Source organism: Nomascus leucogenys, chromosome 5 (assembly GCF_006542625.1).
Source record: "Nomascus leucogenys isolate Asia chromosome 5, Asia_NLE_v1, whole genome shotgun sequence".
NCBI lineage: Eukaryota > Metazoa > Chordata > Mammalia > Primates > Hylobatidae > Nomascus > Nomascus leucogenys.
In genome coordinates, this window is record NC_044385.1 from 100,956,727 (window position 1) to 101,100,905 (window position 144,179).

General features: G+C 37.9%; 1 protein-coding gene across 3 annotated transcripts; it reads right to left on the minus strand.

Annotated features, from left to right (window-relative positions):
• Nucleotides 1–26,659: 26,659 nt before the first annotated feature.
• On the minus strand, nt 26,660–104,848 carry TBC1D4 (TBC1 domain family member 4). 3 transcript variants are annotated; one of them, XM_030813491.1, is made up of 19 exons: nt 104,269–104,848; nt 102,014–102,103; nt 98,308–98,412; nt 91,803–91,935; nt 84,052–84,143; nt 83,681–83,791; nt 79,477–79,596; nt 70,325–70,399; nt 68,752–68,978; nt 62,602–62,625; nt 55,448–55,608; nt 52,605–52,814; nt 48,982–49,140; nt 44,920–45,078; nt 42,034–42,278; nt 37,240–37,399; nt 34,121–34,290; nt 30,956–31,132; nt 26,660–29,011 (listed from the first exon to the last, which is right to left on the minus strand). In XM_030813491.1, the coding sequence occupies exons 1-19, from the start codon at nt 104,803–104,805 to the stop codon at nt 28,778–28,780; spliced, it is 3,189 nt and encodes a 1,062-aa protein (XP_030669351.1). In that variant the 5' UTR covers nt 104,806–104,848; the 3' UTR covers nt 26,660–28,777. The 3 variants fall into 3 exon arrangements, with proteins under 3 accessions (XP_030669351.1, XP_030669352.1, XP_030669353.1); XM_030813492.1 differs by lacking the exon at nt 62,602–62,625 and having other exon boundaries at nt 104,269–104,844; XM_030813493.1 differs by lacking the exons at nt 52,605–52,814; nt 55,448–55,608; nt 62,602–62,625; ... (7 more) ...; nt 102,014–102,103; nt 104,269–104,848 and adding an exon at nt 50,244–50,339.
• Between the last annotated feature and the right edge of the window lie 39,331 nt (nt 104,849–144,179).

Consider the following 144,179-nt stretch of genomic DNA (forward strand, 5'->3'; position numbering starts at 1 on the left):
TTTGATACTCAATTTAGTTATTGGAATATTTTAAGTATGTTTGGAAAATCTTGGGTGTGTGGCTCTACTTTTCAACCAAAATGTTATGAAATCTGGATATAGATCAAGTACTGACAATAAATATTCTGCATTTAGCATTCACATTGAGATGAGTATAAATACATGCCAGATTTCAGACTTAGTAAGAAATAGAGAATGTAAAATAACTCATTAATACTTTTTATGTTGATTCCATGTTGAAATGATGTTATTTTGGCTATACTGGGTTAACTAAGATACATATATATATATATATAGAAACGGAGTCTCGCTCTGTTGCCCAGGCTAGAATGTAGTGGCTCCATCTCGGCACACTGCAACCTTTGCCTCTAGGTTCAAGCGATTCTCCTGCCTCAGCCTCCCTAGTAGCTGGGATTACAGGCATACACCACCACACCTGGCCAATTTTTTTGTATTTTTAGTAGAAATGGGGTTTCACCATGTTGGCCAGGCTGGTCTTGAACTCCTGACCTCAGGTGATCCACCCACCTCAGCCCCCTAAAGTGCTGGGATTACAGGCGTGAGCCACCCCACCTGGCCCAAAATATATTATTAAAATTGACTTTACATGTTCCTTTTTACTCTTGTTAATACGACTACTAGAACATTTAAAATCACATTAGTTGGCCCGAGATATGGGTGGGCAGTGAGTGAGCTTGTGCATTGGAAGCTAGGAGCAGCCAGAAGATTGCTCTGTATCCAGCCGGATGTGAAATGTTTAAATAAGAACACATCCAAGCATGAGTATGTATCTGAAGTGTCTTTTTTTTTTTTTAATCCAATAGACATTCACTTTCAGTTGAGACCTTAAGCGGGAAGGGGTGCTTGCCACCCAGAAAGATCAAACTCATCTGCTGGCGTCAAACTTAACAGATTTGGCAGAGAGGATGCAGGTGAAAAAGAACACAGATACTCGGCATTCAGATTAAAGAGAGACAAAAAGCATATCCCCAATATTTTATAATAAAGCAGATGGCCTGCCTTTTACAAGGCATTCTATAAAGAAGTTAATGCACTTAAACAAGACTTAGTATCCAGATACTTGTATACCCTGAACAAGTACATGAGGAAAGTCCAACTTTCCACATGTTGTACACACAAACCCTGAAGCAGCCAGTCTGGTATAGATTGTGATGAATCTATAAAACAGGATCTACAAAGTCAGAAAGAAAAGGAGAGTGGCCCAGGCTGGAAGCCTGGCAATTCTGCTAGGTATACTGGCTAAGTATTGCCAGCACTCGTTGAGTAAGAAGGAATTGGAAGTTAATATTAAAACTCACTCATATTTTATGTAGTTATTATCTGTAAAGTAAAAAAAAAAAATAGAGAGGTCTCATTCAATAATATGAGTTAATGGATTCATGACTTAACATTTTAACTTTTTTTACAAAAGTCTAATTTAAACAACCTATCTAGGGACATTTTCAGAAAGATACAGGGACTGAGTTGAGTCTCGCCACCAAGAATAGATGCTAGTGCCACAATAGGAGAAAAACAAAGGAACAGTCCCTCTTCAATAATTCTGTTTGATGCCTGTTTCTGTCTGGATGTATTACAATTTGTCCACATACCTTCACAAATCATAAAAGAACTAAATAGGATTATATCAACATTTGCACTCTAGGTACCTATTCTGAAGAATAACACAGGAAAGAGATTACTTGGAAGGTATATTTAAATACTTAATTTCCTCAATAGAGTTATAAGAGAAATGGACTGAGAATTAGGTCTCTGGGCTTGAGTCTATCAGTGATGGGGATTACTTCACTTTTCTGGAATTTCTTTTCTCATTTTCTTAAACATATGACTATGAAATGTATGGCTGTCAGCCAGAGAATCCTATCAGAACCCCTGAGATGTTTCCATATATATATATATATATATATATATATATATAGTCTCACCTCTGGGAGATTCTTACCTGCCATAACTGGGAGAAGATGGGGTTGATCAAGAAGAGGAGATCTGTCATGTGGCTTTTGACACCGCGCCCTTCGTCCACCCCATCCTTCGCCACAGTTCCCAGCCAGTTTAGAACCGTTGGACTAGATAAATCACCAGGGTTCTTTCCAACTAAAACAATCTCTGATTCTATGACTATTGAATCATGAAATAATCTAATAGATATGACCTAATATAAGGGATCTCTTGCCCCTGAATTCCATGACATTTGACCGCAAATAGCCTATAGAGGATAATGAAGTTTCTGTGACTGAGCACTCCCACCTCCCTGCAAAGAAACCTTTGCACCCTCCCTTTAACTTACTCAAAGCAGTTTCAAATAGGAACCAGAATCAAATTAGAAAAGTAACCTAGCAGACAGAAATGTGCCACACATTTGCAGAATAAGAATATAAAAAGTACAAAAAGCTGTTTTTACTATGAAATTTGTAAAAGCAACTCACTTCCATTCTGGAATCTTCTTCCTAATGAAATCATTTTTCTTATCCGCCCAGCTGTGCAGGAAGTGTGAGTTATCACAGTTCCCACTGTTGTAACTCCAGTCCCACGAAGTCAGAGGAGTAAATGAGCTGCTCCCTCACCATTTTGAACTGATATAGGGGATTTCATATTTTAGTCAATCAAGAGCACAATCCGCATATATTGTCTTTCTCAAATGTTTGGATATCTCTTTTTTTCTTTATTTTTTTGAGGCAGGGTCTCACTATGTCACACAGGCTAGAGTGTAGTGGTGCGATCTCAGCTCAATGCAGCCTCAACCTCCTGGGCTCAAGTAATCCTCCCACCTCAGCCTCCTGAATAGCTGGGACTACACATACAGCCATACCCAGCTAGTTCTGTTTTTATTTTTTTGTAGAGACAAGATCTTTCTATGTTGCCCAGACTGGTCTCAAACTCCCAGACTCAAAACCTATGAATATCCAGCCCTGGAAGCTAAAAACAAGCTTTGTGCCCAAAAAAAGTTTATATTTTTGATTTTTCTACAACTAAATGGAACAGGGTTTAACTGAGAACAGTTTTCAAACACAAGTCTTACAGAAGATAAGCATTACAGGCGTGAGCCACCGCGCTCTGCTGGACATCATTTAGCATATATGACAAGGTAACTGACGAAGGACAATTATTTAAAGCGTTCCTCTAGTCTACTTTGCATTGAAAGAGTCAAGTGTTGCTCTAGGATCATTCTGTTTTGATGATATGTTTTGAGATTAAAGCAACATTAAAATTGTATTTATAAATGTTAACATATATGAAAGAGATTGCCTGAGAGATTTTGCCAGCCTTCCTGAAAAAATGCCAATGGATGAGCTATCCTTCTTAGAAAATTTTAGGTTAACATAAAATGGTATGTAAACACAAATGGAGGCAACACTTTAGTTCTATTTCTACAATAAAAGTTTTAGAATTACTTTTCTATTTTTATATGCTTTATAAAAAATAAATTACACAATGGAGGGTAAAATAGAACTTAAACTTATATGTATGCAGAGCACCATAAACAAAATGAAGTAAAAAACCCAGAGCAAATGTCTTTAGATTGTATGCATCATCTGTTACTAGCACTCTCATTTTACAAAGTAAGCAAATAGGGCAGGTAAATAGACATTTTTATAAACTCATTTATAATTGGCTTGAAGTAACAGAGGATGAAACCTATAGACAATGTCATGTTTTATTTTCAAAGATAAATTCCAGCTCTCATGTGCAGTTGATATTTTTTACTCTAAAGCTATGAACTTATTTACTTTATATTTCTTTATTTTACTAACTCTTAGCATTTTATTTTTCAAATAGCATGTATCTATTGAGAAAAATAAGAGAAAAATAAAGTTATATTTTACAATATTATTGTCCAGAAATGGTTGGTTACTATTAACACTTTCTGTTGACTTGATAAAGAGAAAGTGCATGTGGAGAAGAAATTTTAAAATGAACATTGAATCCAAGAACTCTTGAATCTACGGATGAACATAAGAAGGCACCTTGGAGCAAACTTTATTTTTTTCAGGGAAGAGTCACTTAACTGGCTCCTCTTAGTTACACAGAAGTAAGACTAGCAAGAACTATTACCTGGGGGAAAGACAGAACCTGATGGACCCTGACAAAGTCTCCCTATATTTCTTGATAAGCAGAGGTAGCATTTGTGGAGAAGGTGGACAAATTTTCATAACAGTCTAGAAGCCTCCTGGGGAAAAAAAAATGGTGAGTCTGATCTTTTCCCTTTTTGAAGTTCAACATCATTAGAATATTTGGGATGGTCTTGACAGTGGCCTGATGGTAGGAAAGGACACCAAGTACCCAAAGTAGAGTCCCTCAGTAGGGTAGAAATCTGGGGTACTTTATTCTTTCAAAGTAAAGATCTGAAGTCTGGGAAAAGGGATTGGCCCAGCACAGAGTGTGGCTGAGTCTGGAAGATCCTCAAGACTTAACCTGTTTTGTGAATCCAATTAGACAAACACAAAAGAGGTAACCTGGGGATTCTGAGCATGGAGTTTGGAGCCACTTTGTGATCTGCAGAGATCTGAAGCAGCCAAGAGTGTGCTGTCTCTCTGTAGCAGGGGACAGGGACGCGTGAGATGGTGCAACTAGAACAGTGCGTGGCCCACAGAAGGAACTCAATAAAGATTCAAGGGAAGACAGCAGGCAAGAGAACATAAGGATTCAATCAATCAAAGCAAGAACTGCTAAAAACAGGACCCACCCTTGAACTGGTCAGAGTGCATACTAGCCCTTCCACGTTGAATAGGTCCCTGGGGTTCTTGAGCAATTCAGGGTGGAATAGTACTCAAGAAAGGTACGGGACCCTCTTCTAAAACAGAACTCTGGGATCCCAAAAGATTTGAGAAATAAGAGAGATGTGAATGTATTTGTAAGCCAAGTTAGTAAAGTAACATGTTTGAATATATATGCATTTTAAAACAGAACATCATATGAAACGTAAGTTCTTAAACATTGCTGATTTTCACTTAGGTTTATTATTATATATTGGCTCAAATACTTGTTCATTCATTTAATAAACACTTATCAAACACCTATTATTTACCAGCACAATGGGTACTAAACAGAGTAATGCACTGCTTAGCCCTCAAGGGTTTCATAGTTTAATAGGGGAGAACAATAAATTACAACCCAACTTGGTAAGTGCTATCATTGAGAAATGAACAAAGCATTGTTGAAGCCAGATTAATACTACATAGAAGAGGCTTTAGTGCCTATTCCTCTGACCACTCTTCACTTCATACTTCTTTTCTGCTTTGACCATAAGCAGGGAAACAACAGAAGGAGAGAAGACCAAGTAGCATGCTCGCCAATGTCAAATGATCAAGTCATATAAACACTTACAACATCACTGAATTTGTTGCTTAGGAACTCATTGGAAAATCATTCAAGAAACACTTTTTAAAAAATACCGCAACCTCATTGAGTTAGGACTCAAAGTGAAGGTGCCTTTTGGTAGAACTTAATAAGGAAATTTTGCTAATCTTTTAAAGTATTCTACAACCAGTAGTTGTTATTCCAACTCTGGGTCTTTGTCACCTTTACTCTAAATTCAGAGCACAGAAAACAACCTACTCTTTACTTTTGAAAACACCTTTTCTCCCCAGAATAAAGGAAAAACTGTCATTGCCCCATTGAAAGGACATTTTTCCCCAGGTGTGAAGGTGGCTGGACAACGTGTTCAACCTAGGTTTCCCTCCTCCCTAGTTTAAAGATTTTTGCATAGGGAAAAAAGGGCTCTATTCATGTAGGCAAGGGGTTAGAAAAGCTCATCCTTGAAAAAGGCGAAAGGAATACGTTTTTTGTTTTTTCTGTTTTTGAGACGGGATCTTACTATGTTGCCCAGCCTGGATTCAAACTTGTGGGTTCAAGCAATCCTCCCACCTCAGCCTCCCAAGTAGCTAGAATTACAGGCACACGACACCACGACCAGCTGGGATTCTTTCTAATTCATTCTGTAAGCCTCCTCTCTGTCAAGCCAGTCCCTCTACGCTGCACCTTCTGGCTTCCCAGAATCATGGTGCTTGCATACTGAGGATGAGGAAGAGAGAAAACGATTTCTAATTCTCCCAGTTCCATTCTTACCAAGAGATATTCCTTCAGCTTCTCTCCATTATTTTCTACCTCTTCTCCAAGAAGAAATTTGAAAATGAGAAATGGGGCTTCAGGAATTGGAGCATAGGAGGATAATATTTTTTTAAAGTCACTTGATAGATACATTCACTCATCTAAATTTACCTGTTGTAATGGCAGCTGCACACTCAATTTCCTTTTAAAAATTCACAAATGTACGTGGGGCAATAATCGTAGGTCCACTGGCAGATGATCTGTTTTTACAAAGTGCGGGAGTCGCCATCTAAAACCTATAAACTGTCACAGTCTGTCATCATTGCAAAGATGTGGCCATTATTTAAATTAGACTCTGAATGATTTCTTTCCTCTGTGATGGCTTTTCAGATGGTGATATGTCAGAAGCAGGCCACAATAAACTGGCAGTAAGCATTCACAACGCATTAGTCCTGCCTATAATTTGGTGCTTTCAGGAAAGCATACCAATGATATATAAAAGATTGTGTCTCTGTTTATCCCTGCAAGAAAAAAAAAATCCAAGGAAATATATTTGACATGATTACCTAAATATGAGCTGGGCATTATGGCTTCTGAAGGTAGAAAAAAAATTAATATGCCTCACTTATTGCCAGCTAGGACAGATCCTTGTTAAGAAGTCTCTCCTGAATATGGGTGAAAATAATCCCTCATCTTGGTTTAGTATTCAATATTTCATAAAGCCTTAAAATAATATAATCTCATTTAATTTTCATAATAATGCTATGTATTAAGATTATTATGATGAGTAAGTAATCTCATTATTATTCTCATTTTACATATGAGAAAGCTGTGGCTCAGAAAATTTTTGGTGACTCACTCAAGGTTACAATGGAGTTAGTAAATGATAGAACAACCTAAACCCAGGTCCTCTACCTTCAGAACTGCCCCCCCTACTAAAACTGCTGTGGAGTCTTATGGCTTTGACCTCTCATTTGCATAATGAATTCATTTTCAAGTGTCCAAAAAATAAGCAGTCAAGTTCAAGAAACAGAATTTTAGTGCAGTGATTACCATGTTTCTCAAGCTACACACTAGAATCGCCTAGGCAACATTAAAAATTCTGATTCTCAAGCCACACCGCTGCCCAATAAATCAGATTAACTGGTGTCAGTAATTTTTTTGAACTCCTAAGGTATTACAACGTGTGGCCAAAGGCACTATTTTTCTAAATTGATGGGCATTAGAGTCCCCTGAAAAGCTCGTCCAATAACAAATAGCCCATCCTACGCCAGAAGATTTGATTCATTAGATAGGGTAGAACTCTGGCCTGAATTTTTAAAAAGCTCTTCCATTGATTCTGATGCACAAAGTTTGAGAACCTTTGCCTTAGGGGTTAAGACCAACTTTTGAGTTAGATGAATCTGGATCTGACAGTTCTGCCGTTTACTAGCTGTGTGACTCTAAACAAGTTATTTCACCTTTCTAAGCTTCAGTTTCCTCATCTATAAAGAGGAGATAATAGTAGTCCTTCCTTTTTACAGTTGTCTTAACAATTAAATGATTCAGTGCAGTGGTTCTCAAAGTGTGGTCCCTGGGCCAGCAGCATCAGCATTACCTAGGATATTGTCAGAAACACAAAAACTATCAGGCTCCAGCCACATCTACTGCATCAGAAACTCTGAGGGTAAGGTCTACCAGTACTTAACAAGAAGCCATTCAAGGTGATTGTTATGCATACTAAAATTTAATCACTAGTATAATGCATATAAAGTGTTTAGACCAGTGCCTGGTATACAGAAAGTGCTCAAAAAATGTTAGATATTAGGTTGTGATTATCCACATCATTTTCATCATCTTCATCTGTATGATTACCTTGTAATGCATGGTAAAAAGAAACTCAAAAATCACAACTGGAAATAAAATTACAAAAGGAACAGGCTCAATGTCAACATTACTGCTAAAATTCTCAATACAAGTGGTCTTTGTCTTCATGAACCATTCAACATTCCTGGTAAATTGGGACCATCTGACTCTATCATTTCCCTCTTCAAAAACCCATCAATAGTTTTAATTGCCCACAGTTCGAAGTCTAAAGTCTGGCCTTAACTTCTTCACCAGACAGGTGTGTATAGCTCTCTCCCTTCCTGTATACATCCCTGGCTTTCTTCCAGGTCTTTGAATGAGTCATGCTCCTGTCTACCTCCTGATTCATGAGAATTGCCCTACTAAGAAATTTTATCTCTCAGAAAAGAAAAGGATGCAAAAATTAGTCAAGAATTCATCCAGTAGTTAGTTAAAATAACCTACTGAGTTCGTACTATGTGCCTGCTATATTCCCAGACAAGTGCTGGGGCTTTGTAGATGAATGAAACAGATCTCATCCCTAACTGAATAGAGTCTAATGAGAGAAAAACAGACATTAAACAAATGCTCACAAATAACTAAATGGCTACATGTGTGTGACGTTCCACAAAAGACAAGTACAAGGTGCTAAGAAAGACTCTAATGGAGTCCACGACCTGGTGTGCCGGACAGCAGATGATGTGAGCTAAGGGAAGGCTCCTGAGAAAATGATGTTTAACCTGAGGTTGAAGATGTGCAGAAACTACACAAGAGGAAAGAGCACAGGGCAGAGAGATTATGAGCATCCCAGGTAAAGAGAATAATAAGTGCAGAGGTCCACAGGTGGGAAAGAGAATGGTGCTTCAAAGATGGTTTATCTGGGACAAGTCTGAGTTGATAAACACCTGTCCACTCAACCTCTATCACCAACATCAGAATGAAGGGTGGATACTTAAACCAACATTAGCTTGATTCTCTGTGTTTGCTTAAGAACCCAAGAAAGAATTAGGCCACATTGCTGAAACTTTGAGAAACTCAGTGAATTGGTCATAAGCAAAATCTAAAGTCCTTGGAGCATTTTGAAGTCCATTTAGAATTCAGATCTCATCAAAAATCATCAAAACTGAGTCCAAATGACTGGTGAAGAAATGTGATGAAAAGTTAGAAAAAATTATATTATTTTTGCCTTCAGGAAAGAAAGATGAAAAGCAATTTTATATTAGTCTTCTGTATTTGAAAGGCTTTTATATATAAGAAGATGATCTATTTTTCTTCATCTCCATGGAGAACAGAGGAAAAAGAAATGTGTTTAAACAGCAGTATTAAAAATATAGATTTGGTATAAAACAATTTCTTGACAATAAAGATAATTAAGTTTTAGGGATGTTACAAGGGGAGACTTAAGTAGTTTCCCTAAGGCATTTCTAGATAAGCTAGATCCTCCTGTACTGGGATATTTTACCTGGAAGCAGAATGGTGAGCTACTTAATTCCTTCAAGTAGTTTGCTAACCTATGAAGTTCATTCCAAAGAAGGCAAAGACCAGTGCAAATAAATTGAAACAACAGTGTCATCTAGTGGAAAGTTCAGTCATAACACACAATGTACCAATCTGATTGAATCCCTATATACTTTAAATATGAAAACTAATTAATTTTTAAAAACCTAGATGTAAATTCGTTTCAAGATTTTATTTTCCCATTTATGCCTCAACCACATACACTAAAAAGAACCCCCAAATCATCAGGCTAATTGATAACTGAACCCTCTAGAGAGAACTAAGAAATAATAAGTACTTTGGTAGTCATAGTTTGAAGGGAGACCCAACCGAATTGGAATGTTTTAATTAAATTCTTAATAGCCACACTCCTGATGTATGTCTTGGGCTTTCCAGATTTGAAGCCAAGTCTAAATGCTGAAAAGAAAAGTGATTGCTTGTTAGGAGTCATGGAAAACTAAAATGACTGACAGGCCTTTTTAGCTGCCCTCCTGCTGGTGCTCCTAGGTGACCCCTCTCAGACATAGTCTTACAGGAGACATCCCATTGTTTAGATGGATCCAAAAATCCAGTTTTGTCAGTAGAGTCAGAAATACGTATATTCACAAGCAGTACTTCATGCCAATAAAACTTACGTGGGACAGACAGAGTTCTTATGGGAATTGAATGAGATAACGTATATGACATGTATGGAAACTGCAAGTGTCAGTTACTTGAGATCCAAGTCTACTCTTTATTCTCTGCCCTGTGAAAATGTATTTTTCCTTTGCAGTTTGCATGATGATAAAATTTGAACTTTGTCAAGTGAGGGTGCTGGAGGGACCCTGCAGGAGGAAGCAGTTCTGCCTCCTGGTTTCGTGATAGCCCTCTGAGAAGGCTGCTTCAGCCTGTGCAGCTTCTGCAGCACCCAGTGCCTACAGCAAAGGCAGCTTCTCCAGCGCAAGGCTCCTGCATCGCTAGCTGGCCAAAAGTCCAAGACAGCTCCCATGTATGGCTTTGCTCCACACTCTTCCAGCGAGCCTCTCAGTGATGTGCCTCAGGCCTGGTACCTTCCCAAACATGGCTTCCCTGGAATGCTTTTTGAGGGATTCACAGCCTCGGCAAACTTCTCTGCCATTTAGGGAGCCACAGCCATGCCCTCACCAATAAAGTCTGGATCTCAGCCTTGGTACGAGGCTTGAGAGCAGGGAGAACGGCTTTTTCAGATGTGTTCCTTCCTTGGGTTCTCTCTTTTAGCTCTGAGTGGCTACACCCTGTATCTGTCATTCCTTCATTCTTTAAAGTTATTTTCGCTCCTTACTAGCCAATCCCCAGACCTCCAATTCCATATTACAGTTATAAATCTTTATATTAAATATTCCCTGTTCAAATTACTGTGTGGTTTATGTCTCCTGATTGGACCCTGATTGATACACCATACAATAAATGGTAGCTAGGGACAGATCCAAGTTTTATGGGATCTGAGTTCTACAGAATTTGGGGGAATTCCTCTTCAAAAGGAATATATAAAATTATTAATACAGAATTACATACAGAATCTTGGAAGATTCTCATGCAAATGACAGACCCTGAAACATTGGCTTTACAGTAAATCCACCACAGATGACAGCTACTGTTTTGATTAGAAGAAGATGTGAAAGACACGTCTCATATCAGTTTACCTTCTTCCTTGATACCATGGTATTTGGGAAACAGAAATCATCATCAGAGAGGTAGTGTTTTGAGGAATCACTTATCAAAGAATATCAAAACCTGGATAATAGTCGCTGTTCTTGTGCCTTTCACATGCCCTCCCTCCACCCCACCCCACCCACACATCCTTTGGCTCCCTGTTGAGTCTCTTCTGACTCTTTAAGGCTCCTTTAAAAGTTACTTTGCTTTTCCATTGCTTTCCTGCCTGCCTGCCTGGGCACAACTAATTGCTTCCTTATGTATGTGCAAATAAAGCTTCAAAGATATAGTATTTTATTATGGATTCACCAAACTGAAATATAGATATTTATCTGTGTGTCTCTCTCTCCTAGTGCAGGGCACACATCAAATATTCAGGTAATGCTGTATGAATTTAATTGAATTAAATGATGCAAATTTCGGACATGCTTGAAATTAGTCAGTGTCCTTCAAGTCACACTTTGTGGGTGATTGATTATCCCATTTATTCAAAGCTCTGACAATGAAATTATTAATACAAAATAAGGTACTGTCTCCCAAGCTGAGTTCCATAGACACTAATCCTAGATTGCACAATGCATGTTTTAATCTAATAAGATAGCTTCCCCCAAACAAAAAGAGATGATACAACTCTGAGTGAAAGAGAAAATAGATATCAGACAACCAAACACATTTATAAAATGTTTAAAAACGGCTTTCACTTAAGTGATATTAACATAGAAGTTGCACCCACAATGAACCACTTTCCATCTTCTATTCTTCCAATAAAAGGAAGCCCAGGCTGGGCGTGTGGCTCATGCCTGTAATCCCAGCACTTTGGGAGGCCGAGGCAGATGGATCACCTAAGGTCAGGAGTTCAAGACCAGCCTGACCAACATGGTGAAACCCCGTCTCTACTAAAAATACAAAAATTAACCAGGCGTGGTGGCGCATGCCTGTAATCCCAGCTACTTAGGCGGCTGAGGCAGGAGAATCGCTTGAACCCGGGAGGCGGAGGTTGCAGTGAGCCGAGATTGAGCCACTGCACTCCAGCCTAGGCAACAGAGTGAGAGCAAAACTCTGTCTAAAAAAAATAACAATAATAAATTAGCGAGGCATGGGGTGTGCGCCTATAATCCTAGCTACTCAGGAGGCTGAGGTGGGAGGATTGCTTGAACCTGGGAGGCAGAGGCTGCAGTGAGCCAAGATGGCGCCGCTGCACTCCAGCCTGGGTGACAGAGCGAGATTCCCTCTCAAATAAATAAATAAATAATAAATGGATGCCCATTTCCCAGAAAGTCTAAATCATTCTATCAAGGGCTAATAGCCCCACATTTTTTAATGATACTGCTTAATTATTGCTATGGTTTGCATGTGTCCCCCCAAATTTATATGTTGACTGGAGGTGGGGTCTCTGGGAGGTAATTAGGGTTAGAAAAGGTCTTCAGGGTGGGACCTCCATGATGGGACTCGTGGCTTTATCAGAAGAAGAAGCTAACACACATGCTCTTGCCCTCTGACCATGCAATGGCCCCCACCAGGTTAGGACACAGCAAGAAAGCCCTCACCAGTTGCCAGCACTATGCTCCTGGACTTCCTGGCCTCCAGAACTGTAAGAAATAAATTTCTTCTTCATAAATTATTCAGCCTATGGTATTCTGTTATAGCAACAGAAAAGAAAACAGACTAAGACAATTACTTTATCAAATACTAGTGTTCCAAAATGTTAAGATTTCTTCCATCCATTCATCAATTAATCCAGCCAGCCAACCAATATAATGCAATGTTAGGAATAGGCCTAATTTCAGGAATCCTTCAGTCTAATCTGTTGGCCCTTCCTTTCTTCACATTGCTCTTCAAAGTAAAGCAAAGTTTATTTTATTTTATTTTATTTTATTTTATATTTTATTTATTATTTTTTGAGATGGGGTTTTGCTCTGTTGCCCAGGCTGGAGTGCAGTGGCACCATCTCTGCTCACTGCAACTTCTGCCTTCTGGGTTCAAGCAATTCTCCTGCCTCAGCCTTCTGAGTAGCTGGAATTACAGATGCCTGCCATCATGCTCAGCTACTTTTTGTACTCTTAGTCGAGATGGGGTTCACCATGTTGGCCAGGTTGGTCTCGAACTCCTGACCTCAAGTGATCCACCATCCTCGGCCTCCCAAAGTGCTGGGATTACAGGCATAAGCCACTGCACCTGGCCAAAACATATTTTCTATCATAAACTTTGCATGTCCCTAGAAACCTCTCCCTGAATAAATTAGGATTCAGTCAAGTTACACAGATTTCTTTCAGTGACACACAAACATCTGATATCATGACAGATAAATCTGATTTCTGGTCCATCATGAATGGATGTACTCAGAATGTTTCCATGATCCCATTTCTCCTCCATCAGCCCATCAGACCAAAATGTTACAGATCTACTTCCTTTCCTACAATAAACATCGTTTCTAGTCACAGCCAGAGTATAAGGCTAGAGAAAGAGATGAGGAGCTGGAGAACACGAAGACATTTCCTTTCCTTTAGCTCCCCAGAGCCCCCAGACTGGCCCAACATATGGGCTTTGGGGTGGGGATGGCACCTGGGGGATATAGATTGGGAGTTCCTATCCAGGGATTTCCTTAGCCCTTAGTAGAAATCTCTTAGAACAGAAATAGACATTTTCCTAATTCATTATGCCCAGCCTCCAAGGAAAAAATAAATTGCTAAATGCTATAAATGGGTTTAGATATGAGAATCCAGTAAGGTATCATAGGAATCTGCATTCACTCTGTGGCTGCATTTAAGGTTCTCTTCATCATAACTTTTGAACAGTGTAAGTTAACAGAGACCGGAAGAATTCTAGCTTTTCTGTCTTCTCTCCTCCTGTCTCCTCATTCATCCCCCCAAACTTCTGATTCCCCCAATCTTTACATATTCTTCCCTTTCTGACTATTTCCTAAATTGCTTATCTCAGGAGAACCAATATGAAAAGCACTCTTAACTTGAACAAATGCAAGCAAACACACTGCAAGACTCTGTAAGATCTGGAGATGACTAAATGTAGATAAACCTGGGAATAGCTCACTGCTCCAAGGAAGGCTACAGTAGCCTGGCAAAGGCATTGAAATAACCAATTTTGCAGTCAGACCATGCAGCATTTGAGCCCCAACTTCCTCACTTACTAGCTGTGTCATTTAATTTTTCTCATTTGCAAAATATTAATGAAATTGTACTTTCTTTCATAGAATCATTGCAAAAATTAAACGAGATAACGTATGTTTAAAATGCTTTAATCTAATATGTTATCCATAAGCAATAGATCCTTTTGTTGTTATTATTATTTATTTATTTATTTATTTATTTATTTATTTATTTATTTGAGACACAGTCTCACTCTGTCACACAGGCTGGAGTGCAGTGGCACGATCTCAGCTTACCGCAACCTCCGCCTTCTAGGTTCAAGCAATTCTCCTGCTTCAGCCTCCTGAGTAGCTGGGATTACAGGTGTGTGCCACCACACCTGCCTAATTTTTTGTATTTTTAGTAGCAATGGGGTTTCACCGTGTTGGTAAGGCTGGTCTCTAACTCCTGACCTTGTGATCCAACCGCCTTGGCCTCCCAAAGTGCTGGTATTATAGGCATGAGCCACCACACACCGCTGTTAGTTATTATGTTTATTATTACTTCACTCTGTCAACTTTCATATCAATTAGAACTGATGAATTTATACCATTTTCAAGAAGTCAGATAGGCATAACAGAAAGCTTTACAGGGAGATGTTCTTGGTTAATCTCACTGGGAACATTTTCTTATCTTCACATTTTACTTCAATTACAGGGTAATTGTTCATGGATCAGATCATCCTGTGTCTTCTCATAGTTGCACAGCAACCAACTGCTACAAATAGTCACAGTAGTGGCAGAAGCGGCCCTGTCTAGATATGGGGCAAACTAGAAACATCATGTAATTTACAACTGAATTTAATGAAGCTGCATTTATGACTCATGAATCTCTTCTGTTTCTGTGGTTTAGATTTAGGGAAAGCGTATATTTGCCAATTTGTGTGTGTGTGTGGTTGTTGATGGTAATTATTTGAGACAGCACAGTGTATAGTGAGTAGGTCAAAGCTTGGTACAAGAAGGGGTCCAGGATGGAAAACACAGCTTCATAATTTGTAGCTGATGTGACCACTTAGGCACAAACAATAAACACTCTCATTATGTCATTTGAATTCTCTTTTATTTTGATGCCTTCTTTATGTGCCTGTGGTCAGCTTACAGACTTAATTCCAACCAAAACCTAGAAAAACCTTTTGTACATCTTTCTGTCTTACAACATGAACAACTAAACCAGTTTACTGTCAAGTATTCTAGTAAAGGCCACTGGTGGAATGGAAGGCAGAATTAAGAGTAGTGTCAAACTTTTTTTCTGAGAATGTCAAGCATACTGATTTGGCCCTTTTAGTGAATGAAGTGGGGATTCTCTAATTATCCAGAAGTCTATAGTAAGGTTATATAACAGACACATCCAAAAATTAATACTAGGTAACAGAACGAACCAATCCAACATAATCTTTCTCCTCCTTCACCTTGGGCTTCTGGAGGGAACAACTCTTGCTTACTGAATGTCTTCGCCCATTTGGACTGCTATAACAAAAGTTTAGAGTGGGTATTTTATAAACAAGCGAAGTTCTGGATGTCCAGGATCAAGGTTTTGGCAGATTTGATGTTTGTTTATGGCACCTCATAGATGGCACCTTCTATGCAAAAAGAAGTTAACAAGCCCCCTCAGGCATCTCTAATAAGGGCACTAATCTCATTCATGAGGGCTGTGACTTCATGACCTAATCACCTCCAAAGGCCGCATCTCCTAATACTTTCACCATGGGGGTTAGGTTTTAACATATAAATGATGGGAGGACACAAACATTCAGATCATACCAAATGGATGAGCATGTACAAAACTGAAAGGAGCAGAAAGGCTAAGGTGATCTACAAATAGGAAACTGAACAGCTCCTCACTCAGAGTGTGTTGGGGAAAGTTTGGTAGACAGCTGTGAATGAAAGACCCCAGTTGTAGCAAAATGAAAGTAGAAACTTACAAGGATTTAAGAAGGGGGGTTGTATTTCATAAATTGGATCTTCTTTTTCCTTGAAATTTCTGTAACATTGATCGTGGATTTTGAAAGCTGTCGGAAAGTGAGGACGGACTATACAGGAGTCTAGAATTTGTATTTGAGCTTGTACTTGGGTTCTACTGACCAAAGTAGAAAATCATCACAATTTCAACAGAAGTATGACTTTGTATATATCCAACAAATTATGTCATTTGACCCATGGTACATATATTCTCTACTCTTTCCTGAGAGGTATTGAACTATCTTAAAACATTAGTTTTCAAATGTCGCTATATGATCTAGGGGCCAAAACACATCTACAATGTATGGAGCATAGAAATTCTGTTTAAAAAGAAATATATTTAAGATATATTGCTTATCTAGACAATCTTTGGATATGTTTAATTTACCATATATTAGAAGATGTAGCCTATGCACTAGTTTACTGAATAATGAAAGAAATCTCAAATACAATATAATCTTTTGAGGTACCGATTTTAGGGAATAGAAAACGCTGATTATGTTATATTATGTTTCAGTAGGTAGTTGAATATTATAAGTAATTTGATTATATTTGAAGAATGTATGAAACTACATAAATATAAAAACATTAATACATTTTGGTTTACTTGAATAGTCATTGAAAATTATGCATGCAGATACTTTAGAGATCTTTAATGACATAAATACATCATGATGTTAATATCAGATACAGAATTGTATTTATGTCTAGATCTATTTTATAATGTACGGAAATGATGACAAAAGAAATATATAAACATACTATTGATAATTTGTAGATAGTAGAAATGATGTAACTTTTCTTACAATTTTCAGGACTTCATAAGTAATCCCCTATACTGACTTTTACATTTGAAAAAACATTAATGAGCATTCATTTTTTAAATGAAGAAATAATAAGCAAAGTGGTTTGGACTAAAAGATACTAGTCAACTTAAGCCTGAAATTCTTTTAGGGTCATGTAGTCAAGACAAATGACTTCTTAATTTTTTTGTTTGTTGGTTTGAGATGGAATCTTGCTCTGTCGCCCAGGATGGACTGCAGTGGCGCAATCTTGGCTCACTGCAACCTCTGCCTCCTAGATTCAAGCGAATCTCCTACCTCAGCCTCCCAAGTAGCTGGGACCACAGGCACATGCCACCACACCAGGCTAATTTTTGTATTTTTTTTTGTAGAGATGGGGTTTCATTCACCATGTTGGCCAGGCTGGTCTCAAACTCCTGACATCCAGTGATCCACCCGCCTCGGCCTCCCAAAGTGCTGGGATTACAGGCATGAGCCACCATGCCTGGCCTATTTAAATGTTACTAATTTAATTAAGAGGCTTTCCTGATCTCACAAGGTTAGGTTAGGCGGCCCTCCCTCTGCTTTACTATCATTGCCTAACTAATCTAGTATGATGCATTGTCACTATATTGTATGGCCTATTCTTGTCTATCTTCTCTATAGGACTGTATTCTCAGCACTTAGAACAATGGCTGGCACACAGTAGGTTTTTAATAAGTGTTTGTCGAATTAATAAAAAATTTATTCTGCAATTTACCTCACCAGTGAATGTGTATGCTATTTATGATTTTCTATATAAATAATTCATGCATTTCCCATTCGAGGGGAACACAGATGCTATACAGCACAATGTCAATAGAAAAAGACATTTTATTAGATATGGGCTTTTCTCTGTTTACCAACTTTTACTCATTCATAGAATGACAATCAGCATCATCCATGCGACAGAAATTTAGTATTATAGATTCATGAAGGCAACATTTTAGAGGTAAGCATTCATAGAAATTCATTTGATGATCCAAAGCCTCTCTTTATCATTTCGGATTATATGTTTTTTACCAAAAAACAGAATTTTAAAACAAAATTTATTTTGTAGTTAGATTTTTTCAAAAGGACATATCATTCTTCCATCTTCACCACTCCAACAATGAAAAGCAAGACTAAAATTAAAATGCAGCAACTATATGGCAATAGTCAGAAGGAAGAGGGGAAAATGACTGATTCACCTGTTTTTTGTTTTTAATTTCATTTTATTATTTTTTTTTTGAAGACAGGGTCTTGCTCTGTCACCCAGGCTGGAATGAAGTGGTGCCATCACAGATCATTGCAGCCTCCACCCTCCTGGGCTCAAGCAATCCTCCCACCTCATCCTCCTAAGTGCCCGGGACCACAGGCACATACCACCACAGCCAGATAATTTTTTATTTTTGGTAGTAATGGGGTCTCACCATGTTGCCCAGGCTGGTGTCAAACTCCTGGCCTCAAGCAATCCTCCAACCACAGCCTCCCAGAATGTTGGGATTACAGGTGTGAGCCACTGTGCCTGGTCTATTCATCTATTTTTCTAAAACAAGGCTAACCATATAGTTTCATGTTAACTTGTATTACTCAGAGGGAAAAAAAAAGGCTGGTAAAATATATTTATTTGGCTGATTCCAAGTACTGGAATTCTTTAAAAAACAAAAGTAAATTATGAGATGAAGATGAATTATGAATTATCATAGTTAGACTGAAAGTCAAACCATAATTTTCTTTCCTTGTGCCTTACATGATTTATCTGAAGTTTTGGAAAATTATTTATTGCAGAAATCATACAGCTGAATGAAGCCTTAGTGGTCTAATTTAAGTCTATCATTTTACAAATAAGAATACTCAGATGCGGTAGGGCACAGTGGCTCATGCCCATAGTCCCAGCACTTTGGGAGGCCAAGGCAGGTGGATCATTTGAGGTTGGGAGTTCGAGACCAGCCTGGCCAATATGGTGAAACCCTATCTCTGCTAAAAATACAAAAATTAGCCTGGTGTGGTGGCATGTGCCTGTGGTCCCAGCTACTTGGGAGGCTGAGGTAGGAGATTCGCTTGAATCTAGGAGGCAGAGGTTGCAGTGAGCCAAGATTGCGCCACTGCAGTCCATCCTGGGCGACAGAGCAAGATTCCATCTCAAACCAACAAACAAAAAAATTAAGTAGTCATTTGTCTTGACTACATGACCCTAAAAGAATTTCAGGCTTAAGTTGACTAGTATCTTTTAGTCCAAACCACTTTGCTTATTATTTCTTCATTTAAAAAACGAATGCTCATTAATGTTTTTTCAAATGTAAAAGTCAGTATAGGGGATTACTTATGAAGTAATATGAAGAAAAGAGAGAAGAATCAAATAGATGCAATAAAAAATGACAAAGGGGATATCAGCACTGATCCCACAGAAATACAAACTACCACCAGAGAATACTATGAACACCTCTACGCAAATAAACTAGAAAATCTAGAAGAAATGGATAAATTCCTCGACACATACACCCTCCCAAGACTAAACCAGGAAGAAGTTGAATCTCTGAATAGACCAATAACAGGCTCTGAAATTGTGGCAATAATCAATAGCTTATCAACCAAAAAGAGTCCAGGACAAGATGGATTCACAGCCAAAGTCTACCAGAGGTACAAGGAGGAACTGGTACCATTCCTTCTGAAACTATTCCAATTGATAGAAAAAGAGGGAATCCTCCCTAACTCATTTCATGAGGCCAGCATCATCCTGGTACCAAAGCCTGGCAGAAACACAACCAAAAAAGAGAATTTTAGACCAATATCCCTGATGAAGATCGATGCAAAAATCCTCAATAAAATACTGGCAAACCGAATCCAGCAGCACATCAAAAAGCTTATACACCATGACCAAGTGGGCTTCATCCCTGGGATGCAAGGCTGGTTCAACATATGCAAATCAATAAATGTAATCCAGCATATAAACAGAACCAAAGACAAAAACCACATGATTATCTTAATAGATGCAGAAAAGGCCTTCGACAAAATTCAACAGCCCTTCATGCTAAAAACTCTCAATAAATTAAGTATTGATGGGACGTATCTGAAAATAATAAGAGCTATTTATGACAAACCCACAGCCAATATCATACTGAATGGGCAAAAACTGGAAGCATTCCCTTTGAAAACTGGCACAAGACAGGGATGCCCTCTCTCACCACTCTTATTCAACATAGTGTTGGAAGTTCTGGCCAGGGCAATCAGGCAGGAGAAGGAAATAAAGGGTATTCAATTAGGAAAAGAGGAAGTCAAATTGCCCCTGTTTGCAGATGACATGATTGTATATTTAGAAAACCCCATCGTCTCAGCCCAAAATCTCCTTAAGCTGATAAGCAACTTCAGGAAAGTCTCAGGATACAAAATCAATGTGCAAAAATCACAAGCATTCTTATACACCAATAACAAACAAACAGAGAGCCAAATCATGAGTGAACTCCCATTCAAAATTGGTTCATAGAGAATAAAATACCTAGGAATCCAAATTACAAGGGATGTGAAGGGCCTCTTCAAGGTTTTTAGCATGCATAATGTCATCGGGGGTGTTGAGAAATCCATGAAGTTCAGCAGCGCCTTGCTCCCCCATTCCTCTGTACTCCCTCCCAGGTTGCCAGTGATGTGACACTACTCCTTAGGCTATAGTGGGGGTGTGGTTCGTTCCTCCTATTACAGAGACCCAAGGGTATCCTACAGGAGTGAACCCCAAGGAGTGTGGGAAGAAAGGATCAGCTTGTGCAAAGCAAAAGAAAGGCTGGTTCATGAAACTAGATGGATTTTAGCATTTTAGCCATTTGATTTGAGCACAGAACAAGATGGGGCCAGAGGCAGGAGATCATGCTGGACAGGTTATTAAGGACATGCTCATGAAAAACTGAATGTGTCATTTTAGGAGTTGAACTTCATCCTGGAAGAAAAAGCCTTTGAAGGCTTTTAAGCTGAGGATAAACTTAATAAGATTTATGTTTCAGGAAGTTCTCTTTGCCAAGGGGAGGAGCACTAATGGCAAGGAGCAATCCAGGTTAGAAATGATAACCCATATTTGGGCATGCTCCCTTTGGCATGACCTCCATTGCTACACTGCCTTGAAAGAGAACTTGTATCAAAGGAGATCTGGTTCCACAACATGGAGCACCAAGATATTCACATTGTACTGAATGTCATGAGTAGACTGAAGGGATAATAGCATTTTGCTTCAAAAATCTTCACTTATCTTTGCTATTGGTTTCTTCCTATGCTTCCAGTGAATTCCTTTTCAATTCTGGATCCTTCCTGGCTCTTCTATTGAGCCATTCAGCCCCACCTTCTACTTGCATTTCTCACTCCACAAAACAAAAAACAACTAGTTCAATATCTGTGGCTTAGGAATTTGCCCTTAGAAGGGGGTGATTGTCTCAGTTTAATCCACTGGAGCAAGAGCATGAATAAACCAAGGTAGCTGCTGCAGGGATTGGGGAAAAAGGGGGACAAATATTTTGCAGACAAAACTAGTAAGTTTCAGTGACTGGTATATCAGAAAGAGAAGGGCCATTTTATTTCCCAAAGTCCACTGCCCTAGATCAGGCTTGTACTGTTCTGTTTTGTTTGACCCTTATTTTTATTGCATTCACCTAATTATACACTCCTACTCTCTAGTTTCTCTCCAAATGTATAAAATGAATTGGAGCAAACCAGATGTCTCTCTCCAGGTTATCAGTCATTAATGGTGCCATTGCCTGCTAGGCAGAACCCAAAACGACCTCACATGGCCTCCAATGGTCTACAAAGACTTTCTTATAGAGTCCTTGTGTGTCAGGGACTCATCTCCCACTACACCCCCATGTAACTATACTTACTAAGTATACTTACTAAACTTCAAAATTAAGGAATGAGTTATGATTTATAAACAGTAAGTCATCACTTACCATCATAGTATGTGGGGGATCGGTCAGAGTGGTGGGAAAAACTATAGGGAAAGGATGCAAACCTTCTGAAAGGTCAGAAGGTTCTGCAGAGCCCTGGGGTAGAATAGCTGAAGACAGCTGTTCTATAACCCTGAGGCAGAGGGTAAGGAGTAGGTACAAGGGAGTGTGAGGGAATTTATCTTGAACAGGCTTGTTTACTTATGTTGACCAGGAACTGACCTTTGATCATCTGTGTGTGATGTTCCCTGAAAGGGGAGCAATAAATGTTAATTACCTGCAGGTTTTGTTGGCTCCAGGTTTTCGGCATTATTCCTGCACTAAAAAAAGCAAGCAGCTCCAGCTGCTTGGAGCTGCACTCTGGCCACTTGAGCCAGGCAGTCCCTTAGCTGCTCTTATACTACATACCTGTGTCTGAGTACTCATTTCCTCTGTCGGTCAGCGTCTACGGGACAGACCCGGCAATAGTAAGATTCTTGGAAACTGACTTTAAGTGACACAATGTACAAGGAAACCAATTTTATCATAAGCTAATTGATACACACAAAAGTTAAGTTCCTACAGTATGTTTCTGGTCACAAAAACATCACCAAACTTCTAAATAAAGTCCCCAAACACTTCTAATATCAAACCCTGAAGTAAATGTGAATTATACATACATTTAAAAAAGATTCATGAAAACAAGTAAGATAATCATTTGCCACCTTTTTGGTGAACCTGTGAGTGACAGCATTTGTCATTGTGGTGGGGAAAATCAAGGAATAAATGTTTGCAAATGCAAAAATTATCAGGAACACCTCCTCCAACCAGGAAGTTCAAAAACCATCACAAACATGGAGGGCTCGCTGAGCGCTTTCATACTGCATCCATTAGTGTCATACATGTACTGTAAAGTCTATCAATTTTTATTTTACAATCAGTTGTATTCATTCATTCTTTTTCCAACTGGTTTATTCCAGCTCTGGGTCTTAGTTGGCTGGAGCCCATCCCAGCATCTCAGGGTATCCAAGCAGGAACCAACCCTGGCCAGCTTGCCATCCCATTGCAGGGCCACTCTTACCTACAATCACTCACAATGCGACCATTTAGACATGTCAGCTCACCTAATTCACATCCTTGAGATCTGGGAGGAAACTCAAACACAGACTAAGGGAGAATGGGCAGACTCCACACAGGCAGTGGCCCTGGCAGGGAATCTACTTTTTTTCTCATGAACATTGTAATAAACAACACTTTGAGGATCTGCTGTGCCACCCCCTATCTTTCATATATTGCTTTACACAACCTAGTCATCTTCTACTGCAGCTTCCAGACTCAGATCAAGCATCCCATCCTCAGACCACATTTGATACCCACTCCAATGCCACCCAGTCCCCTATCCAGGCTGAGTGAAATGAGTCTTGTTTTTACTACTTTGCATATCTGTTTTTCCACTATAATGTATAAACTCTCTTGTTTTCTTTTTTATTATTTTTTATTTCAATAGATTTTTGGAGAACAGGTGGTCTTTGGCTACATGGATAAGTTCTTTACTGGTGATTTCTAAGCTTTTGGTGCACCTGTCACCCAAGCAGTGTACATTGCACCCATTGTGTAGTCTTTTATCCCTTACCCTCCCCCACCCTTTCCCAAGTCTCCAAAGTCCACTGTATCATTCTTATGCCTTTGCATCCTCATAGCTTAGCTGCTGCTTATGAATGAGAACATATGATGTTTGGTTTTCCATTCCTCAGTTACTTCACTTAGAATAATGATCTCCAACTCCTTCCAGGTTGCTGCAAATGCCATTATTTCGTCCTTTTTCATGGCTCAGTAGTATTTCATATACATATATATGTGTGTGTGTGTAGTATTCCATGTATATCTCTATATATACATATATAGAATACTATATTCCATGTATATATATATACACACACACACATATAGAATACTACACACACACACACACACACACACACACACAGATCTACCATTTGATCTAGCAATCCCACTACAGGGTATCTACCCAGAGGAAAGGAAGTCATAATACAAAAAAGATACTTGCACATGCATGTTTATAGCAGCACAATTTGCAATTGCAAAAATATGGAACCAGCCCAAATGCCCACTGATGAGTGGATAAAGAAAATGTAATATACACACACACACACACGTATATATATGTATATATGTATGTATGTGTATATGTGTGTGCATGTGTATATATGTATGTATATATATCTGTAAGTCAATATGTGACTTATTTTCATCTGGGTAGAAACCCAGTAGTGGGTTTGCTGGATCAAATGGCAGATCTACTTTTAGTTCTTTAAGAAATCTTCACACTATTTTCCATAGAGGTTGTCCTAGTTTACATTCCCACCAGCAGTGTAGAAGTATTCCCTTTTCACTACATCCATGCCAACGTCTATTATTTTTTGAGTTTTTGATTATGGCCATTCTTGCAGGAATAAGACGGTATTGCACTGTGGCTTTGATTTGCATTTCCCTGATAATTAGTGATGTTGAGCATTTTTTTTCATATGTTTGTTGACCATTTGTGTATCTTGTGAGAATTGTCTATTCATGTCCTTAGCCTACTTTTTGATGTGATTGTTTTTTTCTTGCTGATTTGTTTGAGTTCCTTGTAGATTCTGGATATTAGTCCTTTGTCAGATGTATAGATTGTGAACATTTCCTCCCACTCTGTGGGTTGTCTGTTTACTCTGCTGATTATTTCTTTTGCTGTGCAGAAGCTTTTTAGTTTAATTAATTTCCATCTATTTATCTTTGTTTTTGTTGCATTTGCTTTTGGGTTTCTGGTCATGAAGTCTTTGCCTAAGCCAATGTCTAGAAGAGTTTTTCTAATGTTATCTTCTAGAATTTTTATGATTTCAGGTCTTAGATTTAAATCTTGATTTTTGTAAAAGTTGAGAGATGAGGTTCATCCTTTTCTATGTGGCTTGCCAGTTATCCCAGCACCATTTGTTGAGTGGGTGTCCTTTTCCCACTTTATGTTTTTGTTTGCTTTATGGAAGATCTGTTGGTGTATTTGGCTTTATTTCTGGGTTCTCTATTCTGTTCCACTGTCTATGTGCCTATTTTTATACCAGTACCATGCTGTTTTGGTGACTGTAGCCTTGTGGTATGTTTGAAGTCAAGTAATGTGATGCCTCCAGATTTGTTATTTTTGCTTTGTCTTGTTTGGCTATGCAAACTCCTTGAGGACAAGGACTGTATCTTCTCCACCCCTGAATTTCAGGCAGCTAGCCTAGAATAGTCTCACAAAAACTATTAGTTGAATGAGTAAATAAAAGTGGTAGAACCAGGACACAGATGTAAAACTTCTCACCCTAAATCCAGTGCTTTTCTCATTATATCACAGCAAATGAGTAATATAATGAGAGTGTCACATCATGGTAGAAGGACTAAATACTTCATGCCATCAGATGGTAGATTTCTTACTCCTAATCTGGTACTGTGAAAAAAGAATTGGTGAAATAGTGACAAAATGGGTAAAAGTCAACATGGATATTAAGAGACTGTACTAATAAGCCTACAGTGCCTCCTTCTCAAAATGCTTAACTACTACATTAAGTGAAAAATAGTTAAAAGTGTTAGTCCAAAAGTTAGCAAGAAGATACAGTGTATTTTTATTGGATTACAAATATACATGAGAATACTCCAAGAGATATATATTTTACATAAAAACATTCATATCACATCCACCAGTAAATGTCCTTAATTCTTAATTACCTGTGTCCAATTGAAAAATTTTGTATTTTCTTGTGGCTCTCTCTCCCTTGCTATCTATGAGGGGGCCTGGAAAATAAAAGGGTAGAATGCAAATCTGTCAATGTGGTTGCTTATATTTTACTTTCAAAAGTCTCCATTGAGAAAGTAAGTTGAAAACTGGTAAAAATGTCCTTACATAAATGTCCCTTAAATTATCTTTGTTGTCTCAGATTCTATTAGGAAGAATTATTTGTGTAGCAATTTTAAGTAGGTACAATCCAAACCATGCAGATCTTTGTTTGTTTGTTTGTTTGTTTGTTTTTGGCAGTCTCACTCTGTGGCCCAGGCTAGAGTGCAGTGGCGCGATGGCTCACTGCAAGCTCCGCCTCCCAGGTTCAAACTATTCTCCAGCCTCCTATAAGTAACAATATATGCCTCTCCTACTCTCCTGAGTAGCTGAGATTACAGATGCACACCACCACGCCTGGCTAATTTTTGTATTTTCACTAGAGATGGGGTTTCACCATGCAGATCTTATAAAGCTGTGGTCCTCAACCTTCTTGACACCAGGGACTGGTTTCATAGAAGACAATTTTTCTACAGACTGGTGGCAGGAGATGGTTTCAGGATGATTCAATGATTCAAGCACATTTATTGTGCACTTTATTTCTATTATTATTATTATATCCTCATCATATTATTATTATATACTCACCATAATGTAGAATTAGTGGGAACCCTGACCTTGTTTTCCTGCAACTAGACGATCCCCTCTGGGAGACAGTGACAGATGATCAGGCATTCGATTCTCTTAAGGAACACGCAACATAGATCTCCTGCATGCACAGTTCACAATAGGGTTTGCGCTCCTATGAGAATCTAATGCCGTGACTGATCTGACAAGAGTCAGAGCTCAGGCAGTCATGCTTGCTCGCATACCCACCACTGCTGTGCAGCCTGGTTCATAGCAGGCCATAGACAGGTACCCAGGGACCCCTGCAGTAAAAGACTCTAACCAAGAGCTTCTTCTCTCCCAAAAAGTAACAGTATATGTCAAGAAAGCTGCAGCAATATATTTATTGCAAAGGAACTAGACATTACATTAACCTGATGAAGATGTAACAATGCATGAAGCATAACTGGTGCAACATTTTTTAAAAACCACAAATGAAAAAGAAAATTCATTTTCAAAAGAAAATATTGTATCCAAGTCAGCTTAATCTCTGAACACCATAATATAATTCTTAATGTTGATTCTAAACACCCAAGATAAAGTTTACTTTAAACTGAACAACAGAAAAGGTTTCTTCCCAAACTTTCCCAACAGATTCCTTGACTACCATCTGTGCATCACACCCATAAAGTAATTTTCATCAACGGACAGTAAAAGAAAAAAAGCCTCCTACAAATAGAGAAATTCTCAGGAAATCCAAGCAACAAATCAATTAGTAGCCCCCAATTGAATGGGGCAGACAGAATCAGTATTTTCTAGAACTTAGAAGTTACATTAACTTTACTAATAAGATTTTATTGTCTTTTAAGAAACTGTCTGGATTCAAGGGCACACTGAGCTACAACAAGTCATTATATACACACTGGGTAACAGTGTAGAGGGGGTTTCAGATGTTTGTTATCTGTTCATCAAAGCTTTCTGAAACCCCTAGAGCTTTACTATTCTACTCTATAATAAATTTTCACTGTGTATAACAAACTCCCTTTGAAGAAAATTACCCCAGATAATCCATCTGTGAAAATACAAGTACTGCAAAAAGCAGTGACGATAAATACTTTTTGGAAAGGCAAAAATGCTGCATCAACTTTCAGAGGCACTATCATCGAATCACCTCTGAAAAAGAGAACTGCAAATGTACTTTAAAAATTACTTTCCTTGCCTATACCCAACATGCGTGAATGTCCTCTCATAAGCTGTTCGTAGGCTGAGGAAGTGAAGAGTTGAAATGCAGACCTGCAGGTTTTAGTTGAGCTGGTACCACTGGTACCACCTTCTTTTTTCGTTCCAATGGATTTCAACAGTTTGTTCCTAAACATTTCACAGTTCTCAAAACTTTTCACATAAAAGGGGGAGATTATTAAAGCTTATTAGATTCTGTCAATTGGTCAAAAGAAAAAAATGTATTTCAACACAGTTTGTCATCTTTGGAAAAAAATCAATGATAATTACATTTCCTTATACTGAATTTAAGGTAGAGAGACCTAAATTACGAGCACTCACAATTTGGTGGGAAAATGGCAAATCCTTGTCATCTGGTGACTGTGGCACCAAATAAAGAGGAATTTATTCACAACTGAATGAGTTATTTAAATAAAAAGGCAGAAAGCTAATCTAGACATTTTAGGTCCTAAATTAAATTTTTCAGGTGTGATATTTTTAGTTTGAGTAATAACGCTGGTCTAGTTTGCTAAAAAATTAGCGACATTCTCCTTTACCTTGAGCTGCGTAGACCCAGCCACAATGTCCTACTTTCTCTTTATGTATGTTTAAAGTAATGCCTAACCAGACTCACAATGCATGTAGATGCAACATGCTAGTTGGCACAAAGCAGGCAGGGAGAAATGCCCCTACCTTCCCAAAAAACTCACAGGAGCATGACTAGTAATCAGTCATTTTCCTTATATAGACAAGGTCAGTAGATATTAAGACAGATAAACATAAAGTTACATAAATGTTTCCACCTTTTCACCATTGAGTGAAACATGCTGTTCTTTGGAGAAAAAAATACATTCATTTTTTTCAAGTATATTGCAATATACAAAGATGCTCTGGCTTTGTTTCACTATAAAGACAAAAAGATTTCACATACGTCCAAGGGAAATTTCAGTTTACCTTTCCTTTGGTGTGGATTTCATGAAGTTCTGACTAAAAAAATTAATCTAAATATACATCTACTCATTTTATCTGAAAGCATGAACTATGTTCATTTTATATATATATTTATATGTACATAGCAACAACAAAAACCAGTCTACATATGTCCAATGGCTTAGGATTGGCATGCTCTCATGAGCACGAGGTCCACCTGCTGTGACTAGGGGCTCAGCACCAGTATTAGGTGGTTCCATCAGCTTCAGGGTCCAGCCTTGGGCCAGCGGCATGCAGGCTCTTCCTCTCTGTAGTATTCTAAGGAGCACTTTCTGCTGAGGCCACGCCTCTTCAATTATGGCTTATTTCCTATCTTGGCTTTGTTGTTAGGGTTGCAGTTTAGGTCTCTCAGCAACAGTTCACAATTGGCTAGAGCATCCGCGGGCAGCAGCTTTCGGAGTTGCTCCACTGTCTTTTGATAAGCCATTTTTTCTTGTTCCAGGGTCCGGATTAAAGACTTCATTTTGGTCTCTCTCGTCAAAAGATTTTCCAGGTTTGATTCCAAGGCCTGGATTTTAGTATGAGCTACCTGTTTGGGGGAAAAAAAATCCTCCAAGTCAAAAATTTGATTTGGAATCAAATGTCTTGCTAAAGTCATGATTCATTATAGTGGGAGCCAGTCCTTACACATATTAACCAATTACTTCAAATTACTTAATAAATTATGTGAAGCAAATACTCTGAAAACCTACAGGAAACGATGATTTATTAGGTTTCACAAAGATGTAACCATGGAACTACCATGATTCATCTCCTCTCACTGAATACACTAATAATTCAATACTAAATCACCCCCCTCACCAACAGTAGGAATCCTTATTCTACACCCACTGGTGTTCCCCTGAGTGAGTGGGATCTGGCCTGGCTGAAGGAGAAACAGGAGATTTCTGACACTATCTTCCAGTGCTAAAAGAGATTTTCCTTCTCTGACTGAAATACGGCATTCTCTAAACATACACTTGGGCTTTCATCAGTTTTTATAGATGTGAGGGGTGGCCAAGTAACTGATGATGACTACACTGAACTGTCAGTGAAAAAGTCTACAACAGTTCAGAAGAATCATTATGAAACAGGTACAAACCCACCTTCCCTAATAAGGGCAAATACTCAATTAATCGCCATTGAAATATCCAACTAAAAATGGACAATATACTAACCATTTATTTTTCTTTTTGAAAATAGACTATGTTGCCCTTTTTTGAGTAGAAAAAAGATTTAAATCTTCTGTGAGCCAGAGCCAATGTAAGACAAAGTGAAGGAAGTTTAATGTTCCCATTCTTGGGAAGCAACTACTTGAGAGATCCCTCATTTCTAACCTGTCCCTCCTGACTGGTCTTGACAGGGAACTCACCATATAGGAGCAGAGTTTTAGAGTTTTCCAGTTTGTAGCCAGGTGCAGTGTTGGGGAAATGGAGAGGACGAGTAAGTGGAAACCAAGGAGCCATTAGGCACTGAAACTCCCCTGAAGTCATCTCCCCTGAAGACTTCAGAAGGGTCACCTGCTAGCCTCCCTCCCGTGATCACTCTTAAGCCCCTCCCCTCAGGGCATGGCTACATAGCACTCATCATACAAGTTGCAAATACAGAATATGACTTTATAATAAATTTCTTATTGCATGTATAAGTGTGCGCTTAAAGACAGATATATAGTATTTTATATTCTCAAATAATTGTGAACTCCCTGATGGCAGGAATGATGTATCAATATTACATGTAATATTTGCATGTAATTCAATTTACCTAGACATGTCTCCCTCTCTTTCAATTTCCATTTTAGTCTAGACAACTCTCATCATCCGCAACAGATTTTCACAAGTGACTTCTAGCAGGCCTCCTTACGTTCTCTCCCATCTCAGTCTGTCCTCGTCAAGGTTCCCAGATTGATCTTTCTATAGTATGGCCCAAAAACTTTGAGAGATTTCCCTCTTGACAGGATTAAAGCCATGTTCTTTGGCTTGACACTGAAAGTCACTTACAATTCTGCCTCTATCATATTTACCCTACCTCTCCCCAACATCTATCTTAAATTGACACCAGGCTAACTCTGCTGCTCTGCCATGTCCTCCTTGTTGATGCTACCCTCCTACCCAGCCTGACTTAAAGACCCTCCTCACTCATTTCTTCCACCAACCTTCCAGATTCCAGCTCAAGCCCAGGTCCTTCACAACTTCATCAATTTCCTACATTCAATTCCTCCTCCCTTTAACTTAACCAAATATCTGTAACATGCAGCAGGTATTTAAGCAGATTCCACTTTGAACTGCCATTTAGCTATTTTGTGAGGGTGCATTTTTTCCAAGTAATGTTTAATTTAACATGTCATTTGTAGCCCCAGAGCACTTCAGCAGTCTGATACATGGGCTCTTGGTTAGCAATGGTTCATTCCACACACATATCCCTTTCATTCCTGAGGGAGTTCTATGCATGCAGGAGGCATTAAAGTACTTCTTTGCTCAAATCTTTATTTCTTTACCTGTAATTTTTCTAGGAGGTCCATGTTTTGTCTTTTCAGTTGGCTATTGGCCCTTTCCAGCTTCTCCAAAGGTTCACTATCCTCACAGGAATATGAAGATTCCTGAAGCTCATCCTGTAGCACATGATATTCCACCTCATAGGCATGCAACTGCTTAGAAATATCCATCTCAAAAACCTGCCATGAAAGTATCATGGGTTAGTCTGGCCTTTGGTATGTATAACAAGATACAGCCTGTGTATCTTGGTATATTTCATGTGTATTTCCAAATACTTATAAATGAAGAACATTAAAGCATAAAAAAGGAAAAAAAGTGTAACTGTCAATACAAGAATAAATTAGATATAGCTTACACTGTCAACATAAAAACAGATAGCTCTTTCTGTGAAAGAAGAAATTTTTTCTTTAAAAACAGGACAGATTATTTCTATGCAATTGAAACATTCTCATGAAGCCAAGTCACTAGAATAAGTTAATGTCCAAGTGTATTTTGCAGCCAAGATATTCATCATCTAGTAACTGTCTCCCAAAATGTAGTATACTAGATAAACAACATTAGTTATTGAGTAATTATTATGTTAGAGATAATCTCTGCTGATCAGTAAGCAAAATTGCATAGGGTATTACTGTAATAAAGCAACCAAAAGCATTTCTAATTTATTTGCCAATGGAGTAGAAAGATCTTAATAAAATTTTTCATCCATTTGCTATTCCCTGTAAGCCTCTTAAGAGTCATTTACGTATTGTACCGCTCAGAGAATCCTCAAAATTGCACACTGTGAGCACTGTCCAGGGCTATAAGGTTTAATTAGGGCTGCTACTGCTCTCCTATATCACCACTAAATAGGAAGGTCATTTGCTTTGAAGCTAGAGGACAGTTACTCCAAACTTCCTAGGGGGAAAGAGAGACAACAGCTGCTATTCAAGCAATGGTGTCTATACTAACACTGAGAAGAGAAAAGTAACCACAAAAAACCTGACTTACTCTACTATTTACTACTAGAGATACTCAATCATTCGAACTTTAATAAGAGAATTTCTAGACTATCTGGTTATCCTCAAATAACCATCATCTTTTCCTTACTTAGTGGGTATAGATACAATGGATTATTACACAACCATTAAAAATGATAATATGGATCTATAGTTACTGGAAAAAATCTAATACTCTATATTTTTAATTATAAATCAGGTTCCACAATAGTATATATAGTATGATTTCATTTATGTGCAACTTTATACATTTTTATATGTATATATAAGCAAATAAACATGTAATACAAAGTTTCAAAGGTTATCTCTAGATGTTGAGATTTATAGTTACTTTTGTTTTCTTCTTTGTGATTTTCTGCATTATTTGCATTTTTTTCCAGTGTCCATAAAGTTCATCAAAGTCTCCCTTAATATCAGCATTTCATTCCACAGTAATCAACTCTAATTGTTATGAAATTCTCTCCAATATCAAGTTCAAATTTACCTGCCTATAAATTCTACTCATTAATCCTAATAGTAATCTGTAAAGCCAGGCAATTTCCTCATTAATTTTAGAAGGGAGGTGATATCTGATTTCAAATCTCTGAAAGCATAATATCTGATTCCAGTCAAGAAAGATATTTCTGAAAAATTTATAAGCAAGTGAATATATAAATAAAAGCTATACTTTTCAGCTTACAGAGCATTTTAACAAATACGAACTATTTATATATATTTGTGATTTAGATTCCATGTAATGGAAATAAAATTTTATATGTATTAATATAATAAGAGTTCATATTATAGTATGAATTACAGGGTACAAAATACTTTAACATATTGGTTATATTTCTCCTAAAATAATACAAAACTATAATAGAATCTACTTTTGTTATTCCCATTTTGTAGAGGAAGAGGTTGAGACTCAGCGAAGTTGTAACTTGCCCATAGATACACAGCTAGTAAATGGCTGGGCACCAGAACAAGGTTCCAAACTCCCTTTCTCTAAACCCTATCATCTTTCTGCCATCAAAAGTGCCTTCAGGAAAGTGGTAAGCTTTATCAATGCTCATAAAGCATAATTGTCAAATCTATCAATCTGCTCTTAAGCTTGTCCACTGCATCTGAACAGCAGCAATATATAGCTACCACTCACCTGGTCCCTATGAAGAGTCAAGGACTACACATACGGTGTGCAGATTACTCTCAATTTGCTTCTCAGATCAATTCTCTGCCCTCATCCATTCTATTGTACCCTGGCAGGCAGACAATTCCCTACACTTACTTTCTGGCTGGCTTCTGGTTCAGTTTGGCAAATAGAAGATGCCAGCACAAGATCAGAGGGGGCAGGAGAAAAGGGTTGGGTATTTATTCGCTGATCCTTCTCTGCCTAGTTCAACAAGACCACAACAACCAGCACAGAACCCTCCTCCACGGTTCCAGTTCTCCCTGGGCCTAGTAACACTATTATATCCTCCACTTAGCCCCTCTGCAGCAGGAGTTTGAACAGTTTCCCTATGTTACTAGTTCCTTGGCACCTGGACATCTGTGTTGGATTCCCTTAGGCCTACCCACACCTTTATAGATGGTTCCTTCATTTGAATCATCAGAGGGAGAATGTTTCCTGTAGGGACAAAGACTGATACACCAAGTCTCCTCACTGAAGCTTCATAAAACCTCTCAGATCAGTATCATCCCATTCTGGAACTTGTCCAATACTGTCCCATTCTGGACATCTAGGGTTTGGATGATTAGGCTGATGTGTGCAAGCCAAACAACCAGTTAAAGAGCCAGAAGTAGATGCAAACCCAATACCTTCTAATTCCAAAGCCTGTACTCTTGCCATGTGTCCTCTTCGTGTATTTTACAAAATAATTAACAATATAACAAAGGCAAGAGGATCTGATTTTATTCTCAGGCCTTCCTGACTCTGTCAGTTCTATCTTCAGTTTTAGCATTGGTTTAAATTGAAAGGATTCCTGAAAAACTCATTACGTAGCACTAAACAGCATTTTCTGTGCATAGCCAGATAGACAATGTCACAGTGTAGAAATTTCACAATAGTCCCCTTTCTAAATAAAATGTATCTGATGAAAATATCTGTCAAGCAAAGCCACATTTTTATGCTAAAGCATTTAATACATATTCAGTAGAGAAAACTGCTATATAATACTATTAGCATTTAAATCATACCTGGGTAATAATTTTTTCCATTTCAGAGGTATTCATATCAGGTAGCGTGTTTTTAAGAAACTCAACAATATTTTCGAAGCTCTCACATTCCATTATAAGTGTCTCTTGGCTGCTCAGTAGGCTGAGTGCAACCTTGAATATAACTTCAGTTCCCTGAAGAAAAATAATATCTAAAAGAAGAGATATAATTTTCATAATCAAAATTATGCATCCACTCTTGTAAAAAGCATGCTATTTGTGCTAAAGGTTTTTGTTTGTTTTATGTATCGCAAAAGAAAACTGGTCAAAAGCATCTAGCTTTTTTTAAAAAAAGCAATATAACTAAACATATAAGCAGATGTTTTAATATTCCTCTTAAGAATCTCAGATAAAGCCAGGGTAAAAAAGGACAAAGTATATATCTGTCCCTGAACTATTTGTAATTTTTAATGCCAAATTTAATGGAGACTAGGTAAACCTCAAGGACAGTTATTCAACTGATATTTAGATTTTTCTTCACAACAGGAATACAAAAACAAATTAACATAACCAATGAGTACTATTCAAACTCTCATTACCATAATAAAAAGTAAATGAACCAGCTATGTAATTAAATCTATACCACACCAAGAAATTAAACAAAAACACTTTAAAAGAAAAATTAAAACAAATGAAAAACATACAACCTCAATCAGGAGAGAAATATAAGAGCTACCCTAACGCTAAGCCCTGCTTTCCTACAAACACAAACATGCAATACTTTCGAAAAGTATCAAGTACTAGGCCGGGCATGTTGGCTCACATCTGTAAACCCAACAATTTGGGAGGCTGAGACAGGTGGATGGCTTGAGGCTCGGAGTTCGAGACCAGCCTGGTCAACATGGTGAAACCCCATCTCTACAAAAAATACAAAAATTAGCCAAGTGTGGTGGCACATGGCTGTAGTCTTAGCTACTCGGGAGGCTGAGGCAGGAGAATCGCTTGAACCCAGGAGGCGCAGGTTGCAGTGAACTGATATTGTGCCCTGCACTCCGGCCTAGGCAATAGAGCAAGACTCAGTCTCAGAAAAACAAAAAAAGAAATAAATAAAAGTATCAAGTACTTAGTACTTTTTTATGAAAGTTTCTCTCAATCTATGTCATTCTTTAATCAATAATATATAACAGGGAGTCTTTAATGAAGAGGGAATCATAGAATCATTATTTCAAACATAGTAATTCTTCTTGCTCATGCATCTTTCCATTTCCTGCCAGTCTCTATTCTTTTATAAATTCAAAGAAGAGAGTTGAACAGCTATTGTATAGCCAACAGCATCATTTGTATTCTCAAAACAAAAAACTGACACTGAGGACATTTGTTTCTTGAACTCTTGATATCAAGCTTCCAAGGGTAAGTCAAAGAGAGGTGCCCTGAAACATCATTTTGATATGATAGACTATTCTCTGGGAAGAAAAACATATATAAACAAAAGGATTTATAGAAGACCCATTAACAGGAACCCAAGCTCCAGAGAAAATGTCACTGTAGAAAAGCAATAGTGTATATTCAATAAACAAGAGAAATGTGATGAACATTTGATTCAGCACATTTTAACTTTACTCTTTTGCTGCATTTTATAAATTGTAGTAACACTAATGCGGTGTTTAACTTTTAAACCACAGCCCTCAATAAGAAAAATATCACATGTTGTAATCTGGTATATATATATGGTATACATAATCTGGTATATGTAATCTGGTGTATATATATATATATATTATATTATATATATATATATATTACACATATATCCTCAAAACAAATTTCTCCAAACAACATATTTCCTTAGTATTTGTAATATTCCCTAATATCTTCATCGTATGCTATTTCATTTTTTCAAACACTGGCAATGATCTATGATGGCACCAATACAATTCGACAAAAAGCTCCATTTAACAGAAGTGCAGTTGTGAGTGAATACTGACTGCTTTGCCCATGTCTACTAAATAGATGATCAGCACATAAAAATTAAGGGAGCCCTTTCTAAGGCTACTGAGGTCCTAAACAACATCATTAGAACAAACCTCTGATGAAGAGTTGGTGGTGGTGGTGGTTGTTTTAATTTTTGCTTTTTAAATAACAGACTTAGACAAGTATAAAGACTTGTGAATAGATTTAAGGGCCTCCAAAGGGGACACAAACCATGTTACACTCTCTTTTTATTCCCAATGCCAAACACTGTGATTAGAGCAAGGCAGTTACTCAGTAACTTGCCCTGGGTTCTACTGACTGTACTTAGTGTTTTCCCTGAGCCACCAGTCTTAGAGACTGTCCCCCAGCACTGCATTGGCATGAAAGAAGAGTCACATGAGCAATGAAACAGGAAGTAAAGTTATTCTGTGAACAAAAAGTCAGATTAAGAAATGCCATTAGAAACAACATTGATACAGCTAAGAACATATTTCTCTGTGTTTTGAATGCAAGATGAAGAAGACAATGGGGGTAGAAACACGTATGGTGGCTCACGCCTGTAATCCCAGCACTTTGGGAGGCCGAGGCGGATGGATCACGAGGTCAGGAGATTGAGACCATCCTGGCTAACATGGTGAAACCCCGTCTCTACTAAAAATACAAAAAATAAGCCTGGCGTGGTGGTGGACGCCTGTGGTCCCAGCTACTCGGGAGGCTGAGGCAGGAGAATGGCGTGAACCCAGGAGGCAGAGCTTGCAGTGAGCCGAAACCATGCCACTGCACTCCAGCCTGGGTGACAGAGCGAGACTCCATCTCAAAAAAAAAAAAAAAAAAAAAAACAAGAAATGTGTATATAAAAATCTGGAAAATTATACAGAGTCTGTCCCTAGTCCAGATTTTAGGAGTATACTCTCTGATTTTTAGGCACAAATGAAAATAAGAGCTCCATTACAGCTGACTCAAATACAGGAGCCCAATTCCTCTTTCCCTTTTAATTTCAATTCTATGTAACACAAATATGGTTTTAAGTTACTGTCCGAATACAGCCAGGTACATTTATTAAATTCCATTAGCAATTTGCTATTCTGTGTAACACATGATAAAACAATAGGGGCATCATATGGCCAGAAGTAGAAGTATAGTCCTTGGAATAAATAATACTGTTCCATTTAATTACAGGCATCTCTTACCAAAAACTCTGGCTACAAATCCTAATGAAAATTGAGAGGCAAACAATGTGAGGAACCAGGGGGCAGCATAAAGACTGGGGCTGATTTCATTTTCTTCAAGGTGATTGTAGAGATCTCTGTGATAGTCATGAAGGAGCCTGGACAGCTGGTACATTTGAATCTAAAGTTAATTTGGAGAAGAAAAAAAATATTATGCGTTTATCTGCATGTGCATCAAATACACTGATTTTAATTTTATTCTAATATTTAATAACAAATTCACATACATAAGTAGTATTACTTTATTTTTATGATTTTAAAGTTGATACTAAAATCCAAGTTCACTTAACTGAATTCATAAAGCAAGTCACTGAAAGTCTGTCTAAGAAGACTGAGCAAGTTTCTCTATCACGTGTGTTTGAGTATCACATATATACATAGAAATGGAATTTTTTCTTCTGTAGGGAGGCATCGCTTTTGGAATTTAATGAGAACAGTCCTGGCTCAGGAACCTCATAGAAAATCCCTTCTACTTTCAGACTAATTCCAGAAAAGCCTCCGTTCTAAAGAATCTACCATGTTCAGTGCAGAAGCTTATTTCTATTTACTGAGACCAGCATGTGATTTATGAAAGAGTTCTGGCTCTCCAGACAATCTGCACTGCTAGGATAGAATTAAAGCTTAGAATGTTACAGGGCCAGAAGCTTCAGATTTATTTCTAATATTCAAGTTATTCCAGCAGCATATTTTTCATGACAAACGGGATTAAGGCAAAAAGTGCAGTTGTTTCTGAATGTTTCTAGAACTAAAAGAAAAAATTATTTCATTTGGCTACTGAGTTGGTTACTGGCATTTCAGAAAACATCATAAAGACAGCATACAGAAACTTTTAAACTCATATCTGTGATACTAAAGATAAAGCAGTAGTAAGTAACAAACAAATTTGTGAATTGTGTTTTAATTTAAATTTTTATCCACCCAGTTAAGAGATAAGTGATGGTTCCCTGATCAGTTATATTGGCTTGAAATTTTGGTGTAAAAATGTATAACATGTTTTATTAAATCTAGCAGAACTTCTTTCACTAGAAGAAACTATTAAAACATCACTCTTAACTCTATGACAATACATAAAAATAACCAATTATGTTGTGAATTCAACAATTATTTCTAGAGTACAGAACTAAAAATCAACAGACTCCTTTGGAAAAAAATCAAAAACTATGCATAAATACAAAAAAGTGTTTCTTCAATCCTTATCCACAACAAATATCTTTAGAAACTACGTTTCCACACAAACTGTAAATAAAAGGGAATTAAGGAGCCACAGGAAGTCATAGCTATAAAATAAGAAGCTTAGCTGGAGTCAAACAGAAAGTTTTTTTTTAACGAGATTATTATCTCAAAAAGGCATGTTGAAAAAAAAACATACATTTCCTTTAGACCATTTACATCGTAGAAACCAGAAATTCTGAGCATCTATCAACAAAATAATTAGTATTTTGGTAAGCACAAAAATCAAAAAAGTCTAATTAGCAGCATAAAAAGAAAGCACGTCATCAAAAGCACACTGTTCTTGTTCACTTGTGATTATAAAAAGAAGCAATACTTCAACATTTAATTTTTTTAAGAGAAACTTATTTCCCACCTATCCTGCCGCACATACTCAAATGGGGGTTAAGAGAGTTTCTTCCATCAAGGGATATTTGGGCAAATAAGAACACGATTCAGCCTTCCTAGAAAGCTTTTTTTTTTTTTTTTTTTTGAGACGGAGTCTCACTCTGTCACCCAGGCTGGAGTGCAGAGGCGCAATCTCGGCTCACTGCAAGCTCTGCCTCCCGGGTTCACGCCATTCTCCTGCCTCAGCCTCTCCGAGTAGCTGGGACTACAGGCGCCCGCCACCACGCCCGGCTAATTTTTTGTATTTTTAGTAGAGACGGAGTTTCACCGTGGTCTCGATCTCCTGACCTCGTGATCCGCCCACCTCGGCCTCCCAAAGTGCTGGGATTACAAGCGTGAGCCACCGCGCCCGGCCACGCTTCCTAGAAAGCTTTAATGATAAAATTCTATTTGCTAAGAACAAATAATCCAATTCCACCTTAGAGATACCAAGGCAAAGCATATTAAAGAGGTGAACTGGAGAAGGAAAGATGCATAGAGAGAGATAAGGGTAGGGGAGAGAAGATGAAAAAAAAAGTAGAGACCAAAAACTTCAGAGGAAAAGATATAATGTCTTTATGCTTAACACAGAAAGCAGCAGAAATCAATGTGACGAGATACAGGTATTCAAAGTTGAAAAAGACCTCAACCCCCACATTTTACAGATAAGGTAACTGAAGCAAGATTTTACACATTTGACAGATAAGGTAACTGAAGCCTGGAGCACCCAAGCCACCAAGAGAGAAGCAAGAAATCAGAAATCCTGTGGAGTCCAAACCCACTGCAAGAGGCATTTAAGCACACTTCTAAACATCCTATTGGCTAGACCCAAAACAGTACCTCCTGGCTCTAGAAACTGGAGAAGTGTTATATCTCACTTTAAAATGCAAAAGGACCTATTCTCCTAGAATAAGGTCCCCAATACTGTGGCCCACAGCAATGCTGTCACCAGAGATTTTTAAACATCTGCATTTTCAAAATTATAGACATAAAATATTACTTGGTACTTATAGGCCATATTAAAGGAATGTATACATCCAATTTACATGAATTTTTGTAATGTCAAATTGATGAATAATTTTTCAGTTGAAATATCATTGTATTTTTAAACTGATAGCTATATCTTTTTATCTGTGGACCCAGATCAAACACTACTCACAGGTACTTCCGTGTATCTTTGAAATTCTAATAGCTACCAAACCGTTGTTTCTGAAAATCAGAATTATTGAATTCCTTACAAGACCATCTGATTCCTATCTGATATTACGATGCAGGTGACCAGGCACAGTGGGTCACGCCTGTAATCCCAGCACTTTGGGAGGTCAAGGCAGGTAGATCACTTGAGGTCCGGAAGTTTGAGACCAGCCTGCCCAACACAGTGAAACCCCATCTCTACTAAAAATACAAAAAAATTAGCAGGGTGTGGTGGCGCATGCCTGTAATCCCAGCTACTCGAGAGGCTGAGGCAGGAGAATCACTTGCACCCGGGAGGTGGAGGTTGCAGTGAGCCAAGATCACGCCACTGCACTCCTGCCTGGGTGACAGAGCAAGACTCCATCTCAAAAAAAAAAAAAAAAAAAAAAAAAAAAGATAAAAAGATGCAGGTAAACTCTTTAGGAATAAAAAATAAAACTTTCCACAGTTGTTATTTGACTTGTTAAACCTATGAATAGTCATCAATGAGGAATCAAATCATATGAACTCACACCAGAAAACCTAATGTTGATAGCAAAGCCCTATCTCCCCAGTCAAAATTTTACCTTCAGAAAGTAAAGAAAAATGGAATACTTCATCTCCATTCATACTCTCAAAAAATATCATTTACTATAATGCTCAGAGTAAAAACACAATTCTTTTGTTATACATTGGCAACTGAGATATTAAAGGCAAAAAACTCATCTCTGGGAACCAGAAAAAATAGTATATTTTAAAAGCATCTTTAAACTATTACTTCTTATTTAAAGCATAGTATTATGATGAACTGGGAGTCATGCATACCTCATTTCAAGGGAGGAAAAACCTGAGAATCCTCTTTAAAGTCTTCTTTTATATTTTTAACCACTGAAAGCTTTAAATTGCCAGGCAGTGGTTGTTTGAGATAAGTATCTATAGACAAAATTTAAACTGCTTATTAGCAACCAACCCACTTAGAGAAGTGATAAACTAGGAGAGAAATGTGCAAACAAGGAGTCTGAGGCAGGCTAAAGACAGCAGTGGCAGTTAATACCCCACTCAAAATACCTGGAAAATCTTAATGGTGCTTCTTCACAGCCTGCTAAGAAAAGAAGACTCAGTGGCTCAAGCCTGTAATCCCAGCATTCTGGCAGGCTGAGGCGGGCGGATCACCTGAGGTCAGGAGTTCAAGACCAGCCTGGCCAACATGGCCCATCTCTACTAGAAATACAAAAAAATTAGCCAGGCATGGTGGCACCTGCCTGTAATCCCAGCTACTGGGGAGGCTGAGGCAGGAGAACGGCTTGAACCCGGGAGGCGGAGATTGCAGTGAGCCGAGATCGCGCCACTGCACTCCAGCCTGGGCAACAAAGCAAGACTCCATCACACACATACACACACACACAGAGACACACACACACACACACACACACACACAAGCAGACTGAAAAGGCACCACTGGCTTTCACACTTTTTCTTCTATAAAGGCCTAGCTTACATGAAGATAAAGGAGAGGAGATATCAATGATAAGTTCAAAAAGAACCATAACATGGTATCTGCTATTTGTGTACTCAAAAGTAAAGGGATAAAGAACTTTCAGATTGTAAACAAAAGATCTGTGAGCCTTTTCAACTGAGAAGTTGAGGAAAAGTGAGTAAAGATGACTTGATACCTTCTCCATGTAACCCATAGACTTAGGGCATAAAGGATTGGGTCCTCATCACCTACCTTTCTTAAATTACTTATTTATTCACTTCAGGAATTTTATGGAAAAGGTATCCTGCCTATGGGTCTCATACACTTAGAAGTTTACCTAAATAGCAAATCCCACACTAAGTGAACTAAAACATGCCCCAATCTTTACCCAAGTTCTAAGACAATGGCTCTACATTTCTTTAAATCTGAACTGTAATAATTGAGAAGAGGGCCCAAGATTTCAAATGGTAATAGTCTCACACCTTCCTCGGAAAGCACAAGTGCCTCACCTGCAGCGACATCATGTCAGGTCTGTACTGCTTGCGGAAGCCGAGGTCATACATGAGGAATTTCAGCATTTCAAAGGCTTGCTCTTCACTCATGTGCAGAAGCAGGACTCCAGCCACAAAACTGATCCCCTGACAATATCCCACTTCTTTGTCCAGCAAAGAATAGGCTTTCAGGAGGTTAAACAGTGACAGCTGCCCTGGCCCAAGCTGTACTGAAAAGTAAGGGTGAGTAGGAAACGTCCTTCCTGCAGAGGAAAAGAAGGAAAATGTTTTTTGAAATGTCCTCACGCCTTGGAGACCACAGTGAAATTGCAACTCAGTGACCTCCAAGAATAAACAGACACTCTTTCCCAAACCAGTTAGAGTTGCTTGGAGTCGCCATGTAACTAAGAGTCTCTCTCTCCCACCCCAAGCCCTGCCAGGTTACCATACCATCTTCACATATATGATATGGAAGGAAACATTTTATGTTAACCAGTACTTCTTTCCAGCAAAAAAAAAAAAAAAAATACAATAAAATAAAAATCCACAAACCAATGATGTACCGAGGAGAGATACCAGGAAAATGGAATATAAATTTTATTCTGACTATAAAGCAAGGCAAATTCTAATTCATATAAAGACTACCTTCTAAATGAAACCAGAAGTCTATAAGAAATATTATATTATTTAAAAGAAAATCTTCATAGTCTATAAACGGATTTATTTCTGCTTTTCTTATGACACTGGAGGGACTTTTTGGGTTTGTTTGGCTTTACATTCAGACTGTCATTCAGAAGGAAACTGCTTTTTCAACTATCTTTTGCTCTCTGCTCTTAAAATACCTCCATGAGCCATGTAAACCACTTTTCTTTTTCAATATCTAAAAATCTCAAGGAAAATAAAGGGTCAAGTCAATTTCAAATTCTAAAATATACCTCTAGGTATAAAATTACCACAGAGACACTTGAGCTGGCAATGTGAGTCCTGCATCACTAAAAGGAGAGTTCTATACACAGAAACAAATCCGTCTTCACATCAAAGCTGTCTATATTGGTATGGGACTTTCCTAGTGCCACAAAAATGAAGGGAGATGTTAGCTTCCTTGTGAAATGATTACTCATGTCAGTTAGAACTTGCAAGAGTGCCAGGTTTTGAAATGTTTTCTCCCGCATATGCTTAAAAGTGATTTTTTTTCCAGGAACCAATAAGATTAATTCTGCAGAACCAGTAAGAGGAAGATATGAGAAAATAACAATTGCATGCTGAAGAAACACAGATGGCTACAAGCAGAGCCAAACAAGCAATTTTTAAAATTATGGCTTTACTTTCTCACTTAAAATTTTTACTAAGGAAAACTATAAATACACTTTCTATCCATTAACTTGATTCTAGCTCCATTTTTGTCTGACTGTAATATGATCTCATTCTCTCTCTTTAATAGGACATCGTGACTAACCCTGATTGTATCATCAATTTATGGTCAGAGAACCACAGATTTGCTTGGGAACATAGGGATTGCCTTGTTCAATGTCCCCACTTAGTAGAGAGGATTGACACTCAGAAGGAAGGTAATATGTCTAAGACCACGATTAGTGGCACAATCAGCACAAAAACTCATTTTCAGTTTCTCTGTAAAATCCCCTTTTTAATCCTGCTGGGCTCAAAAAAATAATTAACTGAGCTGGGTCCTTTCCCAACAAGAGCTATTTGTCATTCAAAAGGAACAGAGGTAAAAACTAGGGTTTGGCTAGTGATTTTTCATATGCCTTAATATAAGATGACCCCAAACATAAGGTAATCTTGTATTTTCCCAGATGGGCCCAAATAACATATCTGGCCTCCTGACATATATCAACTTTTAGGAGTACAAATTAAGTGGTAAAATGCCAATATATAATATTTAATCTAATAATGTAGATATTTTTAAATAATAGAGTATGTTAGAGAAAAATTAGAGACAATATAATTTTTAAAAATCAAAGCATTTTTATTTCCATAAGTTATTTGAAAATCAGCATTTAAAAAGACTGCTGGCCGGGCCTGGTGGCTCATGCCTGTAATCCCAGCATTTTGGGAGGCCGAGGCGGGTGGATCACAAGGTCAGGAGATTGAGACCATCCTGGCTAACATGGTGAAACCCCATCTCTACCAAAAATACAAAAAAAAATTAGCTGGGCGTGGTGGCGGGCACCTGTAGTCCCAGCTACTCAGGAGGCTGAGGCAAGAGAATGGCATGAACCTGGTAGGCGGAGCTTGCAGTGAGCAGACATCGCGCCACTGCACTCCGGCCTGGGTGACAGAGGGAGACTCCATCTCAAAAAAAAAACTGCTTTATGATTCTGTCACTGGAAATTCTCCGCCAGGTCATGAGTACCCATTCCTACACTATCAGCGCAACTAATGTTTCACTCACCCTATAGGTGTATAGTCATAATTTCCACCAACATAACCATTTATCATGTTGCTTTTTAAAGTGACATATAAAGGATTGTTTTCAGCAATGTGTCCAGGAATACCTAGTACACCTTTGTTAAATTTTTTAGCCTATTCTATTTCAAAACCAGCATTGATTAAGATACAACTATCTGCCCTAAAAAGTCAGTTGTTCAAAATGCAGTAACTGAGAGCACCCCATAATATGACCTTTATAATAATTTAAATATAAGATGGCTCCCTTTGCAGAGGCAAAGTTTTGGGGTGAAAACTTCATTTAATACACAGGCATTTATGGGATCGTCAATCAGGTATAAGGCCAACTTGCCCTCAGTAAAGGACAAAGTCAACAGCTCTGCATATGCCAACAGGTGCTCTTTATCAGCACCAAGAACAAACAAAAACCAAAAAAACTCAACAGAAGGATCAGCTGTTTACTTTTGTAAATTATAATCCACATGACAAACATACCTAAATCCACGAGAATCGCATGCTGCTGAGCAGTGAGCTGCTTCAAAAGTTCCTTATAGGATATGTCAGGAGGCTGTTGTTTATTAGGCAATCTGTGTCTGAGTCGGTACTGTAAAGCCAGGAACTGCCAAATTTCTCCTCGTCGACTTTTGGGAACTCCTACAATCAAGGAGATAAATAACCAAGGCCTTGAACTCTGGAATGAAGTTGCTAGATCCCAGCTGATTCACTATATAATTCTGGTAAACAGGCAGCTGTATGTACTGCATGCCACCCTAAGACCACACAATGTGACTGACAGAAGCATATTTTGACAAGCTGAATCCTACAGCTCTTGATGTCTTGCAAAAGAAAACCCTCAGACAACACTTACAATAATGACAATATTAACAATAACATCAAAAAAAAATAACATCACCCATCGCTGACTGAGCATTAATAAAACATTTATTGAGGGTGCCTAGCTACTGAGCACATGCACTCAGAAAACAACTCAACTATAAGGTAGGCAATTACTATTAGGTCCACTTTATAGACAGAAGGCCGAGGCAGAAAGAGATTAAGTAATTGCCCCAAGTTCACATGGCTAGGAAGTGGCAGTTTAGAATTAGAACTCCAAAAGTCTGGTTTCAGAGGCCAAATCCTGATATCCCAAAGTGTATTACTGCCTATTTTCACTCTTTACTTGGCTTTAGGATAGCAACAAATGCTAACCCTAATTTACAACTCTAAATATTTGTCAGCAACAAGTAACTTTATAATAAAGAATCAAATAGCATTCTTATATGGGCATTAAAAATGAAAGAATAGGCCATGTACGGTGGCTCATGCCTATAATCCCAACACTTTGGGAGGCCAAGGTGGGTGGGTCACTTGAGGTCAGGTGTTCGTTACCGGCCTGGCCAACATGGTGAAACCCTGCCTCTACTAAAAATACAAAAATTAGCAAGCATGGTGGCATGCACCTGTAATCTCAGCTACTTGCGAGGCTGAGGTAGGAGAATCACTTGAACCTGGAGGACAGAGGTTGCAGTGAGCCGAGATCGCACCACTACACCACTATTTTTTTTTAGACAGAGCGAGACTCTGTCTAAAAAAAAAGAAATAATAAAAGTAGTAAACAAGAAGGCGTAACTGACATGCTCCAGGACAACATTTGGGCTTTGAGAAGAAAATGCTTAGCACATATAATGAAACATTAACTCTATTATGCTTGAACACCAAAATGTATCACAAGCAGTTCAGGGACACTATGACTATGTTTTTTATGCCAAGGGAAATGAAGTAAGCACTGGGAGGGACAGAATTCAATTCTGCACAGTGCAGGCAACGTTATTTCACTCACTAAGAGTTTTCAGTTTGGACAGATTGAATCTGCAATGGGTTCCTTTGCTCCAGCTGGTTAAGGAAAGGCTTAACGACAGTAATCTCTTCTAAGTGAATGCCAGAGTTTGTACAAGCTGGAAGTATTATTGTCCAACAGGTGAAACCGAGGCTCGTTGGCACGACTTACAAGGCCTCTACAATATAGCTCCAAACTACCTTTTTAAGCACCATTACTTCCCAGTCCCTGATGTATACTAGACGCTTGTGGTCATTTTCGCTTCTCCAGTTTTTTGCACCTACTGTTGCCTTTACGGAATTCCAAGCTCCCTCGCTTGACTACCCATTGTACATCTATTCATCTTGCATGAATGAGCTTGAGTGTCACCTTTTCTGTTGAAGCTCTCCCTAACATCTCGAGATGTAATCAGTCCCTTTTCACATACCATTTGACTCATACTGTAACATTACCATATTAGATTACAGTTAGCTCTATATTGAAGTTTTGTCTCTTTTCCCTACTTAAATGGTCCTTGAGAATAGCAAGCATATTTTCATCTCTGTATGATAAAATCCAAGAATATACTTTGCTGCTTATACATTTGTTGAATGAATGAATGACAGCATAGAAAATGTCATTTTTAGAAGGTAACTATCAGCCCACTAAATGAATCACTGATAACATGAGTGGGCAGTTTTATTATCCAACCAATAATAAATGTACAAAAAGCGACTTCATTCCAGTCAAACAAACATTTATTAAGCATCCAGTATGTAGCAGAGAATAAAGCAAGGCAGTCAGGATGCCTCATCATTGAGTGATGAATAAATCCATTCTCAGGAAAATCATCTCATTCATTCATTCATCCATTCATTCATCCAGTAATGAGTACAAGATACTGTCTTAGGTGCTAGGTGTGCAGTGGTGGGGTAGGAAAAATATTCAACAAATACATACATAATTATTAAACTGTAAATTATGATTAAGTATAATTAATCATGAAAAAGAATGATAAAGTACAATGAATTGATTTTGGTGGGGGGGGCAGAGGTGGTGCTCTGAGGAAATGGTATTTGAGGGACCTGAGGGATAATAGGATGCTCTGGGCTTAAGGCACAGGCAGCAGTCACTCTAGGAGAGGACCGCATGAAGGCCCTGAGACGGGCAGAGGAAAGAGGAGTGAGAAGAGGATGGGGTGGAAAGAAAGGGAGATGGGAAATAAGAATGTAGGGAAGTAAGGAAGAAGGAGAGTAGGGAGGGCTGGACATTCCATGCAAGAAATAGCAAAGGACGTATCAGTGCTCAAAGTAAAAGAGAGCACACAATACAAGGTAAGGATAGATAAAAAATTAGATCAGAAAGGAGGAAGGAGATATTATAGAAGAATGATATGGTTTGGCTGTGTCCCCACCCAAATCTCATCTTGAATTTTAGCTCCCATAATTCCCACATGTAGTGAGAAGGACCCAGTGAGACATAATTGAATCATGGGGGCAGTTTCCCCCATACTGTTCTTGTGGTAGTGAGTAAGTCTCATGAAACCTGATGGTTTGTTAAGGAGAAACCCCTTTTACTTGGTTCTCATTCTCTTTTGTCTGCCTCCATGTGAGACATGCCTTTCACCTTCCGCCATGATTGTGAGGCCTCCCCAGCCACGTGGAACTGTGAGTCCATTAAAACTCTTTTTCTTTAGAAATTATTCAGTCTTAGGTTTGTCTTTATCAGCAGCCTAAAAACGGACTAATACAAAGGCCTTAAGCACAGGGCCAAGAAGTTTAAACTGTATCCAATAAGAAATGGGAAGATAAGCACTCCTAAAATATGTTCGAAAGTCATGCCAAAAAATGGTGTGATCTACATCTCACAGACATTCTGTTAACCATTATTGTGTCTCCCAAATAAAGCATTCAATTAAAATCTTTAGGATTTCCATATCTTCAAGGATAAAGAACACTATATTAAGTTTGTCAATGCAGCAGCTTTCAAAATAACACTTATCTTAATTTAAACTTAACTGTGGTTCAACAATCTCACACATTAGCATAGGCTTTTAAAACAACATTCATTATAGAATTTCTTTGGGTATTTTGGAATTTTTATTTTACAGCCACAGTTTATGCAGGCTATGGAGATTCTAATTTTAATATATTTAATCTGAGTCACAGAAACTGCAACTAAAAGTTGACTTATTAGTTTTATTTTTAAATTTAAAATTCTTAAATATCAGCATCTTATATGGCATAGCAGCAATAAAAGAATAAATGCAATATAATGACTAAATAAAAGCAACTTCTCCAAAATTAGTGAAGAAATTAATGGATGAAAGAAAATTGATTGATTACTTAGCCAGAATATAAATCTATATATATAAATACATACAAGTAAGTATAATACAGTCATGTAAATATACACATATATGTAAATGAATACTTCTGACCAAGTGATAAAAATGAGTCAAGTTTGAAAGACTGAATTATTAATATTTTTATGGCAGTGATCAAAGATTTGTATCAATGCACGCACTTCTTCCTTGGTAAACACTACTATCACGCTGAAAATAGGTTTGTGCTACCTCCTCAGAGACAGTCACTAAACTACAGGAAGAAACAAATTACTTCTCTTTTTTTACTAAGCAAAACACAAGGACAAAATTACATCTGAGCTCCACAAATCAAATAAAAAAAAATTCCACAGGCTTTTCTTTAAAAAACAAAAATTATTGAGATTATCCCAAATACCTTCTTTAAGAAGAGTATGAATATCTTCCACATCACATCTGATTTTAGCTCTGCAGTTTAACAACTTCTTATCCCAAGTTATTAAGACCTCTTTCTGACATGCACCAACTTCTTCATAGTCTAATTTAACTTTTCTGGACTGGAGTTCATCTCTGCTTGCTAAGGAAAAAAGAATTTACGTAAGACCATTGTGTTTTTCAAATGTAAAATTTTAAACATTTGATTGTATTTGTAAAACCATACCAAATGACTTTCAGGAATCAACTAGTAGTATATCTTAAAAAGAAAATTTAAAACAAATTGAGGATACATGAAAGGGTCTCAAGCTTTGAGTCATTTCACATGAGAAAAAAAATGAGGAATAACTTCCTAAGGAGGTTTTACTCTGTATCTTACATATGGCAACTCTGCTAAGTATAAAAAGTAAACCGTGTTGATCATTCTATAATTTTCCATTTTTTGACACCACTGAAGTGTTAATATTTTATATGTGCCATACATGAGAAGACAAAGACTCATACTCATCTTGATTTGAAAAATATATGACCATAACATGATACCTTTTTATAACTGTTTCCAGAGTTATCCATACTGCCCTTAATAACTAATAAAACTAGCTTATGTGTTCCCGTGTTCATTATTTTCTCTTTCGTTTGTTTTTGCTTTTGTTTCTTAGAGACAGGGTCTCATTCTGCACCCCAAGCTGGAGTGCAGTGGTGCAATCATAGCTCACTGCAGCCTCAACCTCCTGAGCTCCCATCTCAGCCTCCTGGGTAGCCAGGACTACAGGCATGCGCCACTACACTTTGCTAATTTGACAAACTTTTTTGTAAAGATGGGGTCTTGCTATGTTGCCCAGGCTGGTCTTAAACTCCTGGCATCAAGCAATCCTCCTACCTCAGCCTCCCAAAGAGCTGGGATAACAGGTGTGAGCCACTGCACCCAGCCCTCCTGTGTTCATTTGTAATAAACTTAAAAAGAAAAATTCCTTTCACTGAAGTTAACACTAATTCTATTTTTTTAAATAATATAGAATTCTCTCTAATTTGATGGTCTAACATACTCGCCCAGAGCTCATTAAAAGAAATGTCTATAAAAGCAACCAGTATCTTGATTTGTTCTTTATCATGAAAAATTGATTTCAAAAGAGAAGGAAGAGCGGACACAAGAGTATACTTCTTCTCTTCATTAGGATCACGGTGGACAGGAACGTCTCAGAGCAATCTGTATTCATGCATGCTCACAGCGCTCGGCCACCTTACCTCCTGCAACACAAATCTTTGTCATGCATCCCAAGTCCTCGACAGCACAAAAACAACAGCAGAATGAAAGTTACTCTTTACTTAGTGTGTTTGAAACCATTTCAAAAGACTTAAAATATCTTATAACAAACTGTTATTCAAGCAAGGCAGTAAAAATTCCTACTTTAAAGTCCAAACATAATCTAAAGATAAATCGCAATACAAAACTATTCCTTCTGGATACCACAGATGGCTTTCTAACACTGTTTAGCTTGGCTGTTTGGCTATTTGCTTTATATTTCTCTGATAACCAAGTAATTTTTTAAAAGGTGTGGGTTTATTAAGGCTAAAAACACATATACTCCTATATATAACTTTACTAATTATTTTCTTCACGATGGACAAAACATAATTACTTCCTTAGAGTTTTTCTTTAATCTTCTCTAGATTATTGATCATTTAAAATAATCACAAGCATCTGCTTATGTGCCAGCCGCACACCCTGAGGATAAAATGGTGAACAGGGACAGTTAATATCTGCCCTTAACTGTTTAACTAGAAAAGACTAAAGAACTATCAAGAAATAATTATCCATTGGTTAGAATTTTCATAGGTTAAACTATTTTTTATCTTTGTTATGTAGGCAGAGAAACAGAGAACTGATAAAGGTTTCTGAGAATGTATTCTAAATGTCACCTCCTTTCTTAACTTGTAAAATCATATAGTATAACTGACCTCAGAATACACAGCAGCCATTTATGTAAAACATTCCATTTCCTTATATTAACATACACAGCTGAGAAATACTGTGGGGTGCTGGGGAAAGCCCGAGAACCACGATGAATAAACCCGAGTTTTGGTACTTGCTCTGCCAGTATGTCACTATTTGACCTTAGGTTAATTCTCTACCTTCCCCAAGCCAGTCACTACTTCTGCTGTAGAATGAAGAATCTAGCTAAGTAATCTCTAAGGCTATTTCTACTTCAAATAGTCTATGATTCTGAAACTATCTTTTGATATTTAATATCAGATTTTATTTGTACATACTCCCAAGTGAAATATAGTTCCATGCATTAAATTTTTTGAGGGAATGATGACCATCTTCTTTTTTTCAACCTCTTTTTCTGAGTTAGTTCAAAATATTAACTACTTACATACAAATATGAATTCAATTTCTTTTGAAGCCTGTGAAACCTCAAGTGGGCAGACCATTTATCAAACTGAACTTTTAAAATTATGCTAGTGACAAGTAATAGCATTTTTAATTTTAAAGAAAAGAAGATGTATTCCCAAAGGATATTTAAAATCCTATGTACTTTTCACTCTAACAGCAATTTTAAAAAATGTGCTCTTGCAAACTATATATTATTAAAATAAAAAATTAAATTGAATCATAGGTGTAGTAACAGGAATCTTAAGGTAGATGATAAACTCAGAAATGTGGAATACCTGTACCAAAAAAGCTGTATGAAAGACCACAAAATAAAAGCAAGTGAGAGAAATATCTAAATTATACTTGTGCCAATAATCTTAAAAGTCAAACGGACCACTTATGTTAAATGTTTCATTTTACAAGTGTAAAAATGAGACCCTTTCAGGTTAAGTGATTTTCCCAAAATAATGAAATTTATACATTTTTTGGATTTTTTAGCATCTCCTTGTATGTGGTTCTATCAGTAATGGAGTAAATTATATCATTCTTTCAAAGGCTGAAAAACACATTCCAAAGCATTTGGTAATCATAATCTTAGCAATACAGCACCACAAACAGTACAAAATCTATTATAAATTATTTGATTATAAATGTAATGATTTGAAAATGATTTTGTTAAATAGAAAATTTATAAAGCATTAACAAAAAATGGGAATAGGTTTGGTTTGATAACAGATAATTATAATTAAATAGTTAAATTGAATACAATGTAAGCAGAATTTACTTGAGGTAGGCATATTTCTCCCATTATGAATGTAATTAACCTGAAACTTGAAAATCACATTCAAGAAAATTTGCTTTCTCATATTTAAGGATTTTTTAGAAGTGACACTAAGATAATAAACTTTCAGACACATCAAATACATTGATTCCATATTATCTACATTCTGTTTTACCTAAATATACTCTTAAGAGTTTCTTATGTCTTACATCTATTTAAAATGCAAACCCATTTAAAACAAAACCACAAATATCTTAAGCTGATGTTTCCCATGTTATAACCACCTCACAAAATGGAAATCAACAATTATAATCAGTAGATATTCTTCTTAAAGTATGCATACAGTCCAAAACTGAGTGCGGATAGTATGTATGGGGAGAGAAAGGTAGGTTTAACACACATCCTTCAATCATAGCATCATAGCATTTAATCTGTTAAAATGGCTAACCTTCAAGTTTCTGGTTTTCTTTTTCCATTCGAAGTAACAAGATTTGTTGGTGTATAGCTTTTCTCCACAAGCTCCTCAGTTCTTTTGATTTCTTTCTTTCTTCAATCTTTTCTGGGTCATCCTCCCCAGACAGAAATATAACCAGCGGTTCCTCCTCCATGGTTGGAGAGAGGGGGGACAGTGGCAGCAGCTCGTTCCTGTCCAATCCATCTGCAGAGAAGAACACAGTAAGAGGCATTCCTTAGCAGTAACCCAGACTACCCAAGTTTTTGTAGAATTCACATTCTCATCTGATCTTCTACACTTAAAAGTGTCACAAAGCTGCTTTCCCTGTAACTTAGTTTCTGGAGCTAATATTTAAGTAAATTCACTAGACTGAATTCCCCTTCCAGATTTCCCTGTCATGATGAAACAGAAGCATAGGTCATTTCACCACTTCTTCTTTCCACCCAAAGAGCTCTGTAAGATAGGTGCCCCAAAACTAACTGGCCTCTCCTGGGTCCAACACTTCTGCAATTTACTTACGTATATTCTCTGGCTGTGACAAACAAGAAGAGTATGTGGCTAGGTATCAGTGATCTCCAAAGGTCTACATCGATCATCAGAATCTGTCAGGAGCATAGCCACTGAGCAATGCTGGGCCTCTCCTGGCTGAGCATAGTACTCCCCCTGCTCATTCCTCCTGAAACACCTTTTTCTCTTTCTTTTTCAACTTTTATTTTAGGTTCAAGGGGTCCATGTGCAGGTTTGCTACATGAGTAAATTATGTGACTCTGGGGTACGATGTACAAATGAAATGACTTCGCCACCCAGGTAGTGAGCATAGTACCTGAGTTCAATCCTCATCCTCCTCCCACCCTCCACCCTCAAGGGGGTCCTGGTGTCTAATGTTCCCTTCTTTGTTTCTATGTGTACTCAGTGTTTAGCTCCCGCTTACAAGTGAGAACATGCAGTATTTGGTTTTCTGCTCCTGTGTTAATTCTTAGGATAATAACCTCCAGCTACACCCATGTGGCTCCAAAGGACATGATTTCATTATTTTTCATGCCTGTGCAGTATTCCATGTGCAACACTCCCTTAACAGGTGACTCATTCTCTCCCTTCCTACTGCCAATGATTTTCCTATTAACAACCATGATCACATCTCTTAAAACATTTCAATGGTTGCTTATATCCCAAGAACAAATTGGGAGTAGCATTTAAGTTCCTTCAGATTCTGGTGTCCACTCAGATTTCCAGCCTCATATCTCAATCTCCTTTTCTTTGCATCCATCATGCTGAATTTCTCATGATTCTCTGATCTGCAAAGTTCACTCAAATGACTCCAGAGCTTCGTCATTCCTTCCTTCTAGAGCATGGTTCTTAAAGCAACTAGTTTAAATAAACATCTAATTGTTCTGTGAAGCTTTTTCTGACCACCTCAGGCAGAGTTAACTTCATCTTTAGTAATACCAGTTGTTTTCTTCTATTTCCTTCTTTAATATATTCATTGACCTCTGCCTTTACTCTTATTATTTACTTCCATACGTTTTACTGTTGTTGTTTTAAAATTTTAATACCTGGCTCTTTTACTAGCTTTTTGAGTTGAACAGTCAGTATAACTAATCTTTGGCCTTCTTGATTTTATATAAAAATCATGGCTTTTAACTGCTCCCTAGATCTATTTCAATAGGTAAGGCTCTAATCATCGAATTTTCTTCCTTCTAGCTTCTAAGAGTAGTTTTCTATTCCCAAACACATGTCATTCTACTTGTCTTCTAATCCTTGATTTCTTTCTTTTATTGGCATTGTGGTCAGAGAATATTTGTATAAATGATTATGGTTATCTGGATTTCAGAAAGATTTACTTAAAAATCTTTGTGGACAGGTACATAATTACATTTTATGAATGTTCCAAGTGTGCTAAAAATGAATGAGTTTTCTCCATAGGAGGCGAAGTTCTCTATAAATATTAGGTCAAGCTTATTCACTTGTGTTACTCAAATATTATTTATATTTAATTTCTAAAGATGAATATGTTAAAATCTCCCACAGGAGCTATTAATTTAGTGATTTCATTCCAGAATTCTTTTAGGTGTTATTTTCTAGCTCTCAAAGCTACATCATTATGTATGTTCTCATGATTGTTCTATCTGTTTGTTTACTGTTACATGTGCTTGCCTCTTTGGATGCTTTTGCTTTAGTTTAATAGGTCAATTACTCAAAGAGAGCTGCCTGTGCTCTCTTTTGCTCAGTATTTGCCTAGTGTATTGTACACATTCCTTTATTGCTCAATATTTATATGTCAGTTTGTTTTATGTGTGGCTCTTATAAAAGGCTGTGTTGCTTTTCTAATAATAAAAAGATCTTTGGAAGCTGAGGCAAGATGATTGCTTGAGCCCAGGAGTTCAAGGCTACAGTGAGCTATGATTACACCACTGCAACCCCAGCCTGGGCAAGGCCCAATCTCTGGCAGAAAAAAGAAAAAAGAAAGAGAGGAGAGGAGAGGAGAGGAGAGGAGAGGAGAGGAGAGGAGAGGAGAGGAGAGGAGAGGAGAGAAGAGAAAAAAGAAAAGAAAGAAGACATACAGCTTCTTTCCTAGCACTATCATAGTTCCGTCTACCTTGTGGAGTAGGCCCAAGTACAGGTTTTTGGAAACTCTCTCACTCATTCATTCATTCCACAAGCAGGTATTGAATGCCTAATGTTTTCTAATGATACCTGAAAGAGAAACCACTGTATCACAAACACAAAGTTATTTCTATACTATAATCACGTAAATCTCTTTACACACAGCATGTGCATTCCATTAGCTAATTTCTGACACTCAGAGGGATAAATTCCTTAGGGAGTACCACACAGACCTTGCTGTTGCATTGCTGAGGGAGATTTGTTCATGGGAGAAGCAACCCTGAGGAAAATGCGCTGCCGCCAGGAGATCCGGCGAGGAGTGACAGAGGTTCCTCCCACACTTAGGGACTCATTGCTGCAGGTAGATGAGGTCCTTTTTCTCCCTTCTCCATCACTGTTGAAAGCAAATAAACATATCACTTATAAGGAGAGCTGCACATCATGGCACTTCACAACCAACCGGTAGCACAAGCCATTCACAAGTTCTGTCATGGGCAAGCACAAGCCACAGGCAACATGGAGCAATGCGTCACCAGGCACACTAGTCACCCAGACCACCACATCCTGGGGAAACAGCAATCTAGGCCACAGCCCAGTCAAGAGAAGCTCCCCTGTTTCTACTCATTCCTTAGCAGCCAACCAGTCCTAGTTCTAATCTGAGGAACAGAAACACTTATAAGGAGGAGTACAGGTTGCTTAAGTCATGAATTCATGCTCTGCTAAGGAAATAACATGAATAGCTTATTCGAAACAAGGTAAATATTCCATAAAAGGCTCACAAAGAGCTTTTGTTAGAGCTCTTATAGAACAGGTCAATAAAGACTGTTTCTAATTGCCTATGACTGTTAAGATCTGTCTCTGAATGGTCAGCTACCAATAGTTGGATCATGGCAGAAGATAACCTGAATATAAGCAGAACAGTCAACCTTGGGATTATTGGTAGGTGATACACTAAGAAAAAACTGTGGTCAAATAAGATTGGATGGCTAAGTTAAAAAATAGATCTTTTTATATTTTTATTGATTTATTTATTTTGTGAGATAAGGTCTCATTTTTTCACCCAGGCTGGAGTGCAGTGGCAAAATCACAGCTTATTGCAGCCTGGACCTCCTAGGCTCAAGAGATCCTCCCGCCTCAGCATCCCAAGTAGCTGGGACTACAGGTGCACGCCACCACACCTGGCTGTTTTTTTAAAAAAATCTTCGTAGAGACAGGGTCCCACTGTGTTGCCCAGTCTGGTCTCAAACTCCTGCGCTCAAGCAATTCTCCTGTCTCAGCTCCCAAAGTGCTGGGATTACAGGCATGAGGCACCACACCTAGCCTGTTAAAAAATGTTAACAGATTTCTTTATAGCAGAACTTGTTAGAGACTGTTAATACACTGGCATGAATTGTACCTCTCCAACAGGGAAACAGTGTATAGAAATTCCCCAACTTATTGAAATTAATTGACTCTAGAATCACCTCCCTCAATTTTTGAGGGGCAGGGAGTAGTGTCACATCATTCTATATTAGCGTATATGAAAATGCTCCTCTACTGTAAAAATTTCATTTCTTAGAAAAGAACACTTTGAGTTATGCTAGGCCTATCTGCAAAAAAAGGTCAGTATAACTCAAAATTATTTTTGAGACCAACTATATTTGCTGCTGGAAGACCTCACAATAATTGTTGTTGTTAGTGGCAGGAATATCTTACATTTTTAAGTTTCACAGTCTGAGTTTGCCTAAGAGAATGATAAGGATACCAATATTTACAGATGATGATACCAACAAATGAAGGTATAAGACTTTTGATGGAATCAAAAAGGTCATTGCTGAGGTCAGAAATAAAGCTCAGCAAGAACAGCCACTCTCAGATACTCAAAGGAACTCAATAGTGTTGAAGCAATTAATAGTGAGAAGAGCAATTCAGCATCTGCCTATCATATCTTTATTTACTCAGGCAATTCAGTTAGTTCTAGTCTGGATCTATTTTATGGAAACATTACTTCTGGATTGGCTAAATTAAAGTTAAAAAAAGACTTCTGAGCTGCTATGCAGACAGTAAGTATTACGATGTAATACTTTAGAAAGTACAGTACTTGATACACATATCTCAATATAGTCAAACTCTGGTTATTACGCATCCTGGATAACATTATAACCCTAATAAGTGTCCACTGTTCAAAACTCCTGAGGCAGTGGCCAGGCGCGGTGGCTCACCACCTGTAAACCCAGAACTTTGAGAGGCCGAGGCAGGTGGATCACCTGAGGTCAGGAGTTCAAGAGCAGCATGGCCAACATAGTGAAACCCTGTCTCGACTAAAAATACAAAAAAAAAAAAAAAAATTAGCTGGGCATAGTAGCAGGCGCCTGTACTCCCACCTGCTTAGGAGGCTGAGGCACAAGGTTCTCTTGAACCCCGGAGGCAGAGGTTGCAGTGAGCCGAGAATGCACCACTGCACTTTAGCCTGGGCAACAGAGTGAGACTCCATCTCAAAATAAAATTATAATTAAATTAAAAAAAAAAAAACTCCGTGAGGCTGGGCACAGTGGCTCACACCTGTAATTCCAGCACTTTGGGAGGCCAAGGCAGGCAGATCACTTGAGGTCAGGAGTTTGAGAACAGCCTGGCCAACACGGCAAAATCCTGTCTCTACTGAAAATACAAAAATTAGCCAGGTGTGGTGATGCATGCCTGTAATCCCAGCTACTCAGGAGGCTGAGGTGGGAGAATCAGTTGAACCCAGAAGGCAGAGGTTGCAGTGAGCCGAGATCACACCCCTGCACTCCAGCCTGAGCAACAGGGCAAGACTCTGTCTCAAAAACAAAACAAAACAAAAAAACAAAAAAACCTTCCTGAATATTGAATATATATACATTTGCTTTTACTTGCACTTTGGAAAACATTAATGCAAGTATTTCCCTTTTAAAAATATAATTTGAATGTTCTATATATAATAGTTACAACCCAATAAATACTATTGAAGTACTCATTATCTTCATTTTCGTAACATAATCTTGCTGGCAGTTATTTGCTAAATGCCCAGTTCATAGGTATATTTCTAGCTTGTAGTGTAGTAATGGGTAAATAATAAGCACTGAATAATATCTACTGAATAAATTAATATTTTATAAAACTAAATGAAATATTAACTCAGGTTAAGTGAAACAGACAAAAATATTGGCTAGGCTAACATGTCAGGAATAAATAAAAGATCGACCTTCTTAAAACCCTTTATTGGGAGTCAAGTCCTAACAGCTTTGTTTTTGTAAAGTATGTTCTGAACTGTTGATGGCACTGGCAGGTATTGACCATGACAATTCTGTTAATAAACAACAAAAAGCTTATTTTTTTTCTAGTAAGTATTATTCCTTTCCTACATAAAGCCATCTAATTTATACTTTAAGCTTGGAAAGCTAAAGGAAATACTTATTTAAAAGCACCATTTCAATGCTCCACAGGGCAAAAGATCAACAAATATTAATTTAGCTTGACTTTTTTAGTGCTCTAACAAACCAGAGTTGACCAAATCAAAGGATTCTGAAATGTTTACATTTTAATGCTGGAATTAATACAGCTTTCAAGGATCACCTTCCAATTCACTGCTAATGACATATCAAGTGTTTAGAAGGTACTAAAAATAAAACTGAGTTGTACCCATATCAGTTTCATGATTGCCTGTAAAATACAAAGTTTGAGGGGCAATATGTTATAAAAGAGGTGCATACAGTATTTACATTAGCCCACTGATACATATTCAGAAATTTGATAAAGCTAAAATTTTAAATCCTTTAATATAAACTGCCCAATGACAAATTTTTCTCTCATGTCTCAAATTTAATGACTAGTAATAAGCCAAAAAATTAGCAGTCAAAATAGAAGATAATAATATACTGAAAAGAAGAACTTACATAACAAACCATTGACCCTTTATCTTGTACTAAAAATCAACATCTTGAAAAGGCAGTTGGTTGCTGAGATGTGGCAAAAGCAGCTCTGCTTTAGTAAGAGAAGATCTGTATTCAAAAGTCAAGTTCCCAATAAACATTTAAGCAGTCAGTGCAATTATGCAACTTATAGCAGTTTCCTATTTGATTTACATTTAGTCAGCAATCTGACATTCTTAAGGTGGCAACTGAAAGAATCAAAACCAAATGAAACACTGCATCAAAATTCCTATAACCCAACTTGGAAACTACACTGGGATGGGGGTGGAGGGAGTTTATTTCTTTTGGTTTATTTGTTTTTTCATTACAACATTAGTTATCACATTAAACTTAGGTAAGAAAGCATAATGTCTACCTTTTGAGTAAAAATAAAAACAAAACAACGTGGTGTTTACTGTAATAATAATAAAGCTAAGACTCTCAGCACATACTTCATGCCAGGTATCGATTGTTCTAACATTTTACGAGTATGAATTAATTTCATCCTCACAGCAACCTTACAAGGTAGGTGTCATTACTGCTTCCATTTTTGGGGACAATACTAAAGTAGAAAGAGGCTAAGTAACTTGCCCACAGTCACACAGATAATAAAGTGAAGGAACTAGGATGCAAACCTAGGTGGTCCAGAATCCAGACATTAGGCACTGCAGCTTATCCTGCCAGTGTAAATACTCTTAGCATTAGTTCTGAACAAAGCTCTATAGGACCACAAAAACAAAGCTGTTGGGACCCCCAGGATCCTCTGCATTTCTGGTGAAAAATTAAATCTCCAAATGGGTGCTTCTCTTTCCATTTTCTAATGGATTAATTTTATATCAACAGAGAAATAACTTCAGAGTACTATCAGGTGCTCGTTTATGTAAATGTCTCACTTCCTTTTCTTTGTTTTGAAATAATTACATTCCAAAATGTATATATTTTTAACTGTAAATAGAAGGACCAAATAAAAAAACACCTTAATATAGCTGAATACACATACACTGGTATTTTAATCATCTTTACATTTTTTAAATGATGAAGCAAACTATAACCATTCCCTTATGTTTCCATAGAATCTTTTTCCTTCTTCTTTTGTATTTTGGAATCTAAACATTGTATTATAAAACTCCTTCCCAAGACATATATTCAGGAAAAGTATTCTGTGCCAGCATTACCTCTACCAGAAATTGACAAAGTTAAAATGAATATCTAGGAAGGAAATATAACTTGGAGAACTCCCACCCATTTTTGACTGGTATATTGTATATACACTCCCTCTTACCACTCACCAGTTAATTAAGAACCACAATTTGTGAACACAAATTAAGACTTTATATGGGGAGAAAATGTCCTGGATTACACATATCCCCCAATATAGGGTAGGGAGGCTATTTCCAAGTCCTTTGTATATAGGATCCATCAAATGCTATAATATGAACTTGTCAAAGCTTCAAGATAATCTTTTAACATATCCTCGAACAAGCAGTTATAGCCTTCACCAGATCAACTCTTAAATTAACATCATACTTCTTATTTTAACATAGAAGTGTAATGTCTACTTGCCTGCTTTAAAAGAATTCATTGACTATTGTACAGAATGGAGATGCTCTAATGACCACTCACAGAGACTCAACTTTAAAAAAGATGTAGTCATATTTTGCTTCCTGCCAGGGCAACACAGATATACTTTGCACAAAGTCAAACTCTTCTGTCAGGACCAGTCTTGCAAAGGTGGTGTTATAATGAGCAGCAACCTGCCTCCTATCCCCCAACCCTCTGGCACCCAGTTGAAACTCCCAGCATCTGCACTTCAGCCTGAATGACACAGCAAGACTCTATCTCTGAAGTCCGAAAAAATGACTAAACACTGGCTAAATCTATATCTAAATCACAATGAATTCAACATAAGATAGATACCAAAACTTGATTAGCGTGATAGCAACTATTGAACCGACAGCTGAAAAACCTTTCTCTTTGTAAGCCTTAAGAAATGCTAAGTAAAACAACATAGAAATGAAACCATATTTTTTTCTACAGGACCCACAGTATGATTTAACTCATAATTGCATCAGGTGCACTAACAGTTTATATAGGTTCTGGCTTTTAACTGTGTACATGTCTGTTATCCTATGGAAAAATCTTTACTAATTAAATAAAATTGAGATTAAACTATTCTAGTGGAAATCAATATATAGTATTTGACCTATGAGTCAAAAGAGACAGATTAGTCAGTGGAACAACATGTAGATAAAAGAAGCAGAAAAACAAAGAGTTTGATTTCCTAAACTCTACACACTGCAGATTTTAAGAAAATAAGTTTAGTATATTGGAATTTAAAACATCTCTGGGTATCTCATGTTTATTTATATCCTTATGACCTAAGCTGAAAAAAAATCCAGCAAAATATAAAACCTCTTTGGAGTTCAATCCAACCATGTGTAAAATAAGGAAATCGTAGGCTAGATTAACTCTAAAGTAATAAACAGAGCTAATTCCATACCTAAAAGGACACAAGGCAGAACTAACATTTCCATTAGGCTTTTAAGAATAGGTAAGAAGTATTATTTAAATGGTCTTACACCTAACCATGACTGAGACTTGCCAATTACAAGTCTCAAAAAAGTCACTTTTTAATCTTATCATTGTTGCCAAAATAATTTTCTGAGGATTTTTTCTCCTTGAACATCTCATTCTAGTGCAACACTTAATATTATATTTTTATTCTAGCTACAAAGAAATCTAAATAGTGGCCCCAAATAGGAAGATGGGTATGTATCTTTTTCACTGGGCTCATGAAAAAAGCAACATGTAGAAACTGGAATAAAGCAGAGGACAGTTATTTGCAGTGGTTGTTAGCAGTGATTCTGGATGTTCACCACAAAAAAAGCATGTGAGTTGAGAGATGTCAACACAGATGTGGTCAAACTTCCATAATAAGGAACTAGGTGTTTCCTGTGTCCAGACAAATGGGAGGTCTGAACGGCTTTAGCACTGTCTCAAAGTGACCAACGTGACAGGAATTTAGGTGAACAGAAACAGACGAATAATCCTCTTTAGGTGAAAGGTAGATTCAATTTTGTGAGTATGTTTCTTTTAGAATGCTCATTTCTGCATCTTCTTGGCATTTGGAATAAACTCCACTTAGGCACATATGTACCCCCTAACTAGCAAATTCACTTGTATTAATTTAAAATTAAAATTAGGCTTTGGCTGAAGGCCACAGCACAGCTCTAAGGAAATTTCAGCATGGAATAGAGTAGAAACAGGATTTCTGTCTGCAATCAACATTTTACATGGTAATTCATGGTGTTTGATTAAACCAAGGGTCACATTTTCCCTACTATATAGCTCTCAGAGCACTCAGAAAGTTGGCATGCATTCAGGAGACAAACAAAACCGCTTTTTAAACTAATGACGATGTTCACAGTTGGAAGAATCTGTGAATTTTTTTTAATAAAAATATGTAGACCTCTAATCACCTTGATTCTGAAGCAGTGTCTTGTCTGGTACAACAGGAAAACAAGGAATGAAATTAGCATACACAAAGAGAAATATGTCCAAATCAGGATTCAGAATAAAAGGCATTCCCATAAGTCATCAATAAGTCATGGTAAGGTTACTTCAATAATGAACCACAATGAATAATTATATCTTTTTTTAACTGAATACAAGAGAAATATAGAACAAAAACTATACCACAAAGTACTTCATCATCAAAGCTTTCATTTTCTCATTGAAAAGTTTTATCAGTAAATAGAAGTAATATCTATCATTTACTTTTTTTTTGACTGTCATTTACTTCTGAGCAATGAATTTCAACATAAATAAGTTTTTAAGTACAGGCTTAAAACCTGAGAAGCAATTGTAAAAAGTAACAAATACGGCTGTGATAATATTTAATAAACAGATGTTATAAAAATATACCATATCATTATATAAAATTATAGTTTACTAAACAATGAAATAACATTAAATGTTGAAAAATTAATTCAAAGTGAGGTAAAAGAAAAAATACATTCCCTCTCCTCTATCATTCCAGTTATGTACCAATAAATCTACTAACCAACTATTAAAAAGATCTTTGCACCTTTTTCTCAGCCTGCTTAAAAACAGTAACCTGTTTTCAATAATTCAGGATAGTGGTACTGGAAATGGATGCCTAATCTGAATTTAAAATTTCAAATTAATGTGCTTTTAAAAAAGTAATAGTAGGCTGGGTGCGGTGGCTCACGCCTGTAATCCCAGCACTTTGGGAGGCCAAGGCGGGCGGATCACAAGGTCAGGAGATCAAGACCATCTGGCTAACACGGTGACACCCTATCTCTACTAAAAATACAAAAAAAAATTAGCTGGGCATGGTGGTTGGTGCCTGTAGTCCCAGCTACTCGGGAGGCTGAGGCAGGAGAATGGCGTGAACCCAGGAGGCGGAGCTTGCAGTGAGCCGAGACTGCACCACTGCACTGCAGCCTGGGCGACAGAGCAAGACTCCATCTCAAAAAAAAAAAAAAAAAAAGTAATAGCATTGTTAGCCTATCTCCTACACTACCCTATTCCCTACTTGACTATGCATATTTAGAGATCCATTTTATGCAACTAATAAGATATTAAGTACTCAACTGACAAGAAAATTTTAACTGATAGTACGATGAACCTTCTCCCCTCACTATTCTGAATAGTTCCAGATATCATGGTAATTATGTGTACATGATTTTCTCTCTAAAACAAGTGATAATGAGAATTTAGAGTTCAGAAACCACTGGGTTTCAGAAACCATGCTCTTGAATTGAATATCCTTTTTCTTAGGAAATACACCCTAAAGCATTAAGAGTAAAGGGACACGATGAATGCAACTTACTCACAAATGGCTTAGAATGAGGAAATATAGCTGTGCATATATATGTATATATATGTAAATGGACCAAAAATTATAAAACAAATGTAGCAAAATATAAAAAATTGATTAACCTGGATAAAGGGTTAACAGTAATCCTCTGCAATATTTCTGCAACTTTAGTATAAATTTGAAATTGTTTCAAAATACAAATTAAAAATTCTCTGATCTTCTAACTTGTACATTTAAGTTGAAGTGACTTACTAGTTGAGATAAACCAATTAAGAGAGCATTTTGTCCAACAATTTTACTACTGTGTAGATATTCATCAATAATGCATATGTAGGTACAATTAAAGACACGTATAACAATAGTGAAGACAGGACTCTTTTTGAAGCCAAAAACCTAGTAATAACCCATATGTCTATTCACCAGAGAATGGAAAAATTGAGATATATTAAATGGAATACTAAATAGCAATAAAATGAGTGAAATAAAATGCTCATTAAAACAGGAATAAATCTCACAAATGAATGTCAGTGAAAGATGCGAGATAAAAGAATATAGGCTGTATCATTCCATTTATATAAAGTTCAAAACCAAGCACTGCTAATCTACGATATCTGAGGTCAGCAGGGGGATGGTGATTAGATGGGGGACATGGGAGGAGCTGCAGGCATGCTGCTAGCATTCAATTTATTGACTGGGGTGAAGGAGAAACAGTGGTGTTCACTCTGTGATAATCCATTGAGCTGTGTGCTTTTCACTGGTGTCCTTTTCTGGGAAAACAATTTTTTAAGTACAATTTTGGCCTATTCATTTTATGCTATCAAACTTTCAAAGTGTAAAAAAGGGTACAAAAAAGTACTCTCTGATTTTTAGAATTGCACATAGCCAAGAAAACATTAAAACATACAGAAAACAAGGATTTTTTAAAGATCTTAGAAATTTAAAAGTTTGCCATATATTTCAATACAGCATTTAAAACAACACAGTCACAAAAAGGTGAAATTTTTCAATCCAAAACTAATGTGTATTTGCCCTTTGACTTCAAAATCTTCTATTAGAATGAGGTATAGAGGGCTTTGGGAAGCTATTGGCAAAAATAATACATACAACTAAGCAGGAACTCCTGAAAGCAAATGAATAACCTTATATTAAACAAAAAATATGAACAATCTGTATAGACAGAAGCCACCACTTTTGTGCTTCACATCCTAGTTATAGCTAACCTTTGATCTTCTTAATGGGTATTGCTAATTGTCACTTTCAGGCATGGTTCTCTCAGGAAGGAAACTGGGATTCTCCATATGCTCACTTTAACCAACATAACAATAAGAAAATGCAAATAGGTTTGGTTGAAAGGGTTGTATTCTTATTAGTAGGCAGTATTATAGAGATACGGCAAACTGATATCTTTATGTATATTCTTGGTTCTCTAAATTCGTTTCATATTCTATATATCTTATACTAGCTTTGTGGCTATTTCCTTTGAAATTTCTTCCATAAGGTCGTCCCTGAAAGCACTCTAAAGTAAATTCTTCATATACTTTCTTCACTGTAAATCAAATTCACTGTTTGAACATGACTTTGTACTAATTCAGAGGAAAGTTCAGGATGAAAATTATATTAATCCAGTATCAGTTATCTTTCTTAAAGTGAAAAAAAGGCACACATGCACAAAAGATCCTCAGGAATAATTCAAGGATTAGTCTAATTTAACTAGTGAGTGAGTGCCACCTAGTCATATGTTAACTTTTAGCATGTACTATGTCTAACAGAAATAGGCCAAAAGAATATCCAAGAAGATGTTAATGGCACACAGGCTAGTGGATAACATGTATTCCTCTCCTGACTACAAGAATTGCCAATTTTCAAACAACAAGAAACAATCCAAATATCCATCAGCAAGAGAGTGGATAAAATGTAATGTATGGAATGGAATACTATACAGCAATAAAAGTGAATAAGTCAAGCTATACACGAAAACAAGAATGAATCTCACAAACATCTACGTCACCAACAAATTTAGAAAGGTTCCCAAGTAAGCCCACTACTTTCTAGAGGCTGCAGCACCCCACTAAGAATTTGAATGATCAATATTATTGCATGTATAATTTTAACTTTTTTAAAAAAAAAGCAATTCTCCGAAAATCACTACATCTAATTTTGTGTTACTAAAAGAACAAGAATAAAATTTAACAGGCTATACATTTTCCATACTGGGGATAAAAACAAAACAAAATAGAATGTTCACAAGATTCAAGAGGTCCTTCACAGATCCCTCATGCTATCTAAGAGTTGCTATCTTGTAACCATTGTGCGATTTATATTGAGATCCGGAAAAGTCTGTCATTGAAAAATCAAAGAAATGCCTAGGAAATGTTCTATATACTTAAAAATAAAGACATTATTGCATCTGTCAGTTTAGCACAGTTGTGTCAATCAGTGGCTTCTTTTGGATTCCATTAAATATGTCTAGAAAGGCCAAGGAAAAAAAAAGGCACGATCAGGGAAGGTTCACTTAGTATATGTTAGCATCAGTTGTGCTAACAATACAAAGCTTAGACTCTGGAGTTTGAGAAAAAGAAACACACAAACAATACAACAAGCATAATTCAAAAAGATATCACATCATCAAAAAGCTTTGAAACTACTGGTTGAAAAAGTTTTCTTAATAAAATTAATTGGGATTGAAACCAATATATTAGAAACAGATTAGAACAAGCACAACACAGGGATGCATAAATGTCACTCCAAAATTAATCAACCACTTTTTAGTAACATATCAGTATATCACTGCAGAAAATTTTGCTTTGCAAACAGAGGACACTGATCTCACCTGATTTCATTTTCATACTGTGGGGACAGTCTACCTGAATTCTGGTAAAAGCTTTTCAGGAAAGAGGGGGCAGTGAAGGAAGGGGCAGAGAAGGAAGTGTGAAGACTTGGAAGACTGGAGGAAGAATTACTCTCCTTGTACATGCGTCGAACTGACGAAAGAGTGCTGAGTACAGAAAATACAGCAAATTTGTCTTAATTTATATTTTGGCAAAATCTTCATTCACTATGAAAAAGCATATAAACAGGTTCTTGCTATTAATTTAATCTTTCCTTTCAAGGCTCAGGGCTGGATCTTACATGGAAAAAAAAAGAAGCATGCAGTTCTCTATTTAGATAACTATGACCTAATTTCATTCCTTCACAATTTGAATTCCTTATCTATACAGTATGTCTAAGCATCTGTGTTTGTCTCTAAAAATTTCTTAACAACTTGAGGACAAAAAGTATTTGTTTTCACATGCAAAAGACACTTCAAGGGAAAAAAGTAGGAAAGCACAAATAATTACAGGAAACAAGTTCCAGAAGGAAAGACTGATTATCACTAGTTCAAAGACTTTGACTATTTTAAAGATATAAACCCTTCTAAATATTTAAGAACAACATGTTTGGTTGTTGGAAGTTATCATAATGCCTTTGGCTTAACAAACATTAATGTCCGTGTTCTTTCCTGAAGACAGTGGAATTGTGCCACTATGGTTTAATCGAAAGCCCAAAATCTACAAGATTCTTTGCACAGCAAGCTTTCACAATGACACAGAGAGCATCTTTTTATAGTGATAGAAATTGTTTGAACTTATACCTTATAAAATGTGGAAAATAGAGGGAAGGATCGAGATATTTATAGTCTAAAATGATTGATATCTTTAATTATTGAAAATAATTTTTCCTGGAAAAAAAAGAGGCCTATTACCTTAAGTAAATATATATGAAGTGATGACTTAACTATCTTGATATACATATGACTACTTAATATCCTTTACATACACAGCAAAAAAATCTGAGAATAATGAATTCTGTTAACTTTATTTTTGTATCATAAAATATCTCATTTTTAAATTTTGAATCATTCAGAAAACAACAATGAAAATAAAACGGTATCCTTAAAAGAAATGCTGGCAAATTTTGTAACACATGATATAAAAATTAGCCTTTTCCTTTTACATCGAGTTGTGTTTTTTTTTCTCTCCAACGAGCATCTTTACTTAACCCTATTTTCTGTAACAAATTCATAGGTAAAGAAGAGAAACAAAATGAGTTCTAAGATATAAATTTGATCTGTGTTACACAGGAAGAAGAATATCATTCCAAGTTTATCCTCTTTACTGTTTCGCACCAAATATCAAACAACTTTTTGTTAAATTATGTTTTAAATACTGTGTAAGATCTTTTCTAAGTGGACACTGCCTGTCAATTATGGTATATATACTCTTCTTTATAGATATCACCTTATTCTAGATACAATTTATAACAATTTTCGTATTTAGCTTTAATTTATTATGTAACAAAATATAGCCAAATATTATCTCATGTATGAAAGTAACTTAGGTGACTTTTAAAACCCTGGTATTTTATTGTAAGCTAACAGGAAGTTCTGCTGCTATGTTATTTTCAAATCTGCTGACTTTGTTTCTCTAGAATCATCATCAAGACACTGAGTAACGTGTTATCAGCAGGTTTTCAGACAAAACAATTGCATGGTTATCTTGTTTTTCTCTATTTTTCTGAAAGGAAAAAAAAAAAGAGTTTCCAGCCAAACGAATTCACTCTTCTTTTTGGGTATGTCTTAACCTTGCCTGTTTCGCCTAGTAAATGAGGTAACTTAATTTGTTTTTATGGTGTTTCTCAAAACTAAAAGTCGGCTACAGCATAAATTCACAATCCACCTTGACTCCAGAGTAATCAAAACTGTGTGCCTTGAGAATCTAGGTCTCATTCTGGAGAGGGTCAGACTCACCTGCACTGTTCACTGGAACTCTGCCTCAGCAGAGGAGAACGCACACCCTGAGCCCTCCCATCCTGCAAATTCAGCTTTCTCTTTGTGCTTGAAGGTGGGTGGCTGAACGTGTGTGCCCGTCTTCGAAACTGCGGGGAGTCAGAATCCTCTTCGGGAAACGTTTGCCAAGCTGAGGACAATGGGGATGCTGGCGGTGTCCCTGGTGGAGAATCCCCTGGTGAGTAGTCCTGAAACACAAGCAGAAGGGAGCTCTTTATTTCCCACGTGGGTCATGGCAGACCTGCCAAAACACAGAGCTTGAAAGTGACAGTGTGCCTCATCTTCCTCCTGAGTCATGACAAAACTGGTTTTTCTCCCCCTTTTACTCAATTTATGCCTTAGGCTAATCAGTATCACTACAACCCATTATCTTCTGATAAGCAGCTGTAATCAGTATCACCACAACCCACTTATCTTTGGATAAGCAGCTGTAAGACAGCATCCGTAAAGACAGGCCAGAAAGTGAGAGGGATGACAAAAAAGTGAGAGGGATGACAAAAAAAGTGAAAGCTATTCTCTCCCCTGACACTTTGCGATGAAATGCTAGAGCTACTGTACTTCTCTCACTGTTGCCAGAGAGATGAAAAAAAGATCATGACCAAAAGAGGGTGGAGTCTGTGTTTCCGTATCTCCTGGCTTCCGTGACATATCAATTGCATGCTTCCTGTACTGCCAAAACAGTATTACAATGCCTAAGTGTCCAAGTCTCATGGCAAAGCCTTCCGGAAAATAAAGTCTGTTAAGTATCTTCCCTCACCATGGATGTTTCTATTCAATTACATGTTCCCTGAGGTAAATTTCTTTTAAAACACATGAAAAACAGGAAATGAATGAAAACCGAGCTATGCTGGAATGCATCTCCTATTGCATGGGTAGAAATCATAAATCTTTCAGTTTAGACAGGTATGCTGTTAAAACTTTCCAGAACAGGCACCACTGTAGAAATATTTAGCTTGATAAACATGGGTTAGCGATAATAGACTCATAGCTGGACTAAGTCCCCACTTCCATCAACAGAAAGTTTAACAGAAATATTTTAATATATTTCCATTTTAAAAAATAGGCTGCATGTGCCTCAGGTGACATACTGCACGGCATAGGAAACAGGAAACCCAACCTACTGAGAGTTGTCAATGAGATAAAGAAGATTCCAGTGTTGCAGCTAAAATGATTTTAAAAAAATGAGGGGGGAAAATATCATGGGAAGGGAACAAATAAAATCAATGTACAAGTATATAATTAGTAATATATGGCTCATTTTTTATAAGGCATTGGATCAATAGTTGCTCAAATACTGTTGTCCAAAGCATACTATCTCCAAACAATAAAAAGCCTAACAGAGCACAGTTAGCCTGTAAGGGAATAAGGAGCTACATGCTAATGCCTAGAATCTTACTGAAAATAATAAAGTCTCAAATATTTATTTTTTAAAAAGCTATAAAGCATTCATAATAAAAAATGGAGCATGCATATTACCACATTGGTGCTGACTTTGTTAAGTTGCAATTAGTATAAACAAGCTCTAGTTAGATACCTTCTCTGAAGCAAGACTGTTGGACCGTTCAAAACTGTCCACACTTCCCAGCCGACCTCTCATTCTGTTAGCTCCCTGAGTGAAAAGAATAAAATTAAGTGCTTCGTGTGATTTAAAATTTTACTTCAAAACTATAAAAGGTAGTTGCAGGTGGTCTCTTAATGTTAGCATTAAATTGATCCTTTTGTGGTTCACTTAAATTTGTTGGCTTTATTAATAGTCATTACAGCACGGTAAAAAGAACTATTCCTGATCTATTTCCATTATTTCTAAATCAGCCCTTAGATAACTAGATACTCGGACCAAGCTTTTTGAAGTTAGTTTGGTTACAGGATTACACATTATTCATCCATAAGTTCAGTGAGGGCCCCATTAACTCTGTCTCAGATTCAAATATGGAAGATACAGCAAAACAAACCAAAAAAGCTATGCAGAAAATGACTTAATACATACAACCTAGATCAAAACATCATAATTCATGTTATAGGATTATAATAAACATCAGTTAAAAACCACATGGAAAAGAAAACTACATTCTAAAATTTATAGGTTTTGCATCATTCATTATTCTATAATGCCAAACTATTTGAAGAAATCATTTAATTCTGGAAGACTAGATGTCAGTCTGCTTCAATCTTGGTGAATTGGTTATCGATTTTTTTTCACATAGTCCTTTGGTGTGGATTTGATAAATGATCTCAGAAAGAGATCTAAGAGATCACCTAAGATCTAAGAGACCTAAGAACCTAAGAGATCATTCTGTCTGTTCCCCCCTCACTTTAAATAGGAAGAAACTGAGGCCAACTATAGAAGGAAAGAGGATACAAGTCAGGTTGGGAACCTCATCATCTACAAGGTCTTAAAAGACAAAACACAGACTGAGGAGTTCCACACAACTCTAGAGCATGTGGCGAAGTTCTAAAAAAGAATGTGTGGAAACACCAGTCAGATCCATGTGACAGTGAGCCTGCGAAATTTTTTAACAATGCATAACATTTGCATAGTACCTTCCAGGCTTCCACTCTGTCTGCAAACATTCTTAGGTTTATTTGGGGGTCGGGGGTAAGACGGGGTTGCATTTCATTTTAATTTTTAATCAAAGTAATATCAGCACAAAGTTTCAAAAGTGAAACTGTGCTATCAAGTTTATAATGAAAAGTGGTGGTCATCAACCTGCTCTCTTGCACTCTGAATCCCACTCCCCAGAAGCAAACCTTGAAATTATTTATATTGATATTTCTGGTACTCAGCTTATCCTACTGTTCCTTAAGCTTTCCATTTTAGAAACTATTTATTGACTTCCTAACTCTGGAAGATGAAATTTAATATTCTTACTTCATTATATACCCAGTTCCACTACACACACACCTTTCTTCCCCTCTTCCTTCAGTATAGTTACATCATGAATTTTGGTTAAATCAGTAGTTTGTTCTTAGATTATTAGGACTGTAAGTATTGTTTGCAGCTGAGCTACATATTTTACTATGGTTATGTCTGATTACACCTCATATCTTGTATATTTTGTTTTTCATGGAGTTAGTGACTACTTGAGCAAACACGAATATATTACAAAACTCTCCTACAGTTCACAATATGGTCAAACATCACCACATAAACCATCAATTACCCTCCCCTCCCCTCCCCTCTCCTCTCTTTTCTCCTCTCTCTCTTTCTCTCTTTCTCTCTCCCCTTTCTTTTTTTTTTTTTAAGCTACCATTATGGAGACCTCTGTGTTTCTGCCCCAATCTAGACGTGTTACAATGTAGGCTTGCTCTACAAAGCTTCCCAGGATCCTTTTCCTTCACTATCAACCTAGAAATTTCCTTTGATCCTCTCCTCTGTTGGAATTCTGCTTCCTTGGTCCCATGCCTTCTCCTTTTTTAGTTGAATTCCTCATTTGGTTGAGGCACATTCTCCAGGTGCTTTCTGAGAAAGACAGAGTGGGAACTAAATTTTTTAAAACATGTACATATCCATAAACGTCATCAGTCTATGCTTGTATTTCACTAATAGTTTGGCTGGATATCATATATTGTAGTAGTTAGAAATTTTGCTTCCAAATATCTTAGCATTGTTCAAATGTCCTTTGGTTCAGAAGTCTAAAGCCATTGTGATTCTAGAGCCTGTGTGTCTGACCTGCTGCTTCTCTTTGGAACAGAATCTAAGTTTGCCCTTTGGCATTGTGAAATTTCACGACGTGCCTTAGCATGACTTTTACACAGTCACTCTGTTGTGCACTTTCTGAGTTCACTAAATCTGGAAACTCATGCTCTTTAGCTCTGAGAAATTTTTTAAATTATTTCTTTAAAAATTTCCTTGCATGCCTTTTTTTCTTACTGGAACTCCTACTGTTTGGTTCTGGACTGATCCTTTAACTTTTTACCTTGTTCTCCTATTTTCCATTTCTTTGAATTTTGCTCCATTTTCTGAAAGGCTTTTTTCAACTCCAGTTTCCTAGCCTTCTCTTGAATTTTTCTTTTTACATCTACTATCAGAAAGTTTAAACAGTTCTTTCTTCTTTTCAGATGACTATGTTTTATTTATGACATCCTATCTTGTTTCATAAAGCAATATTTATTCTTATCTGCATATATTACAGCTTTATCTCCAATGGCTTACTATATAATAACTAAAACAATAATAAAATTAATAGCTGCACCTAATATTGTTGAATGCTTATCATGTGCCATATACTATGTTAAGCATTTTACACTGCATTAGCTCACTTAATCCTCATACCAATTGTGAGGTAAGTATGGTTATTTAGCCCGTCTTCACAGATACAGAGACTGAAGTTCTGATAGAGTACATTGCCCAAGTTTACACAGCTAGTTAAAAGAAAGGGCAGCAATTTCGACACAGGAAGCACAATTTTAAAGTGAAGCTCCTGAGCTGTTACTACTACATCCCTAAACTAAAGCTCTGTGAAAAAGAGAATTACAAATAAAGCTAATTAGCCTACACAGGTTACATGGAATTTTGTAAATGTCCTAGAACCTCATCAAATTCTTTTCAGTTCCTCAGTTCTATGTTATAATTGGCATCCTTCCAATAATAAAAACTCTATTTGTGGCTAACAAATTATTAGTTAGTGTGTGTAGCCAAGATGAAAATATAGTAAAGATGAGATTGTTTTCTGTTATTTCTAGCGCTACTTATATGCCCACCTGCCTGGTTACCTCAGACAGGTTATTTGGTCATAACAGACAAAGTAGTCAGATGGGTATCAAACCATTCCTATTATTAGAAAAACAACTGAAATCTCCTATTTTACTCATAGTGGTGTTTCACCCACATAAGCTTTTTTTGTGCACAAAGAAAAACAAAGTTACTTTAAAATTATACTCTACCACTTCACACATTTCAACAGGTAAAGGCAATGGCTATTACTCTGAAGAAGGTAGAAAATGAGTACTATTTCCAAAATAACTTGCACTTTATATTAGTAGATAGTGGCTTGGCACGGTGGCTCATGCCTGTAATCCTAGCACTTTAGGAAGCTGAGATGGGAGGATTGCTTGACCCCAGGAGTTCGAGATCAGCCTGGGCAACACGGTAAGACCCTGTTTGTACAAAAAAATAAAAATAAAATTAGCCAGGCTTGGTGGTATGTGCCCGTGGTCCTAGCTACTTGGGAGGCTGAGGCGGGAAGATTGAGCCCAGGAGTTCGAGGCTGCAGTGAGCTATGATCACACCACTGCAGTCCAGCCTGGGTGACAGAGCAAGACTCTATCTCAAAAAAATAAAATAAAATTTATATTAGTAAATATTTCTGTTTTGGAAAACAACTGAAAAAAAAAAAAAAAGCAACAGATAGCCATTACATGATTCTGATTTTCACCTTTGAACAGACAGCTTTTTCTGTTTTACCACATTGTGATTTGCTAATTCATGTGTCAGGCCCTTTCCCTTGGACTCGCTTTTTAGTGGTTAATGAGCTGAGCTTCTTGGCATTTAAAAAATGGATCCTATTTCATAAACAACTATAGTTAGCTAAATAAAATATTTTGACGTTTAAAAATGGCAGCAATTATGAGCTAAACTCCGAAACTGGAGTGTGAATTTTCTACTATACAACTCAGCAGGAAAAAAAAAGACAAGTTTTAGAAGTACACAAAACCCCTTTTGCTATGTAACCTTTAACACAACACGGGGAGCTGCCAACCTGCCCAAAAAGTGCGTTCTGTTGCACACGGTACAAGCAAGACCTTCTTAGGTCAGAAAATTTATGTCATTTGGCATCACTCTGGGAAACAAAAGCTACAGTATCCACCTTGATCAAAACAGATTGGCTGTGCCCTTGCTGAAAATGTCATTACAGCAATTGAAGGCATGCAAAAAAGACTTCAAAGTTGGCACTGCAAGTATTATGCAGGATGCCAAGGTACTAAATGGAGATAAAGTAACACCCTAAATACCCTTTGCCATTTTGTAAATGACAGAGGTTTTGAGCTTACCACTGAATATACCACCTCCTATCTATGATGTGATATTTCCCTAACATACTAACATTTAATCCTCACAATTACTACGTGAGGCAAGTGGGTATTAATATGTCCATTTCACGAATGGGAAAACTATGGCTTAGAAAAGGCAAATAATTTATCCAAGATCATAAATACAAAATCGGCCAGGGCCAGGGATTGCATTCAGCTACCCTGACACCTACTTAAATGGTCTTTTCTGCTAAAATTTTCACTAAACACTGTGTTCAATTCAGGTAGCTGATGCTGTTTCTGATGCTGGTGCTTTAAGAATTACACGTGCCTTAAGTAAGTGTAATTGCATCAGCCTCACCTGGAGGGCTTGTTGAAACCCAAATTACTGGACCCCACCCCCAGAGTTTCTGATTAAGTAGGTCTGGGGTGAGGACCAGGATTTTACTAATTTATAAATTTTGAAGGAAAAAGGCGTATTTTATGAAATTTGCGTTGGCATACTTCTGACAAATCTCCTAGATGCTCTTTTCTGAGATTCAGTTTTCCACTGATAAAATAATGGCATTCACAATTGATCATGCTTGCTGCAGGGCTTCTGTTAAAGTTAGAAGGATCTCTATCATTAAGAGAAATAACTAGAAAAGTATTTTGAGCCATAACAAAGAAACGAAACTAGGAACACCGGATATCAGAAGTTACTGTGTCCTAATGCTCTGTTGCACAAGCATGGAAAAAATCAAAATGTATCCAACTATTTAACTAAACATATTCTTATAATGCTAGTAAGGTTAAACAGGTGGAAATAATGTTTTTAAAAACAATACGCATTTGCAAATAGAGTTCAATGGTTAATTCAAAGTTCCTCTCGAAGTCTAAGAATTTTTATCACTCATTTGCCTCTTTAAAGGCACTGAGAGATCACACTTATACACTGAAGGTGAAATTTTTCTTTGTGTATTAACATAAAGGCCAAGAGACTTTAAAAAGTCATCAAGGGTTCATTTTGAAACTTTGTTCATAAGAGTTAAAACACCTACCAGCCAACCAGTCTTACTACTTGGTTTTCACAGGCAGTGTGCAGGGTGCAGAAAAGAGCCCTTATTGATGATCGTACAATGGCAGTACTTCTGATCCATTAATAACCTGAGCTATTTATTAACACACGAAAACAGTAAGCAGAAAAAATAAATTTTAAAAAAACACCCTGGGTGGGCTTTGTGAGGTATGTGTGATAAGCAGGTTTAAAACGATCACTTTGTTTCTCTTTTTTCATTTTGAAGCCATCTCAAATGCAGAGGCAAGTTATAACTACAGTACAAAATTTTTTTTCCCCCACAACCATTTTCACGTAAGTTGCCAATATAAAGCTCCACCACCCTGAAATACTTTACTGTGTATTTTGTATAAAAAAGGACATTCTCCAATATAACTAAAATACAACTTTCAAAACCAGGATACTGATACTGACACGGTAATACTATTGAATCTTCAGACTTCACTCCAATTGCATTGGTTGTCCCAATAATGGCTTTCAGGGCAAAAGGATCCGATTCACAATCTCCCATTCCACTTAGTTTTTGTGTTTCTTTAGGGTCCTTCAGTCTGGAGTTATTCCTCAACCTGTTTTTGACTTCCTTGAAGATAACAGGCTTGTTATTTTGTAGACTCCACCTCAATTTGGGTTTGTTGACATTTCCCCTTGATTAGATTCAGGCACTGCCTACTTGACAGGAATACCACAGAAGCAGTTCTATTTCTTTATATCAGGTGACACAGGGCCGCAATTTGTCCCACTGCTGATGATGTTCAATTTGATCACTTGGTGGTGCCTGCCAGCCTTCTCCATTGTAAAGTTATTTTCCCATTAGTAATTAATAAATATTAATTACATACAGCAAATATCTTCTTTATGATCGAACTTTCAATATATTCATTTATTTTTGGTATCAGAAATAGTTGCCTATTTTATGCAACAGGTTAGATTATCTGTTGCTATCATTTATGTCAATGCTCATATTGTCTCAGGGGGAGAGCCCTTTCAAGGTTTTTATGTCTTTATGACACATCACCATTTTTCTTCAAATATTTTCCTACTATCTAGAACACCAAGATGTTCTGGGCTCATCTTATACTTTTCCTGCAGTACTGAAATTAGCCATGTTTCTCAGAATCTTGGTTCTGTCTAGTAGGAACATATACATATATACTTATGTTTATATTTACATTTTTATTTACATATATTTCTATATGATTGTATATATATGTCTATATTTACATGTATATAAAAATCATGATTTTATATTGATACCTCCAAGTTTTATTTTTGTAATTTTTTTATTTCCATAGGTTATTGGGGAACAGGTGGTTTTTTTGTTTGTTTGTTTGTTTGTTTGTTTAGACAGGGTCTCACTCTGTCTCCCAGGCTGGAGTGCAGTGGCATGATCTCAGCTCACTGCAACCCCTGCCTCCTGGGTTCAAGTGATTCTCGTGCCTCAGCCTCCTGACTAGCTGGGATTATAGGCACGCAACACCACGCCCGGCTCATTTTTTTGTATTTTTAGTAGAGACGGGGTTTTACCATGTTGGCCAGGCAGGAACAGGTGTTATTTGGTTACATGAGTAAGTTCTGTGGTGTGATACCTCCAAGTTGAATCCAACACAGGGTTCATTCTAATTTCTACCCTTTTCATATTAGTAATTTCTTCCTCCCTGGATCCCACTATCCTTAAGACATTTACTTACTTCATCAGTCCCTGTGTGTATATAACCCATCTCCACAATGGCCACTGCATAGACACTGTCCTCATCCCACCCAGGCTGTGCCACTCCATGCTGGGGCTGCCACAACACATGCACATCCTCAGCCTGCTGAGGCACCCATCCCTGTGAATGCTCGCTCCCCTCCACTGTGGCTCTGACACCCACACTGGGCCTTCCCTCTGCCAGTATGCTGCCTCCTACAACCTCCCAAACCAGGTTCCCCTTCTCTGCAGATTCCCTCCTCACTGCAAGAGGCTCCCACACCCTGCATCAGGCCATCCCCACATTCCACACCCCATATGGACAGTCTCTCTGCTCTGAGCCACAGTGGGTCACCCATGCCACAGCCCAGAACACCCACATAGCTTGACCTCAACTAATAGCTCTAAGGCAGAATCGTTCAGGAAGAGGAAAATGAAGGGGAACCATTTTGCTTATTTTAAAATGGAATGTATACACTTACTAAATGAAATATATAAATTTCCATTAACTTATACTTTTTTCAGCACTTCCTCTAAGTTCCTAAGAATCGGTGATATGGTTTGGATCTGTGTCCCTGCCCAAATCTCATGTCAGATTGTAATTTCCAGTGTTGGAGGTCGGCCTGGTGGGAGGTGACTGGATCACGGGGATGGATTTCTTAGGAATGGTTTAGCATCATCCCCTTGGTGCTGTTCTCATGATAGTGAGTTTTCATGAGATCTGGTTGTTTAAAAGTATGCAGCACCTCCTCATTCTCTCTCTCGTTCCTGCTCCCATCATGTGAGATGTCTCACTCCCCCTTTGCCTTCCGCCATGATTGTAAGCTTCCTGAGGCCTCTCCAGAAGCAGAAGCTGCTATGCTTCCTGTATAACCTGCAGAACCAGGAGTCAATGAAACCTCTTTTCTTTACAAATTACCCAGTTTCAGGTATTTCTTTATAGCAATGCGAAAATGAAATAATACAATGGGCAAAAGAAGAATTTCTTTATAACTTTCTATGGGAAATGATTTTTAAAGTTCTTATAGTATTGAGCATCAATATTCTATTTCCCCTTTTCTATACATATATATTTCTCCTACTAAATCTCTATTGCTCAAATTCAAATAAAGGCCCCAGAATAAATCTCGATCTGAGAAGGAAACTTATTTTGAAAGATCATTTTGGACCAGGCACGGTGGCCTACGCCTGTAATCCCAGCACTTTGGGAGGCCGAGGTGTGTAGATCACAAGGTCAAGAGATCGAGACCATCCTGGCCCACATGGTGAAACCCTGTCTCTACGAAAAATACAAAAATTAGCCGGGCGTGGTGGTGCGCGCCTGTAGTCCCAGCTACTCAGGAGGCTGAGGCAGAAGAATCACTTAAACCCGAGAGACAGAGATTGCAGTGAGCTGAGATCGCACCACTGAACTCCAGCATGGTGACAGAGCAAGACTCTGTCTCAAAGAAAAAAAAAAAGAAAGATCATTTTGAGCTGGGCATGGATGGTGGCTCACACCTGTAATGCCAGCACTTTGGGAGGCCAAGGCAGGTGGATCACTTGAGGTCAGGAGTTTGAGAACAGCCTGACCAACATGGTGAAAACCCGTCTCTACTAAAAATACAAAAATTAGCCAGACATGGTGGTGTGCACCTGTAATCTCTGCTACTCGAGAGTCTGAGGCAGGAAATCTCCACTACTGAAGAGGCTGAGGCAGGAGAATCGCTTGAACGCAGGAGGCAGAGGTTGCAGTGAGCTGAGATCTCACCACTGCACTCCAATCTGGGTGACAAGAGTGAAACTCCATCTCAAAAAAACAAAAAAAAAAAAAAGAAAAAAGATCATTTTGTTAACTAATTTTTAAAAGTTATCTTAGGTTTTTTTGTTTTTGTTTTTGTTTTTAAGGAAATCTGTGAGCCTGTTGAGACTGAAGCTAAACTGTTAGAAAACACAGATATGCACACTTGAAAGACCATTGGTGCAATCTTACCCTTGAGAAGATATTTTCCAGGGAGCTAGTTAAGGATCTCTTAGCTTTATTTTTCAGAATGTCAAGTTTGAACCTTCCACTGCTTGTTGCATTTTCTGGGATTGTACTATTTGAAATAGTCTAAAAAAAGAAAAACAGATACATTTTAGTTTGGAAATATTCAAGGTTAAATGAAACTTTAATTATAGGCTTAAGACTAAGCTATTAAAAAACACAAGAATTCTTCAGCAGCTCTATTAGTAAGTAATAATTAGGTCTCACACTGTGAACACAATGATTATAAGGAAAGGGGTTTAATTTTTCATATTGTATGTAATAAAAAGACAGATGTAAAATATTTCCTTCATGCCTTTCCTTTCCATGAATACACTCCTACTGCATTTAGCAAAAATTATATTTGAGATGTCAATTTTTACTGCTGCTACTCTGATTAACATCTATAACCATCCCTTTCCAAGATGGATATTTTATATCCAAATTACCAAGGAAAACACAGAACACAAGTTCCAAAGAACAAAGCATTTTCCAAACAAAACTGGATTCTGGTAATGCCTCTGTTATAATTCCACTTTCATTTGTGAGTGGGTCATTTATGTCTTAGATCACAAGTATAGAACCAAACTGGGTGAGAATCTATGATGTGTCCACTATATTAGGTTCTCTATGTATTTTATCCATTGAAGTAAGCAGCTACTGTGTATATCACATGGTCCTTAGTAGCAAATAACTTTCAAGTGAGAAACCTTATGATTTGCTTGGGGAGGGAACAGCAACACAAAGCACGTGTAAGTAACAAATACGAAAGCACGAAGATTGGCTGCGGGTCTAAACAGGAAGAAAAGAATACACACGATTCAGACAGGCAGGAAGAAAGGGATGAAGACTTCCCCAGAACTGGGGATAGTTGTTGGCAAAATCCTAAAGGGTGGATTGCTTAAGGGAGAGAAAATCAGTGCATGTATTTAGTTAAAATATTACTTGCCATTACTTTTAATGGCAAAAACTGCAATTACTTCTGCATCTGCCTAATAGAAGGGAGCAGCAGAAGGTAACATGAGAAAGTCAGGCTGAAAAGTAAAACCTTGAATGTTCTTAAGTGCCAGATGAATAGGAAGATTAGTAATCCAAATTTATAAGCTGAGGGAAATCCCTGTGAATGTAACGTTTTAGGGACAGTTATCAAAAAGAAGTGTTCAAAAACACCTCTAAAAGACAGGAATATCAGACTGAAACATCAAACTGAACTCGAGGCTTCTGCACAGTCTGTGTAGGAGGAAATATGGGCCTACACTAGAACCAGCTCCATCAAATCAGTTAAGAAGTTACAGATGCAAGAAAGGCCCCACCAAGAAAGGAAAGGAGAGGAGAAAAAACAATGGGTATAGATGTGGGCTGGACGGGGCTCAGGGTGTGTATAAAGCACTGGGATCACTCATTATTCTAAGGCTTCCAGATAAACAAATGTGACAAAAATAGAAAAACTGTATGGGCACTTAGCAAATATCTGACACGTAGTAACTGCTCAGTAAACATCAGTTGAATAAATGGAAGGAAATGAAGGAAAGGAGAGCATAATGGAGGCAGAAACTTAGCTGTGAGCAAGAAAACATTAAAATATTGTTAAAATCTCCTCCTATATGATCATTTCTTTGTGATTTCTCCATCACAAAGAAATGCACATCTCGTGTACATCCTCCTTTAACTTCAGGTCCACGGCAAAGCTCATGTCTTCCATATTTATACTTAAATTCCTCTATAGGCACCAAACATTTCAACTTCCATACTCATTACCTCAAATTCCTCTATGGGCACCAAATCCATTTTTCTAATTGAATCTCAAACATATTTCCAAATTGAACTCTTATTTTTTATTCTCATCCCCTGCCCCACTCTTGTCTGCTTTCTGTATTTCCTGGCTCTATTTCATCAAATTTCCCCACACGGGAAACGCTGACGTTGTTCACAGCAACTCCCTCTCCCTTCCTTTACAGATTCTTCCAGTCCGTCACTAAGTCCTAATGATTATGCCACCTAAACAGCTCTTCATTCAGTTTATTCCTCACTTCTCTAGGGCTCTAGCTCAGCCTCTCTGAGTCAAATAAATGCTTCAAGACAGAATTATTCAAGCTATTTATGTACCAATGCTACCTCTAGCTTGTGCATACATCATTATACCAATCATATCATATTTTAATGTATTTGGTTTCATGTTGGTTTCTCCCCCTAAACAGTTAGATGGCAGGAAAGGGTCTCCATTATTCATCACTGTTTCCTAGTACACAGTCTGTACTCGATAAAGATTTGTGCAATAATTAAATCACTTATCACATATTCCATTAAAACATTCTCCCAACTGGAGAATATGACTTAGTCCTAACCCCCTCACCCAGCAACCTCCCCAACAAATAAATCTACCATCAGAAGAACAGCAGAATTTTCTCTTTGTGGTGCAAATCTGATCTTCTCACTCCCTTACTTGAAATCCTTCCATGACAAAGTCAGGCCTGCCAGTAACTTAAGGCCCTTCCTCATCTCATTCTGCCTATCATCCCAGCCTTGTTTCCCCCACCAATCCCCAAGCACAACCTCAAAATCAGCACGTTATTCCAGTGCCTGCATTGAGTAAGTTTGGGCACACCACTACATAACTTTATGCTCAATGTTCTTTTTTTTTTTTGAGATGGATTCTCACTGTCGCCTGAGGAGTGCAATGGCATGATCTCGGCTCACTGCAACCTCCACCTCCCAGGTTCACGTGCTTCTCCTGCCTCAGCCTCCTGAGTAGCTGGAATTACAGGCGCACACCACCACACCAGCTAATTTTTTTTGTATTTTTAGTAGAGACGGGGTTTCACTATGTTGGCCAGACTCTAAACTCCCGACCTCATGATTCACCAGCCTCAGCCTCCCCAAGTGGGATTACAGGCGTGAGCCACCACACCCAGCCCAAAAAGTACAGTTCCTCAACTGTTCTGACAGCAAAGTTTATCTCTCCTAAAATTCCAGCTCCCTCAAAATGTCCTTCCTCTTGAATCTCCTCTTCTCTTACTCTCCACTCCAGCTCCAAAGCAAAGACACAGCTACTTTTGTGCTCACTACAGATTCTTTTTTAAAGCCACTTATTGACTTTATTCTATGTATCTATTGATCTGTTTGCATTCCCCTTTCAAATATTTGAGCTGTTCTCTGGAGAGGACATGATTCATTCATCAGGTTTTTTTGTCACCCTTTTCCATCACATAGTTTAATTCATAGAAGGTTCTCAAGAAATGCTTGTTCTGTGACTAAATGAAGAACTGTGTACTAACAATATGTGATTTGTTCTGAATATAGTGAAATAAAGATATAACCTGAATTAGTGTTATCAAGAGTAAATATTTCATAATCCCCTTTGATGTTATGGCTGGTGGTCCTGCTTCTTCTGTATGCAGCAGAGGATAAATTCTAAACCACATGCACAAAAATACCATCCCTCAGTTTGCAGCTAGGGTACCACTTACATGATATTACTACTGTTTCACCATTTGGGCTATCTCCAGTTTCGATGAAATAAAATGTTCATATGAATTAGAAATAAAATAATAGATTAATATAACTAAAAATAATGTATGTTCATTCTAAATCACAAACATGTACTATTAATGCTTTTTCTAACCAAAACCCACAAATTCTTTTACGTTTTAAGACCATCATTAGTTTAGCTCAATGTGTCAGTGCCTGCTCAAATTCCCTATAAAACGGCCGGGTGCAGTGGCTCATGCCTGTAATCCCAGCACTTTGGGAGGCCGAGGCAGGGGGATCACCTGAAGTTGGGAGTTCGAGACCAGCCTGACTAACATGGAGAAACCCCGTCTCTACTAAAAATACAAAATTAGCCAGATGTGGTGGCGCATGCCTGTAGTCCCAGCTACCCGGAAAGCTGAGGCAGGAGAATCGCTTGAACCTGGGAGGCGGAGGTTGCGGTGAGCCAAGATCGTGCCATTGCACTCCAGCCTGGGCAACAAGTGTGAAACTCCGTCTTTAAAAAAAAAAAAAAAACCCTATAAAACTATTAAAATGCTGGGCAGGGGAGCGGGGGCGGGGGTGGTAGTGCAGGAAACTCTGATAGGACTTTAGCCCTACAGAACCTGAGAGTATAAAGGGAAGAATTAACAAAATCCATAAACAACAACAAAAGTAGGTGAAGTAGCAAATATCTTCTCACCGAAGGGCCTTCCCCGATGTGCACGTGTGTCTTCTGCTTGGCTTCACACAGCTGCCTCAGGTGTAAAATCACAAGTTCATTTTCTTCCTGGTCACTGACTGGCTTCATTTTCTGTTCAACAGACAAACCAAAAGAACACTATGGCAACACCGCTTCTCTCCTTTTATTCTGTCTGGCAGACAAACGTAAATAAAGCTAAGAGTTTTAACTTCGCTCAGAAGCAAAAGTAAAATGGCATTCTATTCTATCCAATAGTATTCTAGGTCATGCATCTTTAACTCTAGGCAGCAGAATGAAAACAGGAACGCATAAAAACAGGATCCAATTCTCATTCCTTATGTCTTATTTATGAGACCTACAAATAATGTTACCTGAACTCTTTCAAAGATGTCAGCTTGCTCATTATCTGTCAGTGATGAGAGATGCCTCTGTATTACCAGCTTGGCTCTTGGTGGGTAGAGACCTAAGGAAAATGATGAGGGAAGGTATTAAACAGAGTCTAGCAGCAGAGATCCAGGGGCAGAGAATGTATTACACTTAACCTCTTCCCAAGCAGGCTCTGAACTTAAATCTTCTTAAGGAGACGTGTTCCTGCCCACGAGAAACCTTGGAATACTACATCGAAATGATTAAAACTAGATGAAAAACCTTTCCACCAAAATCAACAGCCCCCAGTAGTGATCTTGGCATTAAAATTACTGACAACGAGCCGGGCGCAGTGGCTCACGCCTGTAATCCCAACACTTTGGGAGGTGGAGAGGAGTTTTCAGAAACTTTTCCTCTAGTTCTCATTCAGTACTGCACAGTGGTTTAAAACAGGCCGGGTGAGAGTGTGGCCACAGTATGGCAGCACTGTGTGCATTCTGACAAGCATGAAGCAAATTCTAGTTCTTTTAAACCCCGTCTCTAGTAAAAATACAAAAATTAGCCAGCCATGGTGGCGGGAGCCTGTAATCCCAGCTACTCAGGAGGCCGAGGCAGGAGACTCGCTTGAACCCGGGAGGTGGAGGTTGCAGTGAGCCAAGATCGAGCCACTGCACTCCAGCCTGGGCGACAAAGTGAGACTCCATCTCAAAACAATAACAACAACAACAAAAATTACTAACAACGAATTTCTAAGCGATACAGAGCACAACCAGATACCACTTTACACTAACAAACAGCCACAGTAGAAACTCACAGATGATTTAACAATAACCTAAGACCTCACATAGAAATAAAAGCTAAAAACTAGCCTTGGCCAAAAATTTTAAGCTTACAACCTGACATTTAAAGAAGAAAGAACAAGTAATAATATTAAAAGGCAAGACTATGGCTTAGACAGAGATCTCTTCCCCGATGCAGCTCTTGTTATGTGAGAATAAAGTTTTAAGGATAGCGTTAGTATTTAGTGAACTTTCAATGTTATTATTTTATCAAGAAATGATTTACTTCTTTATATCATAATATTCATAAGCCTATCCCATTCTTACACATAATTTATATTAAGTCCTTGGGAAAATTTTTTTTCACGAAAAGGTTGTTTTTAAATTTTTTTTAAAAAAAGGAAGTTTAATTCATATTTGCAGTAATTCAACAGACCATCCATTTTTAAAGAACAGATTTCTCTTTCTTCAAAAGAAGATTCAAAGAAAAAGAGCAGATTTTCATTATAGTTAGGTTCCACTTAGAGTATTGCTACTATATTTTGATTATGAAGAGAATATCTGGGTATATATAATATTTAATAAACCTTATAGGTAGGCTGGCATTTTAAAATCATTTGTTATTACAAGGCTGCCTTTTCTATCCTTCTCAGGTTATAACTAAATACATTACATGATGTTATGACATAATTTGAATGTTTTCCATGTATTCTTTGTGTTTATTTACAAAGAATAAGACAAAGTAATTGGCCAAAAATACTTATAATTTGTTCCACGAAGTTGCATCACAGAATTTTAAAATAAGGTATTACTCTATAAGTACATTGCGCACTTTTCTCATTGTATTCATTTCTAAGAAAATATGAGGTGCCAAGCAACTGAGGTAAACTGATTTAATAGATTTGAGCTACTTTTTAAAATTAAATAACTATCAAGATCTCTACAGATAGTATACAGGAGGATCACCTGAAAATACACATTGTTTTAAAAGATCTAGAATTCGCTTCACACTTGCCAGAAAGCACACAGTACTGCCATACTGCAGTCACACGGCCACCAGGCCTGCTTTAAACCACTGTGTAGTACTGAATGAGAACTAGAGGAAAAGTTTCCAAAAACTCCACTCCACATTTCTTTGTGCAATGTACAGCAAAATTCGGTGTACGTCTTGGTGATCACAGACAGAAAACTAAATTCATTTTGATGGTATGACATCACTCACTATCACAGTTTATTTTATTTTATTTATTTGAGATGGAGTTTCGCTCTTGTTGCCCAGGCTGGAGTGCAATGGTGCAATCGCAGCTCACCGCAACCTCCGCCTCCAGGTTCAAGCAATTCTCCTGCCTCAGCCTCCCAAGTGGCTGGGATTATAGGCATGCGCCACCACGCCCAGCTACTTTTGTGTTTTTAGTAAAGACGGTGTTTCTCCATGTTGGTCAGGCTGATCAACTCCCGATCTCAGGTGATCCGCCCGCCTCAGCCTCCCAAAGTGCTGGGATTACAGGCATGAGCCAAAGTGCCCAGCTTTATTTTTATTTTATTTTATTTTATTATTTTATTTTATTTTATTTCATTTTATTTTACTTTATCTTTTGAGATAGAGTTTCACTCTTGTCACCCAGGCTAGAGTGCAATGGCATGATCTCAGCTCACTGCAACCTCTGCCTCCTGGGTTCAAGTGATTCTCGTGCGTCACCCTCCCAAGTAGCTGGGATTACAGGTGCCCACCACCATGACCAGCTAATTTTTGTATTTTTAGTAGAGACAGACTTTCACCATTTTGGCGAGGCTGGGCCTGAACTGCTGACCTCAGGTGATCCACCTGCCTTGGCATCCCAAAGTGCTGGGATTACAGGCGTTAGCCACCGCGCCCAGCCGCTATCACAATTTATTATTTGCTGGGAAAGTCTCCTTCGGAGGCTTAGACAATATATTATGATAATGATTCACATGATTGTTTTTGTTTTGTTTCCTGTTGTTTATTACTCAAGTGACTAACATGGAAGATAAAAGATTGAAAAGAGGAAAAGAAAAATAAAGAAGGTAGTTATTTGAAGTATGTAACTAAATTCATAAACTAGGAAGTTTCTTTAGTCCTCTATTTTAGTCAAAGAATTGGAATTGGCTGGAGTTTATTTCTTTCAAACTATACATGCTCCCTCTTCCATGAATCTGGTTGGACTTCCTTCCTCCCAGCAACTGGAGTCACTGACTAGTGAATTACTGATACTGAAAGCATGTATATTATCCACTATGCATGTTAATGTAGGAAACCAACATTAGGATAATCGGTCTATCTCGGTGATACTCAGCATCACTTTTCAGATTCACATTCTGAGGTTTGGTCCTTGGGAAACAGCGTTCCCCTTTGATGCCACCCCCTCAATTCACTTTGGTCCACAGAGATGGCTGACTGTTCCTCCTGGGAATAAATGGTAAGAGTGAACACAAGGACAGACAATGAAGGCTCACATACACATACTTATCTACTTTATTTTTATCTTATTTTTGTCATTAAAAATAGAACTCAATGCAGCCAAATGTATTGACCAGAATACTACAATTCTGAATGAGCGAAATAAAATACTATTATCTGGTTCTTTGAAATATCTTTCTCACTAACAATACTTTTATTAATTTGTGTTTATCTAAATGTGATCCTTCCTCCAGCTTGTACTTTGTACCTAAGCATAAAACAAACTTAGAATTCACAGTTATCTTACTTAGATGAAAGTAACTCTTCGGAAAACACACAGATACCAGGAGGCTTCCAGGCCCTGAGGGTCCCTGCCTTTGGATACTCTCTTAGAGAGAAGGTATCCAGGTGCTTTGGAAACCAATTGTGCAAGTCCAAATCCTGGCTCTGCCCCTTCCAAGCAAAGTGAATACAGCAGTTATTACCCCACTGTGGGTCTCAGTGTCTCAGCTGCTTCATGTGTAAATGAGATTCAGTTTTTTTCATATGGATGGAATGGGCTAATACATGTGAAACACAATAGTGCCTCGCACATGGAGAGACCTACAGATGATCTGCCTTACTGTTACTACTTTTGTTCTTACTATTAATATCAGAGTACTGTGCTGTCTTACTGCTATCTTTACCCAACATAAAAAGCAGGAAGGAAAAAATCCTATCAGAGAGTGTGATCCAAGGACTTAGGAAAACAACCCTGAGTGACTCACGAGCCCTTCTTTTTACTCCCTTCAGATACATGCATGCCTTGAAGTGCATAAAGCTTAAGTTTCAGAGTCCCTTCGAGATTTGGGGAAGGGCCCTAATAATTCTGAATTCATAATTGTTTATTCCTTTTCTTTCTTCTTTAAAAAAGTATCTAAAACTGGCTGGGCACGGTGGCTCAAGCCTATAATCCTAGCACTTTGGGAGGCCAAGGCAGGTGGATTACCTGAGCTCAGGAGTTTGAGACCAGCCTGGGCAACATGGTGAAACACCATCTCTACGAAAATACAAAAACAAAGATATCTAAAACCATAAAAACTTCAGGCTCCAGAAAATCAAGATCCAGCTATACAACTACACGGAGTCCTTTGTATAAGTGATAGCTCCCCTATAGGTTTAGAGCCAGCTTCTGACAAAGACTGCCGACTTTTATGAGAATTTAAAACTTCCATTTTGTATACCTAATGCCAAATGACGAGTTAATGGGTGCAGCACACCAACATGGCACATGTATACATATGTAACAAACCTGCACATTGTGCACATGTACCCTAAAACTTAAAGTATAATAATAATTTTAAAAAACTTCTGTTTTGTAATAGAAAGTATACTTTAAAACACACCTAGAGTCTGTTCAAATAACTTCAAAAACAGAAATATAAAGTTGTTTCTTTACTCCTATGTTTTTAACTTACCTATATTGAACTAATTTATTTTACAGTGTATGGTTTGAAAAATAAAATTTAAGAAGGAAAATATTACTTATAAACATTGGGGGAAGATGGGCAAGGAATATTTGGAAACTCTCTGCAACTTTTCTGTAAATCTAAAAGTAGATCAAAGTTGTGTGTTTTTTTATATACTAAGTTCTGGGATACATGTGCAGAATGTGCAGGTTTGTTACATAGGTCTACACGTGCCATGGTGGTTTGCTGCACCCATCAACCTGTAATCTACATTAGGTATTTCTCCTAATGCTATCCCTCCCCTAGACCCCCACCCATCGACAGGCCCCAGTGTGTGATGTTCCCCTCCCTGTGTCCATGTGTTCTCATTGTTCAACTCCCACTTATGAGTGAGAACATGCAGTGTTCGGTTTTCTGTTCCTGTGTTAGTTTGCTGACAGTGATGGTTTCCAGCTTCATCCACGTCCCTGCAAAGGACACGAATTCATCCTTTTTTATGGCTGCATAGCATTCCATCGTGTATATGTGCTACATTTTATTTATCCAGTCTATCACTGATGGGCATTTGGGTTGGTTCCAAGTCTTTGCTAGTGTGGATAGTGCTGCGATAAACACATGTGTGCATGTGTCTTTAGAACAGAATGATTTATAATCCTTTGGGTATATACCCAGTAATGGGATTGCTGGGTCAAATGGTATTTCTGGCTCTAGACCCTTGAGAAATTGCCAGACTATCTTCCTGAAAGTGATGGAGTGTAGATCAAAGTTTTTGAAAAAAAAATTTATGGCATTATACTACGTATTTTTCCATATATACAAATATATGCTGTATATGTTATTAAGCAAATTATTTTTTCACTCAACAATTTTAAGATGCATCCATGTTGACATATAGCTCAAATTCATTCCTATTAATTGCTTCATTATGTGAATATACTACTAATTATGCCATTGATCGACATTTAGATCATTTCCAATTTTCCATTATTTACAAGTAACACAACCTTTTAAATGTCACCTTCTGTACTTATAGCAGAGTTTTTCTTATCAAGACATGGAACTTCTAGATAACAGAGTATATGCAATGTTAGGTTAATGAGTTTATATTAACTGTCCCCCAAAAATGGCTGTAGCAATCTACACTCCCATCAATATTACACAAACGTATTACATAACCATACAATTTCTCCCACAGTTAATCTGATGAGTATTTTATTGTTGTTTCCATTTTCATTTCTCTGACATCCAGTAAGGTTCGGCATCCTTACATTTCCATTCTTGGAACTTTTAATTTCCTTTTCTGAGAAGTATTTTTCAATATGACTTATACGATTTCCTGCTACGTGGTTTTATCTTTTTCTTATAGGTTAAAGTTCTTACAAATTCTGGATTCCAATCTGCTCTTTCCTTGTTTGTTGCTGATCATATAACTCCCAGGCAGTTACTGTTATGTAAACACTTTAAATTTTCATAAAGTCAAATATGTCAGTGTCTTCTTCTGATTGTTCTTGCATTTCTGTGTCTTAATAAATCTCTCTTCAAGAAGTAAGAATACTCTTCTTGTTTTCTTTTAACGGTTTTAATATTTTGTTTGTTTACACTGAGGACTTTGATCCATCTAGCATGTATTACTACGCAGGATGAATATAAGCAATCTCTGCCCTTTGGGATGGCTAATTGATCCAACACCATCTCCTGAGTAACTGGCACCCCCGACACACAGATTTACATGCTTCCTTTACCACACAGCTAAGAATGTTCCATTTTTGTAAATGCTTTATGTGTTTGAAAATAATGTACATTCTGCAAAATTATAATTATAATTGTTTAAGCCTATTACATTGAAATAGTCTTTGGCTGGGCACAGTGGCTCATGCCTGTAATCTCAGCACTTTGGGAGGCCAGGACAGGAGGATTGCTTGAGACCAAGAGTTTGATACCAGGCTGGCTGACATAGTGAGACCCCGTCTCTACAAAAAAATTTTTAAAAAAATTAGCTGGGTGTGGTGGCAAACACCTGTCATCCCAATTACTTGGAAGGCTGAGGCAGGAAGATTGCTTGAAGCTGGTAGGTAGAGGCTGCAGTGAGTCGTAATCACACCACTGTACTCCAGCCTGGGCAACAGAGCAAGGCTGTGCCTCAAAACAAACAAACAAAAAAAAAAAAACCTGTTTTTGATCATATAGTTGTGTAAATATTCAACGAATACTGTTATTCATCACTGATTCTGCCCTCTGCCTATGATTCTGCTGCCTACTGAACAGAAATCATGATTTGCATTTACAGTGTCTAGAGCAATCTCTGCTATGTTTATTGATAATTTGCACTCTTCCCATCTATTATAACACCTGTCATAATGAATTGCATTTATTTGCTAATATACCTGTCTCCCGCTCTAGACTGTAAGCTTCTTGGGATTAGTCCATGTATCCCCCAGTGCCTAGCACATTGCCTGGTCCAGAGTAGACATTTCACTAGTGTTTATTAAATTGTGTTTTTTGTCTTGTATAGTAGTTTTCAAGCTTCTTTATGTTGTTGTTAGTAAGAGATAATGAAATGAAAAGGAAGTTGAGTCACAGGATCATCTCTTTCTCATGCGCTTCACTCCTTCTCAGAACATATTAAAAAAGAAACTGCTTTATATTATCACCTCTATTATCTCTGTCATTGACAGATGTCCTTCAAAAGCCAAGCAGGCTTCATTAAAGTTCTATATTTTTAGAAAAGGAACTCATCATCAAGTAAAGGAGAAAAGGGGAAATATTAAATAAACACTTGACATTCTGTGATGGTTTTGTCTCTCTTCATTCATTCAACCAATATTTGGTGAGTTCCCACCATGTACTTAGCAGAGTCTTAAAAACTGTGGGAAATACAAATACCTTCTTGAGTTTGCCTTTAGAAATGAGACAGAGAGTGTGTGTGTCTGTGTGTGTTAAGCACCTAGCAGAGATTGACAGCACACTCACATTTGAGTGGACATGAGAAATGATTCTTTGGGTTCTTGTTTCACATCAAAACAAAGAACTATTCAATGACAACAGGGACTTTCTCATTTCCCAAATGCCAAAGCAAACTTCTCTTTTGCCAAGGCCACGTTAAACTGTACCTTCAATCCTTTCACAGAGCTTATGCAAAGAGTGCATCGGGCAGGCCTCACACAGTTTAATCTGCGTCTTGGCACTCTGCAGGGCAGCCGCTGTACTGAAGGCCTGTTTCAGAGTCAGCATTACCTCATCAACCTACAGGAAGAAACAAAACTCAGGTCTACAAAAGTTGGCTTACATGGCAACATTCAACATTCAACAGCAATGTGAGCCTTTGTTGATGCCAAATAAAAAATAATAGAATTCTGATGACTAGAGAGCTAGCCGAGAGAAAATACTAAGTCTTGGAGTTAGACGTTTCATACATATAATTGAAAGCTGGATGAAATAAGATTATTTCAATGTGCGTAATATAATACCGCTCTGTTAATTTAAATTTAATGCTATTTTCAAATCGCATTGAGGGCTATGCCGTCACAGAGAGTTTAATTAGCTAATCCTTCTGTTTAATTATATGCTTTATCAGATAAAGATCCTTTTAGAAGTTTTGTCTGCCACTTATATGAAACAACAAAATAGGTCCAACATTCACTTTGTTAATAGGTATCCCATTTACTTTACTCTTCTGGATTACTTTTAGTGTAAAAGCAAATAAAAAGTGTTAAGTAAAGTTCTGAATAAAACTGAGTCTATTTAAACAATGGTGGGGAAAGTCTGTGTAATGCTGGCTTATCCCTGTAACTCCTGATTTATTAATATTATCATTCCACTTCTGATTTGTGACACTAAGAAGGTCTTACATACAGGCATCTAACAGCTGAGTCTCACCATTAGGCCAGCAGCTTGCAAACTACCAGTTAACTTCTTTTTTGTTCGTCCATGACCCAGTCAAAAAGTTTTAATCTAGCCTTTTTATTTCCTGGATGCTTTTTTGAAACCAACTAACAGCTCATCCCCATGCATTGTTAAACCAATTTTAGGTTGTATCTCCTTTTCTGTAAACAATCACAAATGTAAAGTGTAATTTTCCTACACTCTGTAGGACTTAGATCAAATTATGAAACTTGCATGACAGAGCCATTGAGCACTAAGGGCCTCATCCGAACTAGCTTTGATATTCAAAACCATTTACCATGCTTGGTAAGCACATTTTTATATTCCTTTTCCCCTTCCCCTATGGCCTGATTTAAGAATAAATTATTATTTAAAGAATGTAATCTACTTCTACATTTCAGTATATGAGGAAACTGAAATAAACAGACTATTCTACTATTTCTGAAAGAAGAGATCAAACACCAAGCAGTCAGTCATTATTCGGTTATGTTTTGTTATATCAGCAACCTTAAGGCTTATGAATTTCTTATCATTCCATTAATAAAAGCAATTTTTGATAAAATGTTATTTTATACTATAAGCAAAAAGTAATAATTTCTAATTCTTGAAAATAAAAGCACTACATATTTAATACCTTTGCATTTTTATTTCATTTGCCTTGTTATGCATTCAAAAGCTATTTGTGCAAATGTTCCTTTATTTCTACTTTCTTGTTTCTCATTTATTTTAAACACTGAAGGGGTTAGCAATCTACTAGTAATATAAATGGTTTCCATATAAGTTATTCATCATTTAATAATACCACCTTGTAAAAGGTATCTAGTAGAAATATTGAACTTTTGATGTTTTTGCTATTTCTGGGTGAAACAAGAGGTCATGATGTCTGAGATGTGGCTACCAACTTCTCCCGTACACAAATATTACTAAAAACTTATTTGACTTCTAAAATTATAATACTTTATTTTCTAAAATCTACCACTTTTCCCAAATGACCTATAAATTCTATTATGAGATCAGTACAACTAAAAGTTCAAATTAGTGTACCATGAATAACTTAATTATTTTAGTCCAGATACAACAGCAACAAAGTTATAGGTCATGTCAAAAGGTTAAAGGCAAAGGAATGGGCAAAGATAAATCAATCATACATAAACAAAAAGAAAGTACCTATTTTTGGCATTACCACCGGGCAAATTAAATTTCCAGCAAAAAGCAGAAGATAGGACAAAGGCCAATTTATGAAATTAGAAGGAAAATCTATAATGCAGACGATGCTCATAAACATTTACACTATATATCAAACTTACATATTTTATAGCATTTGAGAATAAGTCTAAGAATCACAGGATGTGAAGGACTTCAAAGATTATCTAGTCTAATTCTCTGAAAAAAATGTAAATTTTTAAATTATCCAATAAAGAATGGCATCAATCCTATTTTAACAATTCTTAACAACCAGGTCTACTTCAATGGCTAATTAACCACCCATGTATTGAAGTGTTCTCCACATTTGTTAGATTTTAAGCCCATTTATCACATTTTATACTACATGTAACTTCTCACATGACAGCTCATATGTCTGAAGCTAAGTCCTATACTTCCTGTCCCTAGGCTGAATGATGCCAATTATGTCCATTTTTCTTAGATGAGAAACTTTCACAGAGTACTGCTCTTTTCTGAAACATCTGCAACTTTACCTCATGATTTAAACATGCAGATTGGAAACCTGAACTTGTCTCTCAACCTGCTATCTTCCCACTTTGCTTGATCCTTAATTGTTACCGATGTAAATTTACAAATATACTCAATATCAGATGTAAGAGAAAGATAACTTCCTAGATTTTGTATCTCATCCCTCTATCAGTATGCTAGTATTTCATTTCTAATGAAATACCATGCTTATTTCATTTCTAATGAAATACCATGCTTATTTCATTAACTATTAACCCCATACAAATTCTGGGTCTTGGGCAGCTGGGTCTTTTTCTTTTTTTTTTTCCTTTTGGTTATACTTTCCCTAAATATTTTGGTCTGCATCTGTGGAGTTTACTTTTTCTTCATTTGTAAGTAGCAGTCCACCTGTACTTTTTTCACACTCTGTAAACCTATTTTAGAGGAAGCACTTTTGAAGAGATAATATTTTCTACAAATCTCAAGGGTTGGTTAAACAAGATTAAGCTGCCCACCAACAACTATTTTAAGAAAGAAAGAAAGAAAGAAAAGAGAGGGAGAAGGAAAGAAGAGAGAAGGTTGGGAGAGACAAAGGGAGGAGAAAAGGAAGAATTGATCATCTAAACTTCCAGCATAGCCCCCCAGGGCCCGTCAGAACACTACACTGTTTTACAAATTCATAGCAATTATTACAAAGAAGCAAAACAAAATGCTAATTGTGTATTCTTGGTACTCAGAGAAGATAAATCAGCAGGCGTGGTGTTGCAATACATTGTGTTACACAAACCACATCACTCCTAACACTGCTTAGACTGATAATATTTAATTGACTGTTTTGTTTTGGTCTATGTATCAGCTGCTTAAGCTATCCTCTATTATGAAGGAAATTTACATTTAATTTTTCTTGAGGCTTGCAGTTCTGATGCCTCACTATTCAGTTAAGATGCTTACAGATAAAATTAAACATGGTTTGAAAGATCCTAGCATAGGCCTGTTCTCAAGAATAATCATGCCAAACCTCAGATTCTGACACAGCTTCAAGTAGTAGGAAGGCATTCACAGCCAGTCAAGTCTGTTGCCTTAGTCACAGATCACGCTAGGTGGAAAAATGCAGCATGTTCCCAGACTTTCTACTGTGATTCCCTATTTCCAAAACTCATTCTACATGCATGAGGGCAAAATGAAAACAATGAAAACTAAAAACAAAACCTGTAAAAAAGATTAGAAGTAACAAAGTTTTACATCATTTTCCTTTTAGTGCAAGTTCTCCAGTGATCACAGATTAACCAGCACCTAGAAAATGATTGCCTGAAGTTAAGAGTGATGCAGTCATTCAATCACTCAAAATACAAAAGTACCAAGCACCTGCTATCCTAGAACCTCCATGACACAACACGTAAAAGAGACAGTCCAAAATCTGTGAAACTCACAATCTAGTAGAGTAGGTGGTTATGCAACAGATAAGTGAGTGTGGGGATTGGCAAGAACTGTTTGAGACCTAGGAATAAAGTATAGTAAGAGAACTAACAGTAGCACAACTAAAGGAGGCAATTCCTGTAAAACAGGGGGTCAAGAAAGGCTTCGGTAGGATGTGATATGTAAGCTGGGTCCTGAAAAATATGCAGTAGAAAATAAGGGGAAGGGTACTCAGGATATAGTAGGGCAGAGCCAGGCCTGCTTCACTTCCAAAATTAAAAGCAGTAAAAAAAAGAGATAACTAAAGCATTGCACTCTCCTTGCTTAGTAATAGGCAGATTCTTGAGGCTGACATGGCCTCCTTCCCAGCCAGACAGTATGAAAGGCAGCAAACCCCGGTTCTGGCATCCTCTGACATGGCACACTCCTCACCCCATGCAGTGAATGGGGACCTCTGAGTTTCAGCTATACTACTGTGAGCCACAATGGGCCTTCAGAGAGCTGCAGCCTCTCACTCAAGTCCTTAGGTCCCATGAACTAACCAACACGTGTGGGTTTCAGTAGCAAGCCAAACTAAAAGCAGTATCACACCAACCATCAAAGCAGTCTTTGCAGTCTGACCCAGAGAAGAGCTTGTAAGACGAACGGCATGTGTGAAGCAGGTCATGAAAGGGCATAGCATTCCGGTCTAAGTACAGAATAACATCAGATGAGGCTAGAGAATGAAGTGAGCCCCACTTTGTGCTACACAATATAGATTTTGTCCCTTAACAGTGAGGCATACACCAGGTTCCAAGGAGGAAATCTTGTGAGAAATAAAACTCTAGCATAATGTAGAAAATGAAGAGATGGCAGATTAAGCCAGTGGCAGGACGACTAGTTAGGACACTAACACAAGGGCCCAAGTAAAGAAGATGAATGCCTAGAATCGGGTAGCAAAGAGGAAACGGGAGAGAAATGGAGAAAAGAGACATTCTTATCTTTCAGTCAATAGGATTTGATGAACAACTGCATATAAAATGTGAAAGAGATACATTAGCATTTGTAAGTAGAGAAGTTAGGTAAATGGTACTTCCAAAATAAAACATATGGGGTATATGATAGTTTTTAGAAAGGTAGCAGAACGGGGGATCCAGAGCATGATAGAAGGATCAGTCCTAGAGTAGAGGAGGGACACAGAGCAGAAGGAGTGAGGTGTGGGCGTGCAGGGGATGGGTGGGGAGCCGGGCATGTGTGGAATAACATCCTAGGATATCACTTTCTACCAACTTGGTTGGTATTTTCTAGTGTTAGGTCCTCGGTTTTCTTTGGCTTTCTTTCTTTTTCTTCCCCCGGGTGTTTATCCAACCTGCCTTTCACTGTCATTTACACAATGACAATCTCAAATTTCTATCTCAAGTCCTAAATGCAACCTATTTAGCAACAGTCCCCGGATATCAACATGTGGATATTTCATAGGTATGGTTATTTAGAGGGAGAACAAAACTCAAATGGAACTCTCTAGAATAGTAAGTTTTATATCTTTTAAAGAAAAAGATGAAGGCCGGAGGCTGCTGGTCACAAAGTGCCTTTGAGCAAATTCTCTCCTACTTCTTCATTATTTCTAACCTCAGCGTCCACACTGGGAACGTGGAAAGCGAGAGTCGGGCAGGGATAACTGTGATATCCACCAAGGGCCCAAGGACAATGCTGCCTGACTGATTTCTATATGACGAAGTTGTATGTGTTTCCCTGGGAGAAATCCTGGTGGGAGGATCACATGTCTAAGAAAATAATTTTCTGTAAACTTTTCTAAGAATGGTGATGTATATGTCTAAAGGGTTGTGTTAAAATGACATGGGGAGATGGCATAGGTGCAAGAATAAGTAAAAACTCTGAGGGGAAAAAAATCAACATATTTCCTAGCCACTCAGATATATGTCCAAGCCTGCCTTACGTATGAACTCCAATTACCTTGAACTCTGCAATACAAAATTTATGGGAATATATCTTTTAATCAGCAATATGGAAAGCAACATCATTTCTCTGCTTTCACAGTTCTACGAATTTCTCCTTCACAGCAATGAAGGGGGGACATAATGCCTTGAACTCCAATTACCTTTAGTTGAGAGTAGGAGAGGGGTAGTGTTAAAGAGAAGAATTGACTTTTAAATGCCAAAGAAGAAAATTAAAGTTAAAGTAAGACCACAAAGTATATGATATTTTAAAAATGAAGAAGGGGCTAATAAAATAAAGGAAGAAAACCAAAATAGCTCTATATTCTGCTGATGTAAGCATTATCTACTCTGCGATGTTATAGCAGTTAAGAAAATAAAAGATAAATGGCCTTCCTTATCTTCTCATATGAGCGATGAAAAAAGTAACAGCTTTTCCCCTATTATTAGTCTTTTCCTACCTTTTAAAAAGCTCAAGTTTCCATGACTGGGTTTATTAAACCCACGAAAGTATCCAGGCATATAATTTACCATGACAATTTGTTTTTGCTTTTCTACTGCTGTGCTGCTTTGAAGGGGAAAAACATATTTCTAGACGCCTTCTTCTTTTCCCATAGATAGCCATTTTGCAAGGCTTGGGCTCCTAAGAGACAAGTCTTCTGTTCAACAGATGTATCCGCAGGAGCAAGCAGACAGCAATAACACTACTTACCAGAGATTCGCTGGCACACTGGAATACGTAACAAATATACTGGCTAAGTCCAGGCTCTGGAGACTCCCGGCAGATAAAGCCAAAGTGATCCACATGCTTTATACCCTAGATGGAGGGGAAGAAGTGCAATACAAAATTTTTGGGAATATATATCTTTTAATCAACAATATGGAAAGCAACATCAGTTCTTTGCTTTCACAGTTCTACGAATTTCTCCTTCACAGCAATGAAGGGGGGACATAATACCATAGCAGACTCATGCAGTGGCCTGTTGATACATAAAATAAAAGGTGAGACCAACTCAGACTGTTCTGCTTCTGATAAACATTCTGTGACTCAAGGCCACAGGAGGAAAAATATTGATGGTATGATCCACTGTGTCTTGTAATAAAATGCTACTCCATGTCTGCAAATAATGGAGTTTTCAATTTACTGTCTTCTTAGCACAGCAGTCTGATATTCATCATGAACCCTGTTCTTATCTATCTGAGGCTAAGAATCTGAGAAAAACTAATACTGACAATACTCAAATTAACTGGCATGCAATTCCTTAAAGTATGCATAAAATTATTGGAATGTTTGCCTCTTTATAGACACTCAAAGAGCCACACTTAAAAGACTGATACGTTAAAGAAATTACTGCAGGTGCCAATTATCCACACTGACAAATCATTGTACTTCCTGGACCCAGGTTAAATAACCTCCTCTATATCCCATTAAAAAAAATCATAATCATCTGTGATTTTCATCCAGTCTGAATGTATACATACTGGTAAGTAGACAACACCTTAACAGCAAGCACAGTACTTAGATAAGCCAGGTAGGCAAAAAATTTAAAGTTGTCCTGAAATCACCTAAATCCACATGAAAAGGAAAAATGTGCTTTGAAGTCAGATTTGTGCTAAAATCTTGATTCAACTAATTGTGAGATATGTGATATTGCACTGGGTTGCTCATAACTATCTCTGAGCATCCATTTCCCATTATAAAACAGTGGTAACAGCATCTACTGTCAGGAATGTTTGAGATTTAGAACTAAGAAATATAATTCCTAGGATGTTTGATAAACGGTAGCCCCTATTTTGTTATAATAAGCTCAATCTATCCAATGGAAATAGAAAAAGGAAATCAATTCTGGCAAAAAGAAAAAGTCAGTAGAGAGGAGAGAGGTTCCAATTCTTGGGGTGAAAGTAAGCAATCTGTATGGATATGACATCCATACAGATTAAATTTGCATGGTGACTACCAGCCCCCCCATACGATCTTTAGATACACAACCTCGATTTTCATCTTTCCATTCTCATCTCCTTTCCTCTGGCTTTATCTCCTATAACATTCCCTTCTCACCTCCCCAACTCCAGCCACACTGGCCTCAATTTGGTAAAACTTGTTAGTGACTTAAGAATATCCTTTACTCGCTTAGTACTAAATGGGAAAAATTCACAGGACCTCATTAGCTCAGAGAGTCCTGAGGCAATGGCAATGTTTCCAGGAAAGAAAACCATTCCCGTAGTCCCCATGCTTGCCAGGCAAACAGTCCGACAGATTTTGAAGAAAGAAGCATTTGGGATGTGCACTATTAAAAATCAGGCTGTTCCTGAAAACAGCTACATCATATGAGTTCAATTCCATGGAAGGACATAATAAGAGCAGGGCCAGCCACTCAGTGAGGAGCAGATGGATAACCTGACAATTACCTCGATGAAAGGCGGGGCTTTCCACAAATTTCCCTCCTGCTTCTATTTCTTTTTCTGAACCAGAATATCAGAATGCAAATCTTGACTTTAAAAAAACACAAAGGAGAAACAAGAAATTGTATCTGAACTTCCAATTTTTGGTTTGGCTAGTTCTTTTTTCTATTTTTTTTTCTTTTAGCTGCCCAATGAGCATTGCGAGTTTTCTCATGAGGAGGCTTGAGGAGTGTGGGGTGGGAGGCACAGCTTTTGAGGATGCCCCTTGGTGCTCTGGGATAGGAACTGCTTTGGTTCAGACATCACTTTCTGTTTAGTATTTGGCATAAGGCCCACCAGTGTAAAGTGCTCATTCATTCAACATGTACTGGACACCTCAGGGTTAAGCTCTGTCTTAGTACATCCAACTCTGATGTCCTACAGAATGACACCACAGCCTTAGACACCTGCCCTCGCAGCACTTACGATCTCCCAGGGACCACCAGTAAACTGGTAATTACAAGAATGCTTAGCACTTTTCAGTTAAAATTTCTGTGTCCTTTACGTAGGAATTTAGAAATTTACAATATATTCCTCCTTATTTCAACCGCTGACAAAGTTATCAGAGTAGAAAATTTTTATCTACACAATGTAATTTTATGTCTCCATATAATATAAAGTATATTAAAACAAAATATCAGAAGTGAACTGTTATTAGCTGAGACTGCAGCAAACAAGGTGTACAAAAACTGGCCAGCATGGTGGCTCATGCTTGTAATCCCAGCACTTTGGGAGGCCAAAGCAGGAAGATCTCGAGGCCAGGAGTTCAAGACCAGCCTGGGCAACATAATGAGACCTTGTCTCTACCAAAAATTCAAGAAAATAAAAAAATAACAAGTAGCCAGGCATGGTGGCACATGCCTGTGGTCCCAGCTACTGGAGAGGCTAAGGTGGGAGGATTGCTTGAGCCGGAAAGGTCAAGGCTGTAATGAGCCATGATCACACCACTGCAATCCAGCCTGGGTGACAGAGGAAGACCCTGTCTCCAAAAATAAATAAATAAATAAATAAAAGTACAAAAACTGTCTTGTTAACTTCAAAGGGAAGAATGTCTGAATATCATACCTATAGCAATGCTAACTTCAAATTATCTTTAAAAAGATAGTAAATAAAGAAAACAAGATAGGCCGGCGTGACTTTTCAACATTAAAATATAAGGACCTTGGCAAGATCCAGCTCCTTAAAGGTAAGTCACTAGGCAGAAAAGAAGTGACATTAAAATCTAAGTAAGGACTTTGGCAAGATCCAATTCCTTGAAGGTAAGTTAAGTCACCAGGCAGAAAAGAAGTGAATTCTCAATTCCAGGAACCCCTTTAGAGGTGCATTTTTTAACCTCCCTACATTTACATTTAGATACTCCTTCTATCTGACATCTTCAAAAGTTCTTTTTAATCTTGTAATCTCTTCAATGTCTAATATAATCGTGTACATATTAGGCTGTATTGATTATTTTAAAAAACATTTAAATACACAGTTTGTGAATTAAAAACAAATAAAATAACAAAAATACAAAAATATTTTCAAAATTTAGTATTTACATTAAAATAAGCTGAAACCCTGGTTCTCCTTTTACTACCTACTATGGTATAGAGAGCAAGCATGACTCAGTTATACCCACAAGTCCCACAGGCCAACATTCCAAGGAACTAACTGTGAAGGTATTTTCAAAAGAACTTACCACCACAAAAATTCCATCACTGGAAGGGATTTGATGAAGTGGCATTACAATGAGAAGGGGTTGGCTAAAATGAGGACAAACTTAGGACAGATACCAAGGGACCTGGGCAGGATTTTGGTGCTGCCATAGACAAAAACCCAGGAGCCCTTAGTTTAAGACAAATTCCCTTTAAGAATAAAAATTTAAATTTCAAAAAAAATTAAAATTTGAAGGGAGTCAAGCCCAGTTATTTTATTGTTAATTCTGAAACAAGATTGAATTGTTCTCTTCACATACTATGATATACTTTGATACGTACCTGAGAACAAGAGGAGATATCTTTAAAATTCTTTTCTAGCACAACTGATTTAGTGTCTGGACTGATAAGGTTAATCTCAAATCGCCCAACCTTAAAAATAAAAGCATTCCAATTAATTTCAATTCATAAGGATCTAACATCTTACTTTATAACCAAATATTAAACTAATAATATAGATTCAAATGCAATATCCCAGATATATCTATTTCATATGTGCTTAAACATCTAATCCAACCAATATTTTTAACCCCAAATATCAGCTGCCTCAAAAATGTTTCTTTCCTCTGTCAAAAAAAGTATGAAAATTAAATTAGTCTTCAATTATTATAAGATACAAATATTTTTCAGATTAGAAACAACTGTCTTTTTAAAAAATATGCAAACTTTCCTCACTTCATGATTTCTAAAAATAGTAATTTAAAAAAATAAGTTATAATCATACTTTCTTCTAAATGGTCAGCAAAAGGATATATCTGTAATTGGGCTAATGAATTAAAATTTTTGAAAATAAACCATTCAGAAAAATTAACAACAAGGACTGTGACCAGCTAAAAAAAAGAACAAATCTGATAGCCCGAAGAAAAGGGGAAATTCAGTTAACACATCACCAAAGACCAGAGAGGCTTTAATGACATACCTTGAGTTCATTAAAAACAAAACCACCACCAACAAAAAAGAACAAAATATGAACCTCCAGAGGTCAAGGCTGTAGTAGCTGTGATCACACTGCTGCACTCCAGCCTGGATGACAGAGCGAGACCCTGTCTCTTTTTTTTTTTTTTTAATCAGGGGTGTGATTTTTTTTTAATCAAGTAGTAATACATTCAATGCTACTTCTTGCCATCATTTTCAGTTGTTGAAATGGGCATACTGAGCTCAGAAAGCAAATCTGATGCCTTCATGATATGGAGCCACATTTGGGTTCTGCGTGAGGTCACTTCTGCAGGAGAACATCACATTTTCTCCTTAAGGCAAAATGTTTGCAAGTGTTGCCTCTTTACTTTGAATTTACTTTTGAAGATGTACTTGTTCACCTACCAGTGTTTATGAAATCCTGCATTTGGGATGCTTTTTCTATAATAAAATATTATCATTTGTGAAAAAAAGCCTCATGAACTTCTGATAAAGCAAACTTCTGATATTACACACCAGTACTGTTTACCAAAATACTCCGGAATTTCCCTTCTCAGGAAATCTTTAAAACAGGTTTAAAAAAGATAGTCACTCTTTCTCCCCCGCCCCAAGGAAACTCAAATCTTACAAGCTGAGGATTAAAGACTCTCTACAGGGTATTGTTAGGAATTAAGTTATTTTAAGTGGAACCTGACACCTTCTATACCCTGTACAACATTCAAAAATGTTTAGAATTAAGAATGATCTTTTATACCAATACTACAGCTTGCATCAAATTATTTTAGTATCCAATTATTTTTAGGCCAATGGTGCTTCTTTAACATCTTTTGGTGTGACAGCATAAATTGGTGTGTCCTCGACTCAAAATACAAATACAAGTCTCTGGAGTTTTTTCTTCTCTAGAAAAAAATTCCCTTGTTTCTCCATGCCAAATCGCACTCTCTCAGATTCATATCTTTAAGGACTGACTTTCTACAATTTTTTTGTTGTTGTTGAAACGGAATCTCGCTCTGTCGCCCAGGCTCGAGTGCAGGGTGTCTATCTCAGCTCACTACGACCTCCGACTCCCCAGTTCAAGCAATTGTCCCGCCTCAGCAGCTGATTAGCTGGGATTACAGGCACGCCCCCACCACGCCTGGCTAATTTTTGTATTTTTTTTAATAGAGACGGGGTTTTGCCATGTTGGCCAGGCTGGTCTGGAACCCCTGACCTCAAGTAATCCGCGCACCTTGGCCTCCCAAAGTGCCGGAATTATAGGCGTGAGCCCCCACGCCGGGCCTACATTTTTTTTTTAAGCATTTATTTGAGAATCACCCCAAGGCACATGCTGGTGATAGATTCTTATTCTCTCTACCAGGGGTGCAGGGCGCTCTACGAATTGCTTCCTCCTCCTCTTCGTTCCCTACTCCCTTACTTCTTACACTCCACACTCCACGTCTGCCGCTCGCCCCTTCCCTACTTTCCTGTGCACTCTTCCTCCACCTGCCTTATCTGCTTTGAAAGGGAAAACAAACAAAAAGATTATTCGTTATACAGAGGTGGAGCTGGGAGGAACTGGATGCCCAGCTGCTTCCATCTGGCACCTTCTGGGGCAGGGGCGGACAGCGTCCGGCCAGGCGTACCTGGAAGAGCATGGTCCTGTTCTTCTCCGAGTCCGAGGGCTGGACGTGACTGGGGGCGCTCGCGTGTCTCCGTCGCGGCTGGGATTTCTGGCTGCCCTCGTGAACTCTCCTTTGCACTCCGGTGACACTGCTGCACCGAGACCGAAACTCCTGCTGCTCATCAAAGCCAGAATCTTCCAAAATCCGCTCAGGGAAGCAGACCCGAGAGCTGGTCAGGGCAGGCTGGCTGGCCTCGGCAGGTAAGCCAAGGTGGGTGTCGCTGCCGTCAGCCTCCTCCGGCAGGCAGTCTCCGGGGGACCCAGGCACCACCACCTCCAAGTCAGCCAGGTCCTCTCCTGGGTCCGGACCGCGCTGCTCGCCTTGGATCTTCAGGCGCTGCTGTTCGTGCAGGCTGAACTTCTCCATGCAGTCATCAATGAGGCTTGAGGGGGCCTTCTTGTGGGTCACGGTCACCTTTCCACAGTACAAGACTTCGAACTTCTGAGAGTTGTAAAAGGCGTCCTCATTATCTTTGCTGGGTTTGGCATCCTCTTTCATGGCCGCTTTAGATAATTGCCTTATGCTGCTAATAACATCAGGAACCTGGGGGAAAAAATTAAAACCCTGATTCTAGTTGAAAGTTTTGAGACAATTTACATTTACCTAGCCCAATTATTATCACATGGAATGAATTTTCATCCTAAATAATATACAAAGTAATAGACACTACACAAGACAGAGCATACACTTATACTATTTGACATAAATGACTTCAAGATAAAATTAAAATGTAATGAAAATTAATTGAAATTGAATAGCAGGATTATATTTTCCCACTTTAAATGAGTCTCCCAGAAACAAAACCATGAAACTATATAAGCCACTGCCAACCTATTATGTCATAATATGTCTTTTGATTGTGTTTAAAAGTTATTTGTGCCTCAGCTGAAAGGAACCGAAGTTCCAACCATGAGGATAAAATAACCTTTCTTGATGAGGAGATTAAAACCTAGACACCCCTCACCAGCATTAACTATCAGAGAAAATGCAAATTAAAACCACAGTAAGATACCACCATATACCTCTTAGAATGGCTAAGATAAAAAGAAGACTGCCAGCAAGGACGTGGGAGCAACTGGAACTCTCATACATTGTACACAGACATATAAAATGACACACCACTCTAGAGGATGGTTTGGCAGTTTCTTAAGAGTTAAATACAGACCAGTACTCCATTACCTAGGCATTCCACTCCTAAAAATTAAAAGACTGGAAAACACGTCCACACAAGAGCCTACAAACAAATATTCAAAGGCACTTCTGTCCCAATACCCTGTGAAAGGAAAATATCTTAGGCCCCCAAAATCACTAAGGAAAATTCAAGCTGAAAATTGCTTAGGGCAAACCTACCTCCTATCTATTCAAAGTCAACCCTCTGCTCACTGAGATAGATGCATATCTGATTGCCTCCTTTGGAAAGGTTAATCAGAAACTCAAAAGAATGTAACCATAGCACCTATCTATGACCTAAAAACTCCCTCCCAGCTTTGAGTCTTCCTGCCCTTGCTTCAAATTGTCCCGCCTCTCCAGACGGATCCAAGGTACTTCTTACATATATTGATTGATGTCTCATGTCTCCCTAAAGTGTATAAAACCAAGCTGTGCCCTAATCACCTTGGGGACATGTCCTCAGGACTTCCTGGGGCTGTGTCACGGGTGTGCATCCTCATCCTTGGCAAAATACACTTTCTAAATTAACTGAGACCTGTCTCAGATTTTCTGGGTTCACAACTCTAAAACTGAAAACAATCCAAACGTCCATCAGCAAGTGAAGGATAAATAAAACATGGTACATTCTATAAACCAAAAAGTATCTGAGACAGGTCTCAATCAGTTTAGAAGTTTATTTTGCCAAGGTTAAGGGCATGACCATGACACAGCCTCAGGAGGTTCTGAGAACATGTGCCCAAGGTGGTTGGGCTATAGCTTGGTTTTCTACATGTTAAGGAGACATAAGACATCAATCAATATATGTAAGATGTACATTGGTTCGATCCACAAAGGCGGGAGAACTCAAAGGGGCGGGGTGGGGGGTGTGCATGGGGGGGTGGTGCAGTTCCAGATCATAGGTGGATTCAAAGATTTCCTGATTGGCGACTGGTTGCAAGAGTTTATCTGCTACTAAATTCCCTTCTTACTCACTCAGCTCCAGCCACAATGGCCTCCTTGCTATTTCTCCAACATGCAAGGCACATTCCTCCCACAAGGTCTCTGAGTTCAGAGATGTTAACAGTTTATTGCCACATCCATTTAATATTTTCGGACCACAGATGACCACAGGTGACTGAAACTGTGGATAAGGAGGGGCTGTTGTAATTATTTGGGATATACTGCTATAACATTCACAGTTTAGAAATCACGAGAATTTCAGCTTGCTAGACCAAGTATTTACTATGAAAGGATAAAATCCACATGCTATAGCTTCAGTGACTCACCCTGAACACTTGCCATGTCTCAGGGACAAAGTCAGGTATCTGTGCTAACATGTGACTAGCAACCTTAACCCTCTGTCATTTTCTCACTGCCTTAGTATGTGATTTACCTTACCTGACAAGGACCAAAGCTATGGAGAGTGAGCTAGCTGACACTCAACCCTGCAAACCTGCAAAAAAATAAAATGATTCTAGTGGGCAAAGCCCTAGGAGAATGATCTCTTCTTTCTCTCTACTTTTCATCTGATTTTCATCTGATTACTAAATATTTTTGATCTGATTTTTAACCCAAGTATAACTAAATCTTTTTGTCTGATTTCCACTAAATACTTTTCATCTAATTTTTAAACCAAGTATGCCTCCAAAAGTGTCTCTACAGAGTACAGAACCAGAAATATTGCCTGTAGCACTGATTTTACTGCAGATATTTTATCTTGTTACAAATATTTAAATGATTTACATACAACCTCAGAGTTCCATTCTACAATGGAGATTGCACATAAAGTCAATTCAACCTTAATTGTGTCAAGTCTTTTGAATTCCTTTACCGCCATATCAAGAGTTCTTACATGAAAAACTGATTTGTGGCTGAATTTCTATCATCTCCCAGGATCCTTCCCTGTGACTACAGGTAAAAACTCAACACCTAAATGTAATTCCATAAGTGATCCAATTTATATAAGCAAAGTTTATCATCTTGAATTCTAAACTGAGTACGTAATTTAATCTTCAATAATTTAAGATGCTAATATTACAACACAAAACTGGTTCTAGTTACCTTTACTACCTTTTCTCAGGTTATGACTAACCACAACTTTCAATGACATGGGTTGCAGAGTCTCTGCAAAACTGATCTAACAACAGCTCTGTTTTTTTTGCTTATCCTCATGTGAAACACAGAGTATAAAATCTAGCATTATACAGCCCCTGACTACTCACTTAGGCCACACCAGAAGGGACACACTGCTCATATAAGCACAGTAAAACATCCATAGTGGGGAAATGAGTGATCAGAGAATCATGAAAATCTTGTATTGAAGCATTTACTTAAGGGATTCATCAGAAACAATGCAAGAGAAATAAAATTTCTGTCCAGTACTTGTACATACATACAATATTGTGGAATCATAGGATTCTCCTGTAGCATAGTGTTAACTGACATATATTTATACATACATTTATAAACATTGTTGAATGAATCGGAATCCTTCTTATATGTGTTGTATCTTTTCAATATCTCTTTCTCCTGTACCATCATACCATAAGCTCTTAAGTGAAAGACTGAGGTGGGGTGATTTTGTTGCTTACTAGAATTCCTCCCTGTGGCCACTAGGAAAATGGTCTGGGCTCAGAAGAACTTGAATGAATGCTGACAGTAAACAGAGGCATATATACAGGAATGAAAAACTACCTAGAACTCTGATATAAAGTCTTCAGGACTGAGACAGTTTAGTAAATTCCTGTTGGTGACTCAAGAGATCTGTCACACCCAAAAATAGAAAGCAGTGGCTTCTCACTCTGCTCACCATTCACCCAAACTAGGAAGTGACGACATGTTTCCAGAATGACTCTAAATGTTATAGAGCACCTCAAGCTACACGCCCTAGCTACATATTTAGATACAAATAATTCCACTGCTCAAAATCTGCCTACAACCCACAGAGCCTAATGACGATTTACACACACCAATTCAAGGCAAGATTTCTACTCAGTGGCAGCATTTAATCTATTAACACAAAACGATACTGAAAGAGGCTCAACCACACTAGGGACTGACAGGTTTCTATTCTATCCCCAATATTTTGCTCAAGACCTCTGGGAATAGTTGTTGCACCTCTGCCAGATAGCTTCCTCAAGAGCAAAGTGAATGGGGGAACTTGATAGATGGTTGATAAGGTCTCATCGGGATCGACATCCTGTGAGTTAATTTTTGGATTAATACCAATATAAAGGCAAGATAATGTACAATCAAGAGAGGGAATCACCTTTATGATTAAACCTGAAGTAGTGTGCAAGTTGTTAAAATCATTCGTTTCCATTAACACACAGGAATCAATTCAACAAAAATAAGGGTCTCATGATATTTAGAAAAAGCACAGTGCCACCTTTAGCTAGTATTTTGTTGTTACACCTTCAGTGACCTCACTAAAACAATTTAGACTCAAGTACCGAGACTCAGACATTAAAGCAATTCCTCACTCTAGACAAAAAAAAAAAATATACTGCTTCTAGATTCCTTGAAGTCATACTGTTCTTTCTCATTAGTTATCATAGTTACTTAACATACTTCAAAAAACCCATTAACATTTTATAAACTACATTTTACCTGACTTCAAAATAAAACAAATTCTACAACTACCACACACTGATGTTCAAAGGTCTGAACAAACACAGGAGAAAATCTGGAGAGTGAAAAAGCACTAAGGAAAGATACCTTTGATCAGGAAGCCAGCTGGAAACTGGAGGTGGTCACGAAGAGCAATGATTTTGCCAAACTGGTGTAGTCCTCAGTATTAGCTCTCTCGGTTGCACTTAAGAAGTTCTGTCTTTCTAAATAAGCTGGCGGTATTTTCATTGTATTTATTAAAGTCCACGTTATCACTATGCAGCCAATTATAAAACTTCCCAGGAGTAACCGTTATTGCTTCAAAAGTTAAGTATTTCCTGACTCTGCAATCAGGAAATACACAGATTGTTTGGGACTAAAGAGCAAAGCTTTAGCTTTCTTTAAAAAGAAACATTTTAGTTTTGATGACTGTAGTCTTTATTATACTGTTTAAATAATCACAAGTGTCCCATGCTTACTAATTATGGAGATAAGAGATTAATCTACAGTACAATGTCTTTTTTATTCACATGGCTCACTGATAACAGATGAACTTCAATAAATGTTTAAAAATAGATATTATGGATATCAGCATGAGAATAAGCTTCCTAAAACATATTTAAACAAAAAAGAACTGGATCAATTCTTTTACAATTGATATAAGCTTCACTGCTTGATATTATTAATCTTTTATAATAACTATAGTAGGCAGAGCAAGATTTAGAGAAGTGTAAAAAAAAAAAAAAGTTGAGGAAAAACATTAGGGAACAAGTAAACTGAAAAACTGCCTATTGAGAATGAATAGCAATTTAAACTAGTCTCACTCAAACAGAGACAGTATGGAAAAGAAATATATTTGGTTTGGAAGTAATGCATGGCTTTAGGGGAAGGGTAGATTTCCTTTATAATTAATTCTGCTTGTTTAAGAAACCATTAAGATTAGTTTACAGACTATCCAGGCAACAGGGGGATGATGTTGAAAGCGTAATAGTATGAAGTAAAATGCAGCATTTTGAGAAATGATTGATTTGGTCATTTAATGTTATAATTTTTAATTGAGCTTTTTAAAATTTCATCTTCGTATAATGGAAAATGCTGGGAAGATATATAGATGCCGAGTATCAATTCATTTGTATTCAAGGAAACACTAATCATTCCTAGCCATTTTTCCAGCCCCAGTAGCCTTAGAAGCACACCCAGTTCGTGCTATGGTTTTTAGGGTGAAGCTGTTTGACAATCTCATTTTAATTTTTATCCTAAAATACTTCAGAGATTCTTTGTATTTAGTTAAAAATCTAAATTATTCTTTAAAGCAAATTTTCCATAGTAAAATAGAAGTCTAAAACTGAGTCTAGATTCAAAATAGAATAGAGTAATACACTGATTCGAAAATGATAGAACTGTAAAACTGTAAAACTAAGGGTCTCTTTAAGGAATCAGTGGTCCCCACTGTCTTATTTTACAGATGTGGCAATAAACTGTTAACATCAAAAGTCAAACCACTGAAGAGGAAAAGAATGAGATTACAAGAGACTACACTATTTGGGGCCAAAGAAAGCAAGAGTATCTCTGTGACTTAAACCAGAGTCATACAAGTAGCTTTGTTTTTGATCCTTGGGCTATGAGCCAAGATAGTTTCCTCTCAGACCAGGCTTTAGTTCTTAGATATTCTTGGCCACTTTGCTCCAAACCCATTTATGGTTCAGCTCTTTTCTAACTGCTGCCTTTTTGATGGCCTCCAAGTTAGGCCAAATTATCAGAGAGACATTTCTTAAACCTTTCTACTAAGCTCTCTCCTCTCATGCTGTCTCACTGCTTATCCAGTTGAATTCCTTCTGTAAAAGGTATGACTTGTGCCTTCTTATCCTGTGACTGTTACAAATGTGTAAAAGTGATCAGATAGAAAACATAAAAGAGTAACTCACAGGAAAAAATCTGGAGAATCATGATTTGATAAAGAGAATGAGGCCAGGCGTAGTGGGTCACACGTGTAATCCCAGCACTTTGGGAGGCTGAGGTGAGGTGGGTGGATCGCTTGAGGTCAGGAATTCAGGACCAGCCTGGCCAACACAGCAAAACCCCATCTCTATTAAAAACACAAAAATTAGCCAGGCATGGTGATACGCACCTGTAATCCCAGCTACTCCTGAGGCTGAGGCAGGAGAATCGCTTGAGCCTGGGAGGCAGAGGTTGCAGTGAGCAGAGATAGCACCACTGCACTGCAGCCTGAGCAACAGAGTGAGACTCTGTCTCAAAAAAAAAAAAAAAAAGAGAAAAAAAGAGAGAGAGAGAATAAAATCTCCCCAAAAGTGGCTGAGTTTAGTGCTGGTGTAACAAGACAGAAGATGGCATGCTTGGGAAGAAGTCCTATGACAAAGGAGCAGGCAAGAACCGTCACTTTCCAATTCCCTTTCAAAACAAAAGTCAGGTGGGGTGTGTTGGCTCACTCCTATAATCCCAGTACTTTGTGGAGGCCGAGGCAGGAGAACTGCTTAAAACCAGGAGTTCAAGACCAGCCTGGGAAACATAGGGAGACCCCATCTCTACAAAAAATTTAAACCAGGAAGGAGTTGTGGCACATGCCTGTAGCCCCAGCTACTTAGGAAGCTGAGGTGGGAGGATCACTTGAGCCTGGGACGTCGAGGCTGCAGTGAACAGTGACCACATCATGCCACTGCATTATAGCTTGGGTGACAGAGTGAGACCCTGTCTCACACACACACACACACACACACACACACACAAAATCAAAATTATTATTTTTAAAAGGAAGCAGTCCATAGCTTCACATATTAGAAAAATACACATCAAGCTGTTAAAGGGTTTCTACTTAAAGCCTGGGTCCAGTATCTATGTTTATCTATAGAAAAGATATGATACCCCTTAGGTCTCAGGTTTTTCATATGCAAAATGGAAATCACAATGTTTATCTGAAAGGCAACCTAAGAAAAATGAATTAAATGTGAAAATATGCCTGACACAGTGCCGCGACAATGAAAGCATTTAATAACGTTTAAATCAAAATATAATTCCAATATGTGCTATGTAAGAAGACGAAATAAGTGAGAAGCTATGGCTAAATCAAATTCCCTGCCTTCATGAAATTTAAATTGGGGCGGGGAGATAGGGAAGAAAAAATTAACAAGAGAAGTAAAATATAAGGGATTTTAGTGAACATTTCCAAGGAGAAAAATAATACAGGGAAGGGGGAAATTTGGAAAGACATAAAATTTTGAGGAAAACAGTTGCAATTTTAGAGAAAGGACTCTCTGTAAGATGATACATGAGTAGATATCTGAAGTCAGCAAGGTCATGAGCAATATAAATATCAGAGGGAGGAATGTTCTGGGCAGACAGAACATCAAGTACTAAGCCCCTGAAGCACGAATTTTCCTGGTATGTTCAGGGAACTGTGAGGAACCAGCATGGCTGGATGGGAGTGAGTGAGCATGCGATTATGGGGGAGGCAGTTGTGGGAGATGTGGGAGATCTAAATCCTGCAGGGGCTTGAAAGGATTTTGGCTTCTACTCTTGGTGAGATAGAAAGCCCGTGGTACAGTGCAGTGCTCAGTATGGAAATGACATGATCTAAGTTGCTTTCAAAGGAACCCTTTGGCTACTGTGTGGAAAATGGACAAGGGTAATGGGCAGGTGTCTACCGCACTCATCCAGGGTGAGCCATTGGTGGCTCACACAGAAGCGACAGCAAGGGAGGTGGTTAGGCAGCGGCCAGCTTCTGGATATAATTTTAAAGGTACAGACAGGATGATATGTTGAGGAATCCAATGTGAGGTCTAGGAGAAGGAGAGCAGGCAAGGATGACATCACGGTTTAGGGCCACAGGAATTAGAAAAAATGGAGCGACAATAGGACAGACTGCAGGTGGGTGATGGCTTAAGAGTTCAGGAGCCGCGTTTTGGACACATTAATTTTGAGAAGCTTATAGACACTCAAGAGGAGATGTCAGTAGGCAGTTGATTATATGTGTCTGGAACTCCAGGACAGATCAGGGCTGAGATAGAAAATTGGAAGTTATTAGCATCTAGATGGTATTTAAAGCCATGAGATTAGATGAGTTCATCAAGAGTATAGAAGACAGAGAGAGAAAGACAGAAACAGAGACATAGACAGCTAGGCAGACACAGAGAGGGGGTTATCTGCAGGATCTAGCCCTGAGGCCACAGTGCTTATAGTTTGAAAGATGGAGAAATATGAATGAAAGAAAATACAGCAAGAGCCAGGAGAGAATGGCATCCTGAAGCCAAGTAAGAAAGGTTTCCAAAAGAAGACAGTAATCAACATGAGATCACAGGTGACTTTGTCAAGAAAAATGGTGGGAGCTAAGGACAAAAGCCTTAATGGAGTAGGTTCAAAAGAAATTTCAAGAACGAAATTCAAAGCAATAGGAACAGACAACCCATAAGGGCAGCAGCAGGAGAAACAAGTGAGTCAGGAGAGGGTTCTCTCTTGGAAGAAATGACAGCTTCCAGTAGAGAATACATAACGGTGAAGGGGAAATCAATGATCTGAAGAAACAGGGCAGAATTGCTGGAGCAATGTCCTTAAGTAGACAAGAGGGGACAGAATCTAGACCCAAGGAAGAGGTTGAACTGAACTGGCAGTTTGAAAGGGAAAGGCAGAATAGAAAGGCACAGGTGCAGGCAGATGGGTGATGGGAGTTTATAGAATTTCTCCTCTGCTTTAATTTTATCTGTAAAATAGCAAGTTTGCTCATTAGCTAAGATGAGGATGGGGAAAAAGATCTAACAGAATATTGAGCATCAACATAAAATTTAATTCTAGGCTGTTTGTGGACTAAGTTGTGAGGTGAAGACATCTTTAGGATCCTCAAGCTATTCTTTCTGTGTTCTCTGGATTGCTAAATGTGATCCCTACTTGGCATCAAGTATTTTAGGTAAAACTCAGGAATCAGCCACTAATTAGAAGAGCGGTTTGTCCCTGTAAAATGAACCCATGTAGGTAAAACTGTTTTCTCTGTCATTAGGAGAAACTGGGAGCTATCCTATAAAAGTAATATTTATATAAGGAATAAAGTTTGAAAAAAGTTTCCATGTAGTTATGCAAAAATACTCTATTGTGTACCTTCTCAAAATAAGAATAACATACTTTGATTTTAAAATATTTGTGTCACTTATGAAAAATAACCTTATGTTTCTTTCCTTAGATAGGGATATTTCTATGGGCATGATTTCTAAAACAGTGAAATTAGAAACAAAGTCATCAAAACAAGAAAGTAAAGCAGCTCATAAACATGTAATCAAGAAAGTTAATGTTCCATTTTCTATATGGAACATTTCTATATGGAAAAATAAAGAACGTTCTTTATTTTTGAGATCTATGTTTTCAAATACAGCACATCTCTCTACCCAACTGCAAAGCATTTTCAATGTGAGATCAGCCTACTATCTATTTATTCAACAAGATGCTCTCTATTTATCAAATTAGTCCTATTATTTAAGGCTCACTTTTTTTTTTTTTTTTTGAGACCAAGTCTCTCTCTGTCACCCAGGCTCAAGTGCAGTGGCACGATCTCGGCTCACTGCAGGCCTCCACCTAACAGGTTCAAGTGATTCTCCTGCCTCAGCCTCCCGAGTAGCTGGAATTACAGGCGCCCACCATGATGCCCAGCTAATTTTTCTATTTTTAGTAGAAACAGAGTTTCACCATGTTGCCCAGGCTGGTCTCAAACTCCTGACCTCAAGTGATCTGCCTGCCTCGGCCTCCCAAAGTGCTGGGATTATAGGCGTGAGCCTCCAAGTCTGGCCCTAAGGCTCATTTTTTTAAAAACATAGTTCAATACCACTTGTACTTGCTCCAAGAAACACTAGAGGGAGCTTTCCCACATAGACTAGTTTAAACCAAAAAAAAAATTGTTTAAAGGTTCTCACAATACTGAGAAAAAAATGCTTCCACTGTTTATAAAATATTATTAGTACTGCTCTCATCTTAGGCCCATAAAAAGTAAATTAACTAGAATTTTAGCTGATTAGACAAGTTTGGCAATAAAAGTAAGTTAATAAAATAAAGTTAGACTGAAAAAATTTAAATACAGCAAAATCAGGAATTGATGACATTTAATTTGCTAGATAGTTTAAAGCAGGACACAATAAACATAATAAGAAACATAGGTCTTGGTCCTTCATCATGAAATAGGAAGTATAAAGTCATCTAAACAAAATCCTAAAACTGAATATTTAATAGGTAGTTTTAACTTATGAAATGTCTGAATTCATGAGAAGAGAAGGTTTTAAGCAAGGCTTAATTGTGCAATGAAATGGGCCTTGGAAAAGGAGGCAAAGGAGCGATGGCTCAGCCCAGAGGGATCTGGACATGACAAACTCTAGCTGAGATCAGTAGATAAAGCTGTAATATTATCAGGAAACAAAAAACGCCACACATTTCTCAGAAACCTATTTTTGTCCTGTCCTTCCATATTACTTCACATATTTATACTATCATAACAGATTATTCACCCTGCAGATGAAAATAATATGACATTCTTGAGCTTTTATTCAAAGACTTCAGGTCCTTATAAACATTATCATTAATTGCTAAAGGGGCGCATACCTCCCTTCTTCAAAGAAGAAAAATCCTAACCGCAGGCCATCCGGGGATAAAAATCAAAACACACATTCACCTCTCTCCAAAATTAGGCTGGAAGGAAAGGCAATAGCAAGCAACCGGATGCTAATCTCTGACCCGGACTTGCACTTTTTGTGGGTGAAGGAAAGGCACTAGTCTCCCCACATAGTAACCATTCATATTGGAGCTCTAAATGCACAGTCTCCAACCCTCACAGTAGAGGTCAACTCCTCCAAACAACGCGGGTTATCACGGAGTGTGCCTGCTGTGGCTGCTCCTGGGGAATGAAAAATTAATCCTATGACATCTTGCAGCAAGACTGCCTTTCTGGCCCTCGTTCCTTCTTCCTATCTGGGACTCTAGTGAATATCATCTACAAAAGGTTCTGATCAGAAAAGGCACTTTCAGAGCTGACACTGGCTGTTGAAAGGTATGCTTCTTTGTTCATTAAATATCAAACACTCCCTTCCCTCCCCTTCTCTTGCGTGGACTGGCAAAACAATACCAAGAGAAAGTGTACGATGGTTTATGTGACCCAAACAACACAACTTTCATCTTTGATTGCAGAAAAGAATAAAAATCTTGAGACTCAGCATCCTGGAGAAAGAATATGCTTCATCTATGCACCTCACACATATCTGACTTGAAATCAGATTAATAAATATAATACTTCCACAAGCAATACACCTCTATTTTTGAAGTCTCTGAAACGTCACCATATTATTGAAAGCACCTGGAAGCAGGTGCTGTGTCATGACTAGCTTTTGCCCAGCCCTGCCCACTCTCCGAATGCATGCCCTGTGGACAGAGATGTCCTCTCTCCCTCAACAGAACTCAATCCCATGACACCATGACCTTTCAATTAATTTATCATCCATCATTTGTTAACATTTCAAGTACATTCTGGAAACTCAGTATCCCAAATCCCTTTCAAAAGAATTTTTACTTCTCAAATTTTATGTATGTCAAACATACATAAAATTTTCACTCCTTAAATGTCAAATTTTAACTCCTTAGAGAAGCTCTCACCTTAGAATTTCAAGTAGAATTTGTGACACTAAAGTATTTTTCAGGGCGTAATAGCTTTAATATCCAAAACACCTCCTTAGGTCTACATTAAAAAGATTAATAATTACAGCAATGCTTCCATTATAATCAATGAGACTGAAGATCAAAGAAAATAAGGAAATTTGTTCAGTGGTTCCTAATAATTAGCGTGTATAATGTGATAATGGGGCCTGAAATAATTTTCGTCAAAATTCCCAAACAAAGGATTTATCTAAGCTGCAGGCTTGCCAAATTTCACAACTTCAAAGTCAGAAACCAAATTCAAAGCAAACTCGCAGCCCTCATTTTTTTCATACATGGACTGCTTTCAAGAAAGAATAAGATGATCCCAATTGTAAATCATCTATAAATGATGTATCAGCTATAATAGACACTGTTTAGTCAAAACAGCACCCAATTCATTTAGAACAAATGGTTTCCATGGATGCTGCCAACTCTTGCACCCTCCCCCAAGTCCAATCTTCCCATCCACCTGCCTCCAAAGTAGCCACAATAAACTGCAGGTGATCCAAGCTGGTCCCGTGACAGGTAAAGGGGTGCAACTGGCATGTGACCCAAACCAGGTAATGTGAGTTGCTCCCTAATATTTTTCCAACAGAAGACGAGACACAGCTGTTTCCCATCTGAAGCCTCAAGTATTAAGGAAATTAGTCTGGTACCCTACTCCTTCACTGCAGAGAGCCAGGCTGCAGTAACAAAATAAAACCAAGAGGAAAATGCAATCAGATCCAAAATGTGGAGAGAAAGAGTCCTGGTGGGGTCCAGTCCCTGGCTGTGAACATCCATAGAGGTGTGGTAAATGAGCTCTTGGTCTCCTCCAATTCTGGGGGCCACTCCAGGGTCCTTTCACACAGGTGATAGTTTTCACCCTTGTGTCTAAGAGTTCTAACCAGTACACAAGTCTAGGAGAATATATATTAACAGAGTAGTTAAAGAATCAGTTAATGTTATATATAACCTGTTGAACCCAATCGTTGGGATTGGGTTCATCTGCAATGACTGAAACCCAAAATAGCAATTGATTACACAAAACAGAAGTTTATTTCCCTGTCATATGAAACATGAAAGTGTAGTTAGTGGTTTGGGGCTGTTTTGGTACTTCATCACTTGTCATTAAATATCAAAGGTGCAGGTGCCTTCTATCTTGTTTCTCTGTCTTGGGGGCCTCAACTCCATGGTTCAAAATAGTTGCAACTGTATTCCAGGGAGCAGGATACAAAGAAGGAATTAATAATAAGAAAAAGAAAAAGAGGACATCACCCCACTGCCCCACCCCTGCCACACACACACCTAATGGATACTCTCTTATTTAAGGAAGGTTTCTTAAGCAAGCTGCCACAAAACAAATCTACTTACACCCCAGTGGCCAGAAGCAGGGGCACTCCTAGCAACAAGAGAAGCTAGGAAATGTAGTCTTGACTCTAGATAGCCATTTACCTAGTTCAAAATTCCATTACTAGAGAAGAAGGTAGAACAGACAACAGGAACAACCTGTATTCTTTTCATAATGATCAATGATGCATTTGAGACAAGGCAATACAGTCAGAGCTCTTCAACAAAGAAAAGCTGGGGATAGATGCAAGTCAAAATATTTAAGTTACGTAATGCTTCTAAAAAGGAAGAAGTCCAAGCTGCAGAGATATGTCCTTAATAAAAGTAAGGCTGAACTAGGTGTTTCAAAACTTTCTGAAATTGAAAAAAGCAAAACAAACAAACAAAAAAAAAAAAACCAGAAATCTTATGATCAACCTTCAAAGACTGTCATAGAACAATTCCTTTTCACCCAAAGATAACAAGGCACATCTGATGGTAATATCATTAAGCTACATCTACAGACATACTGAAATTTATAAATATCTTTTCCAAATAGAATCGTGTTCTTCTGGTGACTTTTTTTTTTTTTTTTTTTTTGAGATGGAGTCTCACTCTGTCACCCGGGCTGGGTGCAATGGTGCGATCTTGGCTCACTGCAACCTCTGCCTCCTGGGCTCAAGCAATTCTCCTACCTCAGCCTTCTAAGTAGCTGGAATTGCAGGCATGAGCCACCATGTCTGGCTAATTTTTGTATTTTTAGTAGAGACGAGATGGGGTTTCACCTTGTAGGCCAGGCTGGTCTCGAACTCCTGACCATCAGGTGATCTGCCGGCCTCAGCCTCCCAAAGTTCTGGGATTACAGGCATATGCCATTGCACCTGACCTCCTGGTGACTTTTAAGTAAACTTTTACATTTCTATAAAGAACGTAACAGGGCAATAACCCACAAATAACCATCTAAAACTTACTTCAACCAGTAATATGTTTCCACATGTATTATTCTGGTACAGTCACAAAGCAATGTAATTAATAACTATAATATAAATTAAATTTCTTAACTTCATTTCAGCTTAGGAAATATAGATCAATGCATTCCAATAGGCCAAACACAGAGAACAGCACCATGTGTGTAACCAGCATTTATCCTGTCACAAAAATTTACTGAGCCACTGAGGGTTAACTGTGTTGTTTCCAACTTTTCATTTTAATCATTTGGAGCATGTATATACATCTCTGTCTTCATAAACAGTATATATTAGGCATAATATAAATTTTTCTGTCTGATTCAAAGTGTGAACATCATGTCTTCAGTGCAATACAAGATTCTCTAGTTCCTAGCCAGCTGCTAAATAAATATCAAAAACTGTTGGCGCAGTACAGTGGAGAACTTTAAACTTCAAACAGAGTGAGGCCGTTAAATGGCAAATAGGCCCCAGATTGTATCCGGGAAACATACCTTTTTATGAAAGCTGGAGCTCTATGTGAATGACAGCTATGGCCATCTGCTACTTGTGAGACTTTGTTCTCCAAAACTATAGAACGAAGAGGTCTGATATACAAATTATTTTCTGATTCTCTGCTAACACCATGCTTGTTTCTAGAAGAAAATGTCTCAGAAATTTTCTTTAATGCAGGTTTCAAAATGGCCCTGAAAGTCAATGGGAACAAAAGGGCCCACATGCAACAATTATGTGATGCAAATACCACTGCACCATCCCATGGGCACTACAACTATACCTCAAACACAAATGAGCAAAAACAAGACATTCGGTTACTCTACTAACTATTCAAGTGTGACTTCACTGATAAAGACCAACCCAAAAATATATATTATATATAAATATAGATAAACATTCTGATTGGTCTTTTAAATATATATATATATATATATATATATATTTAATATATATATATATTTAAAATATATATATATATATATATATATATATATATATTTAAAATATATATATATTTTTTTGAGACAGAGTCTCGCTCTGTCACCCAGGCTGGAGTGCAGTGGTGCGATCTCAGCTCACTGCAAGTTCTGCTTTTCAGATTCACGCCATTCTCCTGCCTCAGCCTCCCAAGTAGCTGGGACTACAGGCACCCGCCACCACACCCAGCTAATTTTTGGTATTTTTAGTAGAGACGAGGTTTCACCGTGATCTCAATCTCCTGACCTCGTGATCCACCCACCTCGGCCTCCCAGAGTGCTGGGATTACAGGCATGAGCCATCGCACCCGGCTAAACATATATGTATTATATATATATATATATTTTTTCTGATTGGTCTTTATCAGTACGTGTGTGTGTGTGTGTGTGTGTGTGTGTGTGTGTGTGTATCTATCTATCTATATTAAACCAGGATCTTTCTATCTACTTATCTATCTACATATCTATCATAAACCAAGCCTGATAGAGTTCACTGGGGAATCTTTGCTACAATGAATATATAAAAGTAGCATGCAATTATATATTAATGGCATGCAAAATATACTTCTAATTGCTATAAACTATTTATTGCCTTAAGTTTCTCTTTCAAATAAAAACATGATTTGGAGGTTTCATACCTTAAAAGTTTCTAAGCCATAAATTACAATTATTATGATATGTTAAAGAGTAGTATATTAGTACTATGGTTATATGTGGCATTTTGTTAGTGTAAAATCCATCACCATGATTTTACTCCTTATCTTTTGTTCAATCTTCACCTCTGTTTTCCACACATACCAGCTTATGTAATAAATGCACATCAATATATTTTAAAGTTCAATTTTACTAAAAGTTGGTTTAAATTATTGAAAATTCTTCAAATGCATATTAAATCTATATTAACAACTAGAAACTTTTTTAATGTTTTGTTTTAAAATGATCAGCTTTTGAAAAAAATACAAAAATCATCTACTCATTCTTATGTTGCTTCCTCTTGATCTCTAGATTTTCATAAAATTCCATGGTTAGAAAAAGGAAACAAAGATCACTGAACTAATAACCTAAACAGTGAGAGAAAACATTAAATCGTGGAACAGATTTGTGATCAGTGGTCATCAGTGATACAGATGGAAATCTGGGCATGACAATAGAATTTTTTTCTTTTGTTAACTAAAAAGATAAACAGGTATCTAGCTCTCTTTTAGTGTAGGCGTTAGCATAATGATGAAGGGAAAAAGTTGATCACAGTAATAGCTGTGTAGGAATGAGGATCTATGCTAAAACTTTTATATTCAATAATTCTTATTCTCACAACTATCCAAGATAGGTCCTATTACTTCCACTGTGAAAATAAATTGGTCTATCTTCTCAATTATTCTATACTTCTAAATGTGCTCTAAAAAATCATCTATTAAAAACTAATAAACTGAAAAACTGATGATCAGAGAGGACATTAAGTGTTTGTTTCACGTTTAGAAGATTCACATCAAATACATATGCAGCTGAAGAAAATAAACAGGTTTTGAATAGAACTTAGAATCTAGAATTTCTACAATACCTTTCAAAGCTTCATATTTAAGCTTCTGCAAAACATTCAACATTTACAGTATGGCAGCTTTATAACTATTGATGCCAATTGAGTGAATTTATTATTTAACAAGTCTTATTTCTATTTTCAGGTACAAAATGAACTAATTTAGGTTTTGAGCAACATTAAAAAAACAGTATATAAACATCTCAATCACATAACATCGTGACTGAATTTAACATCAGAAACTTCTACAAAGATCTTCTATAAATTGCTATATAATAAACAAGAAAATTAAAATCCAGAGAAGCGAAATGACTAGCTCAATCACAAAGCTAAATTATTACTTGATTTACACAAATGTGAATTTTTATACATACATACACACACATGCACACACACACACAGCTTTTCAAGATACATCTATTTAAAGAAAGTACATCTCTAGTGTTCAATGAAATCAGTATGTTCAATGTCAAATATTATCAAAATGTATGACAGTATATTCATTTGCATTACTGTCTTTTTAAAGTCTGCCAATCTCACTAGATTTCAAAGAATATGACAGCAGGAAAATATATATTTTGTTCACCACTAAATACCCCATGTCTGTCACAATGCCTAACATGAGTTCAATAATAAATATTTGATGACTGAATAAACACTTTCAAGAATCCAACAGCCTCTTCTGAAACATGGAATCTCATAAACCAAAATGTCGATTTGACTTACATCTATTACAAACATAGAATGGACCAAGCTATTTAAAATATTTCATGGTTAATTGACATTAGAAGTCCCTGAGGCCTTAAATAGCCTCATGTCAGAAAATGATTATCAGTCTCAAAGAGAGCCCTTTCACTCTCCTGGGTCAGCTAAAACTCCCAGTTTTAGTTGATAGAAATCAACTAAACAATACATTTACCGTTATTGATAAAATTAAGATATCTAAAAGAAAGCTAGTGTTGAAGTATATCAGTTTTGTTCATCTGACTCTTTTTTGTTTTGTTTTTTTGAGGAGTCTTGCTCTGTTGCCCAGGCTGGAGTGCAGTGGCGCAGTCTTGGCTCACTGCAATCTCTGCTACCCAGATTCAAGCGATTCTCATGCCTCAACCTCCAAAGCGGCCCAGCTAATCATTGTATTTTTAGTAGAGACAGGGTTTCACCGTGTTGGACAGGTAGGTCTCGAACTCCTGACCTCAAGTGATCCACCCGCCTCAGCCTCCCAAAGTGCTGGAAATACAGGCGTGAGCCACTGCACCCAGCCTCATCTGACCCTTCTATTAAGAGGTAGAAATGCCTGTAATCCCAACACTTTGGGAGGCCGAGGCGGGTGGATTACCTGAGGTCAGGAGTTCGAGACCAGCCTGACTAATATGGTGAAACCCTACCTCTACTAAAAACACAAAAAATTAGCCGGGCGTGGTGGCTGGTGCCTGTAATCCCAGCTACTCGGGAGGCTGAGGCAAGACAATCACTTGAACCCAGGAGACAGAGGTTGCAGTGGGCCAAGATCATGCCATTGCATTCAAGCCTGGGCCTAAGAGCAAAACTCCATCTCAAAAAAAAAAAAGCAGACATTTTTTAACCTGTCTGTCTCTAGAATGGTAATGAACCAGATAAGATCTATTTTTTTAAAACCTTCAAGGGATGAAACACTGAATTTACAATCAATCCCTATTTCCTTCATTTCACCTTCTCGGCATTTTATGTTCCCACACGTTAACTCTATCTACATTATGTGAAGAAGTGAAAACAGGGAGAAAATTCACACCTTCTTATTCTTTATCATGGTTTCCACAAGACCACCTCCTATAGGAGTCCTGACAAAGCTAGCCTAATGCAGTCCCCATAATTTCTGGTGTTATGCCACTGGAAGAGTTTTCATCATCACCATCCAAATGAACAGAAGAGGAGCTTCTGTTCTAGAAAAAGATCCTTACCTTTCCCCCTACCTTTTTTTAACTCCAAAATGCCCTCTCTGTAACATCTACTATGCCCAATTACGAATGGGTCAAAACTTTACAGTAAGACAGATCTGGGTTCCATTCCCAGCTCGATCACTTACTATGTGATTTTTGGCACACTTGTAAAACTCTCTTAACTTCAGTATCATCCTCTATAAAACAGGGATAATACCTGTAACCTATAAAAACTGTGAGAATAAAGTTTATATAAAGCACCTAACATTGTATCTAACATAGGTTCTTAATGTTAATAAAGTTGATTAACTTGTTAATAAAATTAATAAATATTAACTATTTTTCTCCACCTCCTCTTCATTATCAACTAACTCCATGATGTACAAAAAGTCTCCAATTTATTATGAGGAAATCATCATGTCCCACAAACACCAGTCCTTCCTCACGGTCCCTATTTGTCCAGTGGGTGAGTGGGCTATAACTGCCACTCAATCATTCACTGTCGAAATAACTATACCTGGCTTTTCACCTTCAGCTTTAGGATTTCTAATATGAAACAAATTGTAAGGGGTAATATATTTTCCTATATCAAGTAATAGGATTTCTCCAGTGATTTAAATTTCTTGTGTATTCTTAAAAAGAAACAGGGGAATACCAGAAACTGCTTCAAACTGTTGCTTCAACTTTTCTCCAATAAAAATTTGACTTGAAACCTCTGGCAGTTCACCTCCAAATGAACCCCCACCTTCAGTTGCTTCCTTATTGCCCAGATATGAGTCAAAGTTATTGGCATCCCCAAGTCTGTGCCATCCACAAACTACTATCATTGCAGGTTCACTCAAATCAAGAAACATTTATTGAATTTATTCTCAGTGCAACCAGAACACCAGAGGCCCTAAATATGCTAGGCGCTAGGCATGCAAACATGAAAATGAAATGGTCTCTCTTTGCTGATGGCTCAAACTCTAAAATGAATAGATCCAAACACACAAAATAATATACAACGATACAATGAAATAAGTGCTGTATGGCAACATGTTTACAGTACCAATCTATGGAGACAGATGGGAAATTAATAAATGAAATACTAGCAGACAATATACTGGAGACACAACATAATATTTGTAACAGCACAGAAAGAGTTGAACACTAGGAAACCCATTGAGGGAGGCTGATTCAGTGAAAGGGAATCTTTTTAGGTTGGGGAATCTCCAGCATTTTTCTACTTCAGGCTCTCATTACTTCTTTCCACTTGTGATTAGCTCTTTGTTAATATCCTCACCTCCAGCCTCTCTCCTTCCCCTTAGCTCTCAAATCCACCCTAAACAATACAGCCAGATTAATCAGCCTACATCAAAACATGCAGCCTCTCATTCCTCTTATAAAGTTTTTCCCAAAAAGTTGACCCCGTGAGTGCCCAATGTCTATTTTTACATGAAGTTCCAATTTGGAGACTGCATCCAGGGCTCCCAAATATCATTCCAGGTTTTTCTCTCACTATCTCATTTCAAACAAATTACACTGGACTGCTTGCTGCTTCCTCAACACTGCTCCAACTTTTTTCCTCGACGCCTTTGCATATACTGGTCTTTCTGCCTACAAAACTTTCTTTCTGATCTCTTTAAAATTGTGTTATTCAATATGGTAGCTTCTAGCCATGGGTGGCGATGAATTTAATATGACTAGGAAAAAGATGTTTTAATTTGAATTAACTTTAATATACATTAAAATTTTAAAACAGATGCCCTATTCAGTTATTGGAAAACTTTAAAGTATGACTGGAACAAACTGTATGTGAATTTTGTTTTTCAACTGTTAAATTTTATAAACTCTATATTTAGATCACACATTTCCAGTGAAATATGTGCTTCTGAATTGAGATGTGCTATGTGCTGGACATGTCAAATGCAGAGTCAATTTCAAGGACTTAGTGTGAAAAATGTTAAATATCTCAATAATTTTATACTGATTATAATGCTGAAATTACAATATTCTGGGTATATTGGGTTAAATAATACATACAATTCAAATTAATTTCACCTGTCTCTTTTGACTTCTTTTAATGTGTTTACCAGAAAGTTTTAAATTACACATGAACCTCACATTATATTTTAATTGGACAGCACTGCATTAGAATTCTGTGTATACTCTTTAAGGGCAAGTTAAATGTCATGAACTCTATCAAAAGCCTATCTTCAGTCGGGCACAAAGGCTCACGCCCATAATCCCAACATATTGGGAGGCAGAGGCAGGCAGCTCACCTGAGGCCAGGAGTTCGAGACCATCCTGGCCAACATGGTGAAATCCCATCTCTACCAAAAAATACAAAAACCAGCAGGGAGTGGTGGTGAGCACTTGTAATCCCAGCTACTCGGGAGGCTGAGGCACAAGAATCACTTGAACCCAGAAGGTGGAGGCTGCAGTGAGCTGAGATTGTGCCACTACACTCCAGTCTGGGCGACAGAGTGAGACCTTGTCTCCCCCACACAAAAAAAAAAAAAAAAGAAAAAAAAAGCCTATCCTGAATTCTGAATTCTTTAAACAGAAATGATCTTACCCCCACCTCAACCGTGGCTATAGTAGGCACTCAACAAATTTATTTATTTACTGAATAAATGGCTAAAACATTTTGTTTTTATCCTCATTGCACTTAATATATTTGGACTTGTACAGTAGTCCCTCCTTATCTGTAGTTTCACTTTCTGTGGTTTTAGTTACCTGCAGTACAGTACAATAAGGCATTTTGGAGAGGGTCCACATTCACATAATTTTTATTACAGTATATTGTTATAAATGTCCTATCTTATTATTATTGTTGCTAATTTCTTGCTGGGCCTATTAAATTTTACCATATGTATGTATGTATGTACAGGAAAAAACAGAGTATAAATAGGGTTTGGTACCATCCACAGTTTCAGGCATCCATGAGGGGTCCTGGAATGTGTCCCCTACTGATAAGGTGGGGCTACTGTATATAACTGGTCTTCTTGCCTTATGTCTCCTACAAGATTCTTGATTCCTTGCTTAGCACTCATTCTTACCTCATCATCTATTTCCTGGGTACATGGCCTACCAGTTTTCCTGAACTGTTCTTTCTCATCTGCTGCTCTCCAGCTCTTAAACCATTTCAAAACTTATCTCCGGGGAGGGGGGAGGGATAGCATTAGGAGATACACCTAATGTTAAATGATGAGTTAATGAGTGCAGCACACCAACATGGCACATGTATACATATGTAACAAACCTGCACGTTGTGCACATGTACCCTAAAACTTAAAGTATAATAAAAAGTAATAATAATGAAAAAAAAAAACTTATCTCTAGGCCAGGTGCAGTGGCTCATGCCTGTCCTGGGATTACATAATCCTAACACTTTGGGAGGCCAAGGCGGGCAGATCACTTGAGATCAGGAGTTCAGGACCAGCCCAGCCAACATGGTGAAATCCCGTCTCTACTGAAAATACAGAAATTAGCCAGGCATGGTGGTGGGTGCCTGTAGTCCCAGCTACTTGGGAGGCTGAGACAGGAGAATCGCTTGAACATAGGAGGCAGAGGTTGCAGTGAGCTGAGATCGCTCCACTGCACTCCAGCCTGGGCGACAGAGTGAGACTCCGTCTCAAAAACCTCACCTCCAATGAGCTGCATATTCCTTTCTGGACACCCTGCAGCACTACATCCAGTCAACCTGACAGTAACTTACCAGTTTCTCCAAAATTCTACTTTAGTTTGGGAACCAGAAAAGATAAAGGAAAAAAAAAGTTTCTTAAAAAAAAAAAAAAAAAGGGGGCCAGGCGCGGTGGCTCACGCTTGTAATCCCAGCACTTTGGAAGGCCGAGGCGGGCGGATCACGAGGTCAGGAGATCGAGACCACGGTGAAACCCCGTCTCTACTAAAAATACAAAAAAAATTAGCCGGGCGTGGTGGCGGGCGCCTGTAGTCCCAGCTACTCGGAGAGGCTGAGGCAGGAGAATGGAGTGAACCCGGGAGGCGGAGCTTGCAGTGAGCCGAGATTGCGCCACTGCACTCCAGCCTGGGCGACAGAGCGAGACTCTGTTTCAAAAAAAAAAAAAAAAAAAAAAGGTTGCCACTGCAAAATATAGGAATAAGAGCCCAAAGATTTGAAAATTCAGTGATGATAAAATATTTCTTTATATAAATACCGGCTAAATGGTTTTCTTATGATTAATCTATGAATTTGTGGGCTGATTCAGAAAAAAAGAACTTCAGAAAGATTATTCCTTCCACAACTCTGAAATAAACAAACAAAAATCATCCTTAAATGCTTAAAACTCCATTTATGGTTAAAATAACTGGAGAAAAATCTTTCTGAAACCTCTATGTCTTTATTAAATATTCCTAAAAATTGTGTTTGCCCTATAAATATTGGATAAACACATATGCTTCTTTCAGCCCAGTGAATAAAATGTGAAGAACATAAAAACATGACTAATAAATCTTCCATGCAAATTGCCCATAAGGCACATCAGCAGATAATAAGATGTCCTCAGAGAAGGAGGAACAAAGAGAGGAACAAAGCATAGGCTGCTCGCTGCTCACTGCTCAGCGGCCTGGGAGGCCTATTTGCTCACAATTCCCCTCAGAGAAACTTCCCTCCATGGCCCTTCCCAAAGGCGCCCTACCCCAGAGCCTGTGGCAGTAATGCACACCTCCAAATCACCCACAGCAACCCAGTGCTTCCCCCTCACAGCACTTATGGCACTATATTTAGACACCCAATGGCTTCTTCCTCTCCCACAGATGTGTCTCATGCCTCTTATCTATCCCAAGCACAAGGCCTAGCACATGGCTCCCACGCAACATGTTTGTGAAGTGAACTAATCAATGAATGAGCAAGCAAAGAATCAAAGAGAAAATGGTGTTTCTCCTCACCCTCCTAGATCACAATACTAAACAGGTTCTTGCCTGAACCTAGAGTGTTTTTATATGAGAAGACAGTATTAACCAAATTAAGAGCGTCACCTGAAAAGCAGGTGCCTGTTCCAAAAAGAGACGCTGATAACAGCCTTTGAATGACCATTGCTAATGCAAATACATGAACAATTTGAACGTGAGTATCTGGGAAAGTTAGTTCTTTGTAAATAATATTTGCTATGAACTTACGTGTGCACTTTCTAGATAATAATAGCTATCATTAACGGAGCACTTATGTGCTGGGCACTGTTCTAAATGCTTTATATGTTTTATCTCCTTTAATCCTCACAACTGTCCTTTGATCCTTTGAGGTAATTCTATTATTATCCTCATTTTACTGATAAGAAACTGTCCTAGATTCTGCTAATTTATTGAACCCACTCATAAAATCATGTTAACTGGATCAAGAAAATGAATATGACATTTTCCAGTCTTGAGATGATAACATCAAAGACTATGAGATTAGAACAGAAACTAGACATCAAACACTGCGTTTCTGTGACAGTGTTTGCTTATGATTAACAGTGTGCACCCTAAAGCCCTCGTGTCCTGCTACGATCCTGCACAATTTATAAACATCATAAGTTTAATTGTACCCTACAAGGCTTATCCGTAAATACTAAACAGAAAACAAAAGGATGAGTGAAGTTAACACACTGCTGCATTAACGAATATCAATATCTACTGGGCCAAGCTACCAATGAGACCATCTTAAACATATAAATTCGAACTACTGCATTAAAGCCTTGAGCAATAAAATTGGACTGAAAACCACGACTATCATTTAGTAGCTCTAGAAAAGAATGCAATGAAAGAAAAGTTTTCATGAATACATTATACATTTTTTACATGGCTTCACAGTTCTTATAAAAACACATTGTATTGTTGTAAAATAATAAATGTGCTTTTAATACAGATTTGCTATTTTCTTTTTCTTTTTTTCAGACGGAGTCTCACATTGTCACCCAGGCTGGAGGGCAGTGGTGTGATCTCGGCTCACTGCAAGCTCCGCCTCCCAGGTTCACACCATTCTCCTGCCTCAGCCTCCTGAGTAGCTGGGACTACAGGCGTCTGCCACCAGACCTGGCTAATTTTTTGTATTTTTAATAGAGACAGGGTTTCACCATGTTAGCCAGGATGGTCTCAATCTCCTGACCTTGTGATCCACCCGCCTCAGCCTCTCAAAATGCTGGGATTCAGATTTGCTATTTTCTTTCATGATACATGCTCATTGGAAAATAATAAAACCATAAAGACAAGTACAAATAAAAAAAACACTCATCCAGAGAATACTACTACTGAAATTTTAGTGAACATCTTTCCACACATTTCTCAATATTAAAACAGTTAATATAGGTATAAAATTTTGAATAAGCAGACTCATTCTAAACAAAAAGTTTTGTGATCTCCTTTTTGTGCTTGAAAACCCAGTGTAGGTATTTTTCCTTGTTGATAATTTAGGTCTTTATCATTATTTTTAAAGTGTTTTCTAAAACAGCAATTCTCACTCTTGAAAACTGTTGAGAGACCACTAAGGGCTTTCGTATGTATGGTTCTATCTATCAATATTTATCATTTTAGAAATTATAACTGAGAAAATTTAAAATATTTATTAATTCACTTAATATCACAAATCATTACATAATAAATATTTTATGAAAATAACTTCACTTTTAAAACAAAAAAGTCTGTGCAAAGATTTATATTGTTTAACATTTTGTAATACCTGACTTAATAAAAGGCAGCTGGATTCCCTTATCTGTTTCTGCACTCAATCTGCCATGACATGAAGAGCATCTAACGACCCACAAGTATATATAAATGGAAAAGAGTAAATTTTCAGAGCTTTTTCAGATAATGGTTAATATTATCTTCTGATACTATCCACCAAAGAATGATCGTTCCTTAAAGGTTTGTGGCAATGTGAAATCTGAAATTATATCAGTGAACTTTCTACATTCTGTCCCATTGAAATCCATTTCTTTACCTTGCACTTCAGAAGAATCTTTTAACAATGCATGATTTTGTAACTCATACACTGATCTTTGGGGAAATATTGGTTCACTGAATTATGCAAATTTTGACATATTCTATTAAGTATTATCAAGGCATCACATTCACTAGTATCACCACCAATCTCATCAAAGTCTTCAGCAAACTATCAAGCTCACAGTGACAAACAGAAGTTTTTCCAAAAGTCTAAACACACCCTGTCAGTTGTTTTTCTTTAAGTGGCAAGATCACTTTGTTCATTTTCAAGACTATGTCTGCCTAATACCCAAGACTGAAGAAGCACATTTTGTTATGAGTCATTCTTTCAAGTAAAAATGGTGTTCCATGTAAAAGAGGCTAGTTCAGCTTACAACTTGTATTAGCTTTCTGTTACCGCCTTAATAAAGTACCACAAACTTCATTTATTACCTTATAGTTCTGCAGGACAGAAGTCTAGTACCAATCTCATCAGACCAAAATCATGGTGCTGGCATACTGTGATCCTTACTGGAATCTCTAGGGGAGAATTCCTTTCTTTATGGTCTTCTTTCAGGCTGTCACCTGAGAGCTGCTCCCACTTTCTAAAAGACATCCAAATTCCCAGCCTCATGGCCCCCTTCTTCCACCTGCAAAGCCGGCAACAGCAGGTTGAGTCCTCCTCACATCACATCTCTCTGACCCATCTTCTACCTTCCTCTTCCCTATTAAGAACTCTTGTTATTAGATTAGGCCCACTTGGATAATCCAGGATAATCTCTGCATCTCGAGGTCCTTAACTTTAATCACATCTGCAAAGTTAACTTCTGACATACAAGGTAATATATTCACAGGTTCCTGGGATGAAGGCAAGGACATATTTAAGGGGCCATAGTTCTGCCTACCACACAACTCAAAAAATTGTGCAAATGCTTTTCCTCTACATGAGCATTGTATTTGGTATGCCATTTCCATTTTCTCGTGTATTATATTTTTAAAAATGTGTTCTCAAAGGTTAAATTTTAAGAAACTGGATAAATTCTACTGATTCAATAAGCAGATGAAGATCATTCTGAAGTGGGTCTGGCTGGGTTTTTTGCTATGAATTATTGATTGTGAAGAATACAGTGACCACTAGTAGAGTTTGATGCCACTGCATTGATTCATGCTAAGATGCCAGTGGTTTCATCTACCATTGCTTTTGCACCATCAGTGCAAATGTCAACATGGTGAAAAAGACAAACAACATCTTCACATTATGATCAAAATAGTTTTGACTTGCTGACCCCCTGAAAGTATTTCAGGGAACCCCAGAGTTCTTCAAACCACACTTGAGTACTATGGTTCTCAAGTCTTCCACATGTCCACAGTAATAAAGTATGACAACATTGACCCAATTCAATTATCTGCTCACCATATGTGCATATAGGTTATAATTAAAATTTTATGCCTTCCAACATTGTTCAAACAGGCTCCAATACCAGCTCTCCAGTTTACTGGTTGGTGTGGCCTTGTACAAATTTATTATTAGCAGCTCTAACTTTAGTTTTTTATGCATAAAGTGGTTTACTGATACCTGCTTCAAATTATTGTTGTAAGGATTTATGAAATTAAATGAGAGCAGACACACACTTGGTGCATAAGTGCTCACTAAAATAGTGGCTATTGTTGCCCATCATCTATTCTGGGTTCAAATTTTTTGCATGTGATTGTTTTTTAAAAATAACAGACCTACTGCAATATTCCAGACTTTTCTTAACTTGTCATACTTAAAACAGGACAGCATCCTGCTTACTTGATTCCAATATATTTCCAGGAGTACTCATTCTACAGACTGATCATGCTCATGTTAATGAGCTACCCTGTAGCCAAAAATGAATCATAAACAGCCTGGAAAAGAGATTTTGGAAAAAAGGACAAAACTATTCATCATACTCTCTCTGTTTCAGATTAAAGTTAGGCCACAACCACATCTCTTTTCTGTGTACTTTTATTTAATTATGAGGCTACTATTAGTTTTTTTAATGTACTTTGCTTCTTCAGAAAAGCACTGTAAGTAGAAACAGACTAGTTTGTAGAAAAGCTTGGTTTTATTTAACTATTGTATCTCCAGAATTGGTTTTAGTTTTTGTTATTTTTTTAATAACAAAATAATAATAATTATGAGAAACAGTTAAACTGGTTAAATAAATAAAATAGAAGAAAAATAATATTTTGACCAATTAAATATCGCCATAATATTAGGAAATCATTTTGATAAAATTAATCATACGAATTATTACAATTTATAAAAATAACTACAAAATCACAAACAATTATGGAACTGTGGTTGGCTACTGCACACAGTACAGTATCAGGCATCAACACGATTGTGCTAGTCAGATGTGGACAAGGACCAGCACACAATGGGGGCAGAAAAGACCAGAAAATTTACAAGTTAAAACACTAAAGATTGTAGGAAATTCTCAGCAAACCAGAAGTCTGGGCCCTAGAAGTAACAGAAACAGTAAGTCCTGAAGACAGGTAACTAAATCAAAAACTTAAAATGAAAAGGTCAGAAGAGGCTGGGCATGGTGGCTCATGCCTGTAATCCAAGCACTTTGGGAAGCCAAGGTAGGCAGATCACTTGGGGTCAGGAGTTCGAGACCAGCCTGGCCAACATGGTGAAACCTGTCTCTACTAAAAATACAAAAAAAATTAGCTGGGCCTGGTGGCAGGCGCCTGTAATCCCAGCTACTAGGGAGGCTAAGGCAAGAGAATCACTTGAGCCCAGGAGGCAGAGGTCGCAGTGAGCCAAGATCGCGCCACTGCACTCCAGCCTAGGCGACAGAGAGAGACTCCGTCAAAAAAAAAAAAAAAAAAAAAAGGAGAAAGAAAAGAAAAGAAGTCAGAACAGAGATTAAATTGACAGTCAGGTCTCAATGGTCAAAAGGTCTGGGTCCAGGAGATTAGGTACAAGTCTACATCCAGAGTGATTAGGATGTGGAGTCACCTGAAATAGGGCTTACACCATGAACCCAGCACCATGGCTGCTGAAGAGTATTCTCAAAGGTGCTAATAATAATTTCTGACACTAACAGACTCTCTCACTGACACCTTCAGCAATTCACTCACTTACGGATTCCCATTCTCATTTAGTAATGGCAGCCCCAGAGTTAAAACACAATGATGAAAGGGAACTGGAATCTAACGCTCTGCCTTGCTAACACTAATTCCTCAAGACTTGGAATGATGGAAGCTTAAGGATGCTGCATGTGACCTTCAAAGAGATTTATAAAAAGACCAGAAAATAACAGCAAACTTCAAGGTATATAAGGCAGCAACTGTCAAAAGAGAAAAACCTCATCTTTCTCTTCTATTTAGTGTGTGAAAATCATTGTGTATGTATAGGTATTTGTGTGAGGATGGATAGATAAAGAAGGAAGGAAGGAAGGAAGGAAGGAAGGAAGGAAGGAGGGAGGGAGGGAGGAGGGAGGGAGGGAGGGAGGGAGGGAGGGAGGGGAGGGGAGGGGAGGGGAGGGGAGGGGAGGGGAGGGGAGGGGAGGGGAGGGGAGGGGAGGGGAGGGGAGGGGAGGATCTATATTATCTTTGGATACACATTCAAAGAGAGCTTCCACAAGTTCTGACCTTCACATCTAACTGTGCTTACACTATGCCTTCTTTCCTGATACTATGCACAAACACACTAGCTAAGGCCACTTTTTCCCCCACCACACACACACACAAACAACTTGTATATCAGACGTCATGGCCTCCTGCACACTTAAAGACACTGCTGTAGCAGTTCTCCCCTCTCTCTTCTACAACATCAATTTTTCCTTCTCTACTCTATCCTCCCCATCAGTTTACACACGCACGCACACACACACACACACACACACACAATTTTTATCTCTCATCCTAAAAGAATTCTTTTGACCCCACTTCCTTCTCTAACTACTAGGCCAATTCTCTCCTCCTAGATGCAGTTAAACTCCAAAAGAGTTGCCTGCATTTGCTATCTGTGATTTCTCTCCTCCCTTTCCTTCTTGAACCCATATAACATCAGGTAATTACTCCCGCCACCCCAGCAAAGCAGCCAGTATGACTGCCACATTGCTAAACCCAATGGTTAATTCCCAGTCCCTATCATATTAGACCCACAGGGTACATTTGACAGAAAAGAGCATTTCCTCAACTTTGACATACTTCTTTCACTTGGCTACCAGGACACTTCACTGTGCTAGGTTTTCTCCACTTCACTGGCTCTCCTTCAGACCCCTTTTCTTATTCCTTCTCATCTCTCAGAACTCTAATCCTTGGGGCTACCCAGGGCTCTATGATTGGCCCTTTCCTCTTTTCAATTTACACTTGCTCACTTAGTCATTTCATGCTGTCTCCCGGCTTACAAGACCCTGCACCATCTGATGCCCTACTCCCTCTCCAAGCTCCTCGCCTGCCACTCCCCCTCACTCAGTCCGCTCCAGCCACAGCAGGAGCCTTCCTCTTGTGGCCAAGGAAGTCCTGTCCGTCTCCTTAGATCTTTACTCACCTGTTGTCTTTCCAGTAACGACTCCATTGGCCACACTCACTGAGACCCTCTCTCTCACTTTCTCTCATTCTTTCTCCAGTCTTTCATTATTTCTTTTTCTCAGTCCTTCTCTTCCTTTCTCCCCAACCCCTTTCCTGTAAAATTTTTATCCTAAGCACTTCTCACCACTTAGCATGCTATAATATTGTACTCTTTTATTTTTAATGTCTGTCTTCCCATGATAAAACAGAAGCCCTATAAAACCAAAGATTTTCAACAAATATTTGCTGAATAAATAAACATATAAATATGTGTTGGATAAATAACCAAAAGACTGTATTTTAAAATGCACACAAAATAAATGCAAAAATGACCCTATTTTAAAATTCAAACAATATGTTCCAAATATTAGCATATCCTCCTTCTCACTTTATTTCTACTTCCTTACCAGCATTCATTCTCCATCACACCCCTCAGCTGATCATTTCCTATATTTCATTTATTCTCTAGTCATCTGAAAGAAGAGAAGATCCTCACAGCAGACAATCGGCTTTTAATTCACTGGCACTTGCGAGACAACCTCACATAAATGTCCTCATGTGCTCCTAATTCCACTTCAATATCTCACTGTCCTTCTTTCTGTCCTCTCATACTTTAACCACTGAAGACATTTTCCTTTTCTTCTTCTTCCTCTTCCCCTTCTTCTTCCCCCTCCCCTTCTTCCCCCTCCTCCTCCTCCCCCCCGTCCTCCTTCTTCATCTTCTTTTTTAAGAGACAGAGTCTCTCTCTGTTCCCCCAGCTGGAGTGCAGTGGCAGAATCACAGCTCACTGCAACCTCGAATTCCCAGGCTCAAGTGATCCTCCCACCTCAGCCTCCTGAGGAGCTGGGACTACAAGCATGCGCCACCACACCGGCTATTTTTTTTTATTTTTGTTTTCGTAGAGATAGGGTCTTGATATATTGCCAGGCTCATCTTGAACTCCTAGCCTTAAGTGTTCCTCCTGCCTTGGCCTCCCAAAATGCTGGAATTACAGGAGTGAGCCACTGTACCTAGCCTTTGTTCTCTGATTTACAGTTATTCCTTTCATTTTGCTGAGCCCTTAATCCATCTCTATTTTGCTAGAATTCCAAATCCTACAGTATACCCTTCCTTATGTAGACCTGCAGTCATTTCTTCCCTGTGGGCGTCATCTCTTTTGTAATGTCAAAAAATATATAAATTTAAATTAAAATACACACACACACACACACACACTCACACACACACTCAGTCTTTGTTTGCTCTTACTACTGCATTTGGTTTTGTTTTTTCCTTCCTTTTGCTACCAAACTCTTCAAACAAGAGGTAGATAGTCATCTCTTAGACACTTCTAAAACCCCTACATTCACACATTTCACCCCCATTCTCCCAGCCTGGTCTCTGGAATATTATACTTAATCTTCATTTCAGTAGAACAATTAATATTGTCTCAGTTCTTAATATTTATATAATAAAAATTGTATGGGGCATATTGTCTGCCAGGCTCCGCTCCAAACATTTTACAAGTCTGAATGGATGGTGAATATCCTTTACTGCATTCGATCCACAAGATAATATTCTACCCACTTATAGCCACTTGGCTTGCTATGCACAGGCCAGATCTACAAACAGCAAATTTTTCAGTGCAACAATACAGCGGTTTAGAGTTACCCAGAACTAAGAAATCTGTAGGTTCCACATTCTTGGGGAAAATTTTTTTAAATGATATAAAAAAAATCTTTGGTTGGGCGCAGTGGCTCATGCCTGTAATCCCAGCACTTTGGGAGGCCAAGATGGGCAGATCACCTAAGGTTGGGAGTTCACGACCAGCCTGACCAACATGGAGAAACCCCATCTCTACTAAAAATACAAAATTAGCCAGGTGTGGTGGCGCATGCCTGTAATCCCTGCTACTCAGGAGGCTGAGGCAAGAGAATCGAACCAGGGAGAAGAAGGTTGTGGTGAGCAGAGATCGTGCCATTGCACTCCAGCCTGGACAACAAGAGCAAAACTCTGTCTCAAAAAAAAGAAACAAAAACAAAAAAACAAAACTAAACTCTTTCTTGAGTAATACAGATATTTATTTTCTTAGAGGAAGAATATGAGTCAGTCTATCAGAATGATTTGGTTTCTGAAAATGCCTATGTGAATTGCTTTGAAATACGGATTATATAATATGACTTGGTAATTATAATCTCATATATACAGCTAATAGCTACAAAGTGCCTTCCAACTACTGTTGATCCTTACAATTATCTTATAAGACAAGACAAATATAATTAACTTAGAGAAAGATTATGACACTAGTAAACAGAGCTGATATGCAAACTCAGATATTTAAAACAAGCTTCCTGTCATCTCAGACCCATTAATTTTGAGCTCAAATTCATATTCATTTTACTTCCTCATTTATTAACAAAGGTTTAGCAGAACCATAGTTTAGATTCCACAGATTTTCAATCTAGCCATAACCATTGTGAAATCTAAAAAGGAAATGACATTATTAAACACAAGAGGTCATCAAAAGAATTGACAATCATGGAAAGAACAATGGTCATTTTGGCTGTGTATTAAATCAGATCTGCCAGATGTTTCAGCTGTATAATTTTTGTTTAATTTTAAGGAAAACACAGAAAAGAAAAAGACTGCTCAGAGAGAACCACCTACATGCCAAATACTTGTCAAAATATAAACCTTATTATTAAATAGCAAACATAAATATATTTTATATTTCAAATACAATAGAAGCTAGATTTGCCAAACTTTAAAAAAATTAAAAAGTATGTGGTTAGCTGTTTTGTTCATTCATTTGTTCATTGTTACATCTCAGTATAACGTGCAAATCAAATATATCCTTGGCAATGATTCTGAGCACTGCAAATATTGTTATTGTGCTTTCAATACAGGAATATTGTGCAGATTTAAGTTAAAGGGAAACAACAGGAACAGACTGTAGCCAATTAATTTCATTCAACAAATATTTATTGAGCAATTGCAATGTGCAAAACCTTGCTACAATTTGACAGAGTATACAGGTGGGGTGGGGTGCAGGATCACTGCAAAGAGAATGCATTCAGTATAGAAGGTACCAAGTATAAAAATAACCATTTACAATAGGAGTATAGGAACTAAGTACAGAAGTATGTTTGCAGGCAATGTGTGTGAAATCAAAAAATATTTATCCAATTAGAATATATTTTCTAAAAAGAATGCTGCCATTCCTTTGTGTTAAAGAAGGCCTGAGACAGACATCGTAGGACAAAGGTACAAGTTCCCTGAAATGTAATGGCTGGTAGCTACTCAGCAGTGGATAAGGGCAGGCATAAAACAGATATATCTACTGCTACCTCCCCCTTAGCAACTCCTCACCACAGAGACTGTGCCTTTTTGTGGTATATCTAAACAGGAACAGACATGTACAAGACTGAGTTCAAACTAGAAGGCCCTTTTCTCAAATGTTTTTTAAAGTGAGTGGTAAACTGCAAAAGTCACAATCTGAAATCTATTCTTCCAACATTATAATACAATAATCTGTATACAATTGAAGGCTATTTATAAAGATTCCTGGTATTTCTCTATGAGTTGCTGGAAACAGCAAAATCATAGTTTATGAAGTTCACAATCCAACAGTGAAAATAAATGATACGGCTGGGCACGGTGGCTCACACCTGTAATCCCAGCACATTGGGAGGGCGAGGCAGGTGGATCATCTGAGGTCCGGAGTTCGAGACCAGCCTGCACAACATGGAGTAACCCTATGTCTACTAAAAATACAAAATCAGACGGGTGTGGTGGCACACACCTGTAGTCCCAGATACTTAGGAGGCTGGGGCAGGAGAATCACTTGTACCCAGGGGGCGGAGGTGGCAGTGCGCCAAGATCGTACCACTGAACTCCAGCCTGGGCAACAGAGTGAGACTCCGTCTCAAAAAAATAAATACATAAAAATAAATAAAAGAAATGATACCTTGGTAAGTATCATGGCTCCACAAGCAGTAAGTTGTTGTGCCCCTCCCATTTAATAGGTCAACTTGCTTAAGCCTCTTTATTTATAAGCAGGGTCAGGTTGGTTTTGCAACCCATTGGCTCTGGACTTCCTCAACAAAGTCCCTCGTTTTTCTCATGACCTGCTATTAATGTAGCTCCTGCTTTCACACAAGGTGTTCCACAGGCTTATTTCACCTGCTTTTAATTTACGTAAGGGGTAAATGTTTAATCCAGTTTCCTTCATTAAAAACCACAAGCTGCAAACTTCACATCTCTACAGACGTAGAAAAAAACCAGTCGGCCTCCCAGACAGTTCCATTCATTATACTAAAACAATAAAGCATATTTTTATTCCAGCCACGAATGCTGTTGATGGAGTTTATATCTCAGCCTTTATTGTCTCAGCAGCTGTTTCAAAGAAGGGGCAACAGAACTGACTTAAAAAGCACCACTAGCCAAAGGCCTAAAATATTCCAGATCTTGTTGCCTATGTTTTTAAAAGACAAAGATGTGCTGAAAAGTTTTAAGTAATCCAACTTTATCTCGCCAGGGAAAAAGTAAAGAGATTCTTAAATAGGGACTGAAAGGAGTAGATATTCCAGAAATTTTACAGATTTTTCTAAAATAGGCCTATTGTATTTGTGTCACAATAATGATTTCCTAGTAAAGCCATTTAGGGAGAATTTCACAAGTTTGTCATCTAGTGTAATTAATTATCAGTTTTTAAAACCCAATAACTAATGTCTGAATGTAATTCCTAAAATTCAAAAATATTAATAAGAAAAAGAAAAAAATTAAACAATGATGAAGCAGGAATATAAGATCAGAAGACAAATGTGGGGAAAACAACAGAAACAAGTAATCATACACCCTTAAATGTATTTACAGCATCCTTAAGGAACAACATTCTGAGCACTTCAGTATTTCTTTGCCTACAACACTGAAAAAAATTATGATTAAAGAATAGACGTATTTTCAGATGAGAAAAGATTCAGAGATTTTACACATAAAAGCATTTTAGAGAGCTTACTTAAAGATATGCTGAAGGAAAAAAAGAGAGTAAAATAAGAAACAGGAAGCCATACAATCTAAGAAATAGAGAATCCAACCTTGAGGACACATTGCCATCAGTCCCAACTGAAACAGGACAACTGAGGGCCCTAGCTGAGGAGGATCTAGGAAATGAATGGATTTCACAGGTTAATTAGTATGCTTGAGATGTTAGAAGAATTTAAGGGTCTGATTAAAGCAGAGAAGGCAAAAAAAAAAAAAAAATGGTAAGCAGAAACTCCAGGAAAAACAAAAAGCTGCCAAACAAAAAAGTGTAGTCATGGCACAGTGACTCTTTAGTCAATATTTACACAGTCATATTAGCATAAAACCTTTAGTCCAGTAATAATCAACTCCCAAAATCAACTTACAAAGCATAAATTAACTATGAACACATCACGATGTGATTGTATCAATTTAAACAACATAAAAAATAAAGGGCAGATACCAGAAACTATAAAATGGAAGCGGAGGAAAAGAGAAGGAAAGGCAGTAGAACTAATACAGAAATGTAAGGGATACTCTCGTAGCTGAAAAAGAGAAAACTGAGATAAATGGTAGAAAATGTGAAAACAGTAATGTAATTATATTGTGTGGAGACGGCAAGGAGAGAAAAGATAAGTCAGTCTACAAAGCTGACAGGTCTTTCTTTCCCTGTTTGGCTTTTTGTTTTTGTGTTTGTTTTGATTTGCTTTGCTTTCTTGTTTTGTTTTGTTTTTCATGTGTTCGTTTTGGAGTTGGCTTCTCTGAAATGTAAAATGAAGCATGACCTTTCCCAGAAAACCCAGTTCAAGGGAATAGTATCATAATCTACCAATGCTAAACCAGAAAAACCTAGGAATTATCCTATTATAGTAGATTAGAGATGGCTACAAATTCTTCATAGTTTTCCCACTGAAAGGTGACACTGTCTGCTTCCCTGGTTAGGTGGCTGCTTTGACTAATAGAAGCAATTAAATGAACATTTTGAGCTCTTCAAGCCTAGGTACTAAGAAGGTTTGGCTACTTCCACCTTCCTACTCTGAAAATATCCAGCAGCTATAACAAAAGTCATGACTACCATAAGACCACCATGCTGTGAGGAAGGCCAAGCTTGCAGCATAGAGGCCAAATGGAGAGAAAGAGATGCCTGGCCAGCCCCAGGTGTTTCAGCCACTCAGTCAAGGCTTCACACACAAGAGGGAAGATCCTACATTGAACATTCTAGTCCTGGTAGATGCCAGGTGAAGTAGACATAAGCTGTTTTTACCAAGGAGAATCCAAATTGCAGGGTACTAAGTAAATAAATGTTGTTATCATTTTAAGCCACTAAGTTTGGAGGTGGTTTGTAATGCAACGAACAAGACAAAAATCAGAATCTAGAAGTGGGTGCTGGCATAAGAAAATCTAAAACACGTGGCATTGGCTTTGGGAATGGGTTTTGTGTGGAGCCTGAAGGGCCTCGAGGAAACGGCTAGTGGGTCTGAAAGTGGGAGCTGCTAGTGAGGAAATGGCTACTGAAGGCAGGACAGAAGAAGACACCAGCTGTGAACTGGCAAACAATGAGGAAACCTGTTGTAATGTACACAACAGAAAGAGTATCTAATGAACTTGGGGGTCAACTTAAGAGGATTTCCAGACAGAAAGCTGGAAGTATAACTGGCTTCCTTTAACTACCTATGATAAAGTATGGGAGAAGCAAGATAAGCTAAGAAAAGCAGAAATCAGAGGGAATATAAAGGACCCAAAACATTATGGGTCCAAAAGTAAAGCTACTTCCATCTGCAGTCCCTCTCGGCAAAAGATTTTCACAGTATAAAGTAGCCTCAGGTCAAGGACCAAAATAGGGCTCTGACAGTAAAAATGACCCATGGTTAGTATCAAGAAAGTAAGACTCCTTTTTTTTTCTCACCTCAAAGATCTGAGGACCTAGCTCCCAAACCCACTTATCTAGACAAGGGGGTTTCTAAGACTTTAAGGGGCTGTCCCACAGCAACCTGACACCCAGCCTAAAGTAGAGAAGAATCAATCTTATCTTCAAAGATATTCTGGGTGTGACTTTTCTCAAACAGAGTAGACTGTAATTTGATGTACAGAAAGTTCTTAAAATTTGGGGGTACTACACTAGCTTGGAATAAATGAAATAAGATCTCCTAAAATAAAGGAGGCCTCTGAATCCCCAAACTTCTACAGGCAGGAAGCATGCTAAAAAAGAGTCGGCTGCAAACATCAGCTGTTTCTTACTGGAATGGACGGACAATACAGAGGATGGAGCCAAGAACCACAGAAAATCATTCCCAATGAGAGCTGAGGCTGAGAATTGGCTGAATTTCAGAACTGCTATGGACCAGTACCTGTTCTATGGTACTGTAACCCACTGCCACATATCCATTTTGAACAGGGGTGTCTACTAGGCTTATATCATCCCTATATTCCCGTTTTATATATGGGGGGCTAGGGGACAAATAACTTGTCCTTTTATTTAGTTCACACACCTCTGCAACTGAGAAACCACACCCAACCCACCTCATCTACACCCTCACATGATTTAATGAATGCAATTCTGGTATCTGAGTCGGAGCCTGACGCTATAATGGGCTGAGCCTGCCAGGCATCTTGGGAGTGAGCAACTGTGTTTTGCCTTTGAAGAAACGTAAATAATTTGTGGCCAGAGGGCAGACTGTGATGGATTAAATATGTGTCCATAAATTCTTTGATGGGAGCTACTTCCCTTCTTCTTGAATGCAGTCTGGCCCTGTAGTTGCTCTGACCAAAAGAATGCAGTAGAACTAATGTTCTGGGACTTCTGCACCCCAATACGAAGAAGGCCAACAGTTTCTACTACTGAGCTCTAGGGAAAAGCCAGCCACCATGCAGGAAGTCAGACTACCATGAGACTGACATGCTGTAAGGCAGGTAATGCTAGCGTTGGGGAGAGACCAAAAGGAGAGCCATTCCCAGCCTGCCCCTAGATGACACCACAAGGTCAGCTGAGGCACCACCCAGTAAAGAAGCCATCCTGAAAATTCCAGCTCTTGCAGACACTATGTGGAGTAAAGATGAGCCATCCATCAAGCCCTGCCCAAATTGCAAAATAGTGGGCAAATAAACAACTGCTGTTGATTTTAGCCATTAATTAGAAAGGTGAATTGTTATGTACCCTAGAAAACCAAAACAATTCATTTCTCTCCCTCCTTTCACCCCATCCTACCACCAATATACAATCACTAAATCCTATTTTTCTTCCTCTTTAACATTGCTCTAACCAGGCCCACTTTTTTTTCACTTCCACTGTTTATATGGTTCCCATCATTTTTTGCATGAACAACTCTCCGTAGCTTCGTAATATACCCGTTCACCCATTTACCACCGCCACTACTTCCAATACACTCCATTCTCCAAATCACAAAGTGTTCTTTCTAAATACAAACCTAACAGTAAATTCATGCTTTTTTTTTTTTTTTTCAAAACAGAGTCTCGCTCTATTGCCCAGGCTGGAGGGCAGTGGCATGACCTCAGCTCACTGCAACCTCCACCTCCTGCATGCCCAGCTAACTTTCTGTATTTTTTTTTTTTTTTTTTTAGTAGAGAGAGGGGTTTCACCATGTTAGCCAGGATGGTCTCAATCTCCTGACCTCGTGATCCACCTGCCTCGGACTCCCAAACTGCTGGGATTACAGGCATGAGCCACCACACCCAGCCACATCCATGCTTAAAATCAGCACTAGCTCTCCAGCACACACACATAGAGTGAAATTCCTCACAAGGACACACAAAGCTTTTCCCCATATAGTATCGATCACTTCTACAGCTTCATGTGCAACCATCATCCATCAGCACTGAGCACTCCAGAGAAAGAGTAAGTCTCACAGGAAAAACCCAGAACAAGTTTCTAGACTCTAGATGCATATATGCTGTCACTAATTAACCACGTGACCCTGGACAAGTCACTCTAAATAAACAAGCTTTAGTTTCTTTTACATAATATTAGTGCTAGACCAAAATGAGATGATCTCTTGATCTCTCATCCATCTCTAATATGCTGTGGTATCAAAATGCTTTCAAAAATGAGTCTGAAAACAAGGAAAATATTTTCAAAAAGGAAGTTCCACATACTCCCCTTCTCCCTGACCCAGCTCTACTCTCAAGCTCGTGTGAGAGCTTGTTTCCAGGATTAGTTCTCTTACTTCTTTTTAATTTCCCCCTTTCTTCCTCTAAAGTCACAGTATCTCCAAACCCCAAATCTCCCAAAATCATGGGGGATTGCACAGTGGTGGTGAATAACTAATTCAATTTGTCA

Bases quoted from the DNA above. Each gene is read 5' to 3' on its own strand.
- TBC1D4 (XM_030813491.1), bottom strand. From the start codon at position 104,805: ATGAAAGAGGATGCCAAACCCAGCAAAGATAATGAGGACGCCTTTTAC. The intron at 68,979-70,324 runs GTATCTAACTAG...CTTGTGTTTCAG, and splicing joins ACAGTCTTGCTTCAGAGAAG to GACTACTCACCAGGGGATTC. The intron at 37,400-42,033 runs GTGAGGCACTTG...AATTAACTTTAG, and splicing joins CTGACATGATGTCGCTGCAG to ATTCAAATGTACCAGCTGTC.